The sequence below is a fragment of the Strongylocentrotus purpuratus genome, unplaced genomic scaffold, assembly GCF_000002235.5.
Source record: "Strongylocentrotus purpuratus isolate Spur 01 unplaced genomic scaffold, Spur_5.0 spur5_scaffold_20, whole genome shotgun sequence".
NCBI lineage: Eukaryota > Metazoa > Echinodermata > Echinoidea > Camarodonta > Strongylocentrotidae > Strongylocentrotus > Strongylocentrotus purpuratus.
Genome location: NW_022145606.1, coordinates 33497430 through 33619325, shown reverse-complemented (window position 1 = coordinate 33619325; position 121896 = coordinate 33497430). Strand labels below are relative to the sequence as shown.

General features: G+C 37.0%; 1 protein-coding gene across 2 annotated transcripts; it reads right to left on the bottom strand.

The window, feature by feature from the left end:
* Nucleotides 1-17886: 17886 nt before the first annotated feature.
* LOC594217 (oxysterol-binding protein-related protein 11) lies at nt 17887-61515 on the bottom strand. 2 transcript variants are annotated; one of them, XM_030993268.1, is made up of 18 exons: nt 61434-61515; nt 57497-57554; nt 53829-53934; nt 52817-52864; nt 39528-39686; nt 37998-38243; nt 35931-35972; nt 34038-34180; nt 25423-25580; nt 24947-25074; nt 23937-24022; nt 23296-23377; nt 22429-22630; nt 21652-21762; nt 21055-21215; nt 20601-20717; nt 19708-19869; nt 17887-18045 (listed from the first exon to the last, which is right to left on the bottom strand). In XM_030993268.1, exons 2-18 carry the CDS (start codon nt 57517-57519, stop codon nt 17923-17925), a joined length of 2097 nt encoding a protein of 698 aa, XP_030849128.1. In that variant the 5' UTR covers nt 57520-57554; nt 61434-61515; the 3' UTR covers nt 17887-17922. The 2 variants fall into 2 exon arrangements, with proteins under 2 accessions (XP_030849128.1, XP_030849127.1); XM_030993267.1 differs by lacking the exon at nt 57497-57554 and having other exon boundaries at nt 61434-61497.
* Nucleotides 61516-121896: the final 60381 nt, after the last annotated feature.

Sequence of the window (121896 nt, the reverse complement as noted above, 5' to 3'; positions counted from 1 at the left end):
GCATATTACCGGGGATTTTTCACAATACCTTTTGATGGCAAAGAGACCAATACCAACGCCTATTGACCCACCGCTTTGCATTAATGTCATGTATGCTTTTGTACTCCGAATAGACTATAAACTGGGGTAAACGAAATAAATTAATCCTAGATGAAAGTAATGATTTCGGGTCCTTCTAATGTAAAAGTTGTATTTTGGGGGGTAATATTTCAAATCTTCAGAATATAGCTCGGCATATTACCAGGGGGGTGTTTCACAAAGATTCTAAGTTGAACTTATCTCTAAGTTGGACTTAAAAATTATGGAAAGCCGTTAGCATCTTTGAAAATATTTTGTAAAAGTTATTTTGAAAGGCGTAAAATGTTAATTAAAATCATTCATATTTTCTATCATCAAGGAGATTTCATGTTCTTGATGTGGAATTTATATTAAAAAAAGTCTAAAATACTTGAATTGTTGCTTTTGAATATATTTCATTTTAAGGCTCCAATGGCTGTCCATAATTTTTAAGTCCAACTTAGTGTTAAGTTCTACTTAGGATCTTTGTGAAACACACCCCAGGGGTCATTCACAATACCTTTTGATGGTAAAGAGACCACAGTCAACCCTTGCCGACCCATCCCTTTGCATTAAAATAATATATCGACTTTTAGTGCTCCGAACAGATCATAAACTGGGGAAAGGAATACTGAATTTCAGGGTTTTTAGATAAAAGTGATTATTGCGAGTCCTTCTAATGTAAAAGTTTTACTCTTTTCTGTAATATTTCAAAATCTTCAGAATATAGTTCGGCATCTTACCAGGGTTGTTTAACAATACCTCTTCATGATAATGGTCACAGCCCTTGTCAATATATCGCTGTTGTGAACGGGGTAAGGATCAGTCCACTACCGAAGATTCTGCATACGTTTACACTAAAGCTCGAAGGCATCAATCAACATTATGCTTTCATATTGTTAGGTAAGTCTTTATAAATATATATATATACATATATATATATATATTTATATATATATATATAAATATATATACAAATAATATTACATGGTAAATTAACTGGACATAATAAAAACCACAATCCTAATCCTGACTCTAACCCTTACCCTAAATTTAAAACAATTTTCCACGACTTGTCTGTAGAGTATTTTATTATTCTGCTACTGAAAATGTATACCAATATATCATAGATTCTGAAATTAATTTGCCAACACAATTAGATTTTAAAATAAACTGTATATACATGTATATCGACAGTAAGTTAACATAGTTGTAGGATGAATTGTGTTTTAAACTCATAAACAATGATAATCTATAAACAATCAATCGATTTAAACGAATTTCACCTTTTATATAAAAGATGGAAAATAACATATTGCACTTCATGAATAACCACCTCAACATCAGTCAAAACATGTTTCATTCTCCAACGAGTACGAAAGAACATCATGAGCATTTTTGGATCTAGGATTCCCTTTAAAAAAAAAGGGGGGGGGGGGTCCCGAGTCGCCCCTCTCAAAAAGAATAAGCTAGAAAGAATTAATGATGATTTTTTAAATATTTTTTTAAAGGTTTCATGAATCATAATAAATGCCTAGTGAAGGAAACATAACCATGTTTATCCAGTATAAGAACTCAGTTTGTGCCGTAGTCAAAACAATGTACATGTTAGTTCATGACTTTTGTTTTGTTATGATCCCGTTTTTATGCGAGCAGAACTGCTGATGTAATGCTCGTGCAGCTCATCACACGCACACATACACATCCCCAAAACCCACACGCACACACGTTCGCACACGCACTAAAAAAAAAAAATCGTTTCTAGGGAGAAGACATGCACGCGTGCCTTAATTGGAAAGAAGAAAAGCCATGAAAACCGCCATTTTGTATCAATTATAAATAGGCTATGCGTGGCAATAGAACAGGTCTATTTTGGATCTTGGAGATCAAACATAATTGCCTATTTCCTTAGAAATGTAGGATGCATTTTAAGGAAAAAATATGTAGAGCGCTTAAACCACATAACCACGTTTTAGTATATACACTAAGGCTAATATTGGTAGGTGATATGTGATGGTTATTTTACCTGACAGCTAAGAAAGCAATAAATGCTTGTTAGTAAGCAACCAGAAGACCGACGGCTTAAGGTCCTCTCCGAGGGACCTGGTAATGAGGATTAAGGGCTTATCAAAGGGCACTAGCGCATCGACTTGGTTTCGAACCCGGGTCACCGGATAACGAGACCACTGCTCTACCGACTGAGCTATCGCGCCTCCTAATTCAACTGACGATAATAATGGCTCACCAACCTTTGTGATAGATTAATTTGTATGGAAGCAGAACAAATGATTTGTGACGTAGTCATGGATAACCGTCTGTCTCTCGTTTGTCGTGTATAACAATTTAATCCATTTCTGTGTTCTCCTAAGCGCCTTCTTTCGTACTACTCAAAATATATTACAGATGGCATATTATTATTCTAAAAAGACAAAACCCACCTGAGTCATACATTTTGAAAGTTTGACAATTTTTTAATATTTTTAAAACGAGACATTGTCCGGCACTTAGTGAAAGTGAAATTACCCAATCAGACAAATTGAAGCGCCCACACGACTTTCAAAATTCATTAATTTCACATTTTCTCTTCAATTTCATTAAAACAAGTCTTCTTCTTCTCTGATTTTTGTAATTTGTGTTAGTAGGAGAAAGTTTCAGTTGTTAAGGTTAGATTCATGTTTCCTTTAATGAAATTATTCTGCAGGATCAAAGAGGACTACACCACGAAATATGACGGAGGCGACGTCAATGGTGTCAGAAAAGTTTCAACGATCGACAGCAGATCCCCCTATCAGTGAACATACATGTATGTTATTAAATTGTCGGTTATAACTTTGAAAGTTTTTTTGAAAAGTTTTGATATTCATGTCTTTATTTTCAAAACTAGTGTGAGTGTGTGCAAGGGTGGGTGTATCTGTATACCCTTCTGTGTCTCTGTATCGCCACTCCCCCTTCCCTCTCACTATGCCTCTCTCTTTCTCTCTCTTGCTCTCTACGTTTTTTCTATTTCTCGCTCTCTCTCTCTCTCCCTCTCGCACACACACGCACGCGCGCGCGCACACACACACACACACACACACACATATAAATATATATACATTTTTTTTCCTTTTCTATGTTTTTTGAGGGGTGGGGATTTCATTCAATATCAATCATTACATTAAAACATCAATGTAAATAGTTCCATTCAAATACAAATCTTCCTTTTGTTTTTATAACACAAATACATTATTCACAAAGCAGTGAGCAAAGAAGGAGAATTATAATATAATGAATTCACTGAATTTGTCTAATAATAAAAATCACATACTGAACTTAGTTATTACCACCATTCATGGAAAATAACATAATACATATTTGTGTATACAATGCACCCTCCGGTAATACCCCCAACTACCCTTCCACCCATTTTACTACTTGACCCCCCCCCCCCACCCCCCCCCCGTAAACATTCATAATATTCACACTCACAAGCTCGCACCTCACAAACGTACAGAGATTCACACGCGCACAATACTGGACACATCATACCTCTTCGAATTCACATCCTAATTCCGTTTAGTTTCTTCCTCTATAAATACCGATATATATATATTGTATTTTTCACACTGGAAGGTACATGGCCCTGAGCCCTGCAATAGAAAATTACATATTTAATGAATACGACCAAAGAATTCACATATTTATTTTTTATTCGAATTCACAGGTAGCCACATGCAGGCGCGTAGGCAGGGGGGGGGGGGGTGGGGGTGGGGGAACCCCTTCCCCCCAACGAAACAAAATATCGATCGGCAACGTTTTTCAAATGTTGGGACACCAAAAAGAAAGAAAAAAAAATCTGCTCTTACCACCCCCCCCCCCCCCGCTTATTCAGCAGCTGGCTGAGTCGTTTCGAAAATGTTGGGACCAACAAAATATATATATGTCCTCTCCCCCCCCCCCCCCCCGGTTGCCATGAAAATGGTTGCTGCGATACCCATTGGTTTACGTGTTAAAACTTACTTTTTGCGAGCACGGATACCATATACAGTGCTTTTTGTCTGCGATTCCCAAAAGATTGTAATGTCCAGTTATCTTTCCAGCCAAGATTAAAAATAAAGGTGAGTTCAGGTTTTAAAAAAAAAAGAAAAAACTTTCACAGAATCAAACGAAACTTACACTGAATGTTTAAGATTTCAAATAAATGTCATTTGCCAAACGATTTTAGTAGAAAATGTATTCTGGCTGAGTAATGAGCATATAATGATTAGGAAAACAAGGTTAGTAGCCCCGACACCATTTGTGTAGTCCCATATACATCTTTCTTTGTAAAGTACGTGCTTGTTACCTTACCAAGACTGGGCCAAATTTATTATGATTTTGATGACTCCAGAACTTTGCAGTACACACCAATACTTACATGCTACATGATCAACTTTTTCTGATCTACTCCACACCTTTTCTTTCACATTGCAATCGGATGACCAGAACTCACCTTTATCTTTAACAGACAGGGTCTCAGATTTTCTGTTTTAATCAATCTTTACTCAATAAAAGGATAAGGTAAGAATTCTTGGTATATTTTTGTTCAATTCGGCATATCAAAGACATATCGACTGCTTTAATATTCAGGGACTGGCTGTCAAAGCAGTCGATATCTCTATTTAACATTTTTTTAATTTGAAACGTTTTAAGCAACATTTCGAAATTTATTATATTTACTAAAGTTATCCCCCAAAAATGTATACAAAAGTTTAACATTTCAACTTTTAACAATTGTAATAAAATATCTGAAAAATAAATCATGTTGTTACAATTTTTTTCATGGAATGGAATATACTCATTGTTATTACTTTAATTTCTATCGTTATCATTATTTCTTTTAATTATCATTAATTACAATCATTAGTATTACTTTAATTTCTATCGTTATCATTATTTCTTTTAATTATTTTATCATTGTTATACTTCTTATCATTATTATTATTCGTAGTAGTAGTATTATCATTTCCATTCTTATTATCACTTTTAATATTTTTTAGTCCCTCGCTCGATTGACATTGCCGATAATTCATCAACTCTCTACATCGCTTATGGAACACCCAGAAAGGTGATGTCAATGTCCATTGCATCGGGAACCGAAATGCCTGGGAGTGAAGTGGAGATGTTAACTCTGGGAGAAGGGTACCCCGTCCTCCAAGCGATAATGGTGGAAGAAGAACAAGGGTAATATCCAAATGGGCAACACTGCCATTTTTAGTTCATTCAGAGAAATTCTTTCAATAAAGGCCCTAGTAATCCTTACTTTAAAAAAAGAACAACATGCTTTTGAAAGGAATAAACATGTATATTGACACTTCGGAACAAAGCCCCAAGTTCAACGCTCATACAAACGCCTATTCAGTTGGTACAAATAGTGAATATAAACTTTTCAGGATGTTGCCAATGCATCAAATATAATTATCAGTATTATTAACGATATTATTATCATAGTCATCATATTTATAATGAAATGTATATTTATTGTCATTATTATTACCAATAGTAATATCATAGGTATTATTACTTATTAATACCCCTGTACTCATATTCTAAGCATATTGATCGTGATATTTCAATATTTTTTAATCATGTATTTACGCACCGTTGTAATGGGGGAGGTGGGGGGGGGGGCCCGGTCACACCAAACGCATAGCAGGAACGTATGCCATCGTATGTGAATTTTCACCAACACGCTAGTGCACGTTGACATAAGTTAGGGGTAGGTTTGGTATAAGTTGCATACGTTAAAAGCACGCTTGTATAAGCTGGCATACGATATCGTTTTTTTCTTCTTTTTTTTTCAATTCAATTCAATTTGATTTTATTCAAGTCCATTAAAAAAAAGTACATTGAAAAACATTGTACATTGACAAAATATTTACATGTAGGATACATAGTATACATTGAACTTTAAACACACAATTAAAAAGAGAAGTAAAGACAAGAGTAAGAAATCAATGAAATAGATAATGAACATGAAATGGAAATTGCAAAAGAACCAAATAAAGGTTCTGTCGAGGCAATCCCCAGCTTATTAAAATACCGACATTTTTACTAATAAAGAATTATAAAAGCATAGTGACATTATGGCAAAAAAGAGTTTAAAAGTTATAAAAGTTTAAAAGTTATAAAAGTTATAAAAGTTAGGATGGATTAATTATTTTGTAGAGTAAGTTTGTGAATAAAAAAAATCTTAAGTTTTGATTTTAAAGAATTAAGAAACGAAATTGTTTTAATATAATGAGGAAGAGAGTTCCATGTTGACGGTCCTTTTGATTTGAAAGAAAAAGATGGTGCTGTATTTTTACATTTTTCGACATAGTAATTTTCTGGATTTCTGGTACTATAATTATGCATTTCTGTTTTACATTGAATAATAGAGACAATATATTATATGGTAATTTGTTATGCTTTGTCTCGCCTGCGTAGCAAAAAGCGAGACATAGGCGCCGCTTTTCCGGTGACGGCGACGGCGACGGCGGCGGCGGCGGCGTCAACATCAAAAACTTAACCTAAGGTTAAGTTTTTGAATTTTTGATATCATTTTTAAAGTATAAGTTCTTAGTCAATGAAACTTTGACCATAGGGTAATCAAGTATCCCCAATCATGTGAGTAGAATTTCAGATCACAAAGTCAAGGTCAAAGGTCATTTCAGGTCAACAGACTTGGACTATGTTGTAGCATCATCATCGAAAACTTAACCTAAGGTTAAGTTTTTGAATGTTTGATATAATTTTGAAAGTGTAATTTCTTAGTCAATGAAACTTGGACTATATAATTATCAAGTCTCCCCAATCATGTGAGTAGAATTTCAGGTCACTAAGTTAAGGTCAAAGGTCATTTAAGGTCAACAAACTTAGACTTTGTTGTGGCATCAACATCAAGATTTTCAAAATGCTTTTTCTTCGTTATTTTTCAACCGATTTTGATTCTGATTGTTTCATATGATAGGGCTAGGAGAGGGATTTAAAATTTCTACTCAGAATCGTGAAATTCATTATTCATGCTAATTTATGCAAATTTATTCGAAATTACAAAAAAGGCTTCTTCTCCTTCATTTCTCGACCGATTTTGATTTGGTTTGCCTTATCTGGTAGAGCTAAATTTGGAACACTAAACTTCTACACAGAATTGTGAGATTTTGCTCCATCGATTATTTATGGTACTTTATGCAAATGAAATGAAATTATGTCCCTTCCAGGGCATCAAATTTTTATTTTTTGACCAGTTCAAAAGTGTACCACATAAAATTTACGATATTTGTTGTTGCGAGATGCGGATGAGCGCTACGTCGTTGACGTTCTGGTTTATCATATTGAATTGCGTTATGCAGGCGTGACCGCCGAGAGCGTTTCCCTTGTTTAAATAGTGGTTGTGAAGGAGCAGTATAGTGAGACATTGAACATATTCTTACAATGTTTTTTTGCATGTATACGCAGAGGCCGAAATAAATGTTTGTGCATGCTCAAAAATTTTAGGCGTATGCCGACGTCCTCGATCTCCATAGGTTCGGCATACGCTACACATAAGCTAGACACACATGTAGAGGTAGGTAACTCATACGTCGACATACGTTGGCGTGAATGTATACCCAGAGGCGTCTCCAAAAAAAAGGGGGGGGGGAGGGGTGCGATGTGTGTATTTTAGAAGAAAACCCCCAAATTATACCAATGGCTGACCTAAAAAAGTAGACCTTACCCCCCCCCCCCCACTCAACGGAGAAAATGTCAATTTTTCAAATTTCGAGATCCCCCCCCCCCCCCTCTTATTCAACGGCTGGCTGAGTCGTTGCGATTTTTTGGGGGGACCATAACAAAAAAAGGGTTCTCTTACCCCCCCCCCCTGCTTCGGCCCGATTTAAAAATGTTTACCCCCCCCCCCCCCACCCCCTTGAAAAAATCCTGCGTACGCGCCTGATCTAACCTATATGTGACGTATCTGCAACGCATATTGATGTATTCAGGCTTATTCGACGTATGTCTGACGACGGAGTAACTTATTGAACGTGTTTCTACCGTACAACTGGTGTTTTTCAAATTGTAAGCATGTAAAGTAATTTATTGAAGTTATTTATGCAGAACGTCACGCGTGATCTTCGTCTTCGTCGAGCGCGCTGCGCATATTTTTCTCATAAGCTGCTCATACGTTGGGCATAGGTCGAGAACGCTGAAAATTTGAAAATCGCGCCGAAAATTTCGCAACAACCGAGTCAGCCGGTGGGTAACCGGGGGTGGGGGGGGGGGGGGGTAATAGCACATATTTTTTGTTCAATCAAATTTGAGGGGGGGGGGGGAGGCTTCCTCTAATACACACAGAACAAAAGTTGAGGGGGGAGGGTAACCCCAAAACACCCCCCCCCCACCATACGCGCTTGATAACATTGTTGTCACCATTAACATTATTATTAATAATATTAGGCCTACTAATATTATCATCTTATTACAATTATCATTATTATTATTATCAGTAGTAGTAGTATTATAACTGTAGATGTTATTATTTTGTTTCATATTTCATACTTGCAGTTACATCTATATCTCCATGAACTATAAGATCATACGAACATTCCTGAACAACACCAGGAATATGGACACAATTGATGTGGTGTTCTATAACAGTAATCTGAAAAGATTAACTGGAATTAGCATTGACGTCACAAGTAAGAAATGTTAATTATCATTATAATCCGCCCTTAAATAGTATACCTCGCCGGTTTGACCTACACTGTACTACGTCACACCTCCATCTCAGCTGTAGCAGTACGGTCCCGGAGGCGTCTTTTTTTAAACCTAAACTTGCCACCCTATATCTGCATTTGATTGGCTCAATAGGAGCCATACGTCTGCGCTAGTCATAAATATGCATGATACGCACGCACACAGGATCCGACGCGGTAATTTATCCAATAATCAGATTTCATACAAAAATTACAAGCGCAAAGCTATTTTTAGTTAAAATGAATGACATTGCGAGAAAAATGGGTGGCTTACCGTAAACGAATGACTAATATAGGCCTATACCCAGGTCAAAAGTTGTCCATTATCATTGCGACATACTGGTTAGTCGAGAATCTGGCCGATTTAATTTTGATCTCCAACACACCGTACCAACGCAAATATTCATATTTTCAAATCTTAATATGCAGGGCAGCGTGGCAAGGTAAGGTTCGAAAAAGACGCGTCCACGCCGGACGCGTTATTTTTTTCTGATGCACAGATTGGGGCAAGGTGCGTGTTGAGCCTATGTGTAGTACGTTCTTTCCCTTCTGAATAGTGTCTGCGCGTGAGACTAGTCATGTTTCAACTTTCGACGAATCGACACACGCTGTCGAGGGTCGCGGAGAATTGCGCCACTTTTCGAAGTCAATTGCGGCAATTGCCGCTATACTCTTGCATTACAGCCTCACAGGCATTAAATATTTTGTAATACATACACACAACCCAAGCAATTAAAAAAGTATTGTGACATTGAAATATTATAAGATGGGTAGAAGAATCCCTGCAATCTGATTGGTCAATTACCATGTAAATATTTTTACTGGATGCACGCGATCGATCGATAACACCGATATCCTTTTTTTTTTTTTTTTTTTTAAATGATTCTCTCTTCTTTTTTTTTTAATAATAATTTTTTTTTTTTTTTTTTAACGATTTTTTCGTTAATTTTTTGGTTGGTGATAAATATTTGTTTATCGTGTTTTTTGATAATTATAATCTGTTAAATAAATATTAAAAATTCTATAATTTAAAAAAAAAATCAAAAATTTCATGATAAGTTAAAAATCATGCGTCCGGTAAAAAAATCGTGCGTCCGGTAAAAAAAATATTACCGGACGCATGATTTTGCCATGCATTCGGTAAATCTGTAAACTAACAACATTTTGTATTTTTGACAATTTTTGGGGCCCCATCTTATAAAACAGATGATGCACAAATTTAATTCGAGGGTCGGTGGAATTGTGTGCACGCGGTACCTTTGAATTTGGTCTAAAACCCACTCGGTTGCGCCTCTTAAGGCCCGGTCACACAGTCCTCCACGGGCGTATCGCGGCCGAATCACGGCCAAAAATTTCTGCCCGTGAAGCAGACGCTGTTGGACGCTTTGAGGTCGCGATAAAGACGCGATACAGCCGTACTTTACCCGTCGTTACACGCGGTAAGAAATTCACACGCGGTTGGCCGCGCGAAAAAGTTTTGGGCTGCCCAAAAATTTAGACCGCGGGTAATCGCGGGCGGTACACGTGGTACACGTGGTACACACGCGGTAAAGACGCGGTACAGACGCGGAACGAACGTGCTAGAACGTGCTACGGCCGCGGTTAAGACGTGGTTACACGCGGAATTGGACGCGAAATTTTAGCGGGTAATCGCGGGTGGAGCACGGTCATAGCACGTTTGTTCCGCGTCTGTACCGCGTTGTTATCACGTGCATTAGCGTGTGTACCGCGTGTAAGCGTGGTAGGCCGCGGTACCGCTGCGCTTCACCCATTCAAAGGTACCTTGTGCACACAATTCCTACCGACGCACTCAAATCTGTGCATCATTTTGGTACACTGTTTAACATGTACTGTGTGTGCATGCGTGCATAGTATGTATCGCTACGTCATCGATACGTCGTTGCACGTACACGACCACTATTAGTCTGTAAATCAAGACCCCTTTTTTTTACAAAAAAGCCCCAATCTGTGCCGCAGAAGAAAATAACGCTTCCCTGAGTGGGTGATTAATAACGCACTGTCGGCAACTTAACCATGAGATGACGCTGTGCGACAGGCGCGGATCCACTGGGGGTGGGGGGGGGGGGGGGGGTTGGACTTACCCAAAAATAGTTTCAGTTAGTGCTGACACCCCCCCCCCCCCTCCCCCACCGAGCGACAATATCGGTCGGCGCGATTTTTCACATTTTCGGGGGCTAATACGAAAACAAATTTTGCTCACTCCCCCCCCCCCTCCCCCACTGAGCGCAATGTTGGTCAGCGCGATTTTCAAATGTTAGCACCCCCCCCCCCCATATCGACAAATCGTGGATCCGCCACTGCTGTGCAATATATAGGGCAGAACAGTTCATGAGACTTTTTTTTCCTTGTCTGATTTTTTCTCCATAAAACCGAAAAATTGATTGCTTTATTTGAAAACAAAACTTGTGCTTGTCTGATTTTAAGGAAACGTACGACGCATCTTTCTGGTAAACATGCAAGGACTCGCTGCGGAGTCGGATTTTCTACAAGGACGTTGCGATCGGTAGAACTGACAACCCGGAAAGTGTTGAGGAGATCACCGATTACGTCGGAGACGGCGAATGCGCGGATAATCTCATTGACGTGAATTACTTCAATGGCGCTCTCTATTGGATTAGGAGAGACTCCCCGGCTTGTATCGGTATCATGCAGGATTACGATCATGCCAACCGATCGTACACGTTTGTATCACTCAATACAACCGAGAATCCCAATCGAATGCACATTGCTTCAATAGAACCATAATTCTGTATCTCGCACCAGTAACGTGTACTCACATCCTTTAACTGGTCAACAAATCCTCCTCAATTGGCAACAACTCTTTGTACTTTTCACTGTTTCATGGATTTGAAAATTAATGTATGAAAAAAGAAAAGAAAGTGTGAATGAAGATTTTTTTTTTTTTTTTACATTATCAGGGGTGATAGTGAGCACTAACAAAAAATAGGTTTTTCGTTTTCCCCTCAACCACGCCCCCCTTGAGTAAAAAAAAAGAGGATTCGCGGGGAAAATATGGCATCTAACGACATCCCCCCCCCCCCCCCCCTTGTAGTAAGAAAATTGGGAAAATGGGTAAAAAATAGGGCAAAATAGGGAAGAATAGAGAAAATAAGGGGGAAATCGGGAAACCGATTTAAATCGGGTTTTTATCAGGCCTGCAATATATTACCAACTTGAACAGAACAGAATAAGAGTGGTTACAAATTTCGAACAGTGTTGCCAATTTAGAGACTTTAATGATTATATTTGTTTAACTCACTCTTGTTCATGAATAGCACGATTTCATATTGATTTTTTGAATGAAATTTCTGCTCATAGTCTGTATAGGCTTAATTCAGAGAACTCTGGGTCAAAATGATAGAAATAAAACGTCTCTAAAAGGTGAAACGATGACATTGAAATGACTAAACTGCTACTGGTTAACACCATATAAAAGATAAAGGTGAGTTCTGGTAAAAAAAGAAAGAAAATTAATTCTCACAGAATATAACAAAACTTACACTGAATGTTCAAGATTACAAATAAATGTCATGTGCCAAATAATTTTGGAAGAAAATGTATACTGGCTGAGTAATGAGCATAGAAAGATAAGGAAATCAGGGTAGTATACTATAGCCCCGACACCATGTGTGTTGTCCCGTATACATCTTTCTGTGTAAGTGATTGTTACTTTACCAAGACTTGGCCAAATTTATGATGATTTTGATGACTCCAGAACCTTGCGTTACACACCAATACTTACATGCTATATGATCAACTTTTCTGATCCATTCCACACCTTTTCTTTCACAATGCAATCGCATTACCAGAACTCATCTTTATCTTTAACTGCCTTCTCCTTGAAGTTCCATTATGATCCACTAAGTTAATGGCATAATCCAAAATAACACAAACTGAATTCATGTTTTATAATTTATGTCATATAAGAGAAATTTAATATTTTCCACAATATTAAAATGTGATGATTTGGATGATAACATTTAAATCTGAAACGTCATTTTAAAATAATTATTTTGATAAATGTAATCAATTTAATCCCAAACGACCCAAACATTTGGGGAAAGTGATCAGAAACTTTCTGCTCTGTGCATCGTTAGGGCCTAGATATTGGGGCAAAAATGCTGCACATTTACTTAAGTGCTTGCTACATGTATATAACTGCCTCTTAAAGTCTGGTAATTAATTACTGTTATGCATTTCATTAGCTTGTGATCATGTAGTTAGTTGAAAATAATTAAATAACATGTACTATCTCTATACAAAAATTCAAATGATCTTAATTTTACATTTGTCATTGAACAACTAGTTTAAAGATAAACTTGAGTTCTGGTGTATAGAAAAATTAATTCTCAGATAATCCAACAAAACTTACACCGAATGTTCAAGATTACAAATAAATGACATGTGCCAAACAGTTTTGGTAGATTTTGGAAGAAATGTACAGTGGCTGAGTAATGAGCATAGAAAGATAAGGAAATCTGGTATAGGCCTGACGCCATGTGCTAAACACAGGTCACTATGTGCAAATGGGAGTTGTGGTTTTAATCGAAGATGATCGATGCACAGTAAGCTATTGCAGGCCAAACAATCCAGAATAAATCATAGCAATTTTCTCTCAAAATACGATTCCCATACCAGAGCTCAAGATGAGCTTTAACAAATGTTCACTATTTTCTTAACATAATAATCATCACAAACATTCCTGAAATTTGGCAAACCTAGCAACCCCAATATTTTAATATACTCAACTTGTACAAGTGATATAGTGATATAAATAATAGAAAATAATAAAGAAATAAAAAACAAACAAACATTATGATGTGATATATGTATATAGAAGCACTAGTTGTACAGGTAGTTATTAGATTCGTGAGATAAATACATGTATATCTTTCTGTTTATCAATTATTGATATAATATGTAATAACGTTTATTTTTATTTTTACCCTTCTGTTACGAAAGACACAAGAATGAACAAATAAACTAGCTAGACAATAAAGACTCTGCACAATTTTCTGTGTAAATTAAGACATGAAACAGGCTTTTACAAATCTTACAACACCTAAATGTGTGGAATGGTATACAGAGCCAATTCATTCCTTTGTGACGATTCACATTCACTTAAAATTTAACTAATTCATTGTAATATAGTTGGGAGAGTTAAGGAATCGATCATATCAGATTTTCTCAATGTTTGTCATTAATAATGGTCGTTTTCACTTAAACTTTCGGATTATCTTTAACTGTACATCGAGCATTGACGTCACTTCTTTAGCATCATTTTCTCTTATCTGAACAATGTTACCAAGTCCCTTTAACCCATTGCTTATTGGCGCCGGTTGGGTCCTGTATAAAAGCCTATGGGTATAAAGAATTTAGTAATCAATAGGTTAAGTGATTCTGTGTGAGGCTTTCTTACACTCTCTTGCCATCCATGTGCACTTAAAGAGAAGGTTGAGTTCTGGGAAGAGGTGAAAAATAATTTGTGAGCGTATCATTCTTATTAGGCCTAAAATATAATCTTGTTGTATTGCCCTTTGCGACCGACCCAAAAATCTGAAAATCTATGGTCGGCATTTAAAAAAAGTTTTTCTTTTTCAAACCGTTTTTTAGATTTTTTTAAAATTAATGAATAAAATAACATGTATTTTGTTGGGAAATAAATGCCTAAAATCAAATTATTCCAAAATTCTCACTCGTGCAAACCACGGATAATTATGAGATGAAAAAGATATCAATGGAATGATGACCGTACGATGTATTGAAGCACTAACAAAACTGAGAAATATCAGCCAAGAGAGGGCAGAAGAAGAACAAAACAACAATAACATTCAAATCTGAAAAATATCGGTCCAAAGAGGGCGACAAAAACAAAGGTAAAATAAAGAAAGAAATTCTGACCGACTGACCGACCCATGTTTTGGCACCCAAAGGGCAATGCAACAAGTTTTTATTATAGGCCTTATGCAAGTGTGGAAGAACATCAGATAAGACATGTTCCATGAAAAGCATGGCTCTTCAAATGCCTTCATATTCTAAATATGTCATGTAACATTGTAAAACTCCAGGGTAGGATTTTTACGCCACATGTTCGTGTAGTCCCATATACATCTTTCTGTGTACAGTGTTTGTAACTTTACCAAGACTTGGCCAAATTTCTTATCATTTTGATGATTCCAGAACCTTGCAATACACACAAATTCTTATATGCTAGATGATCAACCTTTTTCTTTCACAATGCAATCGCATGACCAGAACTCAACTTCATTTTTAAAATGGATTCTACAGATAAGCCATCACAGATTTATGTATTAACTTCTAGAATAGTGCTGGTCATACTTAGTAATGGTTATTATATTATATCTTATAAATTTATCTCTGAATGTATTCTGGTAAGCTCTATGTAATAATCAATTTAACATTGCTATGTATTTCATCTGCTATTATAATATTATTATTATTATTATATTGTTGTAAATTTAATGTAATTCAGCTTATGGGCTGCCATTTTCATTTTTCTCAATAAACCATTCAATTCAATTTAATTTAATTTAAGATCTGTACTTTTTGAGGCAGGGTCATTCCATGTCATATCACCCAATGATTTCAACCCGACCATTTTTTTTTTGGATGAAACTTGGTGTACTTATTAAGTGTGATCTCACAGCACCAAATCTCAAATGTAAGGTCAATCATTTGACGGAATTGGAAGATCACACAAAAATGGTCGGGTTAAGATTTTCAGATTTTTTGGGTGATTTGACATGGAATAACCTGGCAGTTTACCTTGTCTAGTCTGAAATTTCAGACCCTGAACACCTACATATAAATAACACTCAGCTCCCCTTCAAGTTTTGTATATCAGTGAAACTTGTATAAAAAGACCGCTCAAGCGATACATGAGAGTGGTCTTTATAGGTAGGTGTTCTCTATGTACAGGTTTAAAAGAGAAAACATATTTAAGGGAAATGGAAAATGCGTTCTTTATACACAGGTGGTCGCTAAAGTCGTTTTGATGGTACAATATACTTACTGATTTAAACAGTTGATTGGTACTATACAAAATTAGAGAATAGAAATCCAGGCAGATGTGCCAAAGCTTTACATGAGGCCTTTCATGTTATTCTAGCTGGCAGTGCTACAGCCCATTTTCATTAACTCTTGCAGTGCCAGAGGTGCAAATATGCAACAATTAATACACACAATACCCATAGACCACCAATCTCCTTGGCACTATTTTCATTAAACTGTACGTCTATATTTTTGTGATTCTCAGCAGCCAATAACAGCCAGATAATTTCTTCCTCGCTTTGTTCCTATAACTTCTGTTTATATTGTCTGAATTCAGCTTTCACTTCATTATTGCTCTTTAATCTGATGCATGAAAGAAGAAAAGCTTCAGTATGTATGTTTTTTCTAATATACTTCAACGACAATTGCTGCAGGCTTAGATAAAGTTAGGATATGTCTTTCAATAAACCAAAAAATGAATGAAAAAAGAGTGTTTGCTCCTGTGTTGACATTAAGAATTCTCTTAGTGTGTGAAATGGATCATGAAGCACATTTGCCTGAAGAAAAAGAAGAAGAAAGAGGAGTAGAAGGAAAAGAAGTAAAAGGAGAAGAAGAAATAGAAGGAAGAGAAGGAGAAGGAAAAAAAGAAGAAAAAAAGAAGAAGCACCTCTTTTTACATGCTATAGCACTAGAAGAATGGACTATCAATTATTTTCACAAATTTATTCTATAAAATCTAATAAAGAGGAAATTTTCATATCTAAAATGTACTATATTTGTCAGAATATGATCAAACTTCTTCCAAATCTAATATTCCAAATTGCACAAATATCGATAATCACTATAAGATAAAACATTATGTGAATACTGAAAGAATACAGTTCATAGATACAGCATTTGAAGCAGGACTCGTAAGATGAATACAATGTGATAGAAAAAAGAATCGTCAAGAATTAGCATTATTGAAAAATGGTGTGAATATGGATATTGGATTGAATATGGACAAATATGGAAATTTGTTGGACCATAAACACTCTCTTTCCCCAAAGACAGACCTTTCGTTTCTCTAATGCATGATATACACTTGTATCATTATCACAATTTATTAAAGTCAGAATTTCCTTCTTACGAGGAGTTTTAATATGATTGCAGGGCCCTCAGGGAGAACAGTATGAATACTGATGAGGCTACCCTGGGTAAACAAGACATATTATTATTATTATTATTATACATGTAGTTACTATAAACATCAGTACAATTAGAGATTCAATTATCAAATATAATGTTTTGTTTCTTAAAATCTACCCATCATACATTGCTTTTGTCTGTAGTCAGAGCCAGAAGCGCATCAACCCTTTGTTAGATTAAAGAGAAGTTGAGTTCTGGGAAGAGGTGAAAAATAGTTTGTGAGCGTTATCATTCTTATTATGCAAGTGTGGAAGAACATCAGATAAGACATGTTCCCTGAAAAGCATGGCTCTTCAAATGCCTTCATATTCTAAATATGTCATGTAACATCATAAAACTCCAGGGTAGGATTTTTACGCCACGTGTTCATGTAGTCCCATATACATCTTTCTGTGTACAGTGTTTTTAACTTTACCAAGACTTGGCCAAATTTCTTATCATTTTGATGATTCCAGAACCTTGCAATACACATAAATTCTTCATATGCTAGATGATCAACCTTTTCTGGTCGATTCCACACCGTTTCTTTCAAAATGCAATCACATGACCAAAACTCAACTTCATCTTTAAAGGAGTATTTTAATCTTGTGTTATGAGTTAATGCCCTTCTGGCTCCAAAACAGACAATATTTACATCTCACTGTTATAATGTCAGTTTATATAAAGATATAATATAAATTTCACTGAAATATATTAAACATGTACATCTTGTTCGGAGAAGGCTTGAGAACAGATACTGCCCCCTCCCCGTCTAAACTAAATAATGCACCAATCCACATTGCTGACTTTCCATTGGATGAACTAATCAGATGTGGACTCTTCCATTGCGTTTAGAAGGGGGAACACAATTAAGGTTGAACTTATCCTGCCTCCTCTATGCTAAATGGACTGATCCAGCTTGCAGTGATCGCTAATGCTTGAGTATGTGGTTGTAGACCCATCCATTGTTGGGAGCGGGGGAGAACAGCTTGGTTTGCCAGGCAGAGCTGGTCTCCATCCGTAACTTCTTCTCCTGCCTCTGTCTCTCTTCCAGCTGATTGTGCAAAGGATTGTGCAAAGGATAATAAATATGCAAATTGCCAACATTCATCATTGATAACATTCAACCCTGCAGTGCCATGGATTTTACAAACACGTGCCACAATTAGCAAAGTTTTATACTTCAATAATGAAAATACCCCACTAAATAATGCACCAATCCACATTACTGACTTTTCATTCGATGAGCTAATCAGATGTGGACTCTTCCATTACTTTCCAAGGGGAAGCACAACTAATGGTGAACTTATTCGTGATAGAAAAAAAGACTCCTCAAGAAATAGTGGATTTTACAAACACTTGCCACAAGCAAAGTTATGTACTTCAATAATAAAATTACTTGCTTTTACAAACAATCTAATGAAAGGAGTGGTATAAAGTGCGTACTGCGATGAAGCAGTTGATTAAATAGAAAAATTGATAAGAAATTTGTAGACCATGAAGTAAGAAAATTTTAAAGAATTTCACTAATTTTTTTTAGTGAATCATGTCATCGTATTGGAAAGATATGCTATATCAAATCCCTGGCAACAGTTTGGTTTAAAAAAACAGCATACCTGCCAACATTTGAAAATAAGAATTAGAAATTTCTAGCAGGATTCGCACAGCCTTACCATGGCCATGTATCTGGCAATACGCGCTAAATCTGTACAAAAAAAGCAAATACAAATTCACTGCTCGATAGTGCAGCCACTCAACGCAAGCAATACACGAGCTCTCAAATCGCGGCACATATTAGAACAAGCTAAATTTGGCTATTGAAAAAAATATAGGTCTTTCAGAATTGTGACAAACCAGAATATTCAGAAAATTTAGGTTACAAAAATCAATAAAATCTTAATATTCCGGATAATTTGGAAGGGTTGGTAGGTATGGAACAGTGCCCCTTTCTTTTTGGAAATACATTTCTCACAAATAATTGGATTCCAGTTTAAGAACAGGTTCTTTCATCTTAACTATTTCCCTAGCACACTAATATATTTATAAATCTCATCTTCTCCAAGAGACACAATAAGACAAAAGAGAAGAAAATAATAAGAGAAGATGGAAAAAATACAGTAGCAGAAAAATGAAAAGAGAATAAAAACGAAATAAAGCACATTACCATCCATGTATAGGAAAGCTTTAATTAAGAATGTGACTGGGTGAATTGCCATTTGGTCTACTACCTAATTAGTCTATTCCCATATGGTCTACTCCATATTCATTTAATCGTAACCGACAATAATCATCAAATTATTATTAGACCCTATGGATATTAGACGAAATGGGCATTGGACAAACTGGGAATTAGACCAACTGGAAATTGGACCAAATGGTAATTAGACCAAATGATAAATAGACAAAATCATTATTATACCATGTGGATAGTGGATGGGCTGGGTGTAGACCATATGGGAATAGACTAGCTGGGTACTTTATAGACAACCTGGGACCGGTTTCACAAAACCTTTTTTCAATGACAAATGACAAAAATCAGTGACAAATCTGCTGATAACCAATCAGAAGCAAGGATTTCACTAGCTTATAACAAAAACTGTCATTTGTCACTGATGTCAAGTTTTGTGAACCCCCCCCCCCCCCCCCCCCCCCCCCCCCCCCCCCCCCCCCCCCCTGGTTGTAGACCAAATAGCTATAAACCTGTGACTCTACTTACATATCTCTTGTGTTCTGTAGCTGTGTTGATATCGCCAACCTTCAGACTTGATGTAACGTTCTGCCATAATCTCCTCGACTCGTATTCCCCTTGCATACTGACCGGTCTTACTCTCTTAGGGCAGCCCGATTGCTTGCTGGTATCTATAACCTTCTGCTCTCCCTGTAGACAAAACATTGAAATACAATTGATGTTATAAATGCTAGCAAACTTTCAGGAAGAGACTTGAATTCTCCTTGCATACTGATTGGGTTAACTCTCTTGGGAAACCCTGATTGCTTGCTTACAAGTATCTATGACTTTTTACTCTCCCTACATACATAACTATTTCAAGAACCAACTTTTACCTTCACGCTTTCGAAAGCTTGGAGCAGCATGGTGGGAGGGGGGGGGGGGGAATACACGCTTACTTTAGGGTGCAAACAGACAGAAAATTATAATTTTCAACAATTATGCCTTTTGTATTCTGGGGGGTATTTCACAAAGACTGAGATTAACTTTAAGTTGAACTTAACTATGGCAGGCCATTTATGCCACTGGTTGCTCTCACCATTAAGGTATTTAGATATTTTTTCCTTCAATATAAATGAATTATCAAGAAATATGAATTCTGTAGATTTGTGGCCTTTGTGGCCGTGAGAGACAAAATGGTGAGAGCAAACAGTGTCATGAGTGGCCTGCCATAGTTACGTCCAACTTAAAGTAATTCTTAGTCTTTGTGAAACACCCCCCTGGACGCGTCTTTTGGTACTACGTTTTTAGCTATTCAACAGGTACCTTATAATTATAGTAACGTCATAAGAAAATGCCATGGTTTATCGTGTCGTATGTAAACAAGCCTCGACTGACATTTCTTGGGGGGAAAATATATATTTCATTAGGTGTATACTTACGGATGAGTAGGTGTATTCCAGCCTTCCGTTCCATTCTCCCTGGACCTTACAGACTGTCTGATTGGCCGGATTCTTGACCTCTGCAGTCAACCTATGAACTTTGCCCCCATAGAATGGCTGAAGGGCAATAAAGATTTTCAAAACGTTACTGATTTGAATAGCTAAAAAGATTTTAGTGTGGAATGATTGGGTATTGATATAACACCAGCTCTAGGGGTGATTGGGAAAAAATAGGGAAAAATCGGGGGGAAAAAAAAATAAGGAAAAGATCAGGAAAAACAAAATCTGATTTAAATCGAATAATTATCAGTACTGGCTGCTTAAACAGTGCACTCTTTCTCGTCTTAGCGTTATGTTATGCAGGGCCCCTAAGTATAACAGTATTTCAACTACTACGGGGGCTACCCTGTTGAAATATTACCAAATTAATAAATAAATGAAACAAATATATTACCTTTGTATGGAAGACAACTGAAGCTGAAAAGTTTGACTTTGCGCACTGTATTAGGACCTTTCCACCCAGCTCCATCCACGGTATCGTCAAGATAGACCGTCCGTATGCATTAGGAAACGTTAGTGTGTAGGTCTCTCCGTGGTCTAATACATGTACTGCACCTGTAGCAGAGATGTCAAAGGTTAATTTGTTAAAACTGGATAAACTTAATACTTTGTCTTGAGATACGACAGAGTTTCTTTGATTAATTTGTTACAGGATTTTAAATTACAGGATGCAGAGGTAATAAATTATTACAGTCAAACAAAAGTTGAACAAAACTTACTATTGATAGTAACTTTGCCATCAATGGTAACTACCATGGAAACCTTGATTTTGATTGGCTGTTGAGCCCTGTTACCATGGCAGTTGCCATTGATGGCAAAGTTACCATCAATGGTAAGTTTTGTGCAACAGGGCCCTGCTTTAGCGACCAGCTGTATACAAAGAACATCTGGCTATAGAGACCACATTACTATTGGTAATAAGAGCTTCTATTTCATTTTTTGAGAGGGGGGCGTTTCCAAAACTGATCTTTACCTTTGATGATTTACTTACATTCCCCGATCATATTGACTCCTATGGACATGCCGAGGAACTTTGACTTGGTATAGACCGATGAGTTCATACAGATCCTCTTAGCTGCACACTCTGCGTAGAAAGCTGACACTGAAGGGAAGAAAGCGGTAAAAGAAATGTCATGCGCAGTCAGTAATGAATCATCAACATCAATACAACATTTGAAGTGATGAAAAACTGTAGGCATTCTATTTTTCTTTAAAAAGTATTTTTGATATTAATATTTCATTCAATGTTATCATTGACCATTACTGTGCCATCAAGTTTGCAAACATCTATAGTATGAAAAAAAAAGAAAAAAAAAGAGAAGAGTTCACAGGATCCATTTTAAATCATAGTTGGTTTACAATCTACATGTATACTGTTCATGTTCGTAACAGTTTATAGTTAATTTCTTACTTCACAGTTAAGAAGCATTGATTTCTCTTTCAAGAAAAAAAGGCAATTTCCTATCTTTAGTTCAATAATATTAGATTCAATCTTAAACGTAGAGCTGTTCTTATGTGTGCAATTGAATTAGCATGATATGCTGACCAAATTTGGATGTACTTACTTAACAGCAGCATGCTAATTTTGTACAATATACATGAATATTAGAACTTTCTTAAGAGACCATATTACTAAGTATTTCCTGTAAACAATGTCTGAAATTGGTATTCCGAAAACCTGTACATAAAGACCACCTTCCTATAAAGATCCTTTTTCCTGTCCCCTTTGAGTGGTCTCTAAACACAGATTTCTATGTAATGAACTCACCAGGAGGATGATGGGATACCTGCTCCGCTACAAACGTCACCCTGTCAGACCCCCGACCTACTGATGCAGCCCCTCCGCCTGATTGGTCACCATTTAAAATGGAGTCCTGTGATTGGCTGGGGGATGAAGAGGAAGGCACGTCCCAAGAGCAGTGGAATGTCTCTCCCAGGATCGGGTTGTACGGCTTTTTGGCAAGGGAACCCTGCGGGTCAAAGGTCAATAATTGTTAAGGTAATCCAACTTGATTTCCACATTCACATATATTCAACATTGTTATTTCAATATAATAATAATAATAGTAATAATAATAATAGTTAACATAATTGATAAAGATAAAGAGTGTGTGGACTTACTTTCAGAGAGAACATATACAAAATAGAAAAGCTACAAAACTACATGTATGGACGGAAGCAAAGTGAATGAACTGTCCTGATTTACCTTTCTTCCAACATGAAAGGAACAGAGATAAATGTAGTATCGGTACTCAAAATAGCCCAGGAGAATTAATAAAAGAGAAGAAGAAACAGGAAGAGAAAAGTGAGAAAAATAAGAAGAGGAAGGAGAAGAAGAAGGAGAATGAGAAGAGGATGAAGAAGAAGTTGAAGGAGAAGAGGAAAGAAAAGGAGGAGAGGAAAGAAAAGGAGGAGAGGAAAGAAAAGGAGAAGAGAAGAGGAATAAGAAAGAGAAGAGGAAAAGAAAGGAAAAGGGAAGGGGATGAAAAATAAGAGAAAGAAGACCAAAAAAAAAGGATGAAAAAGAAGGGAAACAAGAAAAAGATTAAGGAGGAAGAGAGATAGAAAAGAAGAGGAAAAACAAGGAGAAGGAGGAAAAAGGGGGAGACAAAAAAAAACAAAAAAAATTGTTTACCTTTCTACCAACATGAAAGGAACAGAGATAGTATTCTACGACAGCTAGCATCCTTGCTTCTGGGGTCGGTAATGTGGGTATTCTGAGGAGAATAAACCAATCATTTCAAAAATAAACATGAATCACGATTTCAGAATTTAACAGAAATCATGATTAAAAAAAAAAACAACAACAAGCAAACCAAAAACAGATGTACTAGTATGTTGAATGTTTCACATTCTTGACAGTAGTTCACAGGATTTCATTTATTTATCTTTATGATACATCTATTGATATAGGGCCTCCACGGAAAACAGTATTTAACTACTGATGGAGCCACCCTATTAAATAAAGACTAATAAATACATAAACAAATGAATAAATAGATATAAATTTTCCTACAATTTAATTTTAACATGTTTAAAAGAAAGATCATGATGATAGTTTTGTGGTACCTTTTTTACTCGTATTCAAATTCTCTGCGAAATAAAGACTCATCATCCCAAAGGGGATGAGAGGAACACATATTTCAGTTGTGTATGGCACTTGGGTTTCAGGGGGAGGGGTGGGGGGGGGGGGGCTGCAGGGGCCATCCCCCTCCCCCAATAAGAAAGTCTGCCAGTGCATTTTGTGTGAATGCTTGGAATATACTCAACACCTACCTGGCAAACATGTGTGGTAGTGCCATGAAGTCTGCAAACATCTCAAGCAGCGACCGTCTCTCAAGAATAAAGGTTGGTAAAACGACCTGAAACGAAGGTCAAAGGTAAAAAAAGTTATGCACTGTTCTCTTTAAAGAAGACCGAAATTCAGAGGACTTACCTTAGCGAGGTCCATGCCTAGTTATTATTATTATTAGTAGTATTATTATCATTTATTAGGCAAAACAAAGTTTATACAAAAGAATTCCATAGAAGAACAAATCGTACAAAACAAAGGGTGAAAATCATTTAAAAAAAAGACATTATCGTGATTCCCATGAGCATTTACAAGTTGCCAGGAATGGGGCAGGCAAGTATAGATGAGATAGAAAATATAGGATCTTAGTCTTAGGTTACAGAGAAATCATAGATTGTTCTACTTTGGTATTAAGTCTAAAAGACTAAAGCAAAGGGGCTCACTTTGGAGAGGTACATGCCTAGTCTGAGTTGAGATAGCAAATGTAGGACTCAAGTCTTATGTTACAGATAAATCACACACTGTTGTACTTTAAATCATATCCTGCCATAAGGCCGCATGCACGCTACCGTTATAGTGCTTTGTACACGCGAGTGAGCTATGGCTTCATTTTCATGCATGTTTACTCGCATTTGTAATAGCAGGTATTGGTCATGCCCATTGTACTGTGCTGAGTGCTTCGCACACGGTATTGATCCTACCATCACGTGCATCAGATTATCTCAAAATAAACTTGGCACAGGGGGGATTTGTGGCTTGGCACAATGGGGATAAGTCCTGTGTCACTGGGCTGTATTCATTAAGGCAGGATAAAAGCTAACAAGACCAGGGGCCCGTTTCACAAAGCCTTTTTTCATTGACAAATGACAAAAATCAGTGAAAAATCTGCTGATAACCAATTAGGAGCAAGGATTTCAGTAGCTTATAACAAAAACTGTCATTTGTACCTGATGACAAGTTTTGTGAAACACCCCCCAGAATTCAAGGGACTTACTTTGGTGAGGTCCATTCCTAGTTTGAGTTGAGAGAGTAAATGCAGGATGATGCTCTTGTGTTCTTCCACTGCTCCGAGATCTTTATCCGCATCGTCTTCTACGTCAGGTACCTCATCCTCATGGCTCACTGGAATAATCAAACAAATGGGCTCAGAGCTGGGTGCTAAAGGATGTACCGTCAGCGACTTCTGGGCCCCGTCTTACAAAGAGTTGATATCAATCGCAACCTATTTACGATTGATATCGATCACAACTATGTTTAGGAGACTGCAAAATTGCGATTGATTGGAGGACTATACCAAGACAATACCAACATTCCTTTTCAGGACTAACAAACCCTCAAGAAAGATTACTGAGTCCCTTTTCAGGACTCCTCAATCATCCCTCTCTCTCACATGGTGCACCCGCAAGCCTACTGTATAATTTTTTATTTTGTATACAATTAGGTAACAGTAATAAGAGAAGAACAACTTACATGGTGTTGGTATATTATGAGATGTGTTTGTATTGGGTCCAGCCACGCCTCCAGGCCTGCCCCTCTGTGGTGATGTCATCGCTGTCCTGCTTGTTGATTGGATGGCTTGGTGCTCTGCAGGGGGTCTTGTCTCAGGGAGGTGTGTCCTGATGTCAACACTGTGGAGATTTTAAACCATTTTGATTGCATGTCATTTGTATACAGTAGGTCCATAACATTACAGCAAACCACTTTGAAAAACCATCTTTTCTTTTTAATTACCACTAGAAAAACCCATGAAAGAACATCGGTGTTTGATATTTTTTTTTTTTTTTTTTTTTTTTTTTTTGGGGGGGGGGGGGGAGGGGGTGAGTTGTCCTCATGCGCCACTTGTTGCTGCTCTGCATGCGTTGATGCGGAAATGAGAAGAGTCACGTGACCAAAAACCGAAATAATTCACCAGTGTTTTGAGAGCGAGCATTTACACTGCAAAAATTGGTGGAGTTGCGGCCAATATTAAACAAAAACACACCCCAGACTCCAGAGGTGTGTTTTTCCAATCAGGTTTTCCATCTTGTTTATGGGTAGTTGACTAGCAACTTACCAACAAAACTCTGGAATGTCAAGAAAAAAAAATTGGTTTTTGCCTTGAATGTAAATGCCCCTTACATAATCATTCCATATGTTGTTCAAATTTCTGTAATAGCTGGTGGTTGTTTTCAACCAGCAGTTGTTTTTATTGGCTTTGTTGATGTATTTAACCCTGTAGATCAATTACTGAACATTCATTTTCACCAGACCCTCTTTGATAGCTGAATGCAAGTAAAGTCATGTTCAGATAGTGCGCAGTAAACTGCCTTGAAAATGCCGCCACAGTTTTTAAGGTGTAAATGATGGCAACTGGGCCCGACATACAGGTAGGTCCTGCACATGTTCACGGAGCTCTGATACAGAAATGTGATGTGTATCTTTTAAAAAAAAAAAAATTTTGATTTTATTTCTGATATTTATACAGGGTGGCACATATCACCAACTTGGTGGTCTTCCATGAGGCCCTGTTTGGTAATAATAAAACAAATAACAGCATCAAAAACAAAATAGATAAATACACAAGCATATAAACAGGTAAAATACAAATTAATTGGTATCCCCATGAAATAACTGATCATTCAAGAATCATCCTTGATCATTTACAAGAAATAGGTCAATGGAATTTCCAAATAGAATACAATTTTTATAAACGTTCATTTAATAATCTGATATAGCTTAACGCACGGGATACCAAAATTGTTATATACATATTTATATTCAATTGCTCTTTAACTAATACACTTAGGTTGTTTACAAGATAGCTGAAAGTGGATACATTACATGTATGAATACATGATATAACAATAACCATGTCAACCACTGTTTTAGGAATATAGCTAAAGCATATACAGTTATCAACTGAATTACTCATCTTCTATACAAAGTTTGGAAATATATGAAGTATGTAAATCAATTGATTTGCCCCAATAATATTCATTGAGAATGTGACACATTAAAGCTAGCTAAAAATATTCAACAAAGGCCTTAATTCAACCAGTCCACCTTTCATTCTTGAGTTATGAATAAACACAAATACATAAAAATCAGAAGAAGTATCGTACCTTGTATAATTCAGTTGTTACTTATACATCTCATGTACATGTACAATGAAGGTACGTGGATATTTACACATTTCCACTGAATCTCTTATTTACTTTGGTACATTAAGCCTGGAATGTAATTACCTATCATATATAATAATGCAATTACCTTATTCTCTGCAAATGTTGTGTAATTATCCAATTATAGAAACTGAAAAAAACCAATGCTTTCCGGCAATGTTCAATGATCCTCAAAATTTGACTTCAGCACAAATGATTCATAGCACTATGACTTCTACTACAGAACTACACGAATCGCTATCACAATGTTTCTTACAGTGACCACAATGAGTAAGCCAGATGCCTTGTATACTATCATTGTGTCAACATTTAAAGGGAAAATACAGACATGCTTCAAGTTATTAAGCCTTGAGTTTTTCTGTTTACACTAACTGTGTAAACAACTAAATTATTCATATCCTTTGTAAATGTTATGCTTTTGTGTTTTTTAATTTTTAAGTAAGTGAGAAAAAAAAAAAAATTCCTGGTACATGCTTCTTGAGAATGAAATATATTAATTAGGTCTACAAGTATCCAACAAAGGATGCATTTCAACCAGTCCACCTTTAAAAAACTTGGTAAGGGTATAACTAATTTAGTTGTTAAATGTACATGAACTGTGGTGTATATGAACATTTACAGTAAGTCGCTTTACATGTGGCTCACAATTACTAATTACAATTAATAGCCGTACCCATGCTTAACAATATGTACCAATTACTAATGTGTGATTTATTGTGATCTTTAAAGGCTTTTATGGTGAGGATAGACATATTAAAAGCGAGGTTTGGGGTAACACCATGGATACTTTGGACAGGATTAATTGACCCAAAGAAGGGCACCCTCATGTTATCAGGGCCAACAACTAATCATGTTCGAAGAATATACCCTCAAAATTATAATATATTGTAAACATTTGGTACTAAAAGTGGATTATAGACAAGAGTACACACATGCATGCAAATGTATTTAGAAAAGGAAACCCTGAATGCATGAATCCCAGGCTGAAGTGACATGATTGATATAAGATGGGACTTGACAGGTCAAAACCACCAATAAGCAGAAAAACCTGGCAATTGAGCAAATCAGGATAGGGGGGGGGGGGGAGGATTTCACAGAATGGCTTATAATAATTACTTTTTGTATATACCAGTGACATGCTGTTTCTAACAGGCAGGTTCTAATAGAGTGAATATTAAGTGTATTAAGCTTGAACTTACTTTTTAAGAGAAATCAACATATAAACAAATAAACAAGGACATATAAATATGTACAGTGACTTATTGGTATAGTTTTGAGCGGATATAAAATATGTTTCAATTGTTAACATGATATATTTGTCTCTGGTTAAGAATTGTGATTGTTGTGATTGTGAAAGTTTCCTTTAAAAGCTTAGAATCTATTCAATGTAGTTTAAAATACCCATAATATTTTCAGTTTGTTTTGTCTATAAATGAGCATGTAAGCTGCACGTTTGCTTAAAGATAAAGTTGAGTTCTGGTCATGTGATTGCATTGTGAAAGAAACGGTGTGGAATCTATCAGAAAAGGTTGATCATCTAGTAAGTATTCATGTGTATTGCAAGGTTCTGGAATCATCAAAATGATGAGACATTTGGCCAAAGCTTGGCAAAATTACAAGCACTGTACACAGAATGATGTATATGGGACTACACGAGCACATGGCAAAAAAAACCTACCCCCCAATTTTTACGTATTTTATGTCATATTTAGAATATGAAGGCATTGGAAGAGCCATGCTTTTCAGTGAACATGTTTAATCTGATGTTCTTCCACCCTTGCATAATAACAATGATAACGCTCACAAATTATTTTTTACCTCTTCCCAGAACTCAACCTTCTCTTTAAGTTACATGTAACCAACATTTCTATGGGCATTACTTGATCAATGCAAAACAACTTCATCTTTAACAAGGAACAAAGGTCAATACTTGATTTTATCTTTAAAGATTATCTCCTTTTATGCTGGGTGTAGATGACAAGCACACAAACAAAGGCAGGAGCAAACAGATAGGGGAGACACTGAAGAAAATGTAAATTTCATTTAGTCTGGCCAGTAGATTTGTCCAGTACCATGTATATCTTGTTGTCTTTTATGAGACATTCATGTTAAAAGGCATCATTTAACAATGCTAAATCTAAGATGCATGGCCCTACATGTTATCAGTGTCAGTGATATGGTGTAATAGTGAAGCCAATTGCGCTTCAAAATGATCGTGAAGTGCCTCAAAAAAGTAAAAACCTTTGAGTGACCGGTTTTATCATAGATATTTTCCAAATAAGTGAAAATCTTTGAGTGACCGGTTTTACCGTACTTATTTTCCAAATAGACTGTAGTGTTATGAAAACCATAAGGAAAACAAATTCTGAAAGTTCTCCAATCATAGATATCTTGATGATTAGACAAAGTGATTGGCAGGTGGCGCCTGTAAAATGGCGACTGGCTGGAATGCTCCCCAGGGAGTAGAGATTGTGCACAATGGCCGGGGTAATAGTATATACCCGAATCTGTAAAGCGCTTAGAGACATTTGTATTAAGCGCTATATAAGCGGAATATTACTATTTATTATTATTTTATTGTAAAAGTCAAGGGATTCGTGTATGACCCAAAGGTTTATAATTATGATTGCATGAGCTAAATCCAGGTTGTTGTTTTTTTAATCTGAGGCAATGTTTAATACCAATCCCTTCAGGGCATATAAACATGTAGTATTAAAGCAAAATTTGACTTAACCCCTCAAAAAATGTTCTGCAATTCAAGTTTTAGGGTTGATATCTCTCTTGGTGGTGTGTCCCTTTTGCAGGCAGAAAATATAAACTTTTGTGATTCTTATGGTAAAAGTCAGTCAGTTACTCAATAGACAGTGTCTGACATTGAAGTCAAGATAATCAACGGATTCTCCCTTGCATAATTTGAATACTAGGAAACTGCCAACGTTTAAATTTCACAGATATGAATACGTGACATTTTCACAATTCCTGTAAAGTTCTAAAGAATCTGATGTTGGCTTAAAAAAGGGATACACTACCTTTAACATACTATTATACTTAATGCTGGTATTAATGAAAAGCCTGTTTATTCCCCTTAACAATGATGCTCCATTCGTCATGAGTATGTTATCATGGAATGTGAAGTACACCCGACTATGGGGCAAAGTCCACAGTGAAATGTTGTCAAAATGCATTGTTATTGTAAATAGTGAATTCTTCATTTGTTTGGATGATCGACGGTGTTTTGACAGAAAAACAATGCATTTTGCAACATTTGACTAAGCCCTGTATTCAGGTGTACTGCACAGTCCACCATTACATAATTATTACAAATGGGCCTTTATTGTAAAGGGAATACACAGGCTTTACAATGATACATACATCAAATATATAGTAACAAAAGAGATATCAATGCTCAAAATTGAATTTCAGAACTTTTTTGGACAACTTCATAATACTTTTACAAAATTTACATCACTCCAATCAGGAAGAATATAGAGAGTTAAGGGAATTATATAGTTTGGAAAATGTGTAATGTTCAAAATGCTGGGAAACATTATGTACATGTATAATGTAAATAAATGTGTCATGCTGCATTTTTTCTTTGTTAACATGGAAGCAGGGATATACAGAAACAGGATGGTCGTTTGTTTCATCTATGAAGTTGAAATTTAGCAGACAAAAAAAAAAAGAAAGGGGTAACTTTAGGACAGGAGAGAGAGAGAGAGAGAGAGAGATAAATAAAAGACAAAGGGAAGAGGGTAGAGACTAGAGAGATATAAGGAGAGAGAGAGAGAGAGACAGAGAAGAGAGAAAGAGGGATATATATATATATAGAGAGAGAGAGAGAGAGAGAGATATGGGGAGAAAGAGGGAGAGAGAGAAAGAGAGAGAGAGATGGGGAGATAGAGAGAAAGAGAGAGAGAGAGAGAGAAGAAGGGGGGGGGGTAACATGAAGCACACAAGTAAACATGACAAACACAGACAAAAATAAGTGAGAGAGAGAGAGAGAGAACAAGAGGGAAATAAATGGAGAGAGAGAGAGAGAGAGCGGAGAAGAGAGAGAGAGAGAGAGAGAGAGAGAGACAGAGAGACAGAGGTGAACACAGGACAAGAAAAAGGAGAAAGAAAGGATAATATACATGTACATGAAGGAATGAGAGATCATTTTTTGAAAACAAGGTGAAGAATAATGAAAAGAATGAGATATTTAGGGATTAGTAGAAAGGAAACATACAATGAACAATAAAACCCATTCAGGAGAACTGCCTGCATTTTGTTCCTTTTGAATCAAGAGCCAAATAAAAATTCAGCAAATATTTCCGCAACATATAACAGTTTCATTATGCATGTACATGTATGACATTTGATGGAATAAATATCCACAATAAATTTGTCAAAGTAGATTGGTTTTATATATATCCTATTCCTTAAATTGGCAATGTTCCGAAAAGCCTCAAATCACTGTCCTTTCCAACAAGTTGATTTACATCTTTACAAATGTTTTCGTTAAAGTTTCTGACTTTCTTCCCACTTGATGTATAAGCCATTTCATAAATACTATCTGAACATGGGCAGATAAAGGTCATTTGTGATAAAATTGTAAAACCCACCGAGATGAATACGTGCTCATGTTATGTAATCATATTCATGTGTGCACCTACGGTACATTCTATGATACAAGAGGGCAAACAAAAGCTTTTCATGAAGCACACACATGACTTTGGCTTTGATTATTCTAAAATACAAAGTGGGACTTCTCCATGAGTAGAAGATTTGTGTATATTAGAGGTCATTTTACCCATGTGCTAACTACGAAATGGTCTATTGACAGATATACAGCTTCTTAAAGACAAATGCATTTAACAACAAAAATGTCAGTATTGCCAATTTGAATACAAAATACTGATCAAATCAGCTGGTAAAAATTCCTGCCTTGAATGGGTTCTGTTCATCCAAACCAGGTCTATATAAATTATCGCTTGTTAGTAGGATTTATTTAAAAGATGACTTTTAATCAGACAAATGACCCGAAATTTGGATTGTGTCAGTAATAAATCCACCAATTTTATTTCAAAAATATTTCTTTACAATGATTTCATGATTTGTAACAAGCATTATATATTCAATGATAGCTGATTTGTTCTACATGACTACATGACATAGGTGCTTTACATTAAAGGGAGTTGAACAGAGTATAAGAAAATGTTCAAGAAAAAGGTATACAACAGAGACAAAGCAAAAGGATGGACATCTAGAATAACATAATTATTTAATAACATGGACACTGCTGTACAGAATAACTAGTGCTGTAGACCTGGGCCCCATGTAGTTATAAAGAGTTGCCATTGACTCAAACCAATCCCCAAGTCATTTGACCATTGCAAGTTGGCAGTCCCCTGTTTCTTACTAATATACATGTACATGTAGATGCAGAGCTGCCAACCTTGTGCGACCAAAAAAAGGAATCATGATGGCAAAAAATAGGAATTTCAAGCAAAAAAAAGGAATTCCTAAAAACGAAAATTACAACCACGCGCAACACACATCCAATGGCAGAAATGTTCATTCATCATGCTGTAATTTCCATACAAGCAGGTAATTTTTGGGGTGGTTATTTTGGTATTATCGGCATTTCATTTTTTTGAGAGCATTTTTCTCTTTAAGTATGTTTTAAAATTTGTTTTCTATTGAATTTGTGATCAAATCACCAGTTTAGGGCAGTTGTTTGATGTGCGGTATGTTAAAAAAAAAAAAAAAAAAAAAAAAAAAATTATTAAAAAAAACATACATGTATTTTATGAAGAAAAAACGTATTTACCGTAATTTAGAGGAAAAAACGGAGTAATTCCGGCAAAAATGGAATGGTTGGCAGCTCTGTAGATGCGATAGATATGAATTGCAAACAAAGTTGTGATAAATTGCAACTTTTGATAAGACAGGCCCCAGGGAACTGGTACTCAAGTCAATACTTGTGTCAGAACTACTAGTATTTTACTAAGTTTTCTGGCTTAGGTAAAAATACTTAGCCAACTTTATTATTGTTATCAGCAGATTTGTCGCCGATTTTTGTCATTTGTCATTAAAAAAAGGCTTTGTGAAACACCGGCCCCCTGGTTAAGTATAGTAATGTGTGTTACAAAATCGTATTTGAAAAAGAACAGACATTTGTTGATGATATTTACTTGGTTTCTTGGTTATTTATTTTTTTTCATGGATGTTTCAACTATTCAAATGAACATGATCACTTGGTATTACACGTATATGAATATCACATGTACTGTGGTTTGTCAATATTGATTAATAAATAATGGACTCATTGATAACCGTCTGTACAGCATTCACCGTCTGTATATGGTGCTTATTTATGAAGAATATTATACTGACTTGGTCAGTTATTTTTTTTTCTAACAAGGAAAAAAACAAGGATGACTACAAATATAGTACAAGACATAAACTATACATTTATACATGTACATGGCTAGATAAATCAAAGAAGTAAGTGAGGCACAACAATTTTTAGTATTAAAGTAATTGGTGTGATTGTCATGCCAGTGTTGAGCACAAAACTGTGTGGAACCGGCCACCTTGCCGACTTGGCATTATGACTTCACACTTTGGGACTCTACAAGTTCCCGACGAATCGTTAATGATGTAAGGTTTGCCGACCCTTTTAAAGAGCTACAACATGGCAGCCACGACATGAACATTGAGGACCGGCGATTTGATCAAACTGTTAAACATATACAGAAACGAGACTGTAAATCCTGATCAACAAATCATGATTTACACCTTTATAATTCAATGATATCTAACTAAGGGTAACAGGTAGGAGTTTATAATGCAGGTTAACTTCAGTCCCATTAATACAATATTTTGTAGTCTAATCTACTCTAATCTACATATACACCTCCTAGCACCAATTACATATACCTGATGTTGGCCATGCTCTGCGAAAGTTCAAGCTCCTGGGCCGACCTTTGACCTTGGGTCAACTCCTGACGTTGCAGCATAGTGAGGCAGTCTTCTAAGCATTCCATGGTGGCTTGAGAAGTTGCTTTCAATAATAAACAATCCTGGAAGAAAAAAAAACAGAGAGGAAGTGAAAGGTTAATATGAGGGGTCAGAACAATTTGACCTTTGACCTAAGGTCAACTCCTGACGTTGCAGCATAGTGAGGCAGTCTTCTAAGCATTCCATGGTGGCTTAAGAAGTTGCTTTCAATAATAAACAATCCTGGAAGAAAAAAAAACAGAGAGGAAGTGAAAGGTTAATATGAGGGGTCAGAACAATGTGACCTTTGACCTAAGGTCAACTGCTGACGTTGCAGCATAGTGAGGCAGTCTTCCAAGCATTCCATGGTGGCTTGAGAAGTTGCTTTCAATAATAAACAATCCTGGAAGAAAAAAAAAACAGAGGAAGTGGAAGGTTAATATGAGGGGTCAGAACAATGTGACCTTTGACCTTACAGCATAGTGAGGCAGTCTTCTAAGCATTCCATGGTGGCTGGAGAAGTTGCTTTCAATAATAAACAATCCTGGAAGGAAAAAAAAACAGAGAGGAAGTGAAAGGTTAATATGAGGGGTCAGAACAATGTGACCTTTGACCTAAGGTCAACTGCTGGCACTGCACCAAGGTAGTCTTGAATTTAAAGATAATGGTGAGTTCTGGTCATGCGATTGCATTGTGAAAGAAAAGGTGTGGAATGGATCAGAAAAGTTGATCATATAGCATGCAAATATTGGTGTGTAATGCAAGGTTCTGGTGTCATCAAAATCATCATAAATTTTGCCCAGTCTTGGTAAAGTAACACTCACTGTACACAGAAAGATGTATATGGGACAACACAAATGGTGTCAGGGCTAGTACTACCTTGATGTCCTTATCTTTTTATGCTCATTACTCAGCCAGTATACATTTTCCCCATAATTGTTTGGCACATGACATTTATTTGTAATCTTGAACATTCAGTGTAAGTTTTGTTAGATTCTATGAGAATTCATTTTCTTTTTTCACCAGAACTCAAGTTTATCTTAATACTGATAAATCAACTTCATTTGGCAGCTGTGAATATTGTTAGGCAACATAATAAGCCATTGAATACAACTCAAAGCAACCTCACGACGGAGAGTAACGAAAATGTGTGACATATCAAAATCAAATCATATCCATCAGGTTAACACTTCACTTGCTTCGGTTGATCAGTGGAACAAACATGGCAGTTACAGTTGACTTTCTCACACATGCAATCCACATTAAAGAGCGTCAATACTACTGGGCCAGAAGGAATTAGACCACACAGCGAGGTCACTGACAGGTGGCTATCTCATTAACTCAGCTCTCAACTTACATAAAAAAGAGGATCATGGGAGACCAACAGGCACCGATTGGGAAAGTTTTCTATATAGAGGAGTAAGTAGCTACAAGTACGACAGTGGGGCTTTAAGTGAAGTGTGACGGCTCGGTGGTAGAGCAGTGGTCTCCTCACAGAGAGGTTCCGGGTTTGAAACCATCGATGCGCTAGTGCCCTTTGGTAAGGCATTAATCCTCATTACCAAGTCCCTCGGAGAGGACTTAAAGCAGCTGGTCCCTTGGTTGCTCACTTACAAGCATACACATGCTTTCTTAGCAATCAGGTAAGACAAACGAACAAACCAAACAATATGGCAGGTCGTGGTTTTGATCCAAGAAAATTTTGGTGCAAGTGTTAACTATATATTTCTATAGCAAATTTATTGACTAAGTTTTTACGCCTTGTGATTTACATGTAAGCAACATAAATGACACAAATACAAAATTATAAGGTGTCTTGAGTGTGATACTTACATGATCTAGACTGTTAATACCTGGTCCTGAGGTAGGTAATGACTGAAAAATGAAAAGAGAGACAAATATATCAAGATAATCCTCTGTCCATTAACTAAATCATCATTAGATGCTGCTTGTAAGTGTCGGCTTGCATGGTGATGTAGATATACAGTAGGCTTGCGGGTGCACCATGTGAGAGAGAGAGAGAGGATTGAGGAGTCCTGAAAAGGACCCTGACTTGGTAATCTTTCTTGGGGGTGTGTAGTCCTAAAAAGGACTGTTTGTTATCTTTCTTAGCGCTTGGAGAGGATGAGTGGCTCGACGTTTCGAGCAGGTTGACTATCCGTCATGATATTTATCATGTCCTATCAAACCTGCCATTATTGAATTAGAAAGTATGGTGCATATAAACATGTAAGTAGTGATCACCAAGATCCTATTCTAATGAAAGAGGAGTTTTATTTTTAACAGATCACCTCTCTCCCTTTCACTAGGTCTAAAATATCACCATCAGTCCTTTTACCATACTCTGCAGCTGTAATACTTTGGTCATTATCAGGATGTCTTTGACATTCTTCAAGGATTCCTGGGGGGTGTTTCACAAAGATCCTAAGTAGAACTTAACACTAATGTTGGACTTAAAAATTATGGACAGCCATTTGAGCCTTAAAATGAAATATATTCAAGAGTAGAAATTCAAGAATTTTATACTTGTTATAAATTCCACATCAAGAACATTGAAATCTCCATGATGAAAGAAAATATGAATGATTTGAATCAACATTTTATGCCTTTCAAAATAACTTTTACAAAATATTTTCAAAGATGCTAACGGCTTTCCATAATTTTTAAGTCCAACTTAGAGATAAGTTCAACTTAGGATCTTTGTGAAACACCCCCCTGCACTTGTATATTATATTCATATTCATATTCATATTCATATTTATTTCATTTCCAACAGAAAGGTAAACAAAGATATTACATTTGATTTCATACATAATTCATTTTTTCAAGAAACCATACAAATAAACTTTGCACATAATAAAATTATCACAAGAATTTCTTAATTTCTGAGGAAATGGGGGGGGGGGGGGGGGGGGGATCCACTAAAAAGCAGTGCTTGTAGGTTGTGGATCCCCCAGAAAAAATTAAAATATAAATGTTTCAAATTTGCCTACGAAGACTTAGAAAACACAAGACAATATTTCAAAACAACATACAATTTACAAACATGAAACAAACAAGGAGAAGTAAAACAGATAAGAAGGAAAGGGGAAAAGGGGAAAAGGGGGAAGGAAGAAGAAGAAGAAGCAGGACAAATCATGACCGGAAAAAGTAAGTTATAATGTTAATTTTGGGAAGGTAAGATCATAAGACCAAATAAATAATAAATTAATCGAGCAGATGATGAAGACCTAAATGAAAAATTAAGATGATTACCAACTGTTATCAGATTATTCTTGTATATAAGATTTGAGCAAAAATGTTTTTAGATTTTTCTTGAAAGAATTTAGGGATGGGTTATTTTTAATACTTTCACTTAGAGAATTCCAAAATCTAGGACCATCATACATATAAGACTTCTTCGCTAATAAAGTTCTAAAGAGTGGAAGGTGAAACTCGTTTGTATGTTTCAAGCCTTCCATAAATGTTGCCATGGGCTCGCTTAAAGACACCTAGTAGTAGGCTTTCATGGGGATTACAACACCCTTTGGGTGTTTACTCAATAACATGTGTTATTAATCACCTGGATTAGCCATCAGTTTTGTGACCAAACAGCCTATGTAATACTCTGCATTTTCTACCCATTCTCCCTTATGGTATAGTCGTTATCTTACATTCCTCTCATCCAAAGACTCTCTGAGATACTAGGGGTTATTTCTTGAGTTCGCTATGTGCAGAATTGTACATTCATTAATGGTATTTCCGCCAAGTCTAGTGTCAGTGCCTTATGACCATCTTCACATGGAAACAGATGACCCTCTCCCTTTGAGACTGTATCACATGATGCCAAGTACTCTATGCTAATAAAGAATGGATCACAAACAATGAAAGTTCCTTCTTGCCATGTTTACTTATCCTCACCTCCAATCCTTGAACCATGTTCTTCTGTTGTTCCTCGGCTACAATCAGGATTTCTTTGGCGTTCCTCAGGGACTCCTGCGTTGCCGTCAGTGTGGCAGACGTCCTGGTCTGCCTCTGTATCCCACCGCTGACACCCGCGTGCGAGGAGACTGAGCTCCGCGGTGAGTTCCTGTGAAGACTCCACTTGGACGCTGTGCGGTTGTGAAGAGACTCTGATGACGCAGACAGAGAGGGGTCCCTGAAATCCTGGGCGGACAAAAAACAAAAACAAACAAATGTGTAAACATGACAACAGTTTGTAAGGAGACTGAACTGCGCAGGAGTTCCTGTGAAGAAAACTTTTCACCAAACTTGTCATCAGTGACACATGACAGTTTTTGTAGTAAGCTAATGAAATCCTTGCTTCTGATTGGTTATTAGCAGATTTGTCACTGATTTTTGTCATTTGTCATTGAAAAAAGGCTTTGTGAAACGGGTCCCAGTGTATAAGTATCTAGACAGAGTTGTGTGGGTGGTGTTCCTGTAGTAGACTCCATTTGGATGATGTATGATTGTGAAGAGGCTAATGGGGGCGTTTCACGAAGCCTTTTTTCAATGACAAATCTAATCAGAAGCAAGGATTTCAGTAGCTTATAACACAAAGTGTCATTTGTCACTGATGACAAGTTTTGTGAAACACCCCCCTGATGACAAGGTCAGGGAGCGGTCTCTGAATTCTTGGAGGGAACAATGGACAAACAACATTGACTCTGGGGCTGAAATCACAAACTTGGCTAAATGACGATTGATCCATTGATCAAATAACCACTTTAATCTGGGCAGCAAATTGGTGAAAATGAACAAAACAATTCAAAATACAAAGAAAACCAAGAAAGAGAAAAAATTGCACTGTTTGAATGTATTTCAGAGAGTTCAAGGACAACGGCAGGAGAGAGAGAGAGAGAGAGAGAGAGAGAGAGGGGAGGGGGGGGGGGGGGGGACAACATACATGTATTACAAGATAGAAGTCTATCTTTGGCTCTTTTTGTTTCTATAAGGGCAGCTCCTAGACGACTGATGAAAGACAGTCTCTGTATTTTCAACCATTAATATATGCACACTGCAGGAGTTAAAGGAAATCAAATGGAAAGCAAAATAAGCTTGAAAAGGGGAGAGGGGGTAATAAAGTCGTGCAGGAAGGACGGAAAGAAGCAGGGGGGGGGGGGGGGTTCACAAAGATTTGAAGTCAAACTTAACTCTAAGTTGGACTTAAAAATTATGGAGAGCCATTTGAAGCCTTAAAATAAATTTATTCAAAAGTGAAAATTCAAGTATGTTAGACTTTTTATAAATTCCACATCAAGAACATGAAATCTCCCAAGATAATAGAAAATATGAATGATTTGAATCAACATCTCATGTCTTTTAAAATAATTTTTACAAAATATTTTCAATGATGCTAACAGCTTTCCATAATTGTTAAGTCCAACTTAGAGATAAGTTCAACTTAGGATCTTTGTGAAACATCCCCCTGGAGTTCCATGAACTTACCACCAGCATATCTCTTTGTCTCTGAACGATAGACCTGAGCCGACTGACCCACAGCTGTCTCTCTTTGGCATCTTGAGCTCGTAGCCTGTAAACCTCTCCATTGGCAGCATTCACCATGAAGGTCTGCGAGTCTTCATCACTAGGCGACACAACAGCTCCCTGGAGAACACCCAAAGATATGGAATAGTTAAAGGGGTACTCTGGTAGCAGTTATGTGGTAGTAATGATATTGTCAATAATACTACTACTACTACTTCTAGTACTACTACTACTGCTACTAATGCTACTACTATTACTGCTACTACTACTGCTACTTATATTACTACAGGTCCTATGACAAAACTAGATGGAATTCGACTGCGCGCAGTCGAAAATGATGCCTCCGTCATAGAGCAATTTTACAAACCAAAACAGAAGAAATTTTTCAAATTCAAGTTCAATTGTAATCCATTAACAGGTTCTCAGAATATCGTGATTACAAACAATTTCTCATATACATATATGACCCTTTGAACTTTGACCTCATGATCCTAATATCTACTCAGCTCATTGGCTCTGCAAGATATCCAGAGTTAAATAGTAATCCATCTGTCAGTTCTAATGAGAATGCGTTCACAAGCTATTTTTGCATACATAATGAGCCCATGACCTTGGACCTTATGAACCAAGAATCTACACAGTTCATTGGCTCTGCAAGATACATAAATGATCTAAGTTTGGCAGGAATCCATCAATCTGTTCTAATGATAACGCAATCACAAGCTGTTTTTGCATACATAATGGGCGCTGTGACCTTTGACCTTTGACCTCGTTACCGAAAAAATCAAATAAGTTCATCGACTCTGCAAGTAACATACATGACCTAAGTTTGGCAGGAATCCATCAATCGGTTCTTGAGATAACGCGATCACAAGCTGTTTTTGCATACATAATGAGCCCTGTGACCTTTGACCTTTGACCTCGTGACCCCAAAATCTAATCAGTTCATTGGCTCTGCAAGATACATACATGACCAAAGTTTGGCAGGAATCCATCTATCGGTTCTTCAGATAACGCGATCACGAGCCGTTTTGCATACATAATGAGCCCTGTGACCTTTGACCTTTGACCTCGTGACCCCAAAATCTAATCAGTTCATCGACTCTACAAGATACATACATGACCAAAGTTTGGCAGGAATCCATCTATCGGTTCTTCAGATAACGCGATCACGAGCTGTTTTTGCATACATAATGAGCCCTGTGACCTTTGACCTCGTGACCCCAAAATCTAATCAGTTCATCGACTTTGCTAGATACATATATGACCAAAGTTTGGTAGGAATCCATTGATCCGTTCTTCAGATAACGTGATCACGAGAACGGGACGTACGTACGGACGTACGTACAGACGTACGGTACTACTCACGACAGTATGCTTGTGAGATTTTTGTCTTGTGTGTCTGAAAAAAAGGGGTATCTTGTGTGTCTTTTCATTTTTTCCTTCTAAAGACTACTTGTGTGTCTTAATTCCCAACTTCTTGTGTGTTTGTCTAAAATTAAATGGAAATGCATCTTGTGTGTTTTTTAATACAATATGTGTTGAGACTGGTTTTTAAAATTAAAATTAAGGCTTGTATGCCCAAAAGACATTATTGTCTACCTCCATCCAAGTCAGGAAAATTAAGGCTTGTGTCCCGCAAAAACACATCATTTACCCGCCTAAGTCGTGAAAATTGAGGCTTGTGTGGCAGAAAAGACGATCAGCTACCCTGTCCAAGACAAGAAAATTAAGGCTTGTGTGCCTAAAAAACTTGATGTCCAAAAAGTATACAACTATTTATTTGTGACTTTTGAATGACCAAAAAATTGATTTATCTTTTTTCCTCATTGAATAGAAACATCACACACATATAATACAGGTAATGCAATAATATTCCAATGCTGTGGAGGAACCAATGAAAAGCCAAGGAGCTTGTCATGGCAGAAAGATTATTTACCCCTGTCCAAGTCAAGAAAATTAAGGCTTGTGTGGCATAAAAAACATTACATGTATTATATACCTCTGTCCAAGTCATGAAAATTAAGGCTTGTGTGGCAGAAAGACATTACATGTATTATATACCCCTGTCCAAGTCAAGAAAATTAAGGCTTGTGTGGCAGTAAGACATTATTGTCTACCCCTGTCCAAGTCAAGAAAATTGAGGCTTGTGTGGCAGAAAAACATTACATGTATTATATACCTCTGTCCAAGTCATGAAAATTAAGGCTTGTGTGGCAGTAAGACATTATTGTCTACCCCTGTCCAAGTCAAGAAAAGTAAGGCTTGTGTGGCAGAAAAACATTACATGTATTATATACCTCTGTCCAAGTCATGAAAATTAAGACTTGTGTGGCAGTAAGACATTACATGTATTATATACCCCTGTCCAAGTCAAGAAAATTAAGGCTTGTGTGGCAGAAAGACATTACATGTATTATATACCCTGTCCAAGTCATGGATATTAAGGCTTGTGTGGCAGTAAGACATTACATGTATTATATACCCCTGTCCAAGTCAAGAAAATTAAGGCTTGTGTGGCAGAAAAACATTACATGTATTATATACCTCTGTCCAAGTCATGAAAATTAAGGCTTGTGTGGCAATAAGACATTATTGTCTACCCCTGTCCAAGTCAAGAAAATTAGGGCTTGTGTGGCAGAAAGACATTACATGTATTATATACCTCTGTCCAAGTCATGGATATTAAGGCTTGTGTGGCAGTAAGACATTATTGTCTACCCCTGTCCAAGTCAAGAAAACGAGGGCTTGTATGGCAGAAAGACATTACATGTATTATATACCTCTGTCCAAGTAATGAAAATTAAGGCTTGTGTGGCAGAAAGACATTACATGTATTATATACCTCTGTCCAAGTCAAGAAAATTAAGGCTTCTGTGGAAAAAAAAAAGAAGTTATATGTCTGCATTTAAAGTGAATTTTGATGTGGAATTGGGAAATCTTAATGAATTTTGATATTTGGAATCTCAAAGTTTGTGAATTTCAAAGTTTAAATTCATCCAATGTACAGAAAGCCAGTACAGAAAGCCAGTTCTGTGGCATAAAAAAAACATTACATGTATTATATACCTCTGTCCAAGTTATGAAAATTAAGGCTTGTGTGGCAGAAAGACATTACATGTATTATATACCCCTGTCCAAGTCAAGAAAATTAAGGCTTGTGTGGCAGTAAGACATTATTGTCTACCCCTGTCCAAGTCAAGAAAATGAGGGCTTGTGTGGCAGAAAAACATTACATGTATTATATACCTCTATCCAAGTCATGAAAATTAAGGCTTGTGTGGCAGTAAGACATTATTGTCTACCCCTGTCCAAGTCAAGAAAATGAGGGCTTGTGTGGCAGAAAGACATTACATGTATTATATACCTCTGTCCAAGTCATGAAAATTAAGGCTTGTGTGGCAGAAAAACATTACATGTATTATATACCTCTGTCCAAGTTATGAAAATTAAGGCTTGTGTGGCAGAAAGACATTACATGTATTATATACCCCTGTCCAAGTCAAGAAAATTAAGGCTTGTGTGGCAGAAAAACATTACATGTATTATATACCCCTGTCCAAGTCAAGAAAATTAAGGCTTGTGTGGCAGAAAGACATTACATGTATTATATACCTCTGTCCAAGTCATGAAAATTAAGGCTTGTGTGGCAGTAAGACATTATTGTCTACCCCTGTCCAAGTCAAGAAAATGAGGGCTTGTGTGGCAGAAAAACATTACATGTATTATATACCTCTGTCCAAGTCATGAAAATTAAGGCTTGTGTGGCAGTAAGACATTATTGTCTACCCCTGTCCAAGTCAAGAAAATGAGGGCTTGTGTGGCAGAAAGACATTACATGTATTATATACCTCTGTCCAAGTCATGAAAATTAAGGCTTGTGTGGCAGAAAAACATTACATGTATTATATACCTCTGTCCAAGTCATGAAAATTAAGGCTTGTGTGGCAGTAAGACTTTACAGCACTGGCTTTCTGTACATTGGATGAATTTAAACTTTGAAATTCACAAACTTTGAGATTCCAAATATCAAAATTCATTAAGATTTCCCAATTCCACATCAAAATTCACTTTAAATGCAGATATCCATTAAAATTCTCAAAATCACTTTGCCGATGGATTTTCAAAGAGGAGTATTGACAAAAAGAATATGTCACGTAACTATGAAGAATTTTTATTTCTTCAGAGGCAAAGTTGAGTATTTCATTATTTGCTAATGGAATACGTTTTACACATATCTGGAACTTTAAAGGTACTATGTCCATTTGCAGGCCCCAAAAATGAAAAGGTTAAATTCCAACAGCATTTGAAAGACAATATTAATTTAGAACTTTCCGAAAAAAAAGGGGGCTTGAAAATGTCTTTAAGTGGGAAAATAACGACTATTAGTAGTTTAATCAACTAAAAGATGAAGTTGAGTTCTGGTTTTGCGATTGCATTGTGAAAGAAACGGTGTGGAATCGACCAGAAAAGGTTGATCATCTAGCATATAAGAATTTGTGTGTATTGCAAGGTTCTGGAATCATCAAAATGATAAGAAATTTGGCCAAGTCTTGGTAAAGTTACAAACACTGTACACAGAAAGATGTATATGGGACTACACAACCACGTGGCGTAAAAAGGCTATTCCCCCGAGTTTTACGATGTTACATGACATATTTAGAATATGAAGGCATTTGAAGAGCCATGCTTTTTAAGGGAACATGTCTTATCTGATGTTCTTCCACACTTGCATAATAGGAATGATAACGCTCACAAATTATTTTTCACCTCTTCCCAGAACTCACCCTTCTCTTTAAGAGCTATAGAGCCAGTAATTAATAATCTGATTTCAGACCACTGTACTGCAGGGTCAATGTCGCTATTCATAAGGACCGCTATTCATAAGGTCCGCTATTCATAAGGACCGCTATTCATAAGGTCCGCTTTTCATAATTGGAGAAAAGGGTCATTATTCATAAGGGTCATTATTCATAAGGACCGCTATTCATAATGAAAGAAGAGGGTCGGTATTCATAATATTAGAAGAGGGTCGCTATTCATAATACAAAATTGGGTTCGTTATTCATGAGGGTCCCTATTCATAATATTACAAAAGGGTCGGTATTCATAACACAGAAAGAGGGTCGCTATTTATAATACGAAATGAGGGTCGCTATTCATAATACGAAATGAGGGTCGCTATTCATAATGCAAAATGAGGGTTGCTATTCATAAGGGTCATTATTCATAATCGATGAAGAGGGTCGCTATTTATAATAGGAGTAGAGGGTCGCTATTCATAATAGAAGAAGAGGGTCGCTATTCATAATAGAAGAAGAGGGTCGCTATTCATAATAGGAGTAGAGGGTCGCTATTCATAATAGAAGAGGGTCGCTATTCATAATAGAAGATGAGGGTCGCTTTTCATAATAGGAGTAAAGGGTCGCTTTTCATAATAGGAGTGGAGGGTCGCTATTCATAATAGAAGTAGAGGGTCGCTATTCATAATAGAAGAAGAGGGTCGATATTCCGGAGTAGAGGGTCGCTATTCATAATAGAAGAAGAGGGTCGATATTCATAATAGGAGTAGAGGATCGCTATTCATAATAGGAGTAGAGGGTCGCTATTCATAATAGGAGTAGAGGGTCGCTATTCATAATAGGAGTAGAGGGTCGCTATTCATAATAGGAGTAGAGGGTCGCTATTCATAATAGGAGTAGAGGGTCGCTATTCATAATAGAAGTAGAGGGTCGCTTTTCATAATAGAAGAAGAGGGTTGCTATTCATAATAGAAGTAGAGGGTCGCTATTCATAATACGAAATGAGGGTCGCTATTCATAAAACAAAATGAGGGTCGCCGTTCATAAAACGAGAAGAGGGTCGCTATTCATAATAATAACAAAGGGAAATATTGGATGGAAGCCATCCCCACAGCTATGGCGTCCTGTACAGGCACGTAGCCAGAGTTTGATGTTTGGGAGGGCACATACATGTAATCGATCGAGGTAAACAAAAAGGGGGGTCTAAAAAAGTTCAACCGATCTTGGAAATTTGGGGGGCACGTGCCCCCCCCCCCCCCCCCCCCCCGTCCTGGTCCTGTAGGGGGTGACATATAGCCCTGAATAGTTGTCTCTTTTTAAAGTAGTTATATTTTATCTGTTATCTTTGATAATTATATAGAGCCAACCCCCGCTCATGTGGTGACAGGGAAAAAAATGAGTAAAACATTACACACATGTAATCCTATCGTAAATTGTCCTCCTTGTTGGAAATCTTGCCCCACCACCCTGCCCCCGACTGATCTTATCCAGGCTACGCCACTGAGACATTAAGTAAGCCAAGCAGGCCCATTATCCATTTTAGTTTGCTATTTAAGAAACTAGTAATTGTTTATACGACAATAATGTTTTTGTAGAAAGTAATTTTTATTAGGACTCATGGACCTACAAATTATTGAGCGGGATTGGACCTGACCATACGCCTAGTATCTACTGAGCCCCCCCCCCCCCCATCAGTACGCCCTGGCGCTGATCCAGAATTTTCCAATAGGGGGGGGGGGGCGGAAATTTGAAAAATGCGCAGACTGTTTTTCAACTCAACATACCAATACTGACAAGGTCATATTAGAAGCACGATGCCGGTACCTACAAGCAGGCACAATTTTGGAAAGGGGGGCAAGCTCACTTCACGTCTCTTGTCCGATATCAACATTCCCCGTTTTTAAGTTACACATTTTTTGACATTTTCATCGGGGGGGGGGGGGGGGGCTGAAGCCTCTTGCCCGAAAAGGTAATTTTCTAGTTCACAATTCGGCTAGTGAGCGAAATGAGCGAGCAAAAATATGAGCATAATATGTATTTTGTGAAAGTGACGATTTGTTGTATCATTCTCGACTCATATTTCTTGTTTGAATTGAGTTCCCCCCCCCCTCCTGCGCAAAGCGCGTAAGCTCTGACCTTTCATAATTTCATTAAATTATTAGAGAAAGAAGACGATTCATTGTACCATTCTCGACCCTTTTTCCTTGTCTGAATTTGGTTCCCCCTCCCCCTCCGGCGCGAAGCGCGGAAGCTTTGACCTTTCATTGTTTAATGCAATTATTAGAGAAAGAATATGATTTGTTGTTCCATTCTCGACTCTTAATCCTTGTCTGAATTCAGTTTCCCCCCTCCCGCGCGAAACGTGGAAGCTTTGATGTTTCATTAAATTATTAGAGAAAGAAGAGGATTTGTTGTACCATTCTCGATTATTAATCCTTGTCTGAATTCAGTTCCCACCCCCCCCCCTCTTGCGCAAAGCGCGTAAGGTTTGACCTTTCATAGCTTAATGAAATTATTAGAGAAAGAAGACGATTCGTTGTTCCATTCTCGACTCTGGCTACGCGCCTGCTTTAAAGGGAAAATGAAACAATTATGATTGTGATAGCACACAATAATGTTAGTAGAAATAGTAAAGAACAAAAATTATTGCAACAACCATGGATAAATCACGGCCGGGAGCGTGGGCCGAGTGTCATATCATAGTTTTGTGTTATTGGGTGAGGGGGCGTAGCGACCAAGTGAGATTTTGCAATGTTGAATGCTGACATTATGCACTCTAGGAAATCCCTAAGCCCAATTTGTAAGTTCTTTCCGCTATATATCTTTCTAGCTATATTTCTAAATTTCCTGGCGGACGTGTCCTCCTATCGGGCCCAGGATCACCGCCCGTGTCCATGATTACTACCAACATGAGCTCAAATACAAGCTCAAGCGAGTTTATATGAGCTGAGGCCAAATGAAGAGCAAAATAAGAGTTGTGAAGCGGCCCCCCTACCGTTAATTACAAAATTGACTTTACAGCGCAGGGGCTGTTTTAACGTTTAACTTTGATTCCGTGGCTCGAAAGTTACTGTCACTAAGCGCCATTTCCTTGTCTTTCCATCTTTCTCACCCGACTCTCCCCCCCCCCCCCCACTCAGTGTTATCTAGGGTACGCGTACGTATTTCCCTCTGTTTGAAAGCACCCCTCTATCTCTGGTGTGTAAAGTCAGTACGGGCCGGATTTTTGTGTATTACAGGTCGGACTTTGTTGGGTGAAAAGTACTCCTTTACCGGAGATTTTGGGAACACGAGTTCTGTCCTTCCGACCCCGGAGTGGGAGGGAGAAAGGGGGGGGGGGGGGGGGGGGCTTTTCTTTTCCCCTCTCTCTGTGTTTCTTTTCTCTTCTTTCTTGTCTCTTTTCTTCTATTTTCTTTTTCTTCTCCTTTCTTATGCTTCTCCTTTTTTTCTCTCTTCTTTTTTTCCTCTTTTTCCCCTTTTTTTTGCGCCGCCAATAGGGGGGGGGGGGGGCCGCGGCCGTTTCGGCCCCCTGGATCCGCCACTGAGTATGCCTGTGGTGTCCAGTGGCGTATCTGGCGCTTGTTCTCGTTTTGGAGGGGGGTGGGGGTGAGAGGGACGCAAAAACGTATCTTTTCCCCCTTGTTTTTTCTTCTTCCTCTTTCATTTTCTTTCCCTTTCTCTTTTTTGCTGAGGGGAGGGGGGAGGCAAGGGCCTTTCAATCCAAACCTTGTTGGCGTGCATTTTTGGTTATATGCGCCATGCATTTTTGGTTATATGCAGACTGCGTACCTCTCTGCCCTGCGCGTATCCCGTGTATGCGCGTGTATCTGACACGAAGGCAATCTGAATGTAATCGAGAAGGCTCACTTGACTCCAACTTTAATTTATCTTCAATATAAGGAGTAAAGCATAATTTGTTGATTAACGTTCTATTAGATCTTCTTTGATGTTGTACAGTATAAAACAAATAATGAATGTTTTTCATTCGTTTAATAGTGCGAATATTTTCATTCGTTGAAAGATTAACATTAATTCTATTCAACTCATGAAAATATTTGTACTATTGAACTCATAACCATTCATTATTTGTATAATAATCCATGCCTGTCAAAGTCATGAAGTTTTGGGAAATTTTGAAAAATGGGTGGATAGTGAATCTTTACAATTTTGATATATTTGGATGCCCCTGTGGATGTGGATGTATTAAAAGCACTAGTAATTTTAACCCTTAAAACACTTCTGCTTTCAAGAAAAATTTAATATTAAGATTTACCGGTGCTCCCGGTAAATTTTAATAAATTTCAAATAGCTCCTACGGCCGTACAATGGTAGATGCGACCATATGTAGTTGTGGTATATAATTTCCGAACGGGAATAGCTTATCGGTCGATTTTAGTCAAGAAACATTGTTTTATAGTGTGTGTGTGTGTATTTGGTTTTTTACAGACGTGTATCAATCAGATATGATTATTTACGTCTGGGGACCGACCTTTAACGTCACCATCCGAAAGACGTGACTCAGTTTCGAACCTGCGTCCTCGGCTGAATCAGTTTGTAACTTCCACTGTTAGCTGGATTACAGGCGCACGCCACAACGCCTAGTTATAGCTTAATTAATATCTTGACCTTGAGAGGGAGCTAAACAACATAAAGTGTTTATTATTTATAATTTCATAACTTTAGAGTCGATTTCGACCGCGACAACGATCAGTGAATATTGTAGGATCGCATATGCTTCCAATATGTTCATTTGAACCAAATTCACGACCCCATACCAAAACTTTGTATTACCTTTAAGGCTTGTGTAGCAGGATGATACCAAATCATCTATACCTGTCAAAGTCACAAAAAGTAAACTTTATGTACAAAAAAAATACATCATAATCATCATCTACCCTAATTGTCCCAGTCAAGACAATTAAGGCTTGTGTGCCAAAAAGACATTATTATCTACCCCTGTCCAAATCAAGAAAATTAAGGCTTATGTGGCATAAAAAAAACATTACATGTATTATATACCTCTGTCCAAGTCATGAAAATTAAGGCTTGTGTGGCAGAAAGACATTATTATCTACCCCTGTCCAAGTCAAGAAAATTAAGGCTTGTGTGGCAGAAAGACATTATTATCTTCCCCTGTCCAAGTCAACAAAATTAGGGCTTGTGTGGCAGAAAGACATTATTGTCTACCCCTGTCCAAGTCAAGAAAATTAGGGTTTGTGTGGCAGAAAGACATTATTGTCTACCCCTGTCCAAGTCAAGAAAATTAAGGCTTGTGTGGCAGAAAAACATTATTGTCTAACCCTGTCCAAGTCATGTAAATTAAGGCTTGTGTGGCAGAAAGACATTATTATCTACCCCTGTCCAAGTCATGAAAATTAAGGCTTGTGTGGCAGAAAGACATTATTGTCTACCCCTGTCCAAGTCAAGAAAATTAAGGCTTGTGTGGCATAAAAACATTACATGTATTATATACCTGTACCACTGTCCAAGTCAAGAAAAATTAGGGCTTGTGTGGCAGTAAGACATTATTGTCTACCCCAGTCCAAGTCAAGAAAATTAAGGCTTGTGTGGCAGAAAGACATTATTATCTACCCCTGTCCAAGTCAAGAAAATTAGGGCTTGTGTGGCATAAAAAAAACATTACATGTATTATATACCTCTGTCCAAGTCAAGAAAATTAAGGCTTGTGTGTCAGAAAGATATTGTCATCTACCCCAGTCCAAGTCAAGAAAATTAAGGCTTGTGTGGCAGAAAAACATTATTGTCTACCCCAGTCCAAGTCCAGAAAATTAAGGCTTGTGTGGCATAAAAACATTACATGTATTATATACCTGTACCACTGTCCAATTCAAGAAAATTAGGGCTTGTGTGGCAGAAAGGCATTATTATCTACCCAGTCCAAGTCAAGAAAATAATGGGCTTGTGTGGCAGGAAGACATTACATGTATTATATACCTCTGTCCAAGTCATGAAAATTAAGGCTTGTGTGGCAGTAAGACATTATTATCTACTCCAGTCCAAGTCAAAAAAATTAAGGCTTGTGTTGCTAGAAAGATATTGTCATCTACCCCAGTCCAAGTCAAGAAAATTAAGGCTTGTGTGGCAGAAAGACATTATTATCTACCCTGTCCAAGTCAAGAAAATTAAGGCTTGTGTGGCAGAAAGACATTATTGTCTACCCCTGTCCAAGTCAAGAAAATTAGGGCTTGTGTGGCATAAAAAAAACATTACATGTATTATATACCTCTGTCCAAGTCAAGAAAATTAAGGCTTGTGTGTCAGAAAGATATTGTCATCTACCCCAGTCCAAGTCAAGAAAATTAAGGCTTGTGTGGCAGAAAAACATTATTGTCTACCCCAGTCCAAGTCCAGAAAATTAAGGCTTGTGTGGCATAAAAACATTACATGTATTATATACCTGTACCACTGTCCAATTCGAGAAAATTAGGGCTTGTGTGGCAGAAAGGCATTATTATCTACCCCAGTCCAAGTCAAGAAAATAATGGGCTTGTGTGGCAGGAAGACATTACATGTATTATATACCTCTGTCCAAGTCATGAAAATTAAGGCTTGTGTGTCAGAAAGATATTGTCATTCACCCCAGTCCAAGTCAAGAAAATTAAGGCTTGTGTGGCAGAAAGACATTATTGTCTACCTCTGTCCAAGTCATGAAAATTAAGGCTTGTGTGTCAGAAAGATATTGTCATCTACCCCAGTCCAAGTCAAGAAAATTAAGGCTTGTGTGGCAGAAAGACATTATTGTCTACCCCTGTCCAAGTCATGAAATTTAAGGCTTGTGTGGCAGAAAGACATTATTATCTACCCCAGTCCAAGTCAAGAAAATTAAGGCTTGTGTGGCAGAAAGACATTATTGTCTACCCCAGTCCAAGTCAAGAAAATTAAGGCTTGTGTGGCATAAAAACATTACATGTATTATATACCTGTACCACTGTCCAAGTCAAGAAAATTAGGGCTTGTGTGGCAGAAAGACATTATTGTCTACCCCAGTCCAAGTCAAGAAAATTAAGGCTTGTGTTGCTAGAAAGATATTGTCATCTACCCCAGTCCAAGTCAAGAAAATTAAGGCTTGTGTGGCATAAAGACATTATTATCTACCCCAGTCCAAGTCAAGAAAATTAAGGCTTGTGTGGCAAAAAGACATTATTGTCTACCCCTGTCCAAGTCCAAAAAAATTAGGGCTTGTGTGGCATAAAGACATTATTATCTACCCCTGTCCAAGTCAAGAAAATTAAGGCTTGTGTGGCAAAAAGACATTATTGTCTACCCCTGTCCAAGTCCAAAAAAATTAGGGCTTGTGTGGCATAAAAAAACATTACATGTATTATATACCTCTGTCCAAGTCAAGAAAATTAGGGCTTGTGTGGCAGAAAGGCATTATTATCTACCCCAGTCCAAGTCAAGAAAATAATGGGCTTGTGTGGCAGAAAGACATTACATGTATTATATACCTCTGTCCAAGTCATGAAAATTAAGGCTTGTGTGGCAGAAAGACATTATTATCTACTCCAGTCCAAGTCAAGAAAATTAAGGCTTGTGTGTCAGAAAGACATTATTATCTTCCCCTGTCCAAGTCAAGAAAATTAGGGCTTGTGTGGCAGAAAGACATTACATGTATTATATACCTCTGTCCAAGTCATGAAAATTAAGGCTAGTGTGGCAGAACGACATTATTGTCTACCCCTGTCCAATTCAAGAAAATTAAGGCTTGTGTGGCATAAAAAAACATTACATGTATTATATACACTGCACACACAAAACCATCCACCCATGACACACACATACACAGAGCCATACACTGCCTACTACTTTGCTTACAAATACTACACACTAACAAGTCACACACACACACACACAAGTACTGTAGATGCGCATAGTACCTAGCTACCTGGATGTCAACTGTAGATGGCACTATTCCGTTTGGCTACTTGGACACAACCCCTCTCTAAAATTTGGACATTTATTTTGGGCCTTTTTTGGGGAAAAATTTTTCTTGTGTGACTAAATCTTAGTTGATTAGAAATGACATGTCAGACATCTTAGACACTGAATATGATAGTTTTCTTGTGTGGCTAGACACACAAGTCTAAAGTGACACACAAGGATATCTCATACGTAAAACTAAACACACAAGCATACCATCGCAAACTCGTACAGACGTACGGACGGACGGACGGACGGACGGACAACCCGAAAACATAATGCCTCCGGCTACTTCGTAACGGAGGCATAAAAACATTTGCCAGTCTCCATCACTAGGAAAACTATGAAACTAGTTCCTTCTTTCTGTCAAAATTCATACATCTATAAATGGCCACTGAGAAGAGGCATTTAAGAAGAAAAAAATTGGTAAACATTAGGATACTTAGGATACATTAGAATATGCACTTGGATATACATAAATGTATTAATAATCCATAACAGACTTACAGACAAATGAATTGCTCCCCTAGGCTTCTGCTTCTTGCCTTCCTCATTCTAAAGAGAGAGAGTAATACACAAAAAGAGATAATATTATCATTCGAAAAAAACAATAAACACCCATCATAATCTTCCATAGCATTTGGTGTTAGAGGTCTCTATCATCATCATCATCATGACATCATTCATAAAAATCAGCATTTTACCCCTCTTATGTGGGGTTACTGATTTTTGCACCATGATGACACTCTTTACCCTATCTTTCTATGAAATTTCGGTCTTCCTTTCCCTCTTATGCCATCCACTTCCGGATCTCATGCTCTTTTTACAGGTTAATCATCTTCTCTTCTCAACACATGACCCATCCATCTAAATCCACTTCTCTTTTCCACTTCCCCAATTTCTTCCCGACCGAACCTTTCCATGGGCTCACCTGTGTTTTTTCTATTAGATACTTTATCCTTAGTTTAAATTCTAGAGAAACATTGAATGTCTCTCAGTGCTTAACAGTTATCATAACCCTGGTAATCAGAGGCAAGCCTGCCTTGACACAATATGCACATTCTCCACTACCTGGGAAGCATTTCAACCATTTTAATTTATTTTATTTTATTTTATTGATTTTATTTATCAATTGTCTCTACTTTTATTCATGGCCATTAACAATGTGACATTTACATTTTGATACATTGACATTGATACACATTTCCAATACAATGGCATTAAAATGTTAGAACATGGTAGTACACTCAAATCTGTCTACAGCGGCGGCCAAGGGAAACATAAAAGTTGGTCTTTGTAGACAGGTTCCTTTAGTACATGTTTCAATGAGAAACCATTTTCAAGGGAAACAAAAAAATGTGCTTGTTGTAGACAGGTGGTCTTTGTTGACACGTGGTCACCAAAGCAGGTTTGACTGTAGTAGCTATGCTAAAGCCGGAGTAATAAATTGTTGGGCGCCAGGAGTGCCCCACAGTTGTACCCACTATTATCATTATTATTACTTTATAAATAGACTTACCAGGAAGTACTCAAGGGCACCTCTGCTAGGATCCAGAACAAACCATCGGTACTGCCACCCCTTCACTACATTGGTGAACTTGTTCAACAGGCCTTCATGGGGCTGCCTGCAATGCACAACAAAAGGCAGTGAGATATGAATAGACAGGTACATGTATAATAACATATTCAAATTTATGGATATTTCTTTCCTAGAGACCTAGGCATGCAGCTTAAGTATAGATCCCCTGACATCCCATTGAAACGCATGTTAAACTTAATACATGCGTTTCAATGGGATGTTGGCGAACTTGTACCTATGACAGCTTCATGAGATGCTCCTCTGGTGACGAGGTTTTCCAGTAACCTGTTACTAATGAATGAACTACAATACTTGGAATCCAGTCTGCATACATTACTTGTTGTTCAGTCGGGCAAGCCTTAAGCAAGCTTTTAAGTTGTCAAAAGCAACCTTTCTTTAAAGTTCAAACAAACTGCATAACATTTGAATATGTTCGTAAACCTGTTTATTTGTGTCTCCATGGTAAGACCAGCCTAAACATTTAAACACACTACAAGAACATGCAAATCTGTATACCTATCTAATATCTATTTCGTCTTTTTTTAATTTATGTGTTTCATGTATATCTTTTTTAATTACTATTCATTTTTGGATTGCACAAGCTGCCAAATTTTAAAGATACTAGCAGCAGCATACATAGGTTCTCATAAGGAACTTGACACCTTTTGAATATTAACTCATAACAGACATTGTGCGATGCATTGCACCCTCCGCCAACAACCCCATAAGGAAAGCTCATCATCATCATAAATGTAGATGCGATTGAGATGGTTTGAACACTTGGAAAAGGCAGATGAACCAGCAAAGGACAGTATGACACGAGCAGTGGAGAAAAAAGAAGAGGAAGGCAGAGAACTCGTCGAGAGGATAACAGTAAGAGAGATATGGGGGAGCTAATTCTGACTGCGGCACAAACAGGGTACAGAGGGGAGTGGAGACAAGAGGATTCTGGTAACTAGCTAGCCTATCCAATATGCGTCGTGCTTTAGAAGTATACTAATCCGGATATATGGAGACTGACATCGGCGCGGGCGTCAGCCCAAGCGCCTATCATCACTGGTGCATGCGAAAAGTTTTATTTTCTTATATGTACCTTGTTTCGTTCATAGAAAATCTACGAACCCCCTGTAAAGCTCTTTCAAGAATATTTATGTAGCATGGACCAAAATAGGCCAATGAGCGATGAGGAACCTGGAGATGATATGTGATTGGTTGAATCAAAGTGATCGATCACCAAATAAGGCTAGTCTTATGAATCATGCATGAGAATACCCTCGTCACACATACGATACACATATATGAATAATGATGACTTCACCAGTGATGATAGGCGCTCGGGCTGACGGCCGCGCTGATGTCAGTCTCCATAACACGATCAGTATATTTGCCATAAAGCCTGACGCATATCGGATAGGCTAGTAACTAGACCCTGCTTAAAGGGATAATGGTGCATGGAATAGCAGTAGTACAGACTTCAAACTTCCCTATATGGAAAGGGTATAGGCCAACTTCAACAAGTACTCCATGAACACGCGCCAACAACCAGCAAGGTTTGAAAAGTAGATCGTATTTCAGGAGTCTTATATAATATGCAGTATGAACAGGGCTAAACTCCTCAAAAAACGTTCTGCAATTCAAGTTTGAGCATCGATATAGATCTCTCTTAACCCTATTTTAACTGGGCTATTTCAGACCAGGTTTTTACTGGGGGGGGGGGTCAATTTGACCCCTCCCCCCCTTAGATCTCGGCCGTTTCACCGCCGATCGCTGCGAAAATTTGCATGGATGTCAAGTGAAGTGTATAGAATACTATGGTAATTTCAAATTTTTGAAAAATTCACTCATTTGCATATTTATGGTAATTTATGCAAATAAGGTCATCAAATTCACATTTCTGCCCATAAATCATAGATTATCCATGTTTACGTATTCTTTTTCACTACATATATTTATCAGACCATTTGGAATAATAATACAACACAAAAAATTGGAAGAGCCAGGTTATTCCTTATGTTATCTCTTGTTTTTATAATTTCTTATGTATTTCATTGTTTTTTTAACTTACATGTATGTATTTTATTTATAACTACAATTCAACTATTTTGACCCCAAAACAAACATCTAAACTTTAAACAAGACTGAATAACCAATGTTTTATCTATTTTTAGGAAAAATGACTTTTACATATGTTTTGTACACAAATCACGAAAACGAGCGATTTTCGGGCTGACATGCAAAGACAAAAGGTCACGTGACCTTGTAACCGTAGGTCCGATTTTCGAAAAAAAATGTTTTCAAAGATGCGTAAGACTCGAAAGTAAAAAGTCATGAAAGGAAAATTTTTATATCTGCCACGGTTTCGGAGTAGTCGCGAAATTTCTACAGGGTGGGGGGTTCAATTGACCCCCTTCCCCCCAGTTAACATAGGGTTAAAGGTACTATGTCCCACTTGCAGGCCCCAAAAATGCAAAGGTTAAATTCCAACGGCATTTGAAAGATGATACTAATTAGAACTTTCCTAAAAAAAAACTGGGGGCTTGAAAATGTCTTTGAGTGGGAAAATAACGACTACTAATTGTCGAATCGACTTAAGAGCTATAGAGCCAGTAAGTAATTGTATGATTTTCAGATCATTATACCGAATGGTTGTACGTTTTATGCTGCGCAAAGATTCAATCCGTTTAATTTTGGCCATTACAAGAAGTGGGTTATTGATGTAGACAAATGCTCATGTACCCTTTACAGTTCATTTGATGTATGTTATTACCAAAGAAGAAAAAAAGCCAGTCGGTCACTCAATAGTGTCTGACAGTGAAGTCTAACAAGTAAATGGGTTTCCTTGCATAATTTGAATATTAGGACACTGCTAACGTTTAAATTTCAAAGATAGGACAAACATGACATATTCATAATTCCTGCAAAGTTCTACAGAATTTGATGTTGGCTGCAAAAGGGACATAGTATCTTTAATATATCATGCTATTTGATGTTGGTATAATTTTAAAGATGAAGTTGAGTTCTGGTCATGCGATTGCATTGTGAAAGAAACGGTGTGGAACCGACCAGAAAAGGTTGATCATCTAGCATATTAGAATCTGTGTGTATTGCAAGGTTCTGGAATCATCAAAATGATAAGAAATGTGGCCAAGTCTAGGTAAAGTTACAAACACTTGCACAGAAAGATGTATATGGGACTACACGAACACCTGGCGTAAAAAGCCGGCCCCCCGATTTTTACGATGTTACATGCATATTTAGAATATGAAGGCATTTGAAGAGCCATGCTTTTCAGGGAACATGTCTTAACTGATGTTCTTCCACACTTGCATAATAAGAATGAGTAATGCTCACAAATTATTTTTCACCTCTTCCCAGAACTCAACCTTCTCTTTAAAGCCTGTTTATTCCCCTTTACAATGATGTCCCATTTGTAATGACTATGTCACCATGGATATGGGGCCAAGTTAAAGATGAAATTTTACAAAAAGAATTCTTATTCCTTCAAAACACGATCTATACTCGAAAATGAAAAATTCATCATTGAATTTAGACTGAAAAAAACTAATAAAAACCAACAACAAAGTGAAAGTGAATGAAAGAAATCTCACCGGAATACGTCTTCGTCCTCCATTGCTGAAGCTTGTTACAAAGAAATATTGTCAAAATCTGAAAGGCAAAAGAGGACGTAGGATTTATTACAAGAGGAAAAAATAGAATAAATATACAATAGGCTTGCGGGTGCACCATGTTATGATAATTGCTTTCTATTAAACCTAACATGGTGCATCCCCAAGCCTACTGTACATGTACATATATCTACATCACCATTCAAGCCGATATTTACAAGCAGCATCTTAGAATAGATGTTGTATGATTTATCACATAAAAAAGATCCAGTGTATTGGGCTCACTTTTTCGACGTTGATGATAGCCATATATATACAGTAAGCTCAATACATGCTTTTTTCTTTGCGCAAGCTTAGCCTACACTCCAATACACATCATGTACATGTACATATCACGGCATAGAGGCAATGTGAAAGACCTTCTCCGATGAAAATACAACTGAAATCATTACTCATTAGGAAATAAAGTTAAATTTAAAGATAAAGGTGAGTTCTGGTAATGCGATTGCATTGAGAAAGAAAAGGTGTGGAATGGATCAGAAACAGTTGATCATGTAGCATATAAGTATTGGCGTGCAATGCAAGGTTCTGGAGTCATCAAAATCATCATAAATTTGGCCGAGTCTTGGTAGAGTAACAAGCACTGTACACAGAAAGCTATATATGGGACAACACATATAGTGTCGGGGCTAGTACTACCTTGATTTCCTTGTCTTTCTATGCTCATTACTCAGCCAGTATACATTTTCTTCCACATGTCATTTATTTGTAATCTTGAACATTCAGTGTAAGTTTTGTTTGATTCTGGGGGGGGGGGGGGGGGGGGGCTCACTGAGTTATTCAGCATGATTTTGCAGTCAATGGAGATGAATTTCCTGACATAGAGATTGAAATAAGTGAGAAAGAATTGTTATAGTTGGTCTAACTTGCCTCACAATAACAAATGAAAAATACTGTGTCAGTGTGTTCGATCGATTCAAGACTAGCCGCTGACGAGTGACTGTACTTTGAAAAGATTTTGCACAGAATTAACATGTAATTTTGGACTTTGTCCCGGCAATGACACGCCCATTCCCTCGGGCCTGTCTAATTCTCAACGTCATTAGTGACCATGAAATTTAAGAGTTTTAAGGCTCTAACGGACCGATTAGCGTAGAAGGAATCCCCAACTTTGAAGCTAAATATCTCCTTTTTTTATGACACTTCTGGAGTCTGGAGATGGATGAGTTGGCTTGGTTATGATAATTGCTTTCTATAAAGGCCCACTGCACTACTGGTAGCTACTTGCGCCCTCTATATAACAAACCATGCCTAATCGGTGACCATTGGTCCCCCATGATCCTCTTTTTCTTATGTTAACTGAGAGCTGAGTTGATGAGATAACCACCTGTCCAGTGACCTTGCAGGGCACTCTAATCCCTCCTGTAAACTACGGCAGATAAGCTTTAAACCTAGTTCTAACATACAGAAATGCCTACCGTTATTTAAGATTTTAGATTTTGGTATTGGCCTCCCTGCTTGGATGGACAGCATGCAAGAATAGATTGAAGGAGGACAGGAAGGACAGAAGAGAGAATGATAGGTGGCTGTCGCAAATTAAAAAGGACACTTTCTCATTTCCCCAGGATTGAATTTGAAGGTGGGTTTCTGATTTACAAGTGATTTTATATTTTAACTAAACAAAACTTTTAAAAAATCAAAGTATTTTTTTCCAATCAACGACAGGGAGCACGTAGAACTTAATGCATTGAGCGCTCTACAGTGAGTTTACGCGCTCCCATTGGCCGAACCGCTCAAGTGGCTTCGATTTAAGTGAGAGAGGGCCTGCTTAACTTAAGTTCAATGGCAATGCCAATACGTAATATTACATAACACACTGACATGTCATACTCTGAACAGGCGACGCACTTCACACATAACTGACGCATTGCATTCTTCTTCTTCTTCTTCGCTATAAGTACAGGCCGCCATCGGGTGTATTCTCGTACTGATTGTAGGTGCTGTGCAGGTATATATATACATGTAGTGTCTCAATAAAAGGTTTACAATGAGCCATGTGCAGTTAAAAAAACATCCGTAGCTTAACGGAGCTGGATCTTGAGTACCTCTCTCTTAAAGCTTAGCAGAGAGGTACAGCCAGGGCAGCGTTTCTCGAAACCGTCATAACTACAAGTTCACCGACATCCCATTGAAACGCGTGTTAAACTTAATACACGCGTGTCAATGGGATGTTGGTGAACTTGTACTTATGACGGTTTCGAGAAACGCTGCCCATGTGACGGCGACCTGCGGTAGTGAGTTCCAGAGCCTAGTGGCATCTGGAAAGAAGCTCCTTTGAAGAACTTGTGAGCGAGCATATGGCACTTGGAGTTTCTGGTCGTGGCCTCGTAGCACACACATAAAATTGAATTGATGCGTATTACCGGTAGTCATGCTGCTATGTTTCTTAGCATGTATAGCAGGTCTCTATAATTTGTATAAAAGACAAAGTTAACCATGTTAACTAGGCATTGAGGCCTGTGCCTGTAATCCAGCTTACAATCAAAGTTACAAACTGATTCAGCAGAGCCAGAGGACGCATATTCGACACATTATCGAGTCCTTCTTATGGATGGTGACGTTTGAAGGTCGGTCCACAGATGTAAATAATCATAGCCTATCCGTATCACACATAGGGTCTAGCTGCTTTACTATCCTGGCTGTGTATTAAAGCTGTGCTATTGATTCTCAACATTTCAAACACCACTGGCACTGTACAAAACTGATTTTACTCAAAATCTTGTTATCTGATTTAGCCTTAAGGGCTCTCTCGAATGTTTTTTTAATGATATTATTCGAGAGAGCCTTAAACGGCTCCCATACCCCTGCACGGAGAGGCATGTAAACAAAACTCAAAAGTGGTCCAAAATCACACTTTCGCGCACCGACCAATATTGGACAGTGGCTTTGATAAATTTTGTCGTAGTTTTGGTCTTAATTAGCGCTTTAATTTCAAAATCGGATCTAAAAATAACAAAATAAGAGCAATTTTCTTACCAGACCGATACAGCTCAGCTCCCTTTTCACGTGTACCGTGTGAATTCACGATGTCTACACAATGGTGATGACCTCTGACTGGCACTTCCGTAATTGTGGGTAAATTGTGCTGCTTCCGTATAATGCGCTGTATGAGTGTTATTCAGCGCATTATACGGAAGCAGCACATTACGAAGTGCTAGTCAGAGGTCATCACCATTGTGTAGACATCGTGAATTCACACGGTACACGTGAAAAGGGAGCTGAGCTGTATCGGTCTGGTAAGAAAATGCTCTTATTTTGTTATTTTTAGATCCGATTTTGAAATTAAAGCGCTAATTAAGACCAAAACTACGACAAAATTTATCAAAGCCACTGTCCAATATTGGTCGGGTGCGCGAAAGTGTGATTTTGGACCACTTTTGAGTTTTGTTTACATGCCTCTCCGTGCAGGGGTATGGGAGCCGTTTAAGGCTCTCTCGAATAATATCATTAAAAAAAACATTTCGAGAGAGCCCTTAAGGCTAATCTGATTGATACACGTCTGTAAAGACCCATTAGTCTACACACACACACACACACACACACACACTGAAGCAGAAAGTGACATGATCGAGTAACGTAGCTTAGTGACTAGTGACAACATGCAGCAGCAGGAGCTCTCCAGAATTAGAGTCTAGCATTACATTTTTTAAACACCGAGATGACGAACGTTACATCAATACTGGTTAATGGGGCAAGACATAGTCATCGACTATAAAAAAACAATACAAAGTACACACACAATCAAACATGAATTGCTATTCAAAGATCAACAAATAATCAAGACAGTAGTATTCCATACACATTCAATGCTTACATTTCTTATGAAAACCAATGATTTAGATCTACGGTGCGTTCTTACCCGACGTAAATGAAATATATAGACTGTCGTATTTTTAATTCGCAGCAGCAAGAATCATTCATGATTCATATATAAATAGCGCACATATGCAGCGCGCGCAGCTAGCTCGTTTTAATTGCACCTTGTACATAATACACCAACTGGGAACTGACTGCACTGCACAAGAGCACCTTGCCAGACATACATTTTTAACAGGCGCGGATCTACGGGGGGGGGGGGGGGGGGGGGGTTAGGGGGTTTAAACCCCCCCCCCCCCCCTTGGGCGCCCCCCCCCCCAAAAAAAGGGGGGGGGGGGAAACCCAGGACCAAAATCCAATTGAAACCAGTTGAAATCTCCAACTGGTTTCAATTGGTTTCAACTGGTTTCAATTGGTTTCAATTGGTTTCAATTGGAATATAACATTTCCAGTTGAAACCAATTGCCGAACTGGAAAATATTGTTATGGGTACTCATTCCAGTTCAAACCAATAAGAAGTGCAACTGGAACCAGTAAGGTAATTTTTCCAGTTACTCAATTGGTTCCAGTTAGAAGTTATTTCAGTTACCCAACTGGTTCCAGTTAGAAGTTCAACTGGAAACAGTAAGATGATTTTCCTGTTACTCGATTGGTTCCAGTTAGAATTCATTTCCAGTTACCCAACTGGTTCCAGTTAGCATTCATTTCCAGTTGGAAGTCATTTCCAGTTACCCAACTGGTTTCAGTTAGAATTCATTTCCAATTACCCAATTGGTTCCAGTTAGAAGTCATTTCCAGTTACCCAACTGGTTCCAGTTAGCATTCATTTCCAGTTAGAAGTCATTTCCAGTTAGAATTCATTTCCAGTAACCCAACTGGTTCCAGTTAAAATTCATTTCCAGTTACCCAACTGGTTCCAGTTAGCATTCATTTCCAGTTAGAAGTCATTTCCAGTTAGAATTAATTTCCAGTAACCCAACTGGTTCCAGTTAAAATTCATTTCCAGTTACCCAACTGGTTCCAGTTAGAAGTCATTTCCAGTTACCCAACTGGTTCCAGTTAGAATTTATTTCCAGTTACCCAACTGGTTCCAGTTAGCATTCGATCATTTCCAGTTAGAAGTAATTTCCAGTTACCCAACTGGTTCCAGTTAGAATTCATTTCCAGTTACCCAACTGGTTCCAGTTAGAATTCATTTCCAGTTACACAATTGGTTCCAATGGAAATATTTCCAGTTACCCAACTGGATCCAATTGAAACCAGTTAATTTGCATATTATCTGCTTGTGTGCAGATCAATGTTTTATGTAATTTATTTTGATTTACAATGTAATTATTAATTAATTTTCATTTGCAAGTAATGCATTTGTTTTAGATAAATATAAAGATTAATTAGCAATGATAAGCATGTTCATTAGTAACATATTTTTGTAATTACACAGATTAAAAGTTGATTAGTAAAACACTAACCATGTACAAAATACATCAAATACAAACATATATAATGGCAATGCCTTCCTTGTTGAGTATATTATATGGTCTGCATATTATAATGCCCTTTACATTGTACTTAATGTAGACACATATAACAATGCTTCTGTGTTGACATGAGCGATAATTAGTGCAAGAGCTAATTAACTTATAACTAATTAAGTTTATGCCAACTGTTAAGTTTCAATTGGATCCAATTGAAACCAATTGAGACCAGTTGAAACCAATTGAAACCAGTTGAAACCAATTGAAACCAATTGAAGCCAACTGGTTTCAATAGGGAAATTGGAACAACTGGTTCCAGTTGAAACCAATTAGGCAACTGGAACCAGTTGGCAATTGGTTTCAACTGGTTTCAATTGGAACCAGTTGGCATTTGGTTTCAACTGGTTTCAATTGGAACCAGTTGGCAACTGGTTTCAATTGGAACCAGTTGTTCCAATTTCCCTATTGAAACCAGTGGCAACTGGTTTCAATTGGTTTTGCTCCAATTGGTTTCAACTGGATTTTGGTCCTGGGAAGGAAGAAAAAAGAACGCACGCTGGAGAGAAACCCTTTCAAGTGCAAATATTTTGAGAAGATATTCAACTCATCTGGTAACTTAACCAAACACATGATAACTCTGGATATAACTGTGTATTAAACTGTTACTTGATTTAAAAAAGACGTTATCATGCACTGCTTTTTATGGTCTCCATTGTGTTAATAGATTCCAGGAAAACATCACTTACGGGGTTCAAATAAACACCCCCAAAAAAATCGGCTCGCCGCTTCACGGCTCGTGGACGATGCTCTGCATCGTCATTATTTTGGTCAAACCCCCCCCCCCCCTTAGCAAAAAGCTAGATCCGCCCCTGTTTAACCTTGACGTATATCCTGACTGATGGATCCTGTCAAGTACCGACGTAGAAGATTGCTGTGGAAGAAGATATAAAAACGTTGCCACCATTTTAAATAGATAAGAGATGTTTTCAGATGAAATATGAACCATACATGAAGGAAGATAATCATGCAGTAAAAGGGAATTGCATAATTACAACAAAATATTCGATACATTAGCTGTGCACAACAGTGTAATGAGGTACCCGAGTACACTCCCAGGCTCACAGGCGAATACTCGAATATTCGGACGCCATGTTTCTTTATAATTTTTTTGAATTTTTTGGATTTTTTTTGATTTTTTTTGATTTTTTTTTTAATTTTTTAATTTTTGGATTTTTTTCCTTTTTTTTCTTTTTTGCCACTACCATACCACTCGGCAGTTTCTCAGGTCCCTCGCTGAAAACGCATGCAACTTTACTTTGAGTTGCAGTTGAAGGCGCCGATTTAATAAGAATAATAACAGTAAACAATGCTGTTTTAAAAACCAAAGATGGCAGAATAATCCATTTTCCTCCAAGTCCAAACAGAAATCTGGACATTTGGTCCCAGTTTCTGAAAGGTGAGTTTGACAGTGCTTGAGTTGGGAAACATTTTTACCGACGGTACCATGCCAGCGGACGCTGCTTTCCCTGGCACGGGTAAGCGTGGGCCTGGACATTTTTTTTTTTTTTTTTTTCAATTTTTTTCAATTTTTTTTTTTTTGCGGCCGAATATTCGGGTACAAGAAATCGTACCCGAGTAGTTGTCAACCGTGCGGGTACTCGAGCATTCGACTACCCGTCGCAGCCTTACTGAGTATATACAAAAATGTTTATATAAAATAAAACATATAGATCTAGATCTATCTGTACATTGTATTATATAGACCTAATTAAGGTATAAACCGGTTTGGAAAACGCCCCCCCCCCCCTCTCAAAAAATGGAAGCTCGTATTATACCAATCATGTGAAAGAATTTGTTTTGACTAATACGTGATGCCATACAAATTTTGCCGGGAAACCGCCTACTAATTGATAACCTCCACAGGGGCCCCACAAGCATTGCTTTTTGGGGTCTCAATTTGGGTCATGTTTGTTCGTCATGATTACTATGCCATGTGTTTTTTTAATAAACTGAACTGAACGGATATTTGGTAAATTATCATATCGAGGCCTTCGATCTGATCGGTTAGAAGTTAGAGAAAAGTGATATGTCACGCGGAGCGCGGAAGCTTTGACGTTTCATTGAATTATTACTTTTAATCCTAAATTCACTCCCCCCCCCCCCCCCCCCCCCCTCGGAAGCTTTGTCGTTTCATTAAATATTAGAGAAAGACGACGATTCGTTGTACTGTTTTAGACTCAACCCTTGTCTGAATTCAGTTACAACCCCCCCCCCCCCTCCTGCATGCGCGAAGCGGGGAAAGTTTGTCGTTTCATTAAATTATTAGAGAAAGAAGACGATTCGTTGCACCGAATATTATTTATTGTCTGAATTTTCAAAAATGTTTCTTTGTCCCATAAAAAGTGACAGTTCGTAGGAGAAAAAAATTGCCGGCCTACCGACATACATCTCACCGACTTTAAACGTTTGCATTATATAGCACATGAGGATCGAGCAACAATACCGTCAACAGCGGACCCAACATAGCAACATAATTATCTATGCGTATCTTTCTTGCCCCCTCGACGTGATTGCTCCTAAAAAACAACCCCCTCTCTTTTTTACTCCCACCCTTCTTCTCTCAGGCTCTTACCCCCCCCCCTCTCTCCTCTCTTTCATCTCCCGTTTCTTTTGTTTCCCTTTTCTCTTCTTTTTTTCATTTTCTCCTTTTCTTTCTTTTCTTTCGTTTCCTTTTTTTCCACTCCTTCCTCTTTTTTTCCCTTTTTCACTCTTCTCTTCTCTTTCCTTTCTTTCTTTCCTTTTCCTTTTTTTTTAATTTTTATTTTCTTTCCCTTTCCCTCTCATTTCCCCTCCCCCTTTTCTCATTTCCCGACAACAGCGCAACTTTACCGACAATATCCTGCCAGGTGGGAGTGTCGTACCCCCACACCCCTCCTTTTAGCGATGCCCTGGTCGTTATCCCATTATTATATTAAAAGAAATGAAATTCCACATGCTTTCGCAACTCTCTCCTATCGGTATTTAACTATATTTCATTTTTTTCCTTTCTGCTTTAACTCACAAAAATTCTCTCCCCCCCCCTTTCCATCTCTTTTTTTTTTTGGGGGGGGGGGGCAACACGCTTGGAAAGAGGGACCCCATATTATGCACACTGCCAAATTTCGTTCCCCCTCCCCGCCCCTTTCCCGTTAAAAAACAGCTTCGTATAATATCATCCCCTTTCTTTCTTTTCTCTTCTCATTATTCTCCTTTCCCTCTTTTCTCTCCTCCGTCTTTCACCATTTCCTCCTTTCCGCCTTTTCTCTCCTCTCTCCCTCTTCCCCTTTTTTTCCTTTCCTCCCCCCTTTTCTCTCCTCCTTCATATTTCTTCTTCTTTCTCTCTTCCCTTTTCTTCACTTTCCCCTCCTTTTTCTTTCCCCTTCTTTTTCTCCTTTTCTTTTTTTCCGGGGGGGGGGGGGGCACGTGCCCCCTGTGTACCCCTGAATCCACCACTGTAAACGGAAGCTACAGGAACAAAGCAAGCAAGAAATTATCTGGCTGTTATTGGTTGCTGACAATCACAACAATGTAGACGCAATGCCAGAAGTTTACTGAAAATGGGCTGTAGCATGCAATGCAACCTAGAATAAACGTACAAGGGTATTCATGTAAAGGTTCAGCATGTCTGTCTTCATTTCTATTATTTGTATGATTTTAAATTTTTTAAATTTTTTTTTTTTTTTTTTTTTTAATACCACTCGTTTTTTTAACGTAGCAAATACAGTCAAACCGGCTTTACCGACCACCTGTCTAAAAAATACACATTTCCCAATCCTTTAGATATGGTTTCTCATTGAAACCTCTACTGAAGAAACCTGTACATAAAGACCACCTGCCTATCAAGACCACTTTTCATGTTTCCCTTCAGCGGCCTTCATATACAGGTTTCACTGTAGTAAAATAAAGTGAAGGGCAGCTGAGAGTGATTATGTAGGTGCTTTAGGGTAAGACATTTCTGTGATTCGTTTACAACTTCGATTCTTTGTTATTCCTTTCGTACGTGTATATGGTATTTTTTTTTTTTTTTTTTTTTTTTTTTTTACGGGGGGGGGGGGGGGTTGCTTTATTGGCTTAGTTAGCCTATCAGATATGACTTGGTAAAATGCCTTAAAAAGAACTTTTTTTTTCTTCATTTGAATTGAATTGAATTGAATGGTTTATTGAGAATACAGAAAATGGCAGCTCAAGAGCTGAATTACAATCAATTTGCAACTAATAATATCAGATGAAATACACAGCGATGTTAAATCGATTATTACATAAAGCTTACGAGAATACATTCAAAGATAAAATCGAAAATATATATTATAATACAAAGTAAGTATGACCAACGTCATGTATCTTATAACAGTTCAAATCGGACCACTGTCAACAAAGTTTGTGTGAAGCCCTGCATTCTATTTGTAGGCACATAAAGAATGACTCTTAAAATATTCTGGAATTACTGGTAAAAAGCAATTTTACACAGAACAATACGCAAAGTATATTGTTGTCTAGCTAGTTTATTTATTCATTCTTGTGTCTTTCTATGCAGTAGGACGTGACAAACATTTTATCTTATATATATTTGTCTTCATACTTTACAGACAGATATACATGTATTTATCTCATAAAAACTTTGATTATTTGTACAACTAGAACTTCTATATACATATACCATGTCATAATGTTTGTTAGTTTTTTATTTGCTTGTATGTTATTTTCTATTATTTATATCACTATATCACAAATTGAGAATATTAAATATTGAGGTCGCCAATTACGCCAAATTTCAGGAATTGTTGTGATGATTATTTTGTGAAGGGAATCTTGAGCTCCGGTATTGGAATCTTTTTTTGAGTGAAAATTGATACGATTTATTCTGGATTGTTTGTCCTGCAGTAAATTGGTTGTTTGAACCAATGAAATGAAAAATACGCACAATTTTTGTTTTACTGTGCATCATCTTCGATTAAAACCACAATTGTCATTTGCACATAGTGACCTGTAATAAGCACACGGTGTCGGGCCTACTTTAATACCCGAATTTCCTTTCTTTCTATGCTCATTACTCAGCCAAAATGTTCTACCAACATATTTTGGCATATGTCATTTATTTGTAGTTTTGAACAATCAATGTAAGTTTTGTTTGATTCTGTGAGAATTTATTTCATTTATTTACCAGAACTCAAGTTTATCTGTAAACTAATTGTTTAAAGACGGAAAACATTACTTAATATAGGCTGTAAGAGGCAGTTATATACATGTAGCAAACATTGCAGTAAATGTGCAGCATTTTGTCCCAATATCTAGATCTTAACAATGCACAGAGCAGGACGTTTCTGATTATATATGTATATCGCTTTTAGCAAAATAATTATTTTGAAATGAGGTTTCAGATTTAAATGTTATAATATTAATAATAATAATATTTAATTTTTATATAGCGCTTTAATTTGATACATATGTCTCTAAGCGCTTTATCATCCTAATCAGCACATATTAATATTGTGGAGATTATTAAACTTCTTAAATGACATATAAATTATAAAGCATCAATTCAGTTTTCGTTCCATTTTGGATTATGCCAATAATTTGTTTAGGTCATTCCATGAGGTTGAGGCAATTTTGATTACCAATCAGAAGTGAGAAACTGTGTCTCCTATCAACCATAACAATATTTGCTCAAATTGAGCTTAGCATAAAAACCCATCTGAGTTCAGAAGTACTACAGCTTCACGTGGATTAATAGGCCACTTTCATAATGTAATAAAATGTAATAAACAAATCTTTAAGTTCCTCGGTACAAATTATTTCAGTCATCTGTATGGAATAACTGTATTTCAAATAGTCAGAATGTGAATTGCATACAATACGTGTTGTTAATACGTAGGACAATCCATATTGTTTGTACCACTTAGTATCAATTAATGTATGCAATTCGCATTCTGACAATGGAAATACAAATACTCATTACAGGTAAATTTAATCATTCGTAACATTGCACTGAACAATGATTAATGCATTTAATTTGATAACATTATGAAGATGGTCTATTATAGTTTATGTAATGTTGTTAAAATGTGATGTCCATGTAATGGTGGTGTTAAACAAAAACGTATTAAGCAAAGATTTCGAAGAAACGGAATTGAAACAGCACTGCTAAAATCTTCAACAGATAATTTCACGTTCCTTGCGTTAAGATCTTGATCATACCATTGTTACATGAACATCGTCATAAATGAGGATTATTGCCGTTTGCTCTACAACCAGTTCGTCTACTAACCAATTGGTCTATTACCATATGGTCCACACACAGCAAGTCTACTATCCACGTGGTCCAATAACCATTCTGTCTACTTATCATTTAGTCTAATGACCATTTAGGCTAAAATACATTTGGGCTAATTTTCATTTGATATAATTTCCAATACGTCTACTATCCATTTTGTCTAATGCCCATATCCATATTCGCTAATGATCATTTAATCGCAAATGATAATCATCAAATGATTATTAGACCTTATGGAAAGTAGACATACTGGGCATTAGACCGACTGGAAATTAAACTAAATGAGCAATAGATCAAAGAAAAATTAGATTTAGTGGAGATTATACAAAAATGGGAATTAGACCTAATGATAAGAAAACAAACTTATTGTTAGACCATGTGAATAGTTAACGGGCTGTGGGTAGACCATATGGGAATAGAATGATTGGATAGTAGACAAACTGGTTGTAGGCCAAACGACAATTCACCATTTGTTGCCCCCACTTTCATGGAATGACCCGTACAATCTAACTGAGTATCTGCCTTGGACAATGAATGGAACTTAAACAAGAGGAAGGAGTTAGCCCCATGGGTTTTAACCAGTAAATGTAGCAGCCTAGTCAATTCAGTGTCACCTTTTAGTTACGTTTTATTTCTATTATTTAACTTTTTTAAAAATCATTTTGAAGTATTCTTTCAATTAGGCCTACAGACTGTACATGAGCAGAAATTTAAAAAAAAATGCACTATCAAATTAAAGTCCGTTTCAGTTGAAATGTCGTAGAAGTGTCGTAGTCGAGTGGTTAAAGCCCTTGACTTGAAATTCAAAGGTCGTGGTTCGATCCCCGATGCGGCACTAATGTCATGTGGCAAAGCATTATAAATCTTCATATGTCACACTCGACCCAGGTAAGGTAAATGGGTAGGCCTATTTTACCTGGCAGGAATTTGATCCTTGAAATGCTGGAGCGCTGTAATGGCAGCTAGGCCAAAGCCGGGGCAATAATTAATGCGCCTCGATCGAAATAGAATTTCTAGATAGACGGCGATATAGAAATGTCTATAATAATTATTATTAATACATAATGCTGTTTATAAAAAAAGAGTGATTGAAACGGAAATATTCGTAGAAGTCTTTAAATTGGCACCACCGATTTAAATTTTGAATCACTATTATAAGCCAGTTCACGGTTGCAGTCTGAGCATGAGCAGATAAAGGTCATTGCAGTACAAATTGTGAAATACACAGAGACAAAATACTGGATACGTGCTCATGAAAGTTATGTAATCATTACTCAGTGCACTCCATGACACACTGGTCCAAGTATGCTTTGAATATACAAAGTGGGACCTCTTCGTGTTTTGGAGATCTGTGGATATTAGGGGTCATTTGGGACATGTGCTATCTGTGAACTGGTCTATTGTGTGCAAATTGGTAATATCTTCTTTTTTTTCTCTCTTTTTTTAATTCACACTTTCATTTTATATACATTATTTTTCTAATCTATGAAACAGTGAAAAGTACAAAGAGTTGCTGCCAATTTGAGGAGGATTTGTTGACCAGTTAAAGGATGTGAGTACACGTTAATGGAGCGAGATACAGAATTATGGTTCTATTGTAGCAATGTACATTCGATTCGGTTTCTCGGTTGTATTGAGTGATACAAATGTGTACGATCGGTTGGCATGATCGTAATCCTGCATGATACCGATACAACTCGGGGAGGATCTCTTAATCCAATAGAGGGCGCCATTGAAGTAATTCACGTCGGTGAGGCTTTCTGCGCATTCGCTGTCTCCGACGTAATCGGTTAACTCCTCAATACTTTCCGGGTTGTCGGTCGTACCGATCGCAACGTCCTTGTAGAAAATCCGACTCCGTCGCCAGTCACTGGTTACCAGAAAGATGCGTCGTACGTTTCCTTAAAATTTGACAAGAACAAGTTTTTACTAAATATATAAAGCAATCAATTTGTCGGTTTCTATTGAAAAAAAGAAGACTTGACCCAAATTCAAGTACTAATGATGTCATATTTACCGAAAAATACAAAAGACATAAAACAAGTTTTAAGAAACTGTTGGCCAATACTGACATGAAATAGTACCAAAATAACTTCACTGAAAAAAGAAGGAAAAAAGGAAATCCGAGGTGCTGTTTATCGTACAGCGCCAACTCATGGTCGCCAACAGTGCGATATAAACTATCCACTCTGGCACCATACTGCTTCAGCTAGCCTGAGATGGCGCTAGAAGTATTGCCTGTAGTACAACGTGGCATTAACCTACAATGCGAGGTATACAATTTAAGGGCGAACTATACTAATTAATAATTAACATTTCTTACTTTTGACGTCGATGCTAATTCCAGCCAATCCTCTTACATTACTGTCATAGAACACCACATCTATTATGTGCATATTCCTGGTGTTGTTCAGGAATGTTCGTATAATCTTAGAGTTCGTCAAAATGTAGAGGTAGCTGCGAGTAAGAAATAAAATAAAAACATAAACAGTTATAATAATAATAGTAATTATAATTATTCCAAAAAATTTAAATAATAATAACACAAATAATACTAATAATTACTTGTTACTTGTAGAGATAATCCCGATGGCAGCTATCATACAGCTAAACTGGGATGTCCGTGCAACGTGCTGGCATAGTGACAGTGCATGAAGTAATTCAAAACAGTGAATGATGTCTATTATTTACAATAAAACGGTGGACGTGCAAGTAAAAACCAAGACGTGGAGTCTACAGTAGCTTGGACCCAACAGGAGGAGGCAACGCTCTGATGATGGGTAGAGCAGCCTCCTGGAAGATGGTCACTGTTGGAGATATTACCGCAGCAGCTGATAGGTGGTTCCACGTCCAGATGGTGCGAGGATAGAAGGAGTACTTGAAGCTATCAATGGAAGCTGGGGGTACTGCATACTTCAGAGGGTGATCATTTCTGCCCAGATATGTAGCTGGGATAATGTGAGTGGGAAAAGGCATGTTGAGTTAATGATGGTGCATCTTGTAAAACAAAGTGGACTGTGCAAGAAGCCTGCGATTGTGAAGGGTATCCCATCCCAGTTTGTTGACAAGTGCTGTGACTGATGTTACTCTCCGGTAGTCTTGGTATACAAAACGGGCGGCAGCTCGCTGTACTTTCTCAAGACTTTGTATTGATGTCAGAGTCCGAGGGTTCCAAGCTTCACTGCCATACTCAAGTTGGGGACGAACAAGCATTGTGTAGGCTTTGGATTTGATGTTCTTGGTGCACGGTGATAGAGTTCTGCGTAGGAGGCCAAGGGTTCTATTGGCTTTCTGGGTGGTGAGTTTACATTGGGTGTTCCATTTAAGGTCATGGGTAATCGTGACACCAAGATACTTGTATTGTTTTACTCGAGGAATTGACTCATTTAGTAGGGTGTAGTCCACTGTGATGGGGTGCTTCTTGTTTGTGATTGACAATGAAGCACACTTCTTGATGTTGAATCCCATCAGCCATTTAGTAGACCAGTCTGCAAGAACATGGAGATCTTCTTGCAGTATATGAGTGTCTGAGGGAGAGTCGATACGCCGGTAGATGACACTGTCATCTGCAAATAGACGCATTGTGGACTTGATGTTGAGTTTGATGTCATTGATGTACAGCAGGAAAAGTACGGGGCCGATGACAGAACCCTGCGGTACTCCTGAAGTTACAGGCATCCATGCTGAGCGAGCACCATTAACGACGACAGCTTGATGTCTATTCGCTAGGAGTGACATAGTCCAGCGGAGAGAGTCTCCCCTGATTCCGTAGTAATGTAGTTTGGATCTAAGGTGTGGATGTGGTACGCGATCAAACGCTTTTTGGAAGTCGAGAAAGACGATATCAGTTTGGCCTCTAGATTGAAGAGAGGATGACCAATCATCGGTAGCTGTGACAAGTTGTGTTGTTGTCGAAAGATTCTGTCTGAAACCATGCTGTTCATCAATGAGTATGTTGTTAGCTGCAAGATGTTTAGAAATGTGGCTAAGCATAATATGTTCCATCACCTTACTGCAGATACACGTCAGCGATATAGGTCTGTAGTTACCTGGGCAACATTTATCTCCTGCCTTATGAATAGGGGCTACAAGTGCACGTTTCCAGTCCAAAGGCACTTCTCCGGCATTGTAACTCTGTTGAAACAGAAATGACAATGCAGGGGCTATCTCGTGTGCTAGCATCTTGAGAAGTCTTGGATGTATCTCATCTGGGCCACTGGCTTTGGATGGATTCAGTTGAAGCAGTTGCTTAACTACACCAGACCGGTGGATGTGGAGATGCCCTATGTCATTGTATAGGGAGGACCGGTTTATGCAAACTTGATCCACGTTGCTCTTGGTGAAGGTAGAATGAAAGTAATTATTCAAACATTCAGCCTTGTCCTTGTTTGTGATATGGAGCTTGTTATCATTTCTCAAGGGTGGTATACCAAAGTTTTCAGATCGACGCTGTTTTACATATGACCAGAAAGCCTTGGGGTTCGCATATAGGCTCTCACCTATTATGTTGCAGACGTAATTGTGATGAGCTTGGCGGACACGTTTGGTTAGTTCGTTTCGAAGCTGCCTGTAGGCCTTCCAATTGGATGCACTAGGCTGACTTCGTGCCCTCTTGAACAAACGATCCCGCTTCCTCATTTGCCTTTTGAGGGAAATGGTGATCCAAGGCAAGTTGCGTCTGGCTCTTGACATCTTGGATGGGATGAATTCATCCTTGCACTTGTTGATGAGTGATGTGATACAGGTCCAGTTTTCATCAACTGACTTCAGCTCTGGTGAAGATGATAGAAAATCCATTGAGAATTTCGCAACAGCCTTGCGGAGTTTCTGAAGATCAGCTTTGTGGAATTGGTAGATTTTTCTTGGCGGAATGCGGCAAGTTCTTGGATTCCCCGAGATCGAAAAAGCAACGATGTTATGGTCCGATATTCCTGGATGGACACAGACATCGGACACCAGTGTTGGATTTGACGCAAGAAGAAGATCAAGTGTATTCTCAATGATAAGATAATAACGATATTATTGATAAGAGTTATCATGATAATAATAATAGTAATAATGAAAATAGCACCTTTGAATTTTTAGTTTTGTGTCGATATGTCAATATACATATATATTCCTTTCAAATGCATGCTTTTGATTAGCGGCCTATATGCACAAATCTCGAAATAAACTAAAAATGGCAGTGTTGCCAATTCGAATATTACCTTTGTTCTTCATCCACCATTATCGCTAGGAGGTAGGTGTACCCTCCTCCCAGAGTTAAAACCTCCATTTCAGTCCCAGGCATTTCGGTTCCCGATGCAACGGACACTGACATCACTTTTTTAGGTTGTCCATAAGCGATGTAGAGAGTTGATGAATTATCGGCAATGTCAATAGAGGCAGGTGCTACGATTAAAAATATTAATAGTGATAATAAGAATAGAATTGGTAATACTACTACTACGAATAATAATGATGATAATAGGTATAAAAATGATAATAAACAAATATACCATGCACTGTGAGGCTCTGGTTGAAATTATGGATCGAGTTGGCAGGAATAGCACTACTTTCTGAGGGGCGTAGCCCAAAGAAAAAAAGTGTCATTTCTGTCGCCGAGGAATCTATATATTTTTTACTAGTGGCTTGAAATAGTGCATTATATATTTGTTTAATATATTTCAAACCAACCTTTTAAAAAAAAGAATTCTGTTAGCTGTCACTGAAGTAATGTAGAGTGCAGTGAGAGCAGCGCAGACGACAGTACCGCGACCAATAGCACATTTATTTGATCGATCGCATATATATATATATGACGTCATCCATGGTATAGTGCCATGGTATAGTGCACTTTACCATGGTGAACGTCACGGTTACATCATAACAATGTTATGTTTGGTCACATGATGCTATGTTGACTAATCATTGAACAGGATTTCAGTAATCAAAAATAAAATAATAATTAAACAAAATAATGATAACGATAGTAATTAAAGTAATAATAATGATTATAGTAATTATAATACTAATAATAATGATAAGAAAAACAACTATAATTATAATAATTATAACAATAATGATAAAGATTACAATAATAATAATAATATTGATAATAATAATAATAGTAACAATAATGATAATACCATTAACAACAAGAATAATTATTCCATGTACTTCCTACCAAAATCGTTAACGTCCGTCACAACCTCCCGATCAGTTCCGTTCACATTTGCACGATAAACTCGCTTGACCTCCCAATCAGGCCAGTAGATCTTCCTTGCCACGGAATCGTAGTTGATGTCGAGCGGCGTGCCAAATGTGGAGGGGATAGATGTTAACCCTCCCATTTCATCCCCCAAGTCTGCGACGTATAGACGCTCTTCAGCCGCCAAGAAGACCTTGCCCGACGTGTCTACGTCATGTTAAAAATTGAGACCTGTTTACTTATATGAAGGGATAAACCACTGCGACGACTTGCACTGTTGCCCATAAAGTTGGAATAAATATATTTTACCCCATTCCATGAAAATATTTTAACAACATGACTTATTTTTTAAAGATATTTTATTAACAAAATTTAAAGTTGAAATGTTAAATTTGTGTATACATTTTTGGGGATAACTTTTGTAAATATAATAAATTTCGAAATAATGTTTAAAAGGTTTTAAATTAGAAAATTGTTGATGCGGGAATAACCTGCCTTCTTTTTGAGGTACTGGTTAAAACTATGGGCCTCGGTGACTCCAATAGTACCATTTAATTCGGGGCTACGCCCCTCAGCAAATAGTACTATTGGAGTTAGTGTATTTTTGTATAATATACAAACTAGGTACATATATATTATTAACAAAAGTAAACAGTCAAAATCAGCAATAGTATAAAGATATCGACTGCTTTGACAACCAGTTCTCGAATATTGAAGCAGTCGATATGTCTTTTATACGCCGAATTGAAAAAAAAATCTACCAAGAATTCTTACTTTATCCTTTTAATGAGTAAAGATTGGTTAAAACATCACAGAAAATCTGAGACACTGTCTGTTAATCTAAAGACATTAAAGAAATGAATATACAAAATCTTTTAATTTTGTTTTCTTTCAAAGATGCAAGTGAGAATTTAACATTGTCTTATGATTACCGATAGGGGGATGTACTGTCGATCGTTGGAATCTTTCCGATACCGTCGACGTGGTCTCCCTCATTAACATGGTGGTCGTGTCACGTGGTCGTTTTGATTCGGTAGATATAGTCGGCGTAACCTCCGATTGCAACATGTCCGTTTTGTCTCGTGGTGTAGTCCTTTCTGATTCTGAAGAATAGTTATATTAAAGGAAAAAAATAAACTCTTGGACTATTAACCGATATTGGCATTTTAAGTTTCTTTACGGGAATAGCTATAATCACGACTCCAATTTCGACCAACCAGATGCCTGGATTTCTAAAGTGGGGTATAAAATGTAAAAGATCGACTTCCATTATTGCATAATTAAATAGTTTTTGTTCCTGTGAATGTCTGATGCTTAATATATTTACAGCAGCGAGACCGTCAGCAGGACCAATCCAACAATACACTGGCCCAAATGGTCAAGTTTCAATTGATTTTGAGTCGGTTTTCCGCTGTGTCTTGGGTATTACGAGAGAAGGCCTTGGGGTTTGCCTAAATATTTTATGGACGGTTTTTGTTTGTGTGTATATGCGCGTGGGCGCGTTTGCGTGTGTGTATGCGTGTGTGTGGGTGTGTTTGTGTGCGTGTGTGTGTGTGTGTTTGTGTGCGTGTGTGTGTGTGTGTGTCATGGGACTATATCTGGTAATTCGAATAGAAATAAATATGTGAATTATTTGGTCTTATTCATTAAATATGTAATTTTCCATCGTAGGGCTCAGGGCCGTGAACCTTTTAGTGTGAAGATACAAATATATATCGGTATTTATAGAAGAAGAAACAAATTAAGCAATGATGGTAGGCAAGATGAATTTCACCTACAAAAGTAGGAAGAACTAAAAAGGAATAAAGATGTGAATTTGAACAGGTATGATGTGTCCAGTGTTATGCGCGTGTGAATCTCTGTACGTTTGTGAGGTGCGCTTTTGTGAGGTGCGAGTTTGTGAGTGTGAATGTGAGTGTTTACGGAGGGGGGGGGGGGGGATCAAGTAGTAAAGGGGTTGAAGGGTAGCGGGGGTATTAACGGAGGGTGCACTGTATACGAAAATATGTATTATGTTATTTTCCATGAATGATGGTAATAACTAATTTCAGTATGTGATTATTATTATTTTTAAAATTGAGTGAATTCATTCCATTATTCTCCTTCTTTGCTCACTGTTTTGTGAATAATGTATTTGTGTTATGAAAACGACAGGAAGATTTGTATTTGTTTGTAACTATTCACATTGATTTTTTAATGTAACGATTAATTTTGACTAAAATCTCTAATAAAAATATATGGAAAAAGAAAAAAGCATAGGCCTATATGTATATGAACTTTAATTAACTTTTCAACCAATCACTGGAAAGGGGATATATCCCGACTCTTTTGAAAACATCCCTGATAAGACCAATTCCTAAAGGGAAGAAAGTGAAGGAGCTTAATGATCTTCGACCCATTTCACTCACTTGTTGTGTCATCGAATGTTTCGAAAAGATCATGATGAAGTACCTTCTTGAATACACTTCCTCCTACATTGACCCCATGCAGTTTGCATACAGATGCAAAAGAGGAGTTGACGATGCAGTATTAACATACCTACATAAGGTATATGCCCATTTAGACAAGGCTAAGACCCTATGTAAGATCCACTCTCGTGGATTTTTCTAGTGCTTTCAACACTATGATCCCCCACCTTCTGATAAACAAACTCATTGATATGGAAGTCCCACCCCAGTTAAGTCTGTGGATACAGAGTTTTTTAAGTGACAGACCACAGAGAGTGGTCTTAGGAAACGCCTTATCCTTTCCAGGGATTATGAATACAGGGGCGACCCAGGGCTGTGTCAGATCCCCTGCGCTCTTCTCCCTCTACACAAGTGACTGTCTATGTAATGTAGGAGAGTGCAGCATCATCAAATATGCGGATGATACTGGTACATTTGTGTCACAGGTTATCTTTCTGAAGATGTAGACCCATACGTTAAGGTTATAGATGAGTTTGTTAATTGGTGCAATGACCACTTCCTCATACTAAACGTAACTAAAACAAAAGATATCATAATTGATTTTCGTCGAAACCCCTTCGATCATACCCCGATTTTGATAAATGATTCTCCTGTAGAACAAGTTACAGAATACAGGTATTTAGGTACTGCAGTCCCAATGTCACTTGATTGGACTAAGAACATCGTAGACATCCAAAAGAAAGCCAACCAGAGACTATACTTTAGGGTAATGAAAAACTTAAGAGCAGATAGTAAGTTGATAGAACTGTTTTCCTTAAGTCCGTAATTCAGAGTGTCCTAACCTCCAACCTAATTTGCTATTATGAAAACGCTAAAATTGATGCCAAGAAACTACTCGAACGTCCCAGAAAGGCAGCAAAACGTGTCACAGGAGCCGATCTAACATCCATAGAAGATATTTATCAGAAAAATACCCTCTCTAAAGTAAAACAAATAATGCATGACCCCTCGCACCCACTGAATGAGCATTTTAATTATAACAGATCTGGAATACGCCTGTGCACACCACGAACCCAACGTGCACGTTTCCGAAGATCCTTTATCCCCGACTCCATTCATCTTTTCAATTCCAAAGTAAAACGTGTTTGATTACTATGAACCTACCATGTCAATGTATCAATATAAACGTAATTTAATATACATTTCAAACATTTGCCATGAATAGTGCATCCAACTTTCAATTACCGATTGAGCCAGTAACTACAATCTATGTAACATCAATCAACTTAACAATAATAACGATGCCGGTAATAATTATACTACTGAAAATGGAAATCGATAATAATAATAATAATAATAATAATAATAATAATAATAATAATAATAATACAAATAATAATAATTATATTTGATGTATTTAATATCATTTTAAGATTTACTATGGAATAATCGATGATATTAAATAATTTAGCTTCATATTTTGTAAAATGGAATCTGATATTACCTCTATAACCAATATATACCGTGGCTTACTCATATACTATCTCATTCATTATGTATGTTTATTATATGTGTATGTTTATCACTGTCCTGTAATATTTCATTTATATATTTGTATTGTAATACTCTGTAACCAGTGGAAACCAAATTTCCTGAAAAGGACAATAAATTATTATACTTACTTATATATACTTACTTACTTATATATTGTGTTTATGTGTGTGTGTGTGTGTGGGTGTGTGTGTGTGTGTGTCCTTGTGTGTGTGAGAGAGAGCGAGATGGAGAGAGAAAGAGAGAAAATAGAAACAAAGACGTAGAGAGCAGGAGAGAGAATGAGAGAGAGAGGCAGATAGTCAGAGGGAAGAGGAGGGGATGCAGAGACACAGAAGGAGATACAAAGACACCCTCCCTTGCACACACTCACACTAGTCTCACACTAGTTTTGAAAAGGCAAATGTGCCAGAGTATAGCAATTAAAGACATGAATATACAAAATCTTTATATAAAAAAGAAATCAAACATACAAGTGAGAATTTAACATTGTCTTATGATTACCGATAGGGGGATGTACTGTCGATCGTTGGAATCTTTCCGATACCGTCGACGTGGTCTCCCTCATTAACATGGTGGTCGTGTCACGTGGTCGATTTGATTCGGTAGATATCGTCGGCGTAACCTCCGATAGCAACATGTCCGTTTTGTCTCGTGTTGTAGTCTTTTCTGATTCTGAAGAATAATTATATTAAAGGAAAAAAATAATCCAACCCCAATTATAAACAACTACTCTAAAAGAGAGCAAAAAAATCAGAAAAAAGAGTCGTGACCTTTTGAATAAAATCGAACAGAAAATGACAAAGTTATGAATTTGGCTGAATTGGTAATGTCACTATGACATCGTTCCAGACAACTCTCTCATTTTTTTAAAGAAACAACCTGGCTAAAATGTAAATTTTTCTAAAATGTATGACTCGGGTGGATCTTCTCTTAATAGAATTATAAAATGCTATCCATCATATATTTTGAGTAGTTTACGAGAGAATTAAGGCACTTCTGAGAAAACAGAAATTAATGATATTTTTGTACAAGACGAACGAAAGAAAGAGTTGTCCATGACTACGTCACAATCCACTGACAGCACTGCCAATTTTAGATATGATTCGTATAACTTATGCGATCTGAGGCCTCTCATTGGTCCAACATTCATTTCAAACTTGTACTGTTCTGTTTCTCTTATTTTTCTTCTCTCATTAAAATTAACCTATCACTGAAAATCGTATTTTCCTTATCATCGTCAATTTTATACTCATACTGTCAGAATGCGGCTATATATGGTATACTTGCTGCTCTAAATTCTTAAAATGTGTCCTACATAATTATCTAAGGCAATGGGCAATTATGTAGATCTCCAAGTTCAAAAACAGGCCTATCATATTGTCACGCATACCATGTATATAATTCATACATAATGGCGGTTTTGTGGCTTTTCTTCTTTCCCTGGCACGCGTGCAAGTCTTCTCTCTACGTTCTAATTCGTTTGGTGTGTGCGCAAACGTGCGTTTGTGTGGGTGTATAATGTGTGTCAGGAGCTTTCATGTACATTGCTATCACAACGGCACGAACCGTGAAGATTTTCCCTTCAGTAGGCGTTTATTATTATTGTCGAATCCTAAAAAAAAAAAAAAACTTTCTAGCTTATTCTTTTTGAAGAGGGCCGACTCGGGATCCCCCCATATGACTTAATAGGGCATACTTGCAGTACATACACAAATATTCCCTTCCGATTAAAGTCCTTTAAAGCCCCTCTAAAGTGTTAAGAGCCCCAACACAATTCGATGGCAACATTTCACTTCAATTGTATTATAATATGAAAGAGGATGTGATTCAAGACACACTTCTGCAGAGATCCTCCCTAAAAAATAATGTGTTTGAAGACAAAATACATTGATAAAAGAATACATAATTTTGGAACGCTGAAAAGCTAAATTTTGTATTTTTCCAGCAATATTCGACTTCAAACACATTTGTTTTGAAAATCCGTTCAGGCGCATGAACATATAAAAACCTGTACTGGGACAGAGGGGCTGCATGTCACAGACTTTTTTTTGGCATTACCACCCCCCCCCCCCTCCCCCTCCCCCCTTTCGGGGGAATCCTAGATCCATGAAGGCTAATGGTGTATTGTCGTATTCGTTCGAGAACGAAACATGTTTTGAATGATGTTAATGTCGAAGTTGTCATTCATGAAGTGCAATATGTTATTTTAATCTTTTATTTGGAAGGTGAAATTCGTTTTACTCGACTGATTGTGAGATTATCATTGTGTATGAGTTTAAAACACAATCCATCTCACAACTTCTGAAAACCGAGAATCGGCAAAAACCTGGAAAACGGCGAATAAAGATAATTACATATAGAGCCCTCAACATTGAAAGCGAGGCAGTTTATTAAAAAAAAAAGAGTCACGAAGGGGGGGGGGATCTTAAGTAAACTTAATGTCGATATATAATTTTTCAATATAATTCTGTTTTTAAATTAACTTCAGGATCTATGATGGATTAGTCATGAAAATAAACTGTCCAGATGATATTCCAGAGAATATGACATTTAGAAAATGGTGATAACATATTTTACTATTTAAATATCATAACTGAATAATTACAACATGTATTATTTCACGATTGTTTGAAATTAGTTGTTTAGTTAATAAGAATCAATATCTCATATGAAGATTGCTAAAAGCATTGAATTCTTATATTCTTGTACGTATTCATGTTTTTTAAACTGAATTGTATGAGTCTCCGGACTTTTTATTCGGTATGTTTCTATTTACAATAAACCAGAATTGAATAGACAAATTGAATAAATATGTTTACAGGAATATTATTATTATATATATATATATATATATATATATCAACAGCAGGTTTACTTTGCATGATTTTTCCCCATGCAGTTTTGTCCACACTGAAGCGCACTGAACGTCGCCGCGCCCACAAATTAAAAAAAAAACACAGAGAAAATGCAATAAATTATCAATAATTCATTGCATTTTGCCCCGACTCCTAAGATTAAAAAAAAAATCCTCTATGTGGGCATGCCTTCAACCATAATGCATGTCCCTACAGAGGATTTTTTCCTGTTGGGCACCGGGGGGAAATGCAATGAATTATTGATAATTTATTGCATTTTCTTTGTTTTCTTGTATTTGGGGGGGGGGGCGACGTACCCTAGCTCCCGCTGCGTAAGGTCATAAATCAGTGGCTAAGCAATGGCCTCGTTACCTTGAGCCCAGAGGACCAAACACATGTTTTTATAGTCAAGCCAAACAAACACTCGCAAACTATTATTCAATAAAATCTGAGAATATATACTATTATTTAGATCTGTTAGGAATAAATCATTGTCAAAATCATTTCATAAATTGGGGTAAAAATAATTATTCCACCATTATGACCAACAGTGTTTACATAGATAAAGACTATTAAACCTAACAATATGCATACATAATGTTGATTGATGACTTCGATCTGTAGTGTAAACGCGTGCACATATTTCGGTACTGTACTGATCCTTATCCCGTTCACAACAGCGATGGGTCGACAAGGGCTGTGACTGGTCAAATTATCACGAAGAGGTAGCGTTAAGCACCCCTGTTAAAATGCCGAACTATATTCTAAAGATTAAGAAATATTACACAAAAGTTAAACCTTAATTTTTGAATGACTCGAAGTTATCACTTTCATCAAAAATCCAAAATTTCATTTATTGAATTTTCCCCAATATATAATCTGTTCGGAGTACTAAGAATTTATATTATATTAATGCAAAACAATAGGTCGACAGGGGTTAGTATTGGTCTCTTTACCATCAAAAGATGTAACAACCCTAGGTAATGAGCATATCTTCTAACTATTTTTAGAACGACTCGAAATTATCACTTTCAGCTAGAATCTAGAAGATTATTTATTTCATTTCCCCCTGTTTATAATCTGGGCGGTATACTAAAACATTGTATGTATAAGGGTTAGGCTGATTTGACATCTTTTTTTAGTAAATGAAGAAAAAAATGTTATCTCTGTATAAATTATAGGAGCTTCCAAAAAAAAATGGCAGCTGAAGATAATATGATAAGGAAAAATAACCACAAATAAACAAAATATCGTTTCATTTGTAAAGCGCCATATCAAAAGAAACAAAGCATATGAAACAGAAAATGCAAAGAAGCAAAGAAAAAGAACATAATCACATATAAACCTTACATTAATTACCACAAAAAAGGAAACACTAGAGAATTTTGTTCTTTCACTCAGACACTTCTTGAAATCCATGATAGTAAAAACCCAAAATTAAAAGTCAAGCAAGTACGAAATACAAAGGTTTTTTTAATAACTGAGGATATCATTTGGCAAGTCTTTATTCACAGGTAATTCTTCTAATGACAAGTAAAATTTAGTATTATTCTGAACAGAAATTAGGAAGCTGAATAACATTTTGGAAATGTAACCTAATTTATACTTAAGTGCCTTGATATACTAATGATTGAAATAACCTCTTACGAATATTTGTATTTTTATAGAAAGAATGCGAATGACATGTACGAAAATGGCCTGATCTAATATCTGTGAAGCTATACTGCTTTTCATGAAAGAAACACCCATGTATTTGATATGTTAGTAAACAGGTTTGGGATGTCTCGCAGTGGCGGACACAGCATTCTCGGGGGGGGGGGGGTCAAAACCTCTCTAACAACCAACATAAAGTTACATTTTCTCCGCTTTCCCCTGCTTTGTGTTTGGTGGGGGCGGGGCACATTTCCCTTGTCCCCCCGGACCCGCCACTGCCTGTATGAGGCAAGCATAGAAAGGGCCATTACGGGGTTTGTTAGTTTTTTTTTATTTTATATATTTTAGTTTATGTAAATACGGCACATTGATTTAAGGTTACATACCACACGATATCCAGGTGGCGATGCAAATAAGATTCCATATCTTCATCGGTCGCTTGCCCTAAACAAGTATATGAAATTAAAGAAATTTTAGAGTGTTTAAATGATTACAGTCGGTAATCGGCGTATATATTATGCTCAAAACTGTGGGTTAATACACTTATCATTATTTTGTTTTAAATAAAGTAACGAAAATAGTACTTACCATGTTGGCTCATGAGTAGTATGTGACGTGTCGAAGAAAGAAAGATTTCTTTAATATCGCCTAAGGAGAGTTATACTAAAGTGAACCAAGATGGCATCTGGAATGCAGTATAAACGCTTGCTGTTGTGTGTAGTTATCACTCCGAGCATCAGCGTGAATTTTGCTGTACCTACTCCGCCTCACAAGTCTTGAGATAAACATGCAAAAATTCCCACAGTTTTAAAAGTGTGGATAATACATGTATTACCCTCCAGCTTAATTCAGCTCTGGCAGCCGTAAGTAGCGCACAGTGCGTTTGAAGGAATAAATACTGCTAGGTAGGTATTCATTTAACACCTGGGTGGAGAGTGGCAACTATGGATTAATGTCTCGCAAATAGACTTTGGGAATTCAGGGATTTGAACCCTCAATTCCGTGGAATGAGAGTCAAGTGAATTAAGCACTATACCACGACAGCTCCACCAGCGATGAAATGAACCACTATAACACGACACCTCCACCAGCGATGAAATGAACCACTATACCACGACACCTCCACCAGCGATGAAATGAGCCACTATATACCACGACACCGCCACCAGCGATGAAATGAACCACTATACCACGACACCTCCACCAGCGATGAAATGAACCACTATACCACGACACCTCCACCAGCGATGAAATGAACCACTATACCACGACACCTCCACCAGCGATGAAATGAGCCACTATATACCACGACACCGCCACCAGCGATGAAATGAACCACTATACCACGACACCTCCACCAGCGATGAAATGAACCACTATACCACGACACCTCCACCAGCGATGAAATGAACCACTATACCACGACACCTCCACCAGCGATGAAATGAGCCACTATATACCACGACACCGCCACCAGCGATGAAATGAACCACTATACCACGACACCTCCACCAGCGATGAAATGAACCAATTCGGGATGCCTCTTTGTTTGATAGTGCACACAGCCACGCAATAGAAGGGGAGATAGGGGGGGGGGGGTCCTTGCACAGAACTGACACTTTTCTCATCGTGATTGTTAACTGATATTTCCTCTATCAGGAAGCTATATACACCCAACGGAGCATCAAGGAACTGTCAGTCTACATTTTTCAATATACTTTTTCTATCGTCTGTCTTTTTCATTCTTCTGTATTTTATCAACTGCTTCATTGCTGTAGGCACTTTAAACCACTCCATTCATTATATGACTTGTACAATTTTGAAAGAAAGAAAGAACTTGTTTTATTCTTGTATGAAATCTTACTTGTGACATGTGTTTGTGAGCTTGATGGCACCACAAGGGTTTAAGATGAATGTTTGAAGTTAAATTTGCATATTCATCATCCCATAATCCTTTGAACTATCAGCTGAAGAGAGGCAGAGGCAGGAGAAGAAATTAAGAATGGAGACCAACACATCCTGGCGAACCACATCACGGCGAACCAAGTTGCCCCCCCCCCCCCACTCCCAACAATGGTTGGGTCTATACAACCACATGCTAAAGCATTGTGGATTGATGCAAGCTGGATCAGTCCATTTAGCATACAGGAGACAGGATTGGTGCTTCCCTTTTAAGAGTGCATATTCTGATTAGCTCATCAAATGAAAAGTCAACAATGTGGATTGGTGCATTATTTAGGGGGGTGAATTCGTGTGCGAGCGTTCTCCAAACAAGATGTACATGTTTGTTTCAGATATTTCAGTGAAATTGATATATCTTCATATGAATTTACATGTAACAATGAAATGTAAATATTGTCTGTTTGAGCTGGAAGGGCATTAACTCATATCATCTAGCACAAGGAAACCCCGGTGGAGTGGTCCACCTGCACACACCCCAGTATAGTACGATAATACTCTGTAAAGAGGTCTGTACTCAAAAGGAAGAAGAAGAAGAAGGTTAATACTGTACTATCTTTCATATTTTTTGCAGATGATTCAAGTGTATTTTTTTCTCATAAAAACCCTGAAGTTTTATTAGATACAGTTAATATTGAATTAAAAAGAGTTATTTTATGGATTCATGCAAATAAGTTGTCCTTGAATCTTCAAAAGACAAACTATATGTTTTTTAGTAACTCCCTAAAGGATGTACCTGGAAATGTATTTTTTGATGATGTTAACGTTGTGAGAGTAACTTCCACCAAGTTTCTTGGGCTACATATTGATGAGAAGCTGTCTTGGGCATCTCATTGTACTAATATTTGTAAAGTCGTGTCTAGAAATATTGGTGTAATTTATAAATTAAATTCTCTTGTCCCACAAGAAATTTTGCTTATTTTGTATTCTACTTTAATTTTGCCTTATCTCAATTATGGAGTGCTGGCATGGGGGAAGTCATTTAAACCACAATTAGATAAGATTTGTGTTGCCCAAAAGAGGGTGGTTAGAGTTGTTTTTAATGCGAGCTATCGTGCTCATACTAATGTTTTGTTCTACAGTAATAAGCTTTTGAAGGTTGAAGACATTTACTTTATACAGTTAGGCGCAATTATGTATGGTTTTGAAAATTGTACTCTCCCAAATGCGTTAGTACAAATATTTCGAAAGAACAATCAAATTCATAGCTATAATACAAGGCAGGCAACTGCACTTCATATTCCACGTGTAAGAACTGCTTTTGCTCTGAAGACGCTGGCTTGTACTGGTCCCAAATTTTGGAACTCACTTCCTATCAATGTAACTAGATCTGTCAGTGTCTTTGTTTTTAAACGCAAATTGAAATTACATTTATTGAGTAGCTATGTCGACAATTTACGTAAAAATTATATCACCAGAAATGATATTAGGTAATAATTTGTCAATTGTTATTGATAAAGTGCATTATCTTTTTGTTTTTGTTATGTTTGATTATTCAATATAAATGTCAGCATTTCACATTCTCTCTCTCCCCCCCCCCCACCCACTCCTCTCTTCTATTTTTCATTTTCTTTACACCAAATATCATTTTTCCCTATATACATATAACTTTCTTCTTTCTCTGTTTTTCTCTGTTTTGTTGTTTTTCTCGTTCCAGTTTGCTTTTTTCCTCTCGATTCCTTTGTATATATTTTCATCCTCTCCTTTTCAAATTCAAGCTATCCCTTTTGTAAATATTTCCCCCATATTTAATCATGTGTAGTTTTGATAACTTTGAAACATTTGTTAAAAGTGAAACATTGATGGATTATTTTATATGGGGACCTTGCTCTTACAAGCCCAGCTTTTCTAAGGTCTCCACTTTCTTTCATTTGGATTATATATTGACTTAAAAGTACACTTAAATTTTTTTTTTCTTATGCTGTTTTTTGTTCTATTATTATATGTAAAAATGTTGTGAAAGAAAGAAATAAGATGAACCTTGAACCTTGAACCTTGAATACTCTTTTGGCTCTGCATTTGACAATATAATGGGTAGATTTTGAGAAAGAAAAAAAATTATATTCGATAATTGAATTTCTAATTGTACTGATGTTTCGGATAACCCTCGTAATAGGGAATTGCAGACTCTAAGAAATTATGATGATGATATATCACGAATTAGAAAAAAGAAACAGCTCTGTCTCTGTACATTAGTAAAGAGAGTATTTGAATGTCTCAAAACATTTCCATATTCGTCCATATTAAATCCAATGGCAATATTCACCAAATTTTTTAATATTTCTATTTCTTGAGGACTTTTTTTTCTTTCACATTGTATTTATCTTACGATTCCTGCTTCAAATGCTGTATCTATGAACTGTATTATTTCGGTATTCGCATATGTTTAATCTTATTAGTGATTATCGATATTTATGCAATACGGACAATTGGATTTGGAAGATGTTTAATCATAGTATGCTGACGAATACAGTTCATTTCAGGTTTGAAAATTCCTCTCTATTAGAGTTTTATAGGATAGATTAAAAAACTAACTGGCTTTACTGCTTTATACTTTTGTGCTATAGCATGCAAAAAGTGGTGATTTTTTTCTTTTACTTTTCTTTTACTATTTCTCGTTCTACTTTCTATTCTTCTTCTTCTTCTTCTCCCTCTTTTTCTTCTTCTTCTTCTTCTTCTTCTTCTTCTTCTTCTTCTTCTTCTTCTCCTTCTTCTTTTTTCTCTTTATTTTTCTCCTTCTTCTCCTTTTTTCTCTTTCTTCTTTTTCTTTTCCTGCATTTTTGTCTCCCTATTCTTTTTCTCCTCCCCTTGTTCTTCTTCTCCTTTTTCTTTTCCTTATAATTCTTCTTCTTCTATTTAGAAGTATTTTGATCAGGCAACATTTGGTCCATGATCCATTTCCCACACTAACAGAATTCTCAATGTCTACATAGTAGCAAACAATTTGTTTACATTCATTTTTGGTTTATTGAAAGAAATTTCCCTACGAAATCTAGGCCTGGAGCAATTTTCTGTGGAGCCAATTAGGAAAACCAAACATTTTTTTATTAAAGCTCCTCCTCTTCTACTCATCAGAGTAAATAGCAAGAATGAACAGAAAGTTAAAAGTCAGACAATATACCCAGAAGCTTACAGAAACAAAGCGAGCTGCATGACAATGTCTTCGGAACAGATAAAATGTTAATCCTGATACAATACAGCCCTGGCGTAGATCAATGTGTAAAACGTGTTTTCTTTCTGCTTTGAGGTTAGCCTTTGTAGGTGGACCTTCTTTTTTGCAATGATTGCCCTTTTTTGTCAGTGCATCCCAGACTTCGATGCAATGATTGATACCCGTCAAGAATACACATTTGTATTATGTTCATCCATGCGAGTGAGGCATTGTTAATTTTTTTGTTGTTGGTCCTCAACTTGATCACGTTTAACTAGACTTACTGACGCTATGTGCTATTCCTCCAGGGAGTGGAGGGGGGGGGGGATACCCCAAACAATTACCCTGATAAATGGTTATACATAATTATTGAGAGGTTCCCCTTTTACTTTCCAAAGTGCCCCTTTTCCTTGTAAGAAGTACCCATTCCCTTTTAAATAAGTGCCAATTTTTACCTCTGATAAGTACCCATTTTATTTTGACACGTGGCCCTTTTTTCATTACAGTAGGTGCCTCTTTCCTTGTGATGCGTGCCCCCATTATCTTTTAAATAAGAGCCCTAGCCCTTCCAATAAACGCCCCTTTTTTCCTCCTATAGCTGCTGTTATTAAAATATTATAGGTGCTCCCTTTTCTTCAACGAATACCCCTTTTCTTTATAATTAGTGCCCCTTTTCCATTATTTTCATTTTTTAATAATTGTTATTAACAGCCCTTTTCACAAATACCCTTTTATTCCTGATATAAGCCCCTTTTATTTTGACACGTGCCCCATCTTCTATTGCTTATAAAAATCTTTTTATCTTCTGACAAGTTGCCCTTTTCTTTTATTATAAGAAACCTTTCCCCCTTAATTTTTTTTTTAATAAACGCCGCCTTTTATTATTGTTAAATGCCCCTATTACAATCTGGTAAGTGCCCCTTTTTCAGACAAATGGCCTTTTTACATTCTCACTGGCGCCCTTTTTCATCTAAGATATCATAGAATACTACTTTTTGATGTGTATAAGCAATATAGTAGTAAAACGAGCTATACCGTATAAACGCCCCTTTTCACCTCCTTTTAGGTAGGTGAATTCGTTGGGTGAGTGAGCTTGCATGCACTCGATCAAAGGTATATCATTTACAACGAACCGAATCTGGTCTATTTATTATTGGCTATGTAAAAATCGGTTCCTAGTTTCTCGTCCGGATTTTGAAAATGAAGAGTGGGTGTTTCTTTTGTATGGCCGCTCGTACAAATACTAATAGCTATGGCTCCCTGATAACCTGCGATTTTAGTGGTCTACAGGAAACTCTTCGGGGTAAAAATAATAAAGAGTAAAAATCAAAGTTTATTAAAAAACTAACAATGAAGTACATCTATAGTCTTAACTATAAGAAAATATAACAATTAATTTGTATTATAATTTATCTATTTAAGTAGTTCATAGATAGTCTAAAAATGTTACAAACAAGTAAACAAATCATAATAACAAGAGCACAATAGGCTCTTTTTCATAACCTTGTTCTTTTTTGATATTTCTTTAGTTCATGAATATTTAGTTATGTGTAATGTTGATGTTTCATTATTGTAAAGAGCATTGGTTTTTTCCCTCAAGATAAAACAAGTTATCAGAGCCTAGATTATTATTATTATTATTATTATTATTATTATTATTATTATTATTATTTCTAAATCATCAGTTCTTTGCCTTAAAATTCTCTTAAAATCTATATGTAAGATATCACCAAAAGGAATGCTTGCGGCGGTGAAAAGCCAAGAATCAATTTTACCTGGCCTTAGTGTGGAAGAATAGAAAAGCAGCAATGCCTCCTGAAAAGAAATAGCTCTTCAAATGGTTCACGCATAATTGATTACTTGTATAGGGTAGTGAACTAGTGATGTAGTGATAATCTCTTTACATTGAAACTCGTTTTCATAACTATTCAATACATGACATATTTTTTAATTTCTTTCGGTTTCGGCATACATAATGACTGATACACAATGACAATGACTTCAACCAAAATCCATTCATTCTCTTTCTCTTTGTCTGTCTCCCGGCCCTTCTCTCTCTCTCTCTCTCTATCTCTCTCTCACTGGATATTCACATTCTTCCCCCCTCGCTCTCACCCACTCACTAAAGAAGAACCCACTTGGTGGTGAATAGGGACACAGAGTCTCTAGAAATTAAATAGGCTAATCGAAGCAACCATTAAACTTCAAAAGTTAACTTTGAGTACAATATACAGCCCTACAACATGGAACCGTTAAATGGCAATCACATGACAGATAAATTCATCAGTACCAGGCTTACTAATATGAAAGCAAACTGAATTGAAACCCCGGTTGCTACATACCTCCCTCCCCCTCTCTCTCTCTCTCTCTCTCTCTCGCACACTCTCTTTGTATCTCTCTCTCTAATACTCTCTCTTTCTCTCTCGCAGTGCGATCCAAGAAAAGATGTTCCCTCTGAACCCCTACCCCCTCCCCCTGAAGCTACGCCACTAATTTACAACATTATCTAGCTTATTCTAGACAGTCAGTCTTACAATAAACAGAATGATGTATAACGAAACAAAACCTGGAAACCAGGATAAAAAAGGAAACGTTATTTATATTTATATTCCACGTACTGATCAGAATCTTGCTCTACGATTGGTCAAAGGTTATACCACGTGATAATAGATAGTTCGCCCATCATCGATGGGAGAAGAAAAGTTCGTTGCACTCTGTATATAGTAGTACTATCTAAACAGTGCAACCCACTTTCACTGAAGATAGAAGTACTATCTACACAGTGCAACGCACTTTCACTGAAGATAAAAGTATTATCTACACAGTGCAACGCACTTTAATTGTATACGTTGCGTATTGCTCTCCTCTTTAAGCGCTTTTAGTGTTAGTACGCGAACTTTGGTCACGCGAGAACGATGGTCACACAACCATACTGCATACATTGTACGTTACGTACACATTTTGCTAGCTGTTAATTGATGACTTGTTCCTCTAGAATGACGGGAAATGTGAAATATTTCCGATGTGGAATATAAAGGACATAATCACCTTTTGATTTCAGGCGATGGCAAACTATCACGTCCTCGGCGAACTGAATGTATACGCAAGTAATCTTTTCTCAGCTTCGCTTCGAAGAGATAGCTACATCCAGATCGCCTCGGAAGTGATAGTTTGTCCCATTACATTCACCAACGATAATTATTTGTTTACTATAATTCACATCCACTGGCAAATATATCTAGCTGGTCATTATGAAAAAGGCAAGGTTGCTAAAAGTAAGCAACAGTTGGTCGCCATTACTACTATTTGATAAAACCATGATGTGGCAATTTACTCTTTCGGCTAGGACTCACATTTCACAATGATGTGCGTCACAGTTGATTCTTCTTGGCTGATGCCACTGTTCGGGGGATTTATCACATAGAGAGAAAGAAGAATATACTCACGATTACCAACGAGGTATTATTATTATTATTTGTTCATCGTCATTTCAATGCTATTGGAAAATATTTGGATGACAATAAACGACCTTGTGGTACTATTTTTACGAACCGTCGCATGGCAATCACATATTCAAAAGAAAGAAAATTGAATTTGAACCCTGGGAAAACCAGCCACCCTCTTTCTCTCTCTCTCTCAATACAATTTGAGAAATAAACGTGCCCTTTCGCCCCCTCTACCTTTGGATCTGCGCCAGAAAAAAGGTCTTACAATAAAAAAAAAAATTGAAAGAAGGATGATGATGAAAAAATGGTTGGTTTACACGCGATGGCGTCCACAGTGTTTACGTTGTTTTCTCCGTGAGGTCCCTGCAATCCTACCATTATCTCCAGGGTTTAGAGTTTGGCTTTTGTTATTTAATGTCTTGAAAATATTTGTATTCCATTTCCTTCAAGTATACCCTTATTTGCATCTGTTTGGTGAAATGATGTTAGCTTCACACACGGTAGCATCAACGGTAGTATTGTTGTCGCTGTGAGGGCCCTACAATCCGAATGGTATACCCTGTGGTTAGCCTTTCCTTGATTTATTACATATTTTGACAATAGGCAATATGTCATAAAATAACTGCTTTAAAGTATAGCTTTTTTGCATCTGCATGAGGTTTGCTAAGTAAGTTTGAAATGGAGGATTAACACGAACAAACATATTACCTTGTGTAAATTGATCAAATTTATGTCTTATTCATTATATTTTCAACTTTTCATGTATGTTTTGAAGACAATAAAATACCGTTTTGGCCCATTATAGTTTAATCTAGTTTTATATCGCAAGGTAATCTTCAGGGAAAAGCAATCCTAGCGACATTTCTTGCTGAAATTTAGCAACGACCGCCATTGCTGCTCTTCAATACAACCATGACGTGGCACTTTATTATTTCAATTATGACTCACAAAAAAAAAAAAAAAAAATCGTTTTACAGTTGATTTTACTCGGTTAGTTCCACTGCTTGAAGGATTTAGCAGAAAGAGAGAGAGAGAGAGAGAGAGAGAGAGAACAAAAGAGGAAGAAGGGATCATTCTCATGGTTCCTCTTCTTCTTCCACAATGCTATTTCAAATTTTAATGACAATAACATAAATTGTTGTAATTTGTTTAGTACCGCCACATGGCAAATTTACCAGTACCTGGTTTTAAAATTTCGAAAGAAAACTGAATTTCAACCGAGGGTCATACTAGTCTGAAGCACAGACCCTAATTTGACACTTTATCAAGAAATAATTGTGCCTTGAGAGAAGCCTAGCCCAGCTACTTATAATGCAGACTCTCTTTTACGACTAGGCGTTGTGGCGTGCGCCTGTAATCCAGCTGAAAGTGGAAGTTACAAACTGATTCAGCCGAGGACGCAGGTTCGAAACTGAGTCACGTCTATCGGATGGTGACGTTTAAAGGTCGTCCCCAGACGTAAATAATCATATCTGATTGATACACGTCTGTAAAAATCCAATACACACACACACACACACACGACTGGCCAGGGTTTGTGCTTGCAGACTAGGGTAATACCCCCTTTCACTCTATCGCAGTACGATTTGCGAAATGTGTCCTTTTCCTTATTATATAAGTCACCTTTGATAAGTGTACTTTTAAGTTCTCATAATTGTTAGTCTTGTTCAGACGGAGGCTAAAGGTCGTGTTAAGAACTTGTCGGGGTAAATATGGCGAGACAGGTGTAAAGGTAGGAGTAGTGACCGTCTGAATGATGATCGTGTTAGCTGATAGTTTGTCCCATCACATTCACCAATTATAATTATTTGCTTACTATAATTCACATCCACTGGCAAATATATCTAGCTGGTCATTATGAAAAAGGCAAGGTTGCTAAAAATTAGCCACAGTTGGTCGCCATTACTACTATTTGATAAAACCATGATGTGGTAATTTACTCTTTCGGCTAGGACTCACATTTCACAATGATGTGTGTCACAGTTGATTCGTCTTGGTATATGCCACTGTTCGGGGGATTTAGCACATAGAGAGAAAGAAGAATATACTCACGATTACCAAAGAACGCATGCCCTGTGTCACTTGACGAGGGACGCTATACTTGGCGCCATGACAACATACTTGTGTATCTTGCCGAAATTATTCAAGAAGGCATCGCCTCTCTTTGTGACACTATTATGTACACAGACCTGAAAGTAGAGCGATGGACAAAAGAAGGCATCTCCACAATTCCACTAGAGTGTACCCAAACCAACCTCATCCCAGACATTTGTGTTTTTTGGAAGAACTTAAAGAAAATCCTCATAATTGAATTGTCAGTTCCCTCCGAAATGAATGTAGTTAAGGCACATGAATATAAATCGAACAAGTATGCCCCGTTAGTTGCCGATATACAGGCTAATGGATATTCTGTGGTGTATCTTCCTTTGGAAATCGGCTCTAGAGGTCATATTTCGCCAGACAATGTGACGAGGCTAAAGCAGCTGCTGAAAGAAATTGGAAAACCTGTCAATTTGAAACAAGTTCGACAGACTCTATCCAAACTATCTATTGTTTCTTCGTTTGTCATCTACTACTCAAAGAATGCCAGTAAATGGGAAACCAAAATTCCCCTTCGCATTTCAAGTATGTAATTACTCACACACACAAATTGGTTAATACACCTTGTAACCAGTCTTATATTTTCTTTCTACTGCTCGCCTCTTTTCATTGCCTGGCACTGATAGAATCCTCTTGTATTAAACATTAACTCAAATCAAACTCTTATAATACTCATTATGTATGCTTCGTATTTATTAAGTTGATATATCAAATGAAATTTCAATATTTAGCTCCTCTTATTTCATCTTTAGCTAGGAATACCCATAACTTCTCAGCTTTCACTATGTTGTAAAATAAGTTAACTTTTTGTTGATGTTACATAACATTATTCACTGTATTTTTACATGTATGTACTTTTAATGCCCTGTATTTTCCAGTAAAATGGAATTGTCCTGGGCTATTGTTCTCCTTTGTTGTGCAAGTTCTGAACAATAAAGTGATGTTTAAAAAAAAAAATTATTTGTTCATCGTCATTTCAATGCTATTTGAAAATATTTGGATGACAATAAATGACCTTGTGGTACTATTTTTACGAACCGTCGCATGGCAATCACATATTCAAAAGACTGAAAATTGAATTTGAACCCTGGGAAAACCAGCCACTCTCTCTCTCTCTCTCTCAATACAATTTGAGAAATAAACGTGCCCTTTCGCCCCCTCTACCTTTGGATCTGCGCCAGAAAAAAGGTCTTACAATAGAAAAAAAATTGAAAGAAGGATGAAGGTGGAAAAATGGTTGGTTTACACGCGATGGCGTCCACAGTGTTTACGTTGTTTTCTCCGTGAGGTCCCTGCAATCCTACCATTATCTCTAGGGTTTAGAGTTTGGCTTTTGTTATCTTGAAAATATTTGTATTCAATTAAGTATAACCTTATTTGCATCTGTTTGGTGAAATGATGTTAGGTTCACACACGGAAGCATCAACGGTAGTATTGTTGTCGCTGTGAGGGCCCTACAATCCGAATGGTACACCTAGGTGTAGCTACCTTTACCCCGACCTATTTACTCCTAGAAAAATTCAGGAGTAACTCGCTATAACACGACTGGAGGGTAGCATAAGTTGACCGTGTGGATGCTCTCAACTTACACCTGAGAGTATATGTGACCTTTCACGAGCCATTTATACAGAGTTTGGCCAACTTGGTTTCAATGGGTCTCAACACGGCGTACATTCTTTTGTTTTGTGCTTGCTCAACAAAGCAGTTGGACAAACTCTGTGTATAGATGGCTTGCTTTCACTTAGGGTGCGTTCAAGCGATTTTTCGAAGCTAGAATCACAAACATGAATCACAAATCAAAACGCCGTTAAAAAACACGGTTACTGCGGGAGAGCGTTCAAGCGATTTTTCATCAACGATGATTCTAGCTCATTTCGAGCCCAGCCACTGCGCATCACACTGCGCAGTTTGACCCAGGAAGTATAGGTCAACTTCGGCGCGCACTTTCTGGAATTGTTTACGGCCGACTGTCGGCTGCTGTTTCGAGCATATATCGCAATAATGAAACAAAGAATAACATAAGAGAAGGTGATACAAGGAACAATCAAAGAATAACATAAGGAAAGACAGAAATATAAAGTGATAGAATGATTGAAACAAAGAATAATATAAGAGAAGGTGAAAGATTGAAGAAACAAAGAATAACATAAGGAAAGACAGAAAGAGAAGGTTATAGAAGGAAGAAACAATGAATAACATAATGAAGGACAGAAAGAGTAAGTGATAGAATGATAAAACAAAGAATAACATAAGAGAAAGTGATAGAAGGAAGAAACAAAGAATAACATAAGGAAAGACAAAAAGAGAAAGTTGAAGAATAATTAAAACAAAGAATAACATAAGAGAAAGTGATAGAAGGAAGAAACAAAGAATAACACAAGGAAAGACAGAAAGAGAAAGTGATAGAATAATTAAAACAAAGAATAACATAAGAGAAGGAGATAGAAGGAAGAAACAAAGAATAACAGAAGGAAAGACACAAATAGAAAACGATAAAGATTAGATAATGGAAAGATAGAAGAGAAGAAGAATAGCATAATAAAAACAGAAAGAGAAAATGATAGAAGGAAAACAAGGAATAACATAACGGAACAGGCCACGATAAAGAGCTTGCTATATTCCACGCAAATTGCATGAAAAGCAGGCGCGCGGTCTTTGCCCAAACCGGAACAGGCCACGATAATAGGGACTTTTAGATTGAGTGGACGAGAACACGACGAACGCCGACTGATCATGCGTGTCAACGTACTCAACTGCCCATGTTGACTACAATTAGAAATCTTATATTGCACTCGACGATAAACATGCATGCAGGAAGTAACACTATGAACATGACGGACAAAAGAACATCCCTTCACTGCTATTATGTAAAAATGTGTAGAACAGGTGAATATGCGTGTGACACCTGTTCTACACATTTTTACATAATAGCAGGGAAGGGATCGATGTTCCTTTGTCTACCTGAGGAACTGTATATTTTATGCGCACGCGGCATACTAGTGCCGTACTAGATTTAGGAAAATCAAGGTTGACGCATTCTCGATCGCCGACTGAGACGACAGGACGCATGCGCAGTGCCTTAAAATGACATCACACGTTGCAGTCAAAGCTGTCGACGTGCAAATCTAAAAGTCCCTATTGACGCCATAGAATCATGATTGAGATCTTCGTTCGTTCAATCGAATTTGAGCGACCGTGATTCTGCAGAATCATGATACAAAACGCATCTTGCTCAGCGTTTAATGTTTGTGTTCTTAAACACATTAATTTTTACGACCGAAGAAATAAAATCGCTTAAACTCAACGTGTTTTAAACTAAACGTCTTTTAAATTGTGATTCTAAGTTGAAAAAGCGGGTGATTTTGATACATCATTTGTGACATTGGCAGGTCACTTTTGTTTTCTCTCTCTCTCTCTTTGTTTCTTTTTCTCTGTAGCATACTTTTTCAAAAAGGGAGGGGGGCTTCAGCCCCCGTGCCCAGCCGTTCTGCGGGCCCTGACATGAAGGCTTCTGAATAAGCATATTTTTCGCCCGACTGTAAATTTGGGTATTTCTAGTTTTCCAACAAACACATTAAAAAGTATGACTTACAAAAAATTGAGAAAAAAATTATCAGAAAATCATGTCATTTCAGCAACATTTGTAAATCACTGGTATCGAATTAGAAATACCCCCCGTTAGTACGCCAGCGTTCAGAGGCTCGGGTCTTCTCACCCCTTGAATTAAAAAAACACACACGCTTCTTTTTTTGGTTAAAAATGCAAACCATCTTTACTCCTTTACAAATAACTGCTTTTCTTCTTTTTTTTTTTTTTTTGGAGGGGGGGGGGTGGGGGCGAGTGACCCCCCCCCCCCCACTTCCGGCGCCTATGTATAGAGGCCTACTGATTGAATATACAAATAAAGTGAGTAGTTCATACTGTTTTTAATATAATACATTAATGTTAATGTGAGTGGAGGCTCGTACATGTGTTTTTTGGCCGGGAGGCGGTTGTGTTAATTCCATGTTAAGTTGTCAGGTTTGTCCGTTTGCTGGTGCTATTGTTACAATTCAGGTTGTTTGAAAATATGTATCATAGAAAAAGTCACAAATTATCTGAACAAAATCTATACCCTTTACCATTCAGAACCAAACGGTTGGCCTTCATAACAGGCAGTTACTCACCAAATTAGCACGTACCATGTATTTTCTATACCCTAACCAGAATAAGTAGACTTGAAAACGGAGAACTCCCCCCGAATTCCCATTTAATCTTGATTTTTTAAAGAAATTGTCAGCTATCTGACCAAAATATGATATGATGAATTAATTACCAAATATTAAATGTAGTATGCCCCCAAATATGGAAAAGGTAAGCTGTTAATTACTACAATAATTGGTTCGCCAGATTCACAAATAGTGAAGTTGCTCCGTGTTTATAATGCCTCTTGATTACAATTCTTTAAAATGTTACCATATTACACCCGTTTTCTTTCAGTTACACTGGTTTCCAGTAAAGCATAGCATTGCATTTAGAATACTTTTGCTCGTTTAAAAAACACAAATTATTTGTCTGAAATATTATCTATATAATCACATTCATATTAAAAAAAACTTACAAGGTGTACAGGACAATTAAGCTGCTTCTAAAGATATACCTCAAATTAAAGTAACACTTGGAGATTGTGCTTTCAGTTTTGCTGCTCCAAAGAATTGGAACCATCTAAACTAAAACACAAGAAAAACCAAATCTAATGCCGTCTTCAAAGCTCTGTTGAAGACTCACTTGTCTTTAGAAGCTTTTTCCGATTGTGCGTCCATAAAGTAGCACGGTTGGTATATTTATTTTCCACTTCATTTGTTTCTTTTTCATCACAGCGCAGAAGAGTATGCTACCTAGCAGTAACAGATTTAAGGTTGTAATTGATCTAGAGCTCCTCACGTGATATCGAATTCGAGGTCTGTAATTAGCATATTTCACTCCGATAGTCATTTTTGATGTGTTATTGACCACATGGTCAAATGATTATATTTTAGTTTCATACCATATCCAAGCAACCCTGCATCCACCAGCTAAGTGGGTAGTGGGGGAGGGGGTGGGGGTGCAGTTTACTGTAAGGTTCCTCCCCGACGTTCTGGCTGTAATGCCCTCTTGTGCACACCCTACAGATTAAAGCAGCTGGCGAGTCGTCGGCACTATGGAAGAAAGTCAGGCCAATTGAGTTCACATACCTAGCTGGAATCATTTTCTGGCTATGGTTATGACACTCACGACATAATTTCTCGCCCCCCCCCTCCCCCCAAGAAAAGAGAAAATAGTTTGGAAACTGCTAGTAATTTCAAGAGATCTACTTGACACTACACCATTTGACCTATATGGGACGTACCACTCACGATATCGTGATAAGCTGCATATGTGTTTTGAGAATTGTTTTCAGTTCCCCCATTAAATACATTTTAAAGTGGTAGTTTGATACATAAAATGACATATGAATATTGTTTCAGTATCAGTACTATGCCTTTTTTTAAAATAATTATTTTAGATATACATTTATGTTACAAGATACAAGGTACCACCGAAGTAATCTTTTATCTTAAACTAAAAATATGATATAACAAGAAACCACAAAACGAAGGAGGCGGGCGCCAACAGAATGCTTGCGGGGACGAGAAACTAGGAATAACCTTGACGTGGCCTTAGTGTGGTAGAATACACAAGCGGCAATGTCCCCCGAAAAGAATAGCTCTTCAAATGGTTCACGCATACTGATTCCTCTTGTAGGGAAGTGAGGTAGTATAATACAATCTTTTTATTGACACTCGATTTCATAACTATTCGTGACATGACTTATTTATTTTTTCCGGTTTTGGCATACAGAATAACTTTATTTTATTTTTTATTTTATCCAGAGGTAAAAATAAAAGGAACTTTTATTACTTTCATATCAATTGACAATGTCAATACATCATTTTTACACAGAAAAAATATTTAACTTATACAACACAATTATGAAGAAGCACAGGTGAAGCCTATTGCATGAAATAGTCCAAATACAATCCCCATTTCTTATCAAATTCATCACACTGATGTTTTTTTTATTTTAAAGATGAACCTCTCTTGATCAAAATGCCTCTTAACCTCTCGTTTGAGAAGATCAAAATTTTGATATTTATTATTCATTTTTATTTTGTAGATACGAGTAAATTAAAATGATAGTGTTCAAAGTACTAAATTTGAGAGATCTGACTCCAAATAAACATAACTCCTCGTCAAGAATACATAATAACTGATACACAATGACAATCTCTGTCTCTCCCTCCCTTAGACCGAATTTTCCGTCTCTTTCGTTCGTTAGCCTCTTATTGGGGGTAGGGTCGGCCGGCTCTCTCTTTAGAGACGGAAACCGTTTATACACATTCCCTTGATAACGCCACGGCCATTTCAGGTCGTATTGTTATGCCCCCCCAAATCCCCCAAAATGTCATTTTACCTCATGCATTGATTATTTAAAATTAGGAGAAGGTTATACTTCCTCGGTTCCACTTACCAACTTGACTGTATAATGCGTTTAATGGTCCCTTTTCAGGAAATTACGGGTCAAAATCGACATCCATGTTGAAAATCTTGCAAGCCGTGTTAAACTCTCGCTGCGCATGGAGTCATCTAAATCAATCTCATCCCTTCTAGTCTACGCCGAAGGCAAAATGTTTATGAAGGAAAAACTGTGCGCCACCTACACGTTCGTAATGGCGCTATCAAAAATTATCAGTCCCTTTTCCTTTCTAAGTGGACTTTTCCCTTCTGATAAGTTCCCCATTTCCTTCTTTACTAAGTGTACCTTCCATCAATGTTAAAAGCTTCTCTTGCTACTTTAGTAAGTCCCGTTTAATAAGTATATTTTTCTCTATATTTCCCATTGTCACCTACAAAACGAGTGCTTTTGTGGTCATATAAAGAGCCATATCTAGTTTCAAAAAATTGGAGCAGCTTTGTGTAGTAAAATGTACTCCTTTTCTACCACCACGAATATAGCCAATGAGGCAAAAGGCACAAGCCCTTAACCCTAATAAGGCCGGGGGGGGGGCATTATGGCCCCCCTCCACGATTTTTCCGATTGCTCGGCAACGCATATGAATGGCGCCCCGCCGCTCGCTGACTTTTTTCTTTCGAATCTTGCGCATCTTTAACAAAACAAAACAAAATGAAAATCGGACCTACAAGGTGACGTGACCTTTTGTATTTGCATGTCAGCCCTGAAAATCGCTCACGGCCGAGGGCATAATCCCCCCCTCCCGGCCGTAGTAAGACCTCAAATAGCCCGGCCTTTTTAGGGTTAATGAACGAACTGTGCCCCTGTTCAGAATATAATCGTGCTCGTTTTCAACGCTATCAAATGTCCATTCGCTATTTAAGTCGTTTTAATATAAGAAGTGTGTCTTTTTTACACTAAATGTTTACCATTTAAACTACGTTGAGATATTGTAAGGTTACCATTTGTAGATTCCCTCTTCTTTTTGAAGAAAGTGCTCTTTTTTGTTGATGCACCCCGAGTGTGAAAGACTCTCCGCCACCCCTGCAGTGCAACGTCGAAACCCGACACGAATACTCATCTTAATAATGTTTATTCATGCGAGCGAGGCATTGTTACATTTCTTTTTATTTTCCTCGACCTGATCGCGTTCAACTAGACTTGTTGACGCAGTATGTTAATACTTCCTCATAGGCTGCTTCATGTCGGTCCCTTCGAAACAGGGTGTCAGCTTTTGATAACTTTCATACTTTCTCAACTAAAGCAAGTTACATCGCATTTTGCGAATGAGGAGATCTTAATGCAAGCAAAATCGGACACTTAGGATTTTGCTGGAACTGTGATTCAAAAGACTCTTGTTTAGGTTTTCTTCTTACACTTTACACCAGTTTCAGCCGTGTATAGAACGTCGTACGCGCCGAGCAGGGTTTTAGTACACGGAATATTGTTACTGACAAAATCCTTAGAAGTCCTTAGGCTGCTTCATGTCGGTCCCTTCGAAACAGGGTGTCAGCTTTTGATAACTTTCATACTTTCTCAACTAAAACAAGTTACATCGCATTTTGCGAATGAGGAGATCTTAATGCAAGCAAAATCGGACACTTTAGAGTTTGGCTCGAACTGTGATTGAAAAGACTCTTGTTTAAGTTTTCTTCATTCGCACACTTTACACCAGTTTCAGCCGTGTATAGAACGTCGTACGCGCCGAGCAGGGTTTTAGTACAAGGAATATTGTTACGGACAAAATCCTTAGAAGTCCTATCCAGTTATTTATAGTTCATGTATGACTCAAGTATATTTACATCAAAACAACCCACCTTGCACCTAAACTAAAGGCATTGAATGACGTCATTGACCTGCACATAAAGGCTTACTGATTGAATATACAAATAAAGTGAGTATAGTTCATATTATATTTTTGATCGATGAAATCCTGTTCAGTGATTGGTCAACAGAGAATCACGTGATCCAACATAACATTGCTATGATGTAACAATGACGTCATCCATAGTACAGTGCACTATATACTATAGCACTATACCATGGATGACGTCATAGATATGCGATCGATCAAGATCAATGTGCTATCGATCGCAGTCGCGTTATATCCGTCTGCGCTGCTCTCAACAGTCAGAGCACTATACACAACTTCAGTGACAGTAAACATTTTTATTACTATTTAATATGTAAGATTTGTTTGAAAAATATAAAACAAATATATCATGCACTATTTCAAGCCACTAGTGAAATTATGGATTCCTCGGCGACACCTCGATCCATAATACCAACTAGAGCCTCTCAGTGCATGGTATATTTGTTTACTGTTTTTAATATGATATGTTTTTTGGTAAAAGAAGGGCCCTTTTCACTTCAATTTGATGTGCTTTGTTGTTGATAGTTAATTGTATGCGTGTTAATGTGAGTGTGGGTGTGTACATGTGTTTTACGGAAGCGGTTGTATTTTTTCATGAATGTGAGGAAATCAAAGCATAACAATACATAACAAAATGAAGAAAATTTGTTCTTTATGTCCATATAAATGTAAAGCTGTAAAGTTTGTCTGTTTGTGAGTGCTATTGTTACCATTCAGGTTGTTTGAAAGTATGTATTATAGAAAAAGTAACAAATTATTTTGACTATTCTGCACTCTTTATCATTCAGCGCCAAACGGTAGGGCTACATAATATGCAGTAACTCATCATCAGTAACTCATCAGTTACTCATCAATTTATAGAAAAGAGGAAAGTAACTCCTGATATATTCATCGATTTTAAGAAAGCATTTGACACAATTAATCATAATATTTATTAATAGGTAATCTGATTGTGGCATTCGATGGTCATCTCTTGAATGGTTTATGGATCTAACTAACCCAATTTATGCTTCTTCAATGTGGTCAAACGTTATCTGAAAGGAAGAAAATAAGATGTGGTTTTCCACAAGGTTCAGTATATTAGAGCAAACCCTGTTTGTATAAATATAAATGATCTGCCTTCAGTTCCTGATTATTTCAATTTGTGGCTGTTTGCCGAAGATTCCAACCTATTTTTTACTTTTTCAGATGACCAGGGTAAACTTGAGATAAATACACTGAATAACAACATATACCGATAATTCAAAATTTGTGCATTGGTACAAAATGTTTTTAATCAATGAAAGCTTATTTCATTTTAATAAGTACTTGGAGGAAAATATGGCAGTATAAATTGTGAACTGAAAATCGCTGGAGGAGAAATTAAAGAGGTTGCTGTTGGCACTTTTGTTTAGATTGATATTAATAAACTTCTGTCTTTGAATCAACACATTTGTGTTGTAAATCAGTGTATGGGAAAGGAAGTTGGAGCGTTATTTAGATTTTGAAATCGTGTTCCTAGGTGTACTTTGATATTATTATATAAGGAATTAATACAACCACACATTTCCTGCGGAATAGAGGTGTGGGGAAGCAGTCACAGAGCTAGCCTAAGAAGCAGTGATGTGTAGAGAATGGCAGTTCGAGCTATAACATTTAGTGAATGGAGAACTCATCATGCAACTCCACAGTTGAGAAGATTGCGAATCCTTAATGTAACGTGTGAGTAAAACAAAAGTTTACACTTGGAAAATTGCTAATTATTTTTAAAATCATCTATGAACAGTAAATGTTGATACATCTTATAAAAGAGCGATTTATCCCAAATCAATTGGTATCATTTTTGTGTGGTATGTGTTCACGCTTGGATGAACAGGAGGCATTGTTTGCGAGAGTGCAAAAATCTACTTGCGCCAAAGTGATGCCTACAGTATGTGATATGTTGGGATTAAAGTGAGAGAATGATTTGAATGCATTAAATAATATGCATTGCATATGCTTTTTTGCAGAAGCAAAGTCACAAACACAAACACACACACGCGTACAAATGTTCTTTGATATTTTATATGTGTGGCATGATTAATTTTGTTAGGGATGTTTTTTGGATCCGCAATAACCGAATTAATACCCCAATCCCAATTGTTTTATTCAAACATCACATACGCAACTTTTGGGCAAGTCGATTTATGCACTCTCTCACGCAATGCTTCCTGTTCATCCAAGCGTGAACACATACCACACAAAAATGATACTAAATGATTCGGGATAAAACACTCTTTTATAAGATGTATAATAATGTACTGTTCATAGATGATTTATGAAATAATTTGCAATTTTCTAGGTGTAAACTTTTTTGAATCTCACACTGTATATAATGTTCATGATTTATACATTTCTAATTTCATGTTTGATCTACATGATCACAATTTGCCTCATATTTTAATAGAGTTCTCTGACCTTATAGAGCAGAGCTATTCCATTAGACCAAATGAAGGTGTACAATTACGACACAAGTTAAATTTTTCAATTTTTTGTGGGCAGTGAATTTGGAATAGATCATTTAAATTAATAAGATTGACAAGGTTTAGAAATAGGTTTCGCATTTCTGTTAAAACACATTTGTTGAACTCATCATGAATTGCATTTTTTTTTATAAATAGTCTGTATATGTATACAAATTAGATTTCATATTGTCAGTTTGTATATTGTAAGACGTTGTATTCATAGTTTGTAAGTGTCGATTCGAATATTAAATTAATTATATTTGCTTTTTTTTGTTTTCTGAACTAACTTGAACCAAAACACCTTGTTTATAAACTGTAAAGGGTTAGGCCCAATGTCTCAATGTAATTTTTAGGGAAAAGCAATATTCGCATTTTTGATAAATTTGAACAACAATCGTTCGCCATTGCTGCTTTTTATTACAACCATGACGTGGCAATTCACTCTTTCAGCTTGGACTCATAATAATTCTTGTCACAGTTGATTCCGCTTAGTTGTTTCCGCCGTCTGGTGTATTTAGCACATAGAGAAAGAAGAATATTCCCACCACTACCCTCGGTGTTTTATCATTCTTATTTCTTCATCGTCTCCTCAATGCTATTTTAATACTTTATGACAATAAACGACACTGTGGTACGTTTTTCATGTACCGTCACATCGCATGGCAGATGAATGCCTCACAACCATGACGTGGCAATTTACAATTGATTCTACTCTGTTGATTCCTCTGTTCAAAGGATTAAGCAGAAAGAGAGAGACATAAGGACAGAGCGAGACAGAGACAGATAGAGACAGAGCGAGAGCGAGAGAGAGAGAGAGAGAAATACAGACAGAGTGGGAGAGAAGGGGGTGGCGGTGAATATTGTCAGAATTATTATTATTCTTCTGCAATGCTATATAAATATTTTGATAACAATACACATCATTGAGGAACTATTTTCATGTACCATCACATGGCAATTGTATCAGGTTGAATAATTTGAAAATGAAACTGGATTTCAACCCCGGGCCATATCTATTTCTCTCTCTCTCTCTCAACAAAAAAATGACAAACGCACGCCCCCCCCCCCCCCTCCTTGGAGCTACGCCACTGACTTACAACTTTAACTAGTTTATTTCAGTGAGTGAATCTGACCATTGAAAACACGTTGGAAACAAGAATGAGAAAGGAAATACTTTGTAAAGCTAACTTTTCCCAGGATGTTAATTTGCTGGTCTTTGAAATTGCACGATTTACCAAAGTGATGAAGAAAACGAAATACGTTCAACATGGATGTTTGTATTATTCGTGTACATAATGATGATGAAAAAACGTTTGGTGTACGCAAGGTAGCGTCAACAGTTTTATTGTTTTCTCCGTAAGGGCTCTGCATTCTTAACCTTATCCCCCAATTCTCGCTACCCTAAATAGGTACGAAAATCTCGAAATTCGCGAGACGAGGTAATTTTTACTCTCTCGGGTCGTCACTACAACTTCCGGTATAGAGTCCCATCCCAAGTCACGGCCTTCATCCACCCCCATTTTTCAGGGTTCTTACGCTTGGAATCATGAGCCCAGCACTGTGCAGCCTCACAAAAGAAAACCATCGTCACTGATGTCAAAAGACGCAAAAAACAACGAATGAAATGTTCAAATAAACGTTGAAATATTTGCGAAAAAAAAACAAGACCGAGCAGACGACATATTCGGTGCATACACGTTGTGTGGCGACGGCGTTTTACGTTTGCGCTATCGCGCCGCCTGCACAGGAAGCTGTAATGTCGAAAAGCTATCCCATAATGCAATGCGCGTTTTCAGGATTTTCCCCGGATCTCGGCAGAATCGCTATTTGGGGTAGCGAGAATTATAGAGTTTTTATTTTTGTTTGAATGTCTTGACTATAGACTTTTTGTCATAATTATTGTCTTCAAGTAAACCCTTATTATTTTTTATCTGCCAACGTTATGCTGGGTTATCTGATAATGGAGGTCTAACATGAAAGAAAAACAATTGGCTTATTGACATGATCATATTTTTTAAACTTATTTAATCTACTTCCAATGTTTAAAAGATAATATAGTTTGTTTGTCGATCAAAGATTTATCTAGTTTCACGTCTTATGATAATTTCAAGGGGACAGAAATCTTAGCTATACTTGTTGCCGAATTTTCAGCAACAATCGTTCGTCATTGCAGTCAGGACATGGCAGTTGCATGACAGATTGAATAATTTGAAAGGAAACTAAATTTGAAACCCGGGCCATACCCCCCCCCCATCCTCGCTATCTCTATCTCGCAATACAATTTGAGAAATGCACGTTCTCTCATGCCCCCTTCCATTTAAGTCTGCGCCACTGACTTACAACAACTCACTAGTTCATTCCAGAAAGTGCGTCTTACCATAAAACACCCTAGAAACAAAGATGATAAAGTAACTATTTATATTTGTAGGCCTCTTCTTGAAGGCCCTGCAATCATATTATAACCCCCGGGTTCCACTATACAGAGGATTTAGTAGAGGAAGAGAGAGAGAGAGAGAGTGAGAGAGAGGGGGTTGAATATTTTTACGAGTATTATCCTTTTCTACAGTGTTATTTTAATATTTGTATGACAATAAACGACATTTTGGTCCTATATTCATGTACCGTAACACGGCAATCGCATGGCAGATAAATTCATTAGTACCAGGTTGAATAACTTGAAAGGAAACTGGATTTGAATCCCGGACCATACCCCACCCAATTTTCTCTATCTCGCAATACGATCGGAGAAATACACGTGTCCTTTTGCCCCCGCATTTGAAGCTGCGCCACTGATTTACAACTTCATGTTTTATTAGAGACAGTAGGTCTAATAAAAAGAAATTGAAACAAAGTAAAGATAATGATCCTAGGTTTGTAATTGGCTGGTCTTTTGGAGTGTATGATTTACCATAGTAATGATGAAAATTTGATATATTCACCATGGATATTTGTATAATTCGTTTACATAATGATGATGAAATAATCGTAGCGTCATCGTAGCGTCAACAGTATTATTGTTTTCGCCATGAGGGCCCTACAATCCGAATGTTTTCCCCTGCGTTTGGCGTGTTGTGTTTTATTAAATATCTTGACAATAGGCAATATGTCATAAAATAACATCCTTTATGTATAACTTATTTGCATTTGCCTGAGTTTTGATAAGTAGACACGTGAATACAGGGACTGCAGGGACATCGTGAGAGGCCTATGTTTTATCTTTTATCATTTTTTATCATCTTTTACCACTTGGAATTGCATATATTCGTGTGAATCATCTCAATATGTTGCTATTCTTCTGCTGAGCTGATATCCAGTATTCTTGCCACTTCTCTAGAACTTATATCGTAAGTTTATATATTGCATGTTTTTTACGACTCTTCGTCTCCGATATGCGTAGTCCCAGACATGGCAAGTAAAGTACGTTCGAATAAATATCATGGTAAACCTGGAGAAAAAACTTTTAAGTACAAACTGCCCAAAGGGATTACAAGTGGAAGTATTTCCTTTTCACTCAGCCTAATTTTCAATTGCCATAAATCTGTGCCCCAGGGACTTTCGCCGACAGACTTTTATTTGGGCGAACTATCACAAATTTATCCCGATTTGAACATTGAGATAGGTCGCCATTTTGTAATCATGGACGAACCTGATCGTACGAACCATTCAACATCTTCAATGTCTAACAATAGTTCTATTGTCAGTATCAACAATGATGAAAGCACTCAAAGTGAGGATCACGACCCTGTACGAAACTGCATGTTATGTAACTTGATGTGTGACGTAACAGAGAGCATTTGTATGAAATGCAGATGTATTAATCAACGACTTGATCAACTTACAATGGATATGAAACAGGTTAAGCACGCCATTGTCGCTATGCTTGACAACCCACAGTCAAACACGTCATCATCTCAACGACCTCCATTTTCAAGCACCCACCAAACGTCACAACCGTCACCCCCAGGCACATCCAGTCTACCAGTCCATCCTCCAAGGCCACGGAAGGGACCATCATCATCATCTCAACCCCCTGGAATACCATCTCGATCTTCTTTTCCTCAGGCTGCCCCAGCTCCCGTACCCTCCCAAGCCGCCACAGCTGAACCCTACCAGTACGCCTTCCCTCCGCTACGCCCATCGAGCTACATTAATCCTCCATACCCACCAAAACCTCATCCGAACGCCTACGCACCATCGCATTATCTTTCACCCCCGAGCCACCCCCAGCCACCACGCCCCACATTTCAACCATCAATGTTCACGCCAAGACAACGATCAACTACCGCGACGCGTTTTGGTCCCTATGGAAACAGAGCATATGCATCAGTAGTCCGCGAATCATCTACAATGTACGGGACATGTTGCGAATACTGCGCTGAACCCAATCATAGAGCTAACACTTGTCGACATGGAATCCAACTCCAATGTCGCCGATGTAACCAGCTTGGTCACAAAGAGAAGTTTTGCACTTATTAAAAGACTGGCCAAGAAGAGAGTGCCAATGATCACTCGCCTGTGCACCTCGACGAGCCTAATATTAAAACATGTACTCCATATTTTGAACATGACAATAAAAATAATCCAAACAATCTAAAATGTATATCCTTAAATGCAAGAAGCGTTGTGAATAAGATCGACGAGGAAATTGATGAGAAAAAGAAATAGAGCGTTTAAGAAAGCTAAAAGAACAACTAAGAGAACCCAATGGGAAAAATACAGACAGTTGAGAAAAGAAGTAAAAAAGAAAGTTAAATTGAAATATGTGAATTATTTACGCAATGATATATGCAATAGTCTTAAACGTAATCCTAAACTTTTTTGGAATTTTATTAAGTCCAGAAAGTGTGACCGTGGTATGATAGATTGCTTAAATGTCAGTGGAAGAATTATTACTGAAGATCAACAAAAAGCTGATGTTTTTAATGAACAATTTAATCAAATTTTTAGTAATTGTGAAACCCTTTCCCAGCCCGAATTAAATATTAATGCTCCTATTATGGAGGATATTCAATGTACCGAAACTGAAGTCTTAAAGTTGTTAAAGAATGTAGACATTTCAAAAGCGCAAGGCCCCGATGAATTAGCCCCATGTTTGTTGAAAGAAGGTGCAGAACAATTGGCACCTGCTCTTTGTAAACTTTATAAGCCCGAATCAAATAGTAATGCTCCTATTATGGAGGATATTCAATGTACCGAAGCTGAAGTCTTAAAGTTGTTAAAGAATGTAGACATTTCAAAAGCGCAAGGCCCCGATGAATTAGCCCCATGTTTGTTGAAAGAAGGTGCAGAACAATTGGCACCTGCTCTTTGTAAACTTTTTAATCTGTCTTTGTCATCAGGTGTATTGCCAGCCGATTGGCAAAAAGCTAATATATGTCCATTGTATAAAAAGGGTAACAAACAGGATCCGGGTAATTATCGCCCTATATCTCTTACGTCCATTACATGCAAGATCTTAGAACGCATAATTTGTAAACGTCTTATTGAACATTTTAATGAAAATAATATACTATGTGACAATCAACATGGTTTTCGGGAAAAAAGAAGTTGTGAAACACAACTTATAGAAGCAATTAATGATTGAAGTTATAATATGGAGTCTGGTTCAAGCGTCCACATTGCTTTCCTCGATTTTGCAAAGGCGTTTGATAGTGTACCTCACGACCTTTTAAGAACAAAACTTGAAATGTATGGTGTAAGATCTCAAAATTTAGAATGGATAATGAATTTTTTACAGAATAGATATCAAAGGGTGGTTATAAATGGCGAATGTTCTTCATGGATCAAAGTTAAATCAGGCGTTCCGCAAGGAACAATTTTAGGCCCGATATTGTTTTTATGTTTCATTAATGATATGCCTAATAATATTTCATCAACTATTCGATTATATGCGGACGATTGTATATTGTACCGTCCAATTTTCAATGTAGATGATTGCAAGATATTACAAAATGATTTAGAAGTTTTAAGTAAATGGTCTGAAACATGGATGCTCGACTTTAATGTATCAAAGTGTAAAACTATGAAAATGTCTCGAAAGCTTCACGATATAACATATAATTATTCTCTCAATGGACAGGAGTTAACAAATGTAAAGTCTGAAAAATACTTAGGTCTTGTAATAAATGATTCTTTAAACTGGAACGACCATTGCACTGACTTATATACAAAATGTAACAGGATCATGGGAATTATAAGACGGAATTTTGTTAATTGTCCAAAGTCTATTTTAAAAAGTCTTTTTGAATCACTAATTCGCTCACGTTTAGAATATTGTTGTACAGCATGGGATCCCTATAGAAACACACACAAAGAGAGGATTGAACGTATTCAAAAACGTTACGTAAGGATGATGTGTAAGGATTGGTCTACGAGTTATAACGTGTTATTACAAAATGTCAAAATGAATTTATTAGAAAATAGACGAAAGTACCATAGACTTGTTTTTTACTATAAGATTGTAAATAACTTGATTAATGTAGGAGAAGTAAATAGGTGCACACGAGCGAACAGAATAGGAAGAAATGATAATACTTTTAAGATGCACGTTCCATATGCCAGAACAGACTATTATATGAAATCCTTTTATCCCCAAACAATTAATGAATGGAATCAACTCCCACAAACAGTAGTAAACAGTCAATTGCTAAATACCTTTAAATCGGCTCTGGTAAAACATCTCAATCTAGATTTTTAAAATAGAAGTGTCTTGCAATTTCTAACTTGTATTTCTGTTGTTGTATTTATATTGAACTATAACCTATGTCATACTTCGATATTTTATGTATTAGTATTTACTGTGTAATTATGTATGCCATTTTACTGTCCATATCTGGGATGCAAACTTGTATGGGTTTTTCTAAACCTTGTTTTGTAACCCAAGACATGTATATATTTTTATATTGTCTGAATAAAATCAAATCAAGTGGGGACTGGAGTAATTAACATGAACAAACAAACTTGTGTACATGATCACATTTATGTCTTTTTCATTCTATGTTCAATGTTTCATGTATGCTGTGATGACAATATCGTTCTTGTCGAATATAGTTATATCTAGTTTTATATCACCTGGTAATTTTGTAGGAAAAAGCAATCTTAGCAACATTTGTTTCTGAATTTTTATGAACAATCGTAATTGCTACTCTTTAATACAACTGTAATGGTACGCTGATTTGGGCAACACATTGACCTAAAGGGGGCGCTAGAGCCATAGAGGAGCCTGGTTGGGTTTATTAATTTTTCGGTTATTAGTTTGACTTGGTATACATCTAAAAGTTCAATAGCATTAATTATGTTTCCGATAGTATGCCGGGAACGGGGAAACAACCCCTGGTTTTGAATTCCTGCATTAGATTAAAATGTTTTCCTTTTCGATAAGCACGTTGGAAATGAATTCCTGCATTAAGATGTACAGGTGCTCATTTCCGATAAACACGTTAGACAATAAACTGTTTTTCCGGGGACCTGACATTCTCGCAAAGAGATAGACTCCTTCCATTTTTGTCGGTGACTAGTTCAAATCATTCTTATCTATTATGCTTTGTCATTGGTTATAATTAATTCAATGTATAACTCCTGGGTATATCATGTGATATCTAAGCCTCTTCGGGTGCCTGAGTATTTAAATGCCATGTGCAGAGTTTTATTGCAGTTTTATTTCATTCCGTCATCATGTTTAGGATGTGCTGCTAGTTTTACTGTCTATAGGGCCGCCCAGCCTCTGAGAGAAGCAGCTTATTTAAAATGTTCTAAAATAATTACTCTTCGTTTGTAATTACCGGAGCTTCGGCTGACTTTTATAATTAGGGACTTTTAGATTCGCACGAAGACAATGGGGATTGCTACGGTCGACGTCCTTTTAATTCACTGCCTTGAATGGACGTCACTCGTATTAGTCCACGCAAATCTAAAAGTCCTTATTAACAAAGTGGACTTTGTCCACTTTGTGGACAACTGTATATCCGAGCTTCTTTCGTTTTCATTTTGTTGCTGAACTTGTCGTCACCGACCAAATAACAGGCTCATTACACAACCATGACGTGGCAGTTTATTATTTCAGTTAGGACTCACAATAATTCGTTTTTACAGTTGATTTTACTCGGTCAATTGGTTTTGGAGAATTTAGCAAAGAGAGAGAAAGAGAGAGAGGCAGAAGTGATAATTATTAGGATTCCTTTTCTTCTTCGACAATACTATTTGAATATTATAATGACAATAAACGACATTGTTGTATTTTTTGAAAATTTGAAAGAAAACTGAATTTGAACAGGCCCCCCCCCCCACATCTCTCTCTCTCGCTCTCACTTTCTCTCTCACAATACGATTTGAGAAGTGCGCGAGTCGTTTTGACCCCTTACCCCACCACATTGGGGGCTACGCCACCTATTGACAACTTCATCTCTCTTATCTCAGACAGTAGATCTTACAATAAATAAAAAAATGAAAACAAGAATGATGAAGTCAATGCTTGTTGTTATTACCCTTTTTTTTTCCAGGTTTGGAATTGGCTGGTCATTTGAAGTGCATGATTTACCATAGTGAGTATAAAAACACGATATTTGCAAGATAGAATGTTTGTATCAATCGTATACATAATGATGATGAAAATATAGTTTACACCCGGTAGCATCAATAGTTCTAATATTGATCTCCAATTGAAGGTGTTTGAAGGTGCCTTGATAAAAGGCAAAATTTCATCAATTATTGCCTTCAAATGTATCCTTATTTGCATCTTTCCCAAGTTTTGCTTGGTTAGTTGGTGCAGAAGGATTAACATGTAAATAAATTATCTTGTTTGCATAATTTCATTTATGTCTTACACATTCTATTTCAAATGTTTGCTTAATGACTTTAGATATGCCCCTTTTCCTTCTCATAAGTTTTCCTTTTCACCTCGTGTAAGAGCCCCATGCAAATCTGATAGGTTCCCCTTTGACTTTGACAAATGCCTCTTTCCCTTTTTAATAAAAGCCCCTTTCCTTTTTTGCTATTGCATCTTTCCCCTTCTAAAAAGTGCCCCTATAAATGTGATAGGTGCCACTTTTACTTTGACATGTGCCTCTTTTCTTTTTTAATAAATGCCCCTTTGGTTTTTTATTTTACCTTACCCCTACTCATAAGTGTCCCCTTTCGGGTGCTAGAAGAGACCCTTTTAGCATCTCCGATGAATGCCCCTTTTACTTTGACACGTGTCCCTTTTGCTCTGTAAGTGGACTTTTCCCTTTTGATAAGTGCCCCACTTTAATTTCTATGAAGTGTTCCTTTCATTAAATATAAATTTTGCCTTGCTACTTTTGATGAGTCACCCTTTCCTTTCTATATAACTCCCCTTTGATAAGTGAACTTTTCACTATTTCCCATTGTCGCCTACAAAATGAGTGCTTGTGCGGCCAACCAAAATGAGCTATATTTAGTTTTTAAAGAATTGGAGCAGCTTTTGTAGTAAAATGAACCTTATTTCTACCACCACGAAGGTAGGTATTAGCCGAGGAAGCAGCAGGCACAATGCTCCAAAAGTACGAAGTGTGCCCTTTTTACAAATATAATCGTGCTAATTTTCAAGGCTATCAAATGTGCTTTCTCTATATAAGTCATTTTAATATAAGAAGTGTTATTTTTTACACTTAATGTTTACCCTTTAAACTATGTTGCAGTGCAACATTGAAATCTGTCACGATATTTATCTCTATAATGTTTATTCATGCGAGCGAGGCATTGTTTACATTTCTTTTTATTTTCCTCGACCTGATCGCGTTCAACTCGACTTGTTGATGCTGTATGTTAGTACTTCCTCATAGGCTGCTTCATGTCGGTCCCTTCGAAACAGGGTGTCAGCTTTTGATAAATTTCATACTTTCTCAACTAAAGCAAGTTACACCGCATTCTGCGAATGAGGAGATCTTAATGCAAGCAAAATCGGACACTTTAGAGTTTGGCTGGAACTGTGATTCAAAAGACTCTTGTTTAAGTTTTCTTCATTCGCACACTTTACACCAGTTTCAGCCGTGTATAGAACGTCGTATGCGTCGAGCAGGGTTTTAGTACACGGAATATTATTACGGACAAAATCCTTAAAAGTCCTTACTAGTTATTTTTAGTTCATGTATGACTCAAGCATCTTTACATCAAAACGACTCATCCTGTACATAAACTAAAGGCACTGAATGACGTCATTGATCTGCACATAAATATCTACAGAGTGAATATGCAAATGAAATGAGTAGTTCATACTGTTTTTAATATGATATGTTTTTTGGTTAAAGAATTGCCCCTTTTCACTTCAAATTAATGTGCTTTGTTATTGTTAGGTAATATATGCGTGTTAATGTTGGTTTGTACATGTGGTTTGGGAAGCGGTTGTATTTTAATGAATGCGAGGAAATCAAAGCATAACAATTCATAACAAAGTGAAGAAAATTTGTTCTTTATGTCCAGATATATGTAAAGTTGTCAAGTTTGTCTGTCTGTTGGTGTTATTGTTACCATTCAGGTTGTTTGAAATTAATGTATTATAGACACAGTAACAAATTATTTTGACTAAATCTGCACTCTTTATCTCTCACCGCCAAACGGTAGGCCTACATAGTATGCAGTAACTCATCACATTAGCGCTTGCCATATAGTTTCAATACCCTCACACACAAAACTTACTTGAAAACGCAGAACTCCCCCAAATTCACATCTCATCATGAAATTTGAAATAAATTGACGGTTATCTTTCCAAAAATATGATATGATGAATTGATTACCAAATTTTAAATGTGGTATGCCCCCAAAACATGAAAGAAGTAAGCTGTTAATTACTACAATTGGTTTGCCAGATTCACAAATAGTAAAGTTGCACCGTGTTCAGAATGCCTCTGCAAGACTTGTGTCCATTATTATTATTATTATTATTATTATTATTATTATTATTATTATTATTATAGTTTTATATCAACAGGGTAGTCTCATTTCAAGTCCATTTCTGGACCTCCTCTCCCAGAGTGCTCTCCATTCACATAACAAACATGTACAAGCAAAACATGAATTCAAAACATTCATACAAAGGTAAAAATATACATGGCATATACAATAAATTCAATACACATTAACAATTATAAGAAGAACAAAAAATCAAATTAAAAAAAAAATGAAATGCGATTAATAAAGGTCAAATTAACGCGAAAAAATGTTAACAAGAGAAACTGAAAAGTTTGAACAAATTTGTAAAAACTTTGCAAAGTATTACATTTGGTTATATTACAGGGTAATTTGTTATATATTTTTTCATTTTAAAATCTGTTTTACATTTTGGAATAAATAATGGACTATTTTACATAACGATTAGAATATAATACCAATCTTTTAATAGTAATTGGAAATAGATATGATGATGATAGGTCGTTGATGATTTTAAGAAACTAAGATGCATTTATGATATGTTATTCTTTCCTCTACTGACTGCCATTTCAATTTACTAATTAAAATATTTTGGGGTGTAAAAATATTCGGCAAGAAGTACTAATCGTGCATTCTATTTTTAAATTTGTGCAACTTTGTTAGATTTTGTTTTGAAGTATTTCCCCATACTGAATTACCGTAGTTTGAATGCGGTATGATAAGAGAATAGTATAATGTAATCAAATTTTTACGGGAGATATAATGGCGTATCCGTCTAATGCAGGCAATCGTACTCGATAGTTTCTTAACAACTTATCTTACATGCAGCGACCATGTTAAACATTTGTCTAGTGTTACACCTTTATATTTCATACTTTCGACTGAGTCGAGTACATTATCACTGTAATGAATACAAATACTATTTTTCTTCTTTTAAAACAAAAAAAGGATTGTTTTGGTTTTATTTGCTTTTAAAAACAGTCCATTATATTGTAGCCATTTCACGATACTTGAAAAGTCTTTTTGGAGATTGCAGTCACAAACTTTATAATCCTTTCCATAGTAGAAAAAACTGCCTTGTCATCTGCATATAAGGAAATCTTTGTCTTAGAATGAAGTTGCAGATTACATATATCATTCACAAAGAGGCAAACAATTAATGGCCTTAGTATTGAACCTTGTGGAATTCCCGATTTCACAGTTAGAAAATTACTCTTCGTGCCTTGCAAGAATACAAATGGTTGCATATTTGATAGATATGACTCGAACCATTTAGGTTCAACTTAGGTTTAACATTTTCTTTGTCTGCTACAATTTGGTCATTTACAAGAATTTTATATACAGAATGAGCATCTTTCTTCGGGAGTAAATTTGTTAGTACTCTCTAGGATTTGTTTGATATCATTAGCATTTTTAATGATTCTTATAATATTGTTTCTTTAACTTCTTGTTCAGTGCATTTGCCCTATTTTGTTAATTCTTTAAAATGTTCCCAGTAGTCTGTAGTTCTGTGTTCCTCAAATTTGCGTTTAAAATAATTCCTATCTCTTGCGATACATAAATATTCATTGTTAATCCAAGATGATCCACTAGAACGATTTGTTACTGTGACATACGGTACATGAAGATCACACATGTCTTTGACTTTACGTTATAAAATATTCCACATATTCTCAACATTTTGATTGTTTAAGTACAAATTATCCCAGTTTATATCTTTAACATCATTTTTGAAATAATTGTCAATAAAGTATCTAAATGAACGGTAGGTACTCACAGAACATTTACAGGGTAGTGGTTTTTCTTTCAATACAAGGTAAGTCAATAAATGATCACTTAGACCGATAGACCGTGTGCCACTCTCCAATGGTTTCAAATCATTTGACACAAGACTTAGATCAACAAGGGTTGTATTATTAACGGTCATACGTTTAGGGGTCCTTATGAGCTGAGACAAATGCATATTGTCACACAGATCATTTATCTGCTTTGAAAGATCATTCTGAGTTAGCATATTGCAATTGAAATTTGATAACGTAAATATATCTTCTAATTCAATTTCTAGATTATTGAAAAATTCACTACCACTGTTAGATGGACGATATAAAATTCCAATATACTTTGATTGTGATTGTGTAGTCTTATATCTAGCCACATAGTTTCTAACTCAAGATCTTCGAGATCAGGTCGTCTAACATATGATATATTCTTTTGTACAAAACATCCAACTCATCCTTCCTTTTCATCTCTATCAAGTCTTTCAAAATGATAACCATTAGTTAGTAACAATGAATTAAAATTGTTTTCACCTATAGCCATGTTTCTGGCAAGGTCAGAATTTCGTACGGATTTTGTTTCAAATATAATTGCAAATCATCCAACTTTTATTTCTAAGACTTCGAATATTCAAATGTGCAATTTGCAATTGCCAATTGTGAAATTGTTCAGTTGTATCATCATATTGTTGGGAAGATACATCTCCACATGAAATATGTATCCATTGATTATATCTTGTAGAAAATAGCGCCTTTTTATTAAAATTTACGGGTTTCTCACATATATAAGAAGGAAAACAATGACCATGGATGAAAGGATGAAACAGAAAAACTACAAAAAAAATCGGAAATATAAATACAATTAATTGAAAATAACGTTCGTCTTCTTTTCAATTGCATGTAGAATAGTTTTGCTTGTTTAAAAACCCCAAATTAGTTGTCTATTGTTTATATAATCAAATTCATATTCAAATAACTTACGACGTGCACAGGACAAGCTGCTTCTAAAGCTTTATCTCTTGTGGACAATTCATTCATGGAACGTGGATGTACACAACATTATCAAAGAGTAAAAATTGTAATACCAAAAAATAGTATCATCTCGTTGATGCTCCTCACCTATCTCGACAGCAGTCAACATCCCACAACACATGTAAATTATCAACCCCTTGTCACACCCGCACAATTTAGGTTTAGCAATACAGACATACAATGCCCCCCCCCCCTCCCTACCCACTCGCCATCGTGACTAGCATGCACTGAAACAGTCTTGCGTTTCTGCAATCACATGTACAATCACATATTAATATAAACACATAATCACACCCTGCCACACGACAATACAAATTGTTAACCACTCCATTAGAAAATTAAGAGAAATCGGGAAATTCTGTTTTCTTTTCTTCTGATTTATCTAAGATTTCAAATGTGGCCATACCAATTGGTTAAACAAATGTGATATTGCCTCCATGAAACGTTGTCAGTAAAATGCATGTATAAAGCAAGTTACACTTTCACAAAATAGATGTTACTTTCACACAGTATAGCTGGTATTTACAATTTTGAGAGGGAAGCAAAGGGGGAGTAAGACAATCTGAGATGTTTCTCACATGTACTTCTAGGTTGTGAAAACCCTCGGGGGTCTCAGTCAAATAATAGCTGTAGAATAAATGCTTTCACTCGCTGACAAGCTGCTCTCTGACTCTTAATATTATTACAGTATTTTTGGGCAAATGAAAGAAGACGGGGGTCATTGGTCACATCAACTTTTCTGGTATCCTGTGGCTCAGAACTTGCTCCAGTTGACCATTCAAGGAAGTTGAAAAGTTCTGATCGTACACATTTGTCAGCTGTGTCTAGATCGAGTTGTGTCATTAGCCGTAGGGGCCAAACAAGGGGTATTGCTTCAATGAAACTTTAGCATATTCGTGCATAATTTGTCAGTGAAATGCATGTATACAGCAAGTTACACTTTCACAAAATGGATGTTACTTACACTTAGTATAGCTGGTATTTACAACTTTGAGAGGGAGGCAGAGAGGGAGCTAAAACAAAAACAGGTTCTCAGATATTTCTCACATGTTCTTCTAACTTGTGAAAACCCACGGGGGTCTCAGTCAAATATAAATACTGTAAGCATGCGTGACCAAGAAAACGCGTATAAAGGGGTGTTTTCTTTATAGATTGGACGCGGTCCGCGCGGTGCCGCATTATCAGGGGTTCACAAACGTCCATCCTGGGCCATTTTCAAGAAAAAGGGTACTTAATCGAAGTGGTTCAAAATCCTGCATTGCGCGCCGGTATACGCGATAAGGGGTATTACAATAGATAGAGGACTATCTCCCAGTTTCTGTGGTAATATTATCAGATTCCATGTCAGCCTTGCAGGCTATTAAAAACATCGATAAATCTAGTTTAATTATAGAAATATCGGAGAAATTGACATAATTAAGTGTTTTTGGTATAGACATACAGTTTGAGTGGATACCCGCGCATTGTGACCTACTGGCATACGAAAGAACCGACAGTTTGCAACATGCAACGCAAAAGGAACACATAGGTGTAACTATGCCACGGAATAGGTCTGAATTAGCTAGCCACACGCGCTATTTTTATCAGCATTTATGGCAAAATCAGTGGGAAATACTACTTAATAGACAAAGGTCGACTCTTATTTAAGATCCATCCATATATAACGAGACTTATTAACTTATCTGGTTTTTGAAGGAAAGATGACAGATTATTACATCAAATGAGAATGGGGAAATGCAAATTAAACTTGTACAAGTTCAGTATTAACTAACATGAAAATGGCCTTTGTGATTTTTGTCATGAAACTAAAACAATCAAACAATATTTATTGGTTTGTAAGAAATATGTACGAGAGAAGTAAAGGATGTTTTCTCGGTTGAAAATTTAAGATAAGAGTTTAAAGAATTTACTAAGGAATGACGAGATCATTTGCACACTCTATTGGCTTTTATAAAAGCTACATATAGATACTGCTCATTATAGCTGACGAGCTATAACTAACTTTGCCAAGGTGTTTAAAAAAAAATATATATATAAAAAGAAAAAGAAAAGAAGCAAATTGTATGTCAAGTTTTGTCTTTGTCATTCTTCGCCTTCTCTCCCTTGGAGAGGAAGGGAAGGGAAAATAGTTTAGCACTGCACAATTAACCCCTAATATTAATCTTTTAGATTGGTCAGCCTTAAAACCAAAGAAAAACAACAACTTCTTACCTCAGTTTAGTTTGTTACGCATTTGAAGTAGAAGGAATTCTCTCAATCTTTTAGGGCCGCCCAGCCTCTGATTCTCTGAGAGAGTATTCGTTAATATAAAATGACATTGAATAAACAATCTTCGTTTAAACTACTGGAGCTTCGGCTGAATTTGTAGCGACGTTATAAATAATAAAGTGGACTTCAACAGTATTTCCGGGCATTTTTTGCATTCATTTCATTTCTGAACTCGTATTCACAGACCCACTTTGGGCCCATTAACAGTAGAATAGTAAATATTCATTGTACACTGTGTATTTTTGTAAAATAAATTTGATATGTAATTTTTTTCTTCAAAGAAAGGACTTATGATGGCTGTGCATTAAACCCATTTGAAAGTGTACAGGTTGATGTTATTGCTTTTCTATTGCAATAGATTTTTTCATCCTTAATTTTACATCAGTGCAATTTGATTTATTTTACATTGCCAACAGCTTAAATGGTAATCTCTGTGCTTGCATTTCCATAATTTTATCAAACAAATTCGTTTTCACTGCCTCCCTGTCGTAGCAACAAGCAGAATTGAAAAAGACCTTACTCCGTTTCGTTGACAATCAGCCATGCATGAAGTCTGTCGTCTACAGCTGATTGTTAACG

Excerpts from the sequence above, each read along its gene's own strand:
- LOC594217 (XM_030993267.1), bottom strand. The coding sequence starts at position 61,495 with ATGAATGATTCTTGCTGCTGCGAATTAAAAATACGACAGTCTATATAT. Across the intron at positions 38,244-39,527 it reads GACAAAGAGATATGCTGGTG|GATTTCAGGGACCCCTCTCT; the intron begins GTAAGTTCATGG and ends TTGTCCGCCCAG. Across the intron at positions 25,075-25,422 it reads TCATAATATACCAACACCAT|TGAGCCATGAGGATGAGGTA; the intron begins GTAAGTTGTTCT and ends TGATTATTCCAG.